General features: G+C 41.1%; 1 protein-coding gene across 2 annotated transcripts; it reads right to left on the bottom strand.

Annotated features, from left to right (window-relative positions):
• Window positions 1-57,930: 57,930 nt before the first annotated feature.
• On the bottom strand, window positions 57,931-132,584 carry PLOD2 (procollagen-lysine,2-oxoglutarate 5-dioxygenase 2). Of its 2 annotated transcripts, XM_063132146.1 has the most exons (20): window positions 132,246-132,584; window positions 115,211-115,302; window positions 108,464-108,600; window positions 90,608-90,771; window positions 86,937-87,049; window positions 84,921-84,984; window positions 84,154-84,251; window positions 83,772-83,873; window positions 80,361-80,486; window positions 75,940-76,061; window positions 72,720-72,824; window positions 70,398-70,523; window positions 69,741-69,882; window positions 68,521-68,583; window positions 64,598-64,711; window positions 64,063-64,128; window positions 61,979-62,083; window positions 60,431-60,577; window positions 59,729-59,854; window positions 57,931-58,972 (listed from the first exon to the last, which is right to left on the bottom strand). In XM_063132146.1, exons 1-20 carry the CDS (start codon window positions 132,355-132,357, stop codon window positions 58,817-58,819), a joined length of 2,280 nt encoding a protein of 759 aa, XP_062988216.1. In that variant the 5' UTR covers window positions 132,358-132,584; the 3' UTR covers window positions 57,931-58,816. The 2 variants fall into 2 exon arrangements, with proteins under 2 accessions (XP_062988216.1, XP_062988217.1); XM_063132147.1 differs by lacking the exon at window positions 68,521-68,583.
• Window positions 132,585-144,179: the final 11,595 nt, after the last annotated feature.

Below are 144,179 nucleotides of genomic sequence, written 5' to 3'. Positions count from 1 at the left end.
TCATATTGAGGCAGTAGCTAAATCCTGTCTTTTTTCCTGTATAATATTGCCAGGATTCGATCATTTTTGTCTGTCTCTTCTGCCAAGACTCTTGTTCATGCATTGGTTATTTATCGGTTGGACTACTGCAACCTTCTTCTCACTGGCCTTCCTTCTTCTCACATCAGTCCGTTGGTTTCTGTTCACCACTCTGCTGCTAAGATCATCTTCTTGGCTCGCCGCTCTGACCATGTTACTCCACTTCTGAAATCTCTTCATTGGCTTCCAATTCACTTCAGAATCCAATATAAACTTCTCCTGTTGACCTACAAAGCTTTTCACTATCTAGCTCCTTCCTATCTCTTCTCTCTCATCTCACACTATTGCCCCGCTCGTGCTCTTCGCTCCTCTGATGCCATGTTTCTCGCCTGCCCAAGGGTCTCTACTTCCCTTGCCCGGCTTCGTCCATTTTCTTCTGCTGCCCCTTATGCCTGGAACGCTCTTCTAGAACATTTGAGAACTACAAGTTCAACCGCAGCTTTTAAAGCTCAGCTAAAAACTTTTCTTTCTCCTAAAGCTTTTAAAACTTGATTTTGTTCTGACTTTATACTGTTAGTTTTACCCTACCCAGTGCCTGTTTACCCTACCCTGTGCCTGTTTGCATTCTCTTCCCCTCCTTATTGTTTTACTATGGTTTTATTAGAATGTAAGCCTATGCGGCAGGGTCTTGCTATTTACTGTTTTACTCTGTACAGCACCATGTACATTGATGGTGCTATATAAATAAATAATAATAATAATAGGCCTTTGCTATCCCAGTACAATGCTGGTGAAGATGTGGTATACCAATGGAGATGCAGTACACACTTCATAGAGATATACCAACAAAAATGTGTGCCTCCAGAATTGAGAGCAGTCTTACTGTACCTATCTTTTTATGTCTTAAGTATTTTCCAATTGTACCCAATATTTACCTACAGTTGTGATACTACTAATCACATTTGACCAGTTCATACAATGTTTTTGTCCATATACAGTCAGTTCTGACCATCTCAGGCAGGCTTTTAAATGAACAAAGTAGAATATATGTTCGAGTCAACCCTGGGTATAATGACAGTAATTTTGTTATTTGTGTTGGTTGTGAAGATTGCCACTAACATCAATGGGAATTGCTTCTGACTAAATCTGAGATTGTCTGGGCCACCTAATATTTATCTAACGATTGATCCAAAGTTTATTGTACTAGCCAAAGGCCATGACAAATACATCAAAAGAAAGCATATATATATATATATATATATATATATATATATATATATATACACAGTAATACAAATACCTCAAAATTACACAGGAGGTGGTCACTTGCAGTACAGTCAAGCACTTCAAAAGTGCTTACTAAGGGGAATAATGATGGTGAGACCATTACATGGTCAATAGCACTACCAGCTCCTTTGTTCAAATAAGTAAAATGACCTCTAGATTGGTCCACAGAACTCTCATGGAGAGTTTATAGATTATGATAATATAGAAATTCTAGAAACTTTAATTCCTGATTATTGTATTTACTATCCATGGACAAGCTTATGTATATTTATCTACATAAGCTTGGAGACACTTGGGTCTGCTTATATATGTAATACAATACCTATTGATTTTAATGAAATACTTAACATAAATAAGAGTAGTACAGGGTTTAGCACCAACAGAAACCTATTTCACAGCAATCCTAGCTGCCAGTAAGAAAATACGTTAATCTTTAAAAATGTGGAAGGGGTGGGGCACCTTGGCAGACATCAAGAAAGGAGTTTGGTGGAGTACCCATGGGCGCTACATTTCCTACCCCTGACCTGAAGAATATATTATTATTTTTCATAATATGAGATCTAATGCATTAACACTGTATGCTAAATCACATTTCCCCATCCTCTTAGAGATGGTACATTTTGTTTATTCTATTTTTTTCTGTCAGTCTCCAACCTGAAACCAACATATGTACTTTCAACCATCCATTCTTAGATGCTACCAATTCTACCAATCCATTGAAGATTATATAATACAGCTCCTTCAAGAAAGAAAGAAAGAAAGAAAGAAAGAAAGAAAGAAAGAAAGAAAGAAAGAAAGAAAGTATGATCTGGCCTTTAAAAGTGGGACTGAATCACCCAGTCCTATACCATTTACCATGATCCCATTTATTTTTAGACATTATTCAAAAAGGATTATTTTGATAATCTGATACTAAGTTACTAGCTGTTTCAACTGATCAAATGTGAAAAAAATCAGTTGTGACAATTTTTTTCATCTCTTCCACCTAGAAAATTAATTGGGTTGCGTGTCATCTTTCACAGTCTCTGCAAAGCTACTGTACTTTGATCAACATGCATGTGGTTCATTAGTGGAGATTGACATGCTGTCAAGGTTTTTATTTAAGGTACACATAATAAGAGCCTATTCGAACAAATCTGCATTGAAGTCAGGAGAAGCAATTCAACTTCGCCTTAGAAAATTGCTTATTAGTTCTCTCTAATTGGAATAACTCACAGCCTGAGAAAAATTATCTTTCTGCCCAACATTTCATCTCATATGTGCATTTTATTATTCTATCAATCTTCATACATTTATAATAACCTGATTTTTTTTTTTAAAAAATAGTTTTTAAACTGAACCCATTTCACTGACACCTCTTCAAAGACTTATGCAGGTGCCACAAATATTCTGAAGCTTTATTTTTTTAAGCTATCAAAAGTTTCATGAAACAAACAAAACATTTACATTTTAATTAATTATGTCTACTTAATAATATCGTATGGGGAAAATAAAAACATTTTGTCAAAATTGGCTGTGCAGTGAGCCCTGGAAATTCAGGTTATTATAAAGATTTAGAATACTTTGGCTGACAGTTTCATAACATATTAAATCTATTAGGAATTTTTTAACAACTGTAAATTCACTGTACATTCAGACAACTTTTGTGCAAGGGGATAGTGCCAGCAAGAGCCAGAGAGATGAGAGAAAGAAAGGAGAGGTCCTTTCCACTCCATGGCCAGCATGCTCACTCACTTCTGCTTCATTCACACCAACCCAGGGTTTAAAAAATACCTGGGTTGTTGTGACATCTGAACCTGGAATCTGTCTTGATAGTGCCTGTAGAAAAATAAAACCAAGCATGAAACTCTATGGAAGTTTTAGCTTCAGGATAGCCTAACAGAATATATTAGCCTATTGGAGGAAAAAATATTCCGTACTAACATTCTTTATTAATAACACAAATGTCCATTTCAGGAAGCTGTGTTGCTTCTTGTGCAACTGAAAACTAAAAGTAGGAGAGGTAATCTTCAAGGACCGAATACCTTGCTCACTTTGAGGAAGGACCACTTGAAATGAAGCAGTTAAGAGTTGCACTAGTCGCTTTTCTGCTGTAGCCAAGAGGTCTTCCCAGAGAAGCTAGGAGGAGCAGCCAGTGGTCTAACATCTTCAGGGGGTTGTTTTGTGCCCTCAGAATTTGCTTGCCTAGGTTGCTGCCTAGTTCACACACACCCCTTCAGTCTTAATTGGGATATTGTTAGGCCTTGGATTCAGGGGCCATGATAGCCGTCCAGGGATGTGACAATGTTGTCAGACCCTGGGTTGGCCTGCTGTACAGCCCTGAGGATCCCTATGCTTGTGTGAGGGAACAGGGATTATTTCATTCTTACTCTCTTATCAACTGAAGATCCTGTACCCCATCACCACAGTTGTAACTATTTTCTTTTTTTAAATAAAGAAGACAACATTGCTATCTTTTCGGCGCCAGGTTAAAACCTTTCTCTTCTCCCAGGCATATAACAGCATTTAACAATATATGCTGAATTTTGTTTCTTTTTAATGGACCCCAGAATAGCTGTTTTTATAAGGATACTGTTGTTTTTATGCTTTTTATGTTTTTTAAACTTTTTTTATTTGTTTTTAATGTTTACTGTTTTTAACTTTTGTAAACCACCCAGAGGTATATAAATGCAATAATAAAAAAAAAGAATAAAGAATCTATAGGGTAGAGCAGTGAGTAGAACCACAGGAGGGGATTGCTTCCTTCCCAGCCCATCAACCAGCAGCTAACAATGGATCCATGTAGCTTAATACTGCCGTACTAATAGAATGAGAAGAAGGCAGGTGAGTGGTTGGACCAGAGAACCATGGACTGTGTGCATGGATGGGCCCCACTACTTATAGTCTATGTGCCAGAGGAAAGGAATTCTCTTTCTAGGCTGCTCAGCTGAGCATCACCTCCCTCCCAGCTACTCCTGATTGGCTGAAGGGCAAATAAGGGTAGCCAGCATAGGGCAGAGCCAATCACTGACAACTGCCTGCCTGAATGAGCAGAACACCATCTTCCCCGCCCCACCCTGGTGCAACATGAAATTGGCCCCCACAGAAGCAGAGACCCACACTTTCTGGGGAAATCCATTTTTCCTCTCCCTTGAATTTTACTAAAAAAAGAGTATAAAAAGTAATAATAAGGAGTAATGCAAACAAACCACCAAGAAATAATGGTGAGTAAAATTTTTGCATTAATTTATCAGTGTTGCTCACTTCATATAGATTGCTCTGTGGCTTCGATCTGGCCAAAGGAACAAGAGGCTCAGTGACCCATTTAATAAGAAAAAGGGAGAAAAGAAAAGGGATGGTCATTGTCACTACTTCACTTCCAGTTGTGGATCATAAGTATATATCTGTATGCTTTCACTGAGAGCCTCATGACGTGATGTTGGGTTCTAAAGCATGAACTATTCATCCTAAATGGAAACCTTTTCTGTATTCTGGACGAAGATGACATTTCGGGTGGAACAAGTTGCCACATATACATTTGTGGTTCAAATGCTGGTCGAAGCCAGTAATCAGTCACCAAATGCAGCTTTTTGGATTTTACATTGACCTCAGACTTATTTCCTCTCTGGGTGAGTCACAAAATGTCATAGCTGAGGTAAGTTTCCTAACCGAGTTGAATCTGTCTTGGAATGCCTCTTGAATTATGTGTACTTAAGCTTACCAGCTACTGCACATGAGATTGCCTTGAAAACTCTATTCTCTTTCCAAATGGATATTTAGTAGTTGCCAGAGAAAGGAAAGTAGTCTGTGTGGCATAGATCTGAGGGGAATATAATAAGCTGAAGAGTGACCCGACCTTTAAAAATTATTTCATTCAACATCCAGTTCTTGTGGATGGCTGGTACCTTAGAAAGCAATCAAAAGCAATCTTCACTGCCCATGAAAAGGTTCATTACACCAAATTACTAAAAGAAAATAAATTCCAACTAATATGGAGTAGTTGAATTATGTACAGAATAATGTGAACCCTGCCAAACCTGTAGAGGCCAGAAAACAGGCACAATCCTTTTCTTTTCTTGTTGTTATTTTTATTATTTTCTATGTAATAATCCATTTATCCAATTTTCTGCTTAATGGTTTTATTTATAGCCATTAAAACTTTTTAAATGCAGGACAATTTGAAGAAGAGAAGGAGAAACTCAATGGGGTAAAAATGGGGGCAGGAGGTCAGAAGGGTTTAGTGTTTGTATTGAATTGGAAAATGAAAATAAACATTAATAAACTGTTAATAACACACACAAAATGATAACTGCAGTATCAATTAGTGCCCTCGCCAAACAAAGGGGAAGAGGTGAGATTTTGATATTCCACTGCATCACTGGATAATACTTTCTGCCCTTAATGGTTCTACATACTCCCAGTTTAGCTGTTGCCTTTGCACTACTTAACCTTTATCCTGAAAAGACCCAGAGACAGAGAGAGATTGCAGAGATACAGCAAGAACACAACTGCCTATTTATCAATACACCTGTATCTTGTAGCATCAGCTTGATCACTGGCTGTAGATTTACCGTCTCTTTTGTGCCAAAGCAGCATGTTTGAAATCCTCTGGAGGAGACTCAGGCGCCTGGCTCCCGCATGATTGATCAAATTAGCCTTCTGATAAATAGCAAAGGGGAGGCCTGCCAATAGCTCTAGACATTCCATCACCCACTAAATATACTGCTACAGCGATGTACATCATTATTTATGCTCTCATTGCAATGGATGCAAACCAAACTGGATAAGGCAAAGACAGAGAGAATACATTCCATCCTTTCATAGGGATGCATCCAAGTACACCCCTTTCAAATAGATTTAATTCAATATTCTGACACTGAAGAACCTCAAGTCACAATAACATATTTTTTTCACCATTCAGCTCACGTATATTTCAGGATGGCAGGGCTCCCTTTGTATAGGCCAGGAATGAGGAATGTGCAGATCTGGTAGAGCTGTGAGTAATTTGCAGAAGATTTGCTAGGATTTTTGAACCCCAGTTATTAAACACTTGCAGCAACAAAATGACATCGCCGCCCATCCCCCAAGTGTCACTGCCCTAAATTGAAGCCTGGGGAAGCCAAGAGTGGTTTTGCCTGTGGAGGGAATGTGATCTGCCTCCGATTCTGCTACTCAAAACAAATGCCTTGGCTTAGAGTTCTTTGAACTTAAGTGTATGTCTTTTGCAACAGGCTCTGGTTGGTGCATCTTGGAGGTTCTAATAAAAAAAAACCCAAAGTAGATCGCACAGCCTGAAGTCTGTCCATCATTGGTGTAGGATTTTTAGAAGAGATTCAGGCCTGATGCTTCCCAATAATGTAATCAATTTTGGATAATTACAGTTCAGTATATGCGAAGCTGTCTTCGAAAATGGTTTGGAAATTTCATCTAGGCAAAAACAGGGCAGATAGATTGTTAATGAGGACTAGGTGATATTAGCATACTATGCTAGTACTTAGCTATCAACATTGGCTGGCAGTCCATTTCCAGGTGCAATTTAAAGTGCTGGTTTTAAGCTTTCGTAGCCTAAATGGCTTGGGTCCTGGTTACTTGAAGGAGCATTTCTTATCTTTACCTACCAAGACCCTAAGGTCATTCTCTAAGGCCCTTCTCCAGGTATCCACAACAAATTAGGTGAGGTACATGGTTACAAGAGAGAGGGCTTTTTCGAGGGTGGAATGCCATCCATAGAAATGCTCAAAAGGTGTATACATTATCATAGAATCATAGAATAGTAGAGCTGGAAGGGGCCTATGAGGCCATTGAGTCCAACCCCTGCTCAATGCAGGAATCCACCTTAAAGCATCCTTGACAGATGGTTGACTAACTGCCTCTTAAATGCCTCTAGTGTGGAAGAGCCCATGACCTCCCTAGGTAACTGGTTCCATTGTCATACTACTCTAACAGTCAGGAAGTTTTTCCTGATGTCCAGCCGGAATCTGGCTTCCTGTAACTTTTCAGTGCCAGGTGAAGACTTTTTGATTTTCCCTAGTATTTTGGGAGTTGTTTTTAGTGCTTTTAGATTTTTCAACTGTTTTATCCCTGCTGCTTTTTCTACTTTGCATCTTATTGACCCTGTTCAGACGACACTCTAAGATTTGGTGGTTAAGCATTTTAAGCTAAATTAGCTTAGCATATCATGTGAACCATGTCTTAGCATGTCATGTGAACCATTCCTAACCATGGTGGCTACATAAGCATGGTTTAAACATGCTCACTAACCATTTGCTGCAAAAGAGTTAGAGGCCTAACCATGGCTTAGCATGTTGTCTCAACTGAGCAAATATATGCTGGTTTTATATTGCTTTTATGGGCAACGTTTAGTAGTTTTCTTGTATTATATGTGTTACTTTGTACATTGCTCAGATAATTTCAGTTACTGGGCAGTTTAAAAATATAATTAATTAAGTTTGAGAAACTGGGTTTGTTTCTTTATGAACACTGTTCACCAATATAAACCCCCGGATACAGTTTGTGATCAGATCACTTCAAACAAAAAGGCTTTGATTTGTTTCACTAGATTGCATCGATTTGTGATCACCATTAATTTTACCACGCTTTTAATTGGTGCTTCATCCAGTGCTCTGGAGCAACTAGAATAGGGTGACTATATGAAAAGGAGGACAGGGCTCCTGTATCTTTAATAGTTGTATAGAAAATTTCAGTAGATAATTTGTATGCATGCAGCACCTGGCGAAATACCCTCTTCATCACAACAGCCCTGCCCTCTTTATATCTGGCCACTCTAGTAAAGCTCCCGCAGCTTTAACTGTTACGATGAAGAGGGAATTTCAGCAGGTGCTGCATGCATACAAATGACACCTGCCAAAATTTCCTTTTCTGTGCAACTGCTAAAGATACAAGACCCCTGTCTTCTTTTCCATATGGTCACCCTAAACTGGAATCGACAACAATGAGCAGATAAATGTCGCATTTGTGGTCAGATTCCATTCCTCTATCACAGGGCTGCAAACCCTCAGGCCTTCGGAACAAATCTGGTGCCTGCGATCCTAATCTGCCCCTCAAGGGTTCACTAAAGGACCATGCCCCTGCCCCAACCTTCTTTTCCACAACCACCATTTGTTTGGTGGTTTTCCAGCTTTTGTCTGAAATTCTAATTGTTGTGTGATAAGAATGAGGAACTCAGTAAAAACTACTAAACCACAGAGAGACATCTTGCCTTTCCAAAGGAAAGTGTTGGTTTGACTCATGTAACTTGCCAAAATGTCAGGACAAGCAACTCGGTCAATTTGATCCTCTTTAGACCGGCTATATGCATACAGAGGCTTCTACGAGCCAAACAAAATATATCAATTTAATTGTGTGTGACAGTAACCTCCATGGTTCTCTGGTTCTGGTTTTCTTAAACTCAAAATGAGATTATATATACAATTAGCTTGTGTAAATCTTAATTTTGTCTGTTGTGGATGGGATGTGTGGGGAGGAATGAATCATATTCTGTAACTAATGAAGAGGGTAACATTATAGCCCAGTTAATGGCTTCTCCTAACTCTCACCACTTATCTGTGTCATCTGCTCTCTTCTATTAGTGAAGATGTTACCCCGAACATACAGAAATCCAACTTGCATGTCATAAAGAAAGTTACTCAAAGTCTTGATGGGATTCATTATTACTGGCAACACTTACTGATGTTTGCTTCACACCAGAAAAAAACCACACATTAGTATTATCAAGGAGAAAGGTTTTAAGAACTATTAGGGTGCAACCTTATGCACATTTAGACAGAAAAATCTCACATCTCCCAGCATTCCCCAGCCAGCCATGCTAGTTGGGGAATGCTGGCAGTGGTAGGACTTTTTCTTTCTAAATGTGCATAGAATTTTGCCATTAATCACATATTTAAAAAATGTTATGTATTACATTTGTTTGCCGTGCTTCTCTCAGGGAGCTCAGGGTAATAATGTGCATGTAGTTATCCCTTTCTATTCTCACAGCAACCTTGGAAAGTTGGCTATGTTTAGTGCCATTAATTAAATAAAAAGGGGGAGAGATTTGTGCATAGGTTTCAAGAAAAGCAGACCAAATATCCATATACATATCCAGTTGCAAGTTATGCCTATATAACACATGTTCACAGGTCCCCAGTCCACTGCATTATTAGAGGAGAGCATTCAGGTATTTTCTTAAGCAGCTCATTATGCTTAGTGGAGGTTTTTTGAGATGTTTTTGACAGACCTGGTATCAAAGGTGAGCAATATTAACACAGGCTAACAATTCACTTTCAAAACCGTGCTGCATCTTAGACACCTCTGACTAACACAGTTTTGATCAATTAATAAAATGGATAAAAATTACAATAACACACATTTAAAGACAGTCACGTGTGCATACTCACTACTGACCTCGATGTACTATTCCAGCTGTGGATGTTGAGCTTAGGCAGTTTTAAAATGGCTTTGTTTCATGACAAGGTCTTCAGGTACCGTCTGTGTAGCAAAAGGCAAGATGTATTAGGACTTCAGGGGTACTATCATATACAATGCAGGGTGTGTGTTTTTAGAAAAATAAAACCAGACAATAAACTTGTTAACATGAAACCCACTTGATATATTGTCAAGCTCAAGGCCCTTCTAACAAAACCTGTTAAGAAAGCAAAACAAAGGAAAAGAGCAACATAAATTCTCCATTTATGAAACTGTTTAGTGACACTGAATGGGACTCCAGCGATTTTGCAACAATGTCAGAAGACAAAGCAACATCTTCTTTTACATTCAGTTACATGTTTCAGTTTTTCATGGAATAAAAACTGTGGTTTGGTTTTAAGAAAACAGACATGAGCAGCCAGCATCGAGGATAGTATTACTATCCTGGTTTACATTATTGAGATTTGCTTATATTCAGCTGAATGTACTTAATTTCTCAAGATATTGCATGGCTTGTGGGTGGAAGATTGCATCAGTGATGGCTTATGCCTGCCAGGTTAATTCAGGCTGGTGGGTGGATGATTTTGCAAGCACTGTGTTATACTTACCCTGAGACAAAGTCCCAGGTTCTGAAGAGTAGTGATGGACACGAATTGAGCATTAGGGGATTTCAGCAAATGAACTCGTCCAGTATGAAAAGCCTCATTCCTTATCTTAGGAAAGAAGGAAAGGGTAACTGTTGTTGGAGACAGATCACTGCAGGTAGGAGAGGCCTGATTAATAGGTGGCCAGTTGGACAATTGCAAATAAGAAGACATTAATTGCCAAAAACAGAGGAGTAAAGAGGACACAGGGCTGCACAAAAATTGTGTATGTTCGTTTATTTATTTATTTATTTATTTATTTATTACATTTCTATACCGCCCAATAGCCGGAGCTCTCTGGGTGGTTCACAAAAATTAAAAACATTCAAAGAATAAAACAACAGTATAAAACCATACTATAAAAAACACTATAAAAACTCAACCAGATAAAAACAGCAGCAATGCAAAATTACAAATTTAAAACACCAAGTTAAAATTTATTTATAGACTGTTAAAATGCTGGGAGATTAAAAAGGTCTTCACCTGGCGTCTAAAAGCATATAATGTAGGTGCCAGGCGAACCTCCTTAGGGAGCTCATTCCACAGCCGGGGTGCCACAGCAGAGAAGCCCTCCTCCTGGTAGCCACCTGCCTCACTTCCTTTGGCAGGGGCTCGCCTTTGCCTTTCCTTCCTTCACAGATGCAAATGTACAGATTATATGTACAGATGCAAACTTAGAGATAATTACTATAATTTGAATAGAAGTATAATACATTTCACTACAGTGTGGAAGATTGTGTGCTAACTGTTGATGCGTTTTTCCCAGGGTGAGCCTCATCCAGATGTGCTGACTCCTGAGATTTCCCAAATGTGGGAAACATGACTGCATAACAGTTAGATGGGCAATTTCAAGGGACCCTGCTGCTCCTCCTTCTTACGGTTCTTTATCTTTAAACAAGACTTGGGCCATTTCTACACCTGCCTTTTTCCAGGGATCATCCTGGGATCATCCCTGTGCATGCAAATGACACACAGGGGATCCCGGGAGCAGGCAGAGATGATCCCTCCATTTTCCTGGGATAATTCTTAGGTGTAGAAAGGGCCTTGGACTGAATAGCCTTTGAATTAGATGATACCTTCAAATCGATGACTGTCCTCTGACAGACCTTCAAATAGAGGGCTGTCCCCTGTAAAATGGGATACCTGTCTATCCTATGACACTATTGAATATGCAGAAGAGCCAGCATTTCCATATAAGGAGCATGGGATTGTAATTTCCTCTGCCAGCCTATTTAAAGAAGGAGTCAAAGGAAAATCCAGAACCCATGCTACCTTGCAGGAGACTATGCTCCTGAGCATTCTTAGGAACATTATTTTCATACTAATGAGAGATGGGGAAGGTATCTCATGACTCTAGCAAGGCTTTCTTGTTGCAGCTTTGCCCTTCTCAAGAGTCAAATACCACTGCTATTTGCTTGGGTATAAAAGACAAGCAGAGAAAGAGGCACTTCGTTCATTTGTCTTTTTTCTGAGTTTTCTCTGAAAAATTTGGAAAGACCAGAGATGGTGGCGGTGGTGGGTGAAAGCTCGAAAAAGTCAATATAAGAGTTGAGCCAGTTGGAACTTACCATAACTACTCAAAAAAAATTCCCTAATGGATGATGCAGCAAACATTCTGTCTGTTCTGTGTTGGAGACACAACTGTTTTCATCTACCCAACATACAGAAGGGTATTTAATCACTCAAGGACAAGGGAGGGATCCCCCACATCCCAAACTATTCATCAAATAGGCCTGCTATTTCAAAAAATACTATGCTCAGATCTTCAATATAAATGCGATGTCATACAGCAGCAGTGAGCAACCAGAGGTCTTCAGCCTAATTTCAAAAGCCCTCAGCAAACTATCACTTCAGACCTGTAGCAAGAGAAATCTTTGTGGGAAGAGGAAGGGAGAGACAGAGGGAGAATGGGGTGTCAGAAAGAGAGAGAAAAGGATGGCAGAATATAAGAAAGAGAAGCACGTAGTCCTACCTACTTTTGGCTGAGGCTCCACCCATCACTAGCTTCACTCCTCCTTGCCACAAGCATGCAGCACTCAACAGGTTACCCCCAAGGGAATGCAGCCCCTGACAGAAATAAAAGTGCAACTTCCTGCCTTACATTACACCATTTTCATTTTAAGCATGCATGTTGAGTTGTTTTAAATAAATTAAACATCTAAAACAGCTCATTTTTGTATAGATAAAGGTTACAACATTTGGAGGTTTTGGCATAGAAGAAAAAGGTGTGTAAGGGAGACATGATCCAAAATTATGCATGATAGGGAGAAAATAGATAGAGAGACATTTTTCTCCTGCTCATAATTCTTGAATCCAGGATCATCCAATGGAACTGACTGGTGGTTCAGGAGAGACTAATAGAAGTACTTCTTCATATAGCGTATGGAATTTGCAACCAGAAGATGTAGTGATGGCACCAACTTGGATGGATTCATGGAGAATCAGGCTACTAATAACTACTAGTCATGATGACTATATGCTACCTCAATAGCAGTCATTGAAGAACATGAGTGTGAAGGTGCTGTTGCACTCATGTCCTTCTTGTAGACATCATATAGGTATCTTGTTGGCCATTATGGAAACAGAATGCTGGGCTAGATAGGCCTTTGGTCTGTTCCAGCAGGGCTCTTCTTATGTTCTTATCTTCCTACAATGGCATTGGATTTTTCAGTACTGAATTAATTATCACTTTTCTGCCCGTGGAAAGAACTAAGTGGTATGAAAAGATCAATGCTAATGAGGACATGAAGATAACTAACAGCTAGACTATTTTGCAATCTCAGTTGATGGAGTAGTTTCCTGCTTATTGATACCTGCTAAAATGCCTATAGTTTGCCTCTATCATTTACAGGGATCCAAGTAAAATGGACTGGATTGGTCCATAATGTGATAATGTGAAAAGGATAATTAGAGGTGGAAATATAGGCATACGAATCAGATGTGAGCAGAGTATTAGATTTATGACAGGTTACATAAAACTGCTCCGAATACACTAATGTAAGGGTTAAACACAGAAATTGTGAATTAGCATGGGATACACTAATTAGATCTCCAAATCCAGCTGCACACGTTCATTTAAGTGAGTTTCGTCCCAGCATGTCTTGAAATAAATTGGGTTGAAAAAAGCAAACTTGCTGATTTAACAGAGGGGGGGAAGGTAGTTATATTTTGCTGCTCATTATACTGCATGTCAGTGGTTTGGAAGCTTAGTCTGAGTGACTGAAAATAGAAATTATGCTCCACAACTTTACTTCATCAAGCATATTGGAACTGAAAACCAGATGCTTGAATACTGGTATTTTCTATGATTGTCAATCCAAGAATATGGGTCTTAAGGTATCCAAAATGACTAAATCAAAAGGGGGAAATGAGAAAATGAAAACAAGGCTGTCATTTTAAAGAAACCATAATGAATTGAGGACTGAAGGGGAAGAGTTTTCTGAAAAAACGGGTACTTAAAAGCCCTTGATTGATACAAGAACTGCAGAGCATATTACATTGTCTTGCTGTGCACATTATACATGTTATGCTATTTCTTCATATTTTGTCCCTGAAAAAATGATTTAATGTTACTCAGGAATAAAGCTCATTAATTTCAATGGTACTTACTTCCAGGTAAGTGTATATAAGATTGAAGTGTTAGCCTGCAATCCTATCATCAGGAGAGAGCAGGCTTTTTTCTGTTGAGGGACACATATCCTCATGGGTAATCTGTGTGGTGGTGGTGGTGGAGCAGCATATTTTGGTGGTGATCAGAGCCAAAGCCAACAATGGGCAGGACCAAAGCCAACAGTGGGTAGGTCACCCCCTTTTTCTTTCTCCCTCTTCCTTCCCAAAAAGAGGGCCACCAGAGAGAAGGCAGGTCGTTATTGCCAAGGTCTAACCTTAACTGTGTTTTGAATGTGTTTTGTTACTGTTTTAATCAAGGTTTTTCATGTTTCTATGGTTGTAAGCCACCGTACAACCACAGGGATACAAATCAAATAAACCGATCACTTGCAAAGTGCTTGCCTGAAAGCTACATGAGATTAGCCCAAGAGTCAGGATTTGGCGCTAGGGCTGTTGGTTGCCCACTCCTGCTATACGTGGTAATCTGAGAGTCGCAGTGAGTTCAGTCATCTCAATGGTGCTGAATTCTAACAGAAATGTGTAGGCTTGAGTTGTTAAGAAGTTGTTAAGAAGCAAGATCTACACTACTGCTTTATAACAGTTTATAACCATTTTGACAACTGTTGGGGCCCATATACAGTTTTCAAACTGCTTTCAAAGTGTTCTGTCCTGCTTGGTGTAGATCTGGCCCAGGTGACAATGTATGAACCTTCAGTCATTTCCAAAGGGGTCACTTCACGATGTCATTGTTTGTTTGTTTTCCAAATGAGAGTGGAAACATATTCAGCCTGCCCAGTACAAATAGAATGTAAAGTAGTGGGGATCTTCAATTTTGCAAGCACTACAGATATTTAAGCTTTAAGGCATAATCCAGTTCACAAAGGTAGGCTTCCAGGATGCTTTGAAAGTAGAGACTGCTAAGAGTCAACTGGTGGAATGTAAATTTCTGCCTGCATAAGAAGCATCCCTAGCTAAGATTTATTCCCTCCAAAGCGTATATTCTCGCAGTGCCTATCTATACAGTCAGAGAAAGAAAAAATGAATTGTGTTTCTGTCAGTAGTTTGTCTTTTAGAAATCAATTTAGATATCAGCTCTGCAGGATGAGCATTATGATCTTAGAACTTCAAAGACCTCTCTTGGTTGCTATATATAACATCTGACTGAAAAGAGAGATCCTAGCAATGTTTATGATGTGTTGTGCCCATTTAACTAAAACACAAAACCTCTAGTAATCGAACGCCATACTCTTTCATTCCACCATGTTAGATCATCATATCCTTCCTCTAGGTTCATTTTTCTTCATGGAAATGTTATAGAATCTTCACCAGTCAAGCATCTATAGTAATAGCAAACCCATTTTCCCAGTGTGGATCCGAAGCAACATCATCCACACACCAGTGATGTATCAACAGGCTTGGGCCAACTCCAAGGTTTGCAGAAGTACACACACACACACACTTTGAGGAGTGAAGGGAACTGAAGTATGTACATGTGGAGGTGGGGGAAACTCTCAAAGCAGTCCAACAAGGAATGAGTATGCTCTGTGAGTACAGAATCCTGAGTGTTGCAGGGGAGAGAGACAGAAAAGCAGAGGGGAAGGGGAAATGCAATGGAGTAACCTGGAAGAAATCATGGTTGACAGGCTGGCTGAAACCTTGAACAGAAGCATTCCACTTCATTGCAGGTCCCACTTGTAAGTAGTCAGAATCTTTTCAAGGAACAAAACATAACAAAGGAAACTCCCATTTTGAACACTCACAGCACCTACTGGCCTAATCTACACCAAGCAGGATATTGCACAATGAAAGTGGTATATAAAAGGCAGGAGCCACACTACTGCTTTATAGCAGTATTGAACTGCACTGACAACTGTTGGGGCCCATTGACACATAGAATATACTGCTTTCATACCACTTTCATACTGCTATATCCTGCTTGGTGTGGCTCCTGCTTTTTATATACCACTTACATACCGCTTTCATAGTGCAATATCCTGCTTGGGAATTATGGGAGCTGCAGTTCAACAGATCTAGAAGGCACCAGGTTGGGGAAGGCTGTTCTACACTTATTTATTTATTTATTATTTATTTATTTATTACATTTTTATACTGCCCAATAGCCGAAGCTCTCTGGGTGGTTCACTGACTGATAGTGCAGCTCTGCCATTTTAGACAAAGTTCTTTCCCAGCCCTTGTTTAGAGTTGCAGGCGATGGAACTTGGGATCTCAAGCATACAAGGAAATCTCTGCTATCGCAGAAGTCCCTTCTCGTTTTACAAGGAGAAAGAAATCAGCACTGTGTTTTAACAAGGGCAGGGGATCTTTTTATTTACTCTTGAAACATTCTGGAAAGAATTTGGCTTGGTGAAATGGGAAAGATGAGATTGTGTTTAATCCTAAATAGACTCTTCCTGCCTTTTAAGGCACAAATATTTCTTTGAAAATAAACCTGCAACTGTTTTTGGCTAACAGTACCAAATCTATAAATGACAGCGCCAGAAATTCATCTGGTTGAGGAGTGAAGCACGTCTGGAAAAGCAAGGTTGTAATGACTATGACAAACTTATCTATTTATAATAGAAATCTTGTCTGAGTTATTCTTTGCCTATTGCCAGGGTTACCCTGACCCTGCCATGTTGGTGAGCCTTATCCTGGGATAACCTAGTAGCTACAGATGGAAGAAATCCTAAATGCTTACAGCATGACCTATCAACATGCTACAAAAAAATCTGATCTTTATGACAAGATGGGTGGGGAATTTATGTATTTTACCCCGATGCACATCAGTATATTTGTTATTTTATTTTCTGTAGGGCAAATAGAAACCATATGGGAGAAATGAAAGTGGTGCACTTTTGAAAAGATCTTGTTGGCAAGGTGGTAAAATGTGGGCTAGAAGATGCCCTGGTTGAGTGGATTTGGACTGTGTCCAAAGAGTGCTCATCAATGGCTCCTTGTCAACTTGTGACAAGAGAAGGGACAAGTGTCACAGAGTTCTGTTCTGGGTGCCACATCTTTATACATGAGTTTGAGGAAGGAATAGAAAAGAAGCACATCAAACCTGCAGATGTCACGAAACTGGTTCAATAACTATGAAGACATAAACATGAATTTCAGCAGAAATAAAAGTGAAGATCTTGAATTACGTAGAAAAAAAATCAGTTGCACAAATATAGGATGGGTGATGAACCCTGACTGGACAACATGTGAAAAGTATCAAGAGGTTTTAGTGGAACATGTGTTAAGCATGAGTCAGCAGTGCAATGTGGCAGCTAAAAAGACTTCTATGATTATGATTATTTATTTGTGTATTCCTATACCCTTTGTTTTTCTATACCTCCTGAGGCCCAACGAAGGTGGTTTACGAAAAGTTCCAAAAAATAAAAACCACAATCAAATAAAAATATAGTAAAGCATTAAGATAACCTTAAAAAAATGGAACAACAATTTAAAATGCCATGTTAAAAATAAGTATACCACTTCCTGATTAGACAATCACTTCACAGTGGAACAGAAGTTGATATACTCTCCATCTTTAGGGGTTTTTAAGCAGAGACTGGATGGGCACCTGTTGGAGGTACTGTTGTATGGATTTCTTGGATTGGCAAGGGATTGGACTACATTACCTTAGAGGTCTCTTCCAGCTCTATAATCCCACATGATCGACGTGGAGCTAAATTTGACACTGCTAAATCGCTCCACCCACCCACCCACCTCCTGTGGCTAATCACAAGTTTTCTCCTCCATGGCTAATAACAGCTCGAGGGAGGCATTTCTAGTGATGCAAGAAGAAAAGGTTAGACATCTTTAAGGTGGTTATGTGCCCTACTTTACAGAGGACAGTTCTCTATTTGAAGGTATATTCTGTTTGAAGGGCTGTCCTTCAAAGACAAGGAACCATAGGTAGGTAGAACAGGCAGGGGCCTTGAAGGTGCCCATCAACAGCCCATGTGTTATTTGAAGGTTGTTTACCCCTCAAACAAGCCATACAGACTCAGACAACACACCAAGCCACAGAGTACTGCTTGGTTTTGGGACAATACTAAATGTTCACAGAATAGACCTGGTGTCAGAAATCACTTCTATGAAAGGTGGCTTTGATCTATTTTAATTCCTTTATGAAATTGCTCTACATTTCTTGCATAATCCCTTTGTCGAAGAAAAGTTGCATGAAGGTTTTGAAAATAAATACAGAAATGCAAAAATAAATGACATATTAACCCACCAAAACTCCAAGCTCCTGACAAATGCTCAAAGTACCATGGATAACATTTTTAGGGCCATGTGGATTGTAAATTCCCTGAATACATCTGTTGTGTACCAAAGGATAAACGCAGCTGGAGAAGTTCTGGAAATTAAGTGTCTTTCTGTTAATGTATACATTGGGATTCAAACATTTGCATGTTGCTAAAATATTTTAATCTTTCTGCTTGAAGAATAATTACTGTGTATGCAAGAAAGCTTAGTCCAAACATAGACTTAAACTGTGAACTGCGTTTCAAATACCATCACATCAATTTGCTTAAGCAAAACAGCTAGGCTTGCAAAGCTTCAAACCATATATACAAAGGTAGTTTCATTGAAATCAACTGCACTGTTCCAGAATAACTGTGATTAGTTTATCATTTGTAACCAGCGGAGGTGGGTGGCTCCTATTTTGGTGGAGTACTGAATCCATCCCGGGTTTTAGTCACAACCAGCGAGAACTCCAAAGGAGCTATCCAAGGTGAGCAACCTATTTTGGGGATAGGGTTCAGCACCTTGGATAGCTTCTTTAGGATTCCAGCTGGTTCCGATTGAAAACCAGACCTTGTCTACACCAGTCGTTTATTCCAGAACAGTATCGAAGTCATCCCTACCACACCACATGACGTTCACCTACTCCCACGGTGACTTAGGTATGACCCCTCAGTTATTCAGGAGTATCGCTGACTGCTTTTGTCACTTTTTTTCCAGCTCCCTCGCTACAATCCCGAAGTCCATGGCTGGTGTGCCCACCCCCTTCCCGAAGCTGTTGCTGTTCAGTGCAAGCTCTTGACACAACAAACAGCCAACTCGCTGTCAGGTGCATATCCAGCAGTTTCGGACGTGTGTAGGAGTGGGTGTCCATCATTTTCAACACAGTTTTTGATTGGTTATTGGCGTCTTTTGGCCCCTACCATGTGTACTTTTTTTTAAAAAAAAAACCCACAAACATATTGATGCACAGGAGTGCATCTTTGACACAGTACTTATCCCCAGCTGTGTCTCTGTGTATTTGTGCTGGTGCACATCTTGGAGGCGTTATTTTTTAAAAATTCTGTACCCATTACCTATCTGTCCAGTCCTGCCCACTTCTCCCAATATACATTTGGAAGGACCAACATGGGGTGTTCTCCCACAATGGCTCTCCTTTACTCATGGGAAACCTCCCTTGCATGTGCCTCATGAGCAACGATGTGGAAGCGGGAAACCTCACAATTTCCCCTCCTCCATTGCAAAAGGGTGGTGGGTGTAGATTACAGCCCCACCGAGACCAGAGCCACCAGCTTCCATGGTTTGTTACATTTCGCACAGCTCCAGAGAAATTTTTTGAAGGATACAGTGGTGATAGGTTGCTGGATCATATACCTCATACTTCTGAGGCCAAAGGACAAAACATAATTCTTTCCAAGAATCGAGCCAATGTCAGCAACATAGGAATCAAGGTAGGAGTAGGAATTTCATTTCAATCATCCGTTTGCTCCATTTTGTTTTGTTCATTTAGAAGATTTTTTTTATCTAATGTTTTAAGTCAAATAAATCAATTTAAACTTTATTTTTCTGAAGTATGCACTCCTAATTTTGAAAGGCCTTTCTTTTGTTGCTGCTTTTTTTATATAAATAACAGATACTTTGTTTCTTCTCCTTGGCTGGAATGATGCTGTGAAAGCCATATGTGCAAAAAAGGGGGCTTCATCATTCAAATTTAAAACAAACTGTTTTTTGTTTGTTTGTAAGGTAATAAAAATGGCTTCAAATGTTTGGCCTTAATTCTCTTGGCACTTTTTGATGTTGCTATTGTATTCAATCCACAAAGTGAGTCAGAAACTACTCTATACATGGTTGGGCAATTTTTCTCTTCCTGGATTGCACTGTGCACACAGAAAAGGGATCAAATGCAGGCCAGCTGGTGCTTCCTTCCCCTCCTTTTATTTTTTTTTATCTGTACCTGTTTTTTTTTTTATAAATTAACATGTTTTGAATTTTACTGTAGGTTTAATTCTATTTTAACTTTTGTAAATTTATATTTATATGTTTTAATTGTACATGTTTTAATTTTGTAAACTGCCTTGAGTCCAATACTGGGGAAAAGGTGGGAAATAATAATAATAATAATAATAATAATGATGATGATGATGATGATGATGATGATGATGATGAAGAAGAAGAAGAAGAAGAAGAAGAAGAAGAAGAAGAAGAAGAAGAAGAAGAAGAAACCATGATCCAATATGATTGGTATTTGTGATGAACACTTTGGATGGCCTGGTTCACCACAAGCACAGCACCATGAGAGAGAGAGAAACCTTCCCATCCATGTACAAGGATGGTGCCAGGGATTTGTGTCATCAGGTAACTGCCAAGGCCCACGTTCCAACAGGTGGCCCAAAACTGACCCCCTGATTCCCCTGTCTCTGCTCTGTCTTTTCCCTGTGGTTTCTACCTGTTCAACTGCCCTCTCCAATTAGCAACGAGTGACAAGAGGAGGCCAAGCCTACATTTATTTTGCCTCCTTCTTCTGGGCACTGGCCCAGGGAAGAGGGCAGTCAAATTGACAAAGATTATAGTGGCAAAGGGAGAGAGTATGGCCCACTCAGGACATTGTGCTCAAGCTCAAGCATTTCTGCATGAGCCTTTTATCTTGCATCTTTACCTTGCTTCCAGATTCTTTCCAGGACTAAGATCAGTTCCTTTCCACACGCTTCTTTTTTTTTGTGGGGGGGATTTTTTTTCCTTTGTCTTTCTAAATCTTTCATTATAAAACCATTAGACGGTGCTGTGGAATAATGTAATTACATGAGACTCCTCTTCCACCATTTCTAAATAAGACCAGGCTTTCCTCATTAGTGGTGGTGGGGACATGGTAATGATTGTGAAGCATGGGAGAAGCTCTGGATGATGACGACATTATGTAAAGGGCCTGGAAACACTCATGAGTTAACAATCATGAGCGTACAATAAAAGACTTTTGTAGAAAAGCTCTGGAGCCAACCCTGGCATGGTACTGTGAATTAGATGGCCACTGATGCCCCAGCAAAAAAGTGGATGAAAGAGGACATCCACATAACATTTGCATATGCAAATATTTGTGTATAGGTGCAAATTTATAAATAAGACCTATAATCTAAATAGAAATACAACACATCTCACCATACTGGAGAAAACTGTCTAGATGAGCGGTGTGCCTTCTCAGACTGCTGTCCAGAGGCCAACAGTTGATTACCAAATTCAAGGTTCCTGCTCCCTGTCTTATGAATTTGGGGGAGGGGGGATGGCAACCCTTATTTTGTATTTTACTGAACAAGTGGTTTGCTGCTGTAATTGCAGGACCTCAACTTTCAGAGAATGACTGGTTTGAGAGCTTTTTTTATTTTAGAAGCAGGCTGTCATCCCCTGTAACTCTGATGTCAATGAGGCAGTGAATCCCCTCCTGAACGCACCTTGGATAGCTCCTTTAGAGTTCAGGCCAGTTCTGACTGAAACCAGGAGTAGATTCACCACCCCACTGACATTGCAGCCACCAGCCTCCACTGGTTTTCACTTAAATGTTTGGCTTTTGTACACACATGGAATGGGGAAGGGGCACCATATTGTCTTTCACCTCAGGCAGCCAAATGTCTGGGTCTGGCCCTGTTTAGTGGGCTGGACTAGGTGGATCCAGCAGGGCATTTTTTATGTCCTTATATTTTGTCATTTGCATTTTTTTTTTTCATTTTCATATTTTAAATTGCAAACTGCCACAAATATATTATATAAATCTCCTCGAAATGCATTATTTATAAATGCATTATTGTATAAATGTGGCTTATAAATACAATAAGAAGATAAGCAAGAGAGTATTGTGAGATTAAGATGGTTGTTTGTTTTGAAGCAACTAACCAATCTGTTTGGCAACTTAAGCAACAACTCATGCATCCGGTTTAAGAACATAAGAAGAGCCATGCTGGATCAGACCCAGGGTCCATCTAGTCCAGCAGTCTGTTCACACAGAGGCCCACCAGCTGTCGACCAGGGATGAAACAAAGCAGGACACAGTGCAACAGCACCCTCCTACCCATGTTCCCCAGCAACTGGTGCACGCAGACTTACTGCCTCGAATACTGGAGACAGCAGACCAACTGCTGCACACCAAACACCCAATTCCTAGCCCACTCTGCCTTTCATTTTTACCGTTTGAGGGCCAAACTTCATGTGATGGCAAATGCATATAAATATTGAATCTGCACAGTGCCAGCTCCAGGTTCTGGAGGGCCCTTGGGTGAGACAGCTTCCTTGGCCAGTGAATCTACTTTCACATCAGCATTGTCAACAGTTGCTTTTGCTCCTCATCCTCTTTCTTATTGTTGCTTCCACTTGCTTGCTTGACAGCAAGCAGGGAGTAGCACCTACTGCTCCTCCTTCCCAAAACTACCATTGTCTGGGCCAAAGTGAAAAGCAGATAAGAAGGTAGCAATGGTGAATAGGATGGTGGGGGCTCTCAGCAGGTGCCTGGGCATGCCTAACCTTGATCAGGGTGAGCATATGGAAAGGAGGACAGGGCTCCTGTATCTTTAGCAGTTGTAAAGAAAAGGGAATTTCAGCAGGTGTTATTTGTATGCATGCAGCACCAGGTTTAATTCCCTCTTCGTCACAACAGTTAAAGCTTCAGGAGCCCTGCCTTCTTTTGTAGCTGGTCAAGAGGGCAGGGGTCCTGCAGCTTTAATTGTTGTGATGAATAACGAATTTCACCAGCTGCTGCATGCACACAAATGACACCTACTGAAATTCCCTTTTCTTTGCAACTGCTAAAGGTACAGGAGCCCAGTCTTCCTTTCCATATGGTCACCCTACCCTTGATGCCAACCCTGAATGTTTATAGTTTTTATCATTTATATATCAACCAGAAGAAAGTAGCAGGGTCGGAAGTGAGGGTGTTTTAAAGATTAGCTCCTGGAGGTAAGCTTCCAATGGCGCCAATGGAAGGTTCCCTCGTGGGGCTAATATCGTCTAATAAGCTAATATATGCTTATTTGCAATGAAAGATCTTCTACCAAAGATCTTTTCTACCCTGTATATATTTTGATACTACGTATGTTTGTGTTTTCTCCCCAAACAATTGGAATGATGAATTTAAGTTTCCATTTAAGGAGTAAAAATTGTGTATTTAATGCCATGTGTCATTTGGCCTTGAAGAGGTGAGTATACCCTGCCTTTGATCATTGATGTGGAAACCACTCATTTTGATTTCCTCTCTCACTTGCTTGGCTGGACACACCATACAGGAACTAGACCCTGGCACCAAATATAACCTTTTTGGCTATAACATTTTCGGATTCAAACCAGTGAGGCCTTCTTTATCTGGAAGCATGGAAGGTGTCAGGGGAGAGATAACAGTTGGGGGAAGGGGCAGATAAAGCTCAATCAAACTGTCTTAGGAGACATTTGTCTGAGAACATTTATGTGATGTTTCTTCTTCTCACACCCCACTCCCTGAAAAGGGAAACCATTTTTTCAGAATATTCCAATTTCCCCCACCCAAATGCCCCAGAAGAACTCTGGGTCTAGGACATTCTGGCAAAAAGGGTGAAGAATTTTTCCACAGACAAAAAGGGTGAAGGATGTCAAAAGGCTATTTGTGCATGACTCTAGAAGGAGCTTACATATTTACACTCTAAACAGTCAAAAGTCCAGTCCTGGTTATGTTATGTTAGATGGAAAGTGCCGTACAGGAAGAACTACCTGAGGGGAAAATCTGAGCACTTAAACAGTTGCAGCGACTGAAGATATTGGCTTGCATCTGTTTTTGCCGGACTTTCATTTCTGCAACTTGGCTTTAGAACATAGATACTTACACCATTGGAGGAAAAATGCCATCTGGCCCAGCCTGACCACCCACTGAGTTCCACTGGTTCTGTCAGAAAACATTACTGTGACATGGCCTTGCCACGTTATTTTGGGAGGAAATTTTCATCATTCCGTTTCAGAGAGAGAGAATAAGCATGTATCATGCACTATTCAGGAGAGGGCATCTTGTTTAGTACTTAAACCGACACTGACAACTTACCATAATTTCCAGCAGCATAATTTGTTTCACAGTAATTTACTTCATTGCATTAACATTTGCAAAAGGTGAAGAGAAAGGATGTGACGGCCAGATGGATTGCCTCTTTTCTCCATGATGCCACATACATACTCTGGTTTAAAAAAAAAAACACTCAAGAAATGGCCAGCCCTCTCTTTCTTTCTTTCTCCAGTATCCCATGCACCCACCCAGATTTTCCCTCCTGTTGGTCCTAATGGGAGGGGAAATAAATATGCCAGTTCCAAACTAGAAATACCTATTTTCTCAATCCAGGAGCATGGGAAATGGGAAGGTTTGGGAATCAGGGATCCAAAGTCTTCATCCCTCCCAAATGCCACCCTTTGCTGTTAGCAGCACTGGAGCAGTGACAAGGGCAGCAGAGGTTTCTGCATGCACAACCAGGGAGTGGGGGCTTGCAAGGGCAAACCTCCTCCACCCATGACCTCTCTCTCCATGGGCAAGGAGGGAAATGGCTCTCTCCTAAGACCCTCTTCATCACACTTTGTGCATTAGTTAATTCAAGAGTTTATTCTTATTTTTCAAAATCCAAACCTACATCTAAAGGGATGCAAAACCATTCTGGGGATGGGGAAAGAGAGACACATGATGTCACAGAGTTGAACTACTAGCGCTGTGCACAGACCTCACACCCTGCTTCGGAGGCCCCATAACCCTCTTTGGACCATCTGAATGGCCCTGACTTGACTCATCCCGATTAGGGCCCAGTCTGACTCACCTCAGGCTCCAGATCCAAAAGAGGAGTCAGACATCCAAATCACCCCACCACCACCACCACCCCTGCCCGCCAAGCCATGCACCCCCTGCTCAGCCACGCAAGCCCCCTGCACCTTACCCAGAGCCTTCAACCCATTGGAGGGGCTCCCGCAGCCATTGGCATCTTCAAGAGAGCCACCATTTTCTTTCAAGAAGAAATTCCTCTTCTTCCGGAAATTAAACATTTTCGGACGGGGTTGCACTCTCTCTAAAGGATCGGGTCCGTAGTTTGGGGGTGCTCTTCGATCCAGAACTGTCACTTGAGGCACAGGTGAACTCAGTGGCAAAGAGCACCTTTTATCAGCTTAGGCTGATATACCAACTGCGCCCTTATCTGGACAGTGATAGCCTAGCTACAGTTATCCATGCTCTGATAACCTCTCGTTTGGATTACTGCAATGCGTTATACGTGGGGCTGCCTTTGAAAACGGTCTGGAAGCTTCAGCTGGTACAAAACAGGGCAGCCCGTTTACTAACAGGGACTGGCTGGCGAGATCACATTACGCCAGTCCTTTTACAACTTCATTGGCTGCCAGTCCAGGTCCGGGCCCGATTCAAAGTGCTGGTATTGACATTTAAAGCCCTAAACGGTTTGGGGCCAGGTTATTTGAAGGAACGCCTCCTCCCATATGTACCTACCCGGACCTTAAGATCATCTACAGGGGCCCTTCTCCGTGAGCCCCTGCCAAAGGAAGTGAGGCAGGTGGCTACTAGGAGGAGGGCTTTCTCCGCTGTGGCACCCCGGTTGTGGAATGAGCTCCCCAGAGAGGTCCGCCTGGCGCCTACACTGTACTCCTTTCGTCGCCAGCTGAAGACCTTTTTATTCACTCAGTATTTTAACACTTAATTTTAACTTAAATTTAAATTATACTGTTTTAACTCTGTATTTTAACCTTATATCAATTTTGCTGCGTGGTTTTATCCTGGTTGTGCTTTTTATATTGTATTTTGTATTTGTATTTTTAACTTGTTGGTTGTTTTATGATGATTTTAATTTTTGTGAACCGCCCAGAGAGCTTCGGCTATTGGGCGGTATAAAAATGTAATAAATAAATAAATAAATAAATAAACATTGCATAAATGGTGGCCATAAGCCCATTATGTATGCAGCCTTACTGGTGCAAATGGGGCACTGCCCTAGAAACTACAGGTTGCATTCAAGTTCATTATGGAATTCCGAATATCTTTTTATTTTCCAAAAAGAAGCCACAGGGGGTCAGGTGTACATGCCACATGGGGAGTCACCACAGCTTTTGGCTTTCTACCATGGCCCCAACCAGATACACACACAGATACCACTAAGCTAAGGCTGCCAGTTTCCTTTTCTCCTCTGTGGATAACCGCATTAGCACTTCAGATGGGGCTGTGGCAAGAATGTAGGGATGTTGCTAAATCTATTCCATCTGTGTTTCACGGATTGTCAAGTATCTTTTATTTCGTCATCTGCTGATTGACAGAATCTGATATTTATAGGGATGCTAGAGAATTTCGTTCCACTTGCGCTAATTCATAACTGTGCTAATGTGCATTAGAACTAATGCACATTTAGGTAGAGTTCAGCACCTTGAATAGACCCTTTAGAGTTCTGACTAGATATACATGGTCCTAGATATAAACTTCACTGCTACCATACAGAAGAACCTGAGATATAGCTCCAAGTCTCCCCAACTCCAAACCTAAAACTTAATCCACTAGACCAGGAGAGGACAACCCTCCATGGGCCAAATGATGTCAGGGTGTGTAGCTATGCCAAATGGTATTAAAAGGGACATGGTCTCACCCCCAATGTCATTTAATCCTCTTCAGGTGCATTGGGAGGATCCTCCTCCTGATGTATTCACTGGGGAAAGCCTTGCTATGTGCAGGCCTTCTCCCACTTGAGAAGCTGCTTCACCTGTCCTGTGCCTTCTTCCCATTTAGAGACAGACACGGGGCAGGCAGAGCGAACTGAGCCAGCAGCTGGAAGAGGGCTTATCCAGCTGCTGGCTTGTCCAAGATGTTTCGCTCAAACACCATCTTCCCCAATAGAGAAGGCACTGTGCAAACCCATCTCTTCCCGCCCACATTCCCCATCTGTGATAGGAGATAACAGTGGGGATTCCTCCAGGGGGCAGGGCTCAGAGGAATCCTGGAAGGCACTGTGGGATTAAGCTCTCAGACCAGAGGTTGCCCTTCCCTGCACTAGGCTATGCAGACTGACAACTGCATAGTAATGGCACTGCTGTGCATTATCAGGACAGAAATAAATATGAACTCAAAAGGAATTTGTCTTCCTTGTCTCAGCAAAGCAGGATCAGATGCCCTACAGAGAATTAAAGCCAGCCTGCCTGCCTGCCTTCCTGCCTTCCTCCACCCCTCACATGCCTTTTCTTTAAAATAAGAAATAGAAATTACAAACAATGATGCCAAACCACCATTGTAATACAAATTCCACTATATAATAAAATAAGTTCATAGCCCCTGTGTGGGTATTCAATTCACACACAATTTTGGAAATCAATGAAATGGATGTTTCAGCTTAGAAGGTTCACCAGAGAAATGGCATTAGGAGACACCTGAGCCCTGTTTGGGCACTCAGATGGACAGTCATGGGGACTGGGAGAGTGGGGCTGTGCCTGGTGATCTTACCCCCATGGTCGTGGCCTCACTCGCTGCCATGCATACATTCAGGAGAATGCTCTGTAGAGGGGAAGCTATAGTACAGCGGCTTAACGACAATTTCTGGACAAACCATGCACATTGTGATACAAGTGTGAAATTTGGTATGGTGGTATTTATGACCATGTAGATTAAAATGAGATATAGGGGCATCTTGGGAAATCATCATAGCGGCCGCCATCTTGGAAAATGGCGGCCAAAATCCAGTTTTCGCACAATAACTCTATTATTTGTAATCTCACAGAAAAGATGTCTCAATGTAAAATTAAAGAGCACAAAATTTGCTACAAAAAAGTCATGAACAATCCTTTCACAGGAGCAACGCTTGTCGAGATATAAAGGTTTTATTCCTACCCATTTGTCTGAGAAATCAACAACATGCACTATCTCACCATCATTCCAATCTTGCACTTTGTGTTGCAAACCTGAAACTTTCAGAGGTTACACTTTACACATTTTTCAACAAGAATACATTGAAAAGGCCTCAATTTGGGGCAGTTGGGAAGAGAGTTAATAGAAATAATGCGAAATTTTCATAAGAGGCTCATTTATTGTTTCTGAATCTGGGTTTCAGATAATTATAGAAATCTGTTTACTGAATAGCAAATATATTAAATTAACTTGTAGCACACATAAAAATTACAACCATTTTTTGTTTTTTAAAATAACAGAGCTTAAAACTTTTGTTTTTAGTGATTTTTTTTTGTCTTGACTACATTCTCTATCACAGGGACACATCACAGTACAAGGTAGTCCAGCAGTACTGCATTTGCATCTGTTATTAGTGTCACATTTTGTTTTACAGCCACAAGAAACCAACTCGAGGCAGGATTTTGAAGCAGGAGGAAGTGTAGTCCACATAGGTAGCCAGCCAGATTCAGCGTCTTTCTGCCATACCAAGTTGCTGGGATCAGGGTATGATAGTATTGGCTGTAAAGAGGCCCACACATGACCTGCTTTAAAGACGGCACACTTTAAATGCTGTAACAGAGCACTTGAAGTTGGTGGGATCCATTCCATGTGTCTTCCTTTTTTTGCAAATAGTTCTTTCCTGTTTACGTCTTCTTTGATGCTAGTACAATCATACATTACTAAAACAAACTTTTCTATTGTTTTCAATTGCTGCTGTGTCACATCAGAGACTGGCATGCTGAATCAGAGTAGGGCTCCATCACAGTAGTGATTTAATGCACTCTTCCCATGTCTGGTGTGCGGTTTTGCAGCATGGTACTCACATGCCTCTTCCCCAGCCTTTTCTGTCTTTTCCTAGAATGGGGAAAGTCTGGATTATTTTCCCCAAGTGAATTTAATGCACCCTGAAGCCTCCGTGTAGTGCTGTCCTCTTGCTTTTTCCTTTGTTGGGTGTGTATGCTGTAAGGGAGAGCTTGCTGATGAAAGGGGAGGATGGAGTGGTTCTCCTCCTCCACACCTTTCAAACCAAGGGGCTGAGCCAGTGTAACATACGGTACTTTTGCTGCTCCAACCTGACCCCCCTCCTTGCCCACAGCTTCCTTATTTTTAAAGATAAATAGATGAAACTTGGGATCCTGAGAGCTTTTAAGTAGAGCTTGGGTATGCCAAGCTTGAATCAGATCGGTCCATCCCTTGATTTTTTTTTAATGATTTTTTATTTATTTATTTATTTATTTATTACATTTCTATACCGCCCAATAGCCGAAGCTCTCTGGGCGGTTCACAAAAATTAAATTATTTTTCCCCACTTAAGCCATTGTCCTGCTACCCCACCAATACGAAATTCCACGTGTTTGCATCTGTGGAGGATTGGTTTTCCTTTACTTTGATAATGTTGAACAATGTGTAAAATGTGACCTCTGAAAGTTTCAGGCTTGCAACACAACGTGCAAGATTGGAATGAGGGTGAGATAGTGCATCTTGTTGACTTCTCAGACAAATGGGTAGGAATAAAACTTTTATATCTCGACGAGGGTTGCTCCTATGAAAGGATTGTTCATGACTTTTTGTAGCAAATTTTATGCTCTTTAATTTTGTATTGAGACATCATTTCTATGAGATTACAAATAATAGAGTTATTGTGCAAAAACTGGATTTTGGCCACCATTTTCTAAGATGGTGGCTGCTATGATGATTTCCCAAGATGCCCCTATATCTCATTTTAATCTACATGGTCATAAATACCACCATACCAGATTTCACACTTGTATCACAATGTGCACGATTTTTTTGCTAAGCCACTGTACTACTACTTGACATGTGTAAGACAGCAATCCTATGGTCCTGGGAGAGCATCCAAAGGACCATAGGCCTCTTCAGACACTGTCACGCCCTTGGAAGGGGGACTCTAGAATCCGATCCCTTTGCCCTCCCCCTCACAACCACCATGGAAAGAATTGCACCAAGAGCTTTCTGAGGTCACAAATGCAGCCTCGGAGGTACTTGGAGAGGTCTGTAAGAGGCTGTTCTCATGGGCAGAGGAGAGGCAAGACTACAAAGAATTATAAGGAACATACGAACATAGGAAGCTGCCTTATACCGAGCCAGACCATTGGTCCATCTAGCACAGTATTGTCAACACTGACTAGCAGCAGCTACCCAGGGTTTCAGCAGGAGTTTTTCCTGCCCTACCTGGAGATGCTGGGAATCGAACCTGAGACCTTCTGCAAATAAGCAGAAATTCTACCACTGAGCCACCTGAAGCAGGGATTCACTCTGCCTTGTGGGAGGGCTGTCCCTGTCCAGCAATCAACTGGTGTAATGTCACAAGATGTTCACAAATATTATAAAGGGGAAATTTTGAGATACTAAGAAATAGTCCAGACACCTGCTGTTTAAGAAGTGAAGCAGGAGCAGGGGATGGAATCAAAGAGGGGTTGGGAGGCAAAACATTTGAGAGCTGGATAACTGAAGGAGAACAGTGACAAGGAGATGGGGGAGATGAGGAAACAAGACAGGACCTTAGGTATAGAAAGAGCTGTGTGTGCTGTTATTGAGAAATGACAGGGGGAAAAGATTGTACTCAGGCATTGCTTCAAAACAAGCTGCTGGGTCTTTGTCTGTAGGCCTCTAGTTTTTATTGAAGCTGTGTGCAGATGACATCTCAGCATTCTCTAGATTTCTTGTGAGCAGAGAAATTGTGAGGACAATTTTACAGAATTTCTCCAAGAGTAGGAGAAATTCTCAATACTTTCTTACAGGTAGGGGTCACCACTGGCAGCGGTTGTAGCACAGCTTCTTCCCCTTTTTTTGTAAGGGTTTTGGGATCGAGGGTTGTACTGTCACTGCAAGAGGTAACAGCATCAACTGGGTTTGCAGGCTGCCCCCTGCCCGCCCCATTTTGCATCCACCACCATGCAGATGTGATGGAGGCAGTGTTGTGTCCAGCTTCAGGAAAGAGTTTCTTCTCCCATGAAAAAGGCTTCCATTGTTCTGCCCTCATTCCCAGGGCATATTAAAATGTAATTTGAGTTTCTGTTGGTGGTGTTCTTAAGCTTACCTAATCACTGAGAGGTGGCTGAGGGTGCTTTGCATGTGTTTCAATTCTAATACACATCTCTTTGTTACTCTGCAGCCTCTCAGGCTGCATGTGCTTCCTCATCTGAAAAAACCCTATGGGAGGAATTACCTCATAATGCTATCCCCTGTGGGAAGCCAGGGAGGCTACAGGCTGTCGGAGACATGTTTGTACAATGAAAAACAGGGACACCTGTGCACACTCCTTGTCCACTTAGGTTCATAAGTAAGGTAAGCACAAGAAACCCAAACCCAACCAATGTAGGGTGACCACATGAAAAGGTGGACAAGGCTCTTGTAACTTTAACAGTTGTATAGAAAAGGGAATTTCAGCAAGTCTCTTTTGTATGCAAGCAGCACCTGGTGAAATTCCCTCTTTATCACAACAGTTAAAGCTGCAGGAGTATAGCTAGAGTGACCAGATAGAAAAGAGAGCAGGGCTCCTGCAGCTTTAACAATCGTGATGAAGAGGGAATTTCACCAGGTGCTGCATGCATACAAACGACACCTGCTGAAATTCCCTTTTCTATGCAACTGTTGTTTTTATACTGTTGAGTTTATGTTTTGGATGGTTTTAAATTTTGTATATTTTTAATGTTTACTGTTTTTAACTTTTGTAAACTGCCCAGAGAGCTTTGGCTATGGGACGGTATATAATTGTAATAAATAAATAAATAAATAAATAATAAATAAAATTCCCTTTTCTATACAACTGTTAAAGAAACAGGAGCCCTGTCCTCCTTTTCATATGGCCTCCCTAAACCAATGAGAATTTCTCTGAAATTTTCTTCACCATTGAATTTCTTTCCAAAAACATTTTTTTTCAATCAAATTCAATGAGAATGGTCAAAAAAATTGTGGGAGCAATTTTCAGCACAGCATTAACTTATATATGTTTAAACAATTTGCTACATGGAAAGCATTTATTAGTTCTTTTCTGGCATTCACATTTTGCTTTAAAAAACACAGAAGAAGAACTCCTGTCCTTGCTTCCGTGTTAATAGCCCAGTTTCCTAGAAAATGAGCCTGCTCCACATCTTGTTCTGCATTAAAGGAAATTTAACAGGAATCTTTTTATTATGTGTGTGCAGCTATGTTCATATTTTAACCAGAAAATATTACGCTTCGTATTTGCCCATTTTCTGGAGTTCTTTAAAAGAGATTTCTGAAAGCATCAGGATCATTATACTTTCAGAGCATCGTTATCCTTGTTTTATCCACATAGCCTATCCTTATACTTGAGGCAATCTGTCCATAAATTTCCAGTCTAGGCTTGGAAGAGTGCCAAAGAAAAGGTAAAATGAAATCTATAAACCTGTATCCTAATCTCAGTGTTTTGTTAGAATAGTCTATGCTGTCACAGGGAGATGATCATCAATGTCAGCTTTCTGCCAATACACTGTTCAGCTGCCTGTCTCCTCTCCGCCATTTCAGAATGAATTATCACTTCTAGGATCTATAGTACATCATTATGTATGGAAATACCATGAGAAGCAAAGAGAAAGCAGTGGGATTAAGATTCAAACCATTACTTTTATAAATAGTACCTACAATTTAAAAAAAAACTAACCTGGGAGTAGACCCCATTGCATTCAATGGGACATACTTGCAAGTAGACATGTATTGGATTGGACTGAAGAAGATAACTAGTTGAGAGCTGCAGATTTATATGGAGAACTGTTGTTGCTTCCCTCCAAATTGGATTATAGAAATTAAAAGGCGGGGAAATAGACTATACTAAACTGATTTTACAATCAAGATTTGCCACATAAAACAAGCAACAACAATCCTGCTTTTTGTTTCCAATTTATTCAGCATTTCTCCCTGCAAAATATAATTTGCTTCAACCCTTCTTCCCCCCCAACAAAAATGGAATTTCTGCCAGAAGTTCAGCTTTGCCAGATATTCTAAACAATATGTGATTTCTTTTTGACAAAGGCAATTTGGAATAACTGAGATATAAAGCATAAATAGAAACCAACATAGGAAGACACTCTGGATGCTGATTGGCATAATATTAAAAACCTATATTCAAGGTAATTTTTTTAAAAATGAACTCTTTCCCCCCCATTCATTAATACATAAATTAATAAATACACACCTAACCTGGCCAAGGCTTTGTTAGCTTTCAACTGCAGTTCTATGTTGCCCTCTTCTGGATTGATGGAAAGCATGTGTAATGTTCAAACTATTTTAAACCTTAATCTAAATTGTAAATAAATGTTGCTTCTCATTTTTAAATTGTGACACAATAGATTCTGGGATTACAACAATTAAATCACAATTATCCTTTCGTCAGAGTGTATTTTTTGAGTTCTATTATTTGAGTTCTATTATTTGAGTTCTATTACAATGGAGCTTGTTATATTGTTGATTGTTTAAAGATGCTTTTGGGGGTAATTCACGGCACATAATCTGAAGTAAAAGACATCCCATGTTTATGGCAAATTTGGGTAAATTTTGAAGAGCTCACAAAGTCAATCAGATACATATAACTTGAAAAATTACATCCAAATATAATCGTCACTTTTTGGAGGTGGATTTTGCAAATCAAAGTCTAGTTTCCTACTAGATCCAGCCTATTCGTTTTTTAAACTCCATAAAAATGTATTAAGCTGCCTTATGAGTTGGACCAGAGATCCCCAAACCTTTTGAGTCAGTGGCCACATTTGAAACATTGAGAGTTTCATGAGCACTATCTCAAAATGGCTGCCATAGGAGCATGCCCATTCACAAAATGGCTTTCATGGTGGTCACAAAACACCCATTTCCCAGAAGGCAAACTAATATGACTAAAAGAAAAGTAATTTGCCCCCCCCCCCAAATGGCAGTGGTGGGATCTATTTATTTATTTATTGCATTTTTATACCGCCCAATAGCTGAAGCTCTCTGGGTGGATCACACAAATTAAAACCATTCAAAATATAAAACAAACAGTATAAAGACATGATATAAAATACAATATAAAAACACAACCAGGATAAAATCAGTAGCAGTGCAGTAATACAATTTTAAAATACAATTTTTAAAAAGCCAAGTTAAAACTAAATTTATAAACTTAAAATACTGAGAGAATAAAAAAGTATTCACCTGGCATCTGAAAAAGTATAGTGTAGGTGCCAGGTGAACCTCCTTAGGGAGCTCATTCCACAGCTGGAGTGCCACAGCAGAGAAGGCCCTCCTCCTGGTAGCCACCTGCCTCACTTCCTTCCTTTAAGCCCCAAAATGTAAACCCACTCTTTGAACCCACATTTTTTCCTGCTCTAACACTCCTTTCACAGAAAGCAACTTGTTGAGGCTCAGAGACATAGGGCTCAGAGGCATTCTTGGAAAGATGGCATGGGGAGCTGGCACTTCGCTTTGCAGCATGCCAACCTCCCTCTCAATTTTGTTTTATTTTTTTAAAAAAATCTTTAAAAATAATTCAAAAAACAGAAGTAGGCACTAGGCAGGGACCCTGGTTGGCACCAAGAGAGGCACCATGTTGGAGATCCCAGAGTCATGCCACTTGCCTATTTATTTATTAAATGATTTTTTTATACCACCTTCTTCCAACAAGCATTTTCAGAGCAGCTCTTATAAACAAGTCTTAAAACACTAAATATATTCTAAAAACAAGAACCACACACAAAAAATGGGTGGGAGGGACAGCAGCATAATATATGCTGTAAAAATGATAAAGCCTGGGAAAATAAAAATTTAAAAGTCCATGCCTGGTGCTGAAAAAATATTAATGCATGGGCCAAGCAAGCTTCCTGGAAGAAAGAATTATTTCTATAAGTCGGGAGTTACAACTAAGAAAGCATAAACTGAAGGAAGAAAATACTAAGTGAATATGTCTTTCTGTAAAGAAATGCTCCAGTGAAGTAGAGAATGGCAGGTCAATGCCCCTCACAAGCTGATTAATTAGTCAAGTCATCTACCTAAGTTTATAAGGGCTTGAATAATAAGATTAGTTCATGAACCAAAAATTCAGAAGTGGGACCTAGTATCTGCCTACACAGATACATTCTTATACACCAGCGTGGGCAACTTGTGTCCCACCTCATGATTTTGCCTCCAACTCCCAGCATGCCTCATCATTAGCTGTGCTGGCTTGGGCTGCTGAGAGTTGTAGGCCAAACATTTGGAGGGCAAAAAGTTGCCCACCCCTAACATACACAATACATCCAAAGTCTGTAATCCACCTTTTTTTCCCCGAAGTGGAAGTTTCATAGGAATAAGTAATGCATAAATATAGTGTTTGCACACATAGCTTATGTAACATGTTACATGATGTAGAAGATAGTGGTCATGCATGGGAATCCATACTCCACAACTGACATGCTATTTCCACCTACTTGACTATGACAACAGCAATCGTATCTTGGATAGTTAGTATATCATAGCAATAACACTTTAATTCATGTATTAGATGGGGACACAGTTGAAAGAATGCCCTTCATGTAGTGTGTACACACACACACACACACAAAATGTTTCAGGGGCTTGGTGCAAATGTCTGAATGTGGTTTGGTTTTGCGACATCATTTGATAGCCAATTCTGGTTATGCAGAATCATCAAGAAGCTTTTCCAGAGTGAGGGCAATGCTTCACTTTGATTTGGTTTGTGGTATCACCATGTGGCCAAAGCTAACTGGTTGTGTGATGATGCAACATCATCATGTTGAATGATTACATGATCCTTAATTGTTTGGGATAATCTCAGAAAGAGGTCCCTATTTTAATAAAATTAAGAAGCAGTGAACAGGTGGAGAAGAGTGCATCAGAAAAAAAAAAGAAGATAAGCAAGGCTTTGTGTGAAATTTCTCTGGAATCATCCCAGGCAGTTTCACCCCCAAATTTTCATAAAGCTCTACTTGAAAAAAGAAAGAAAAAGAAATTCAGGGTAATGAATGGACATTCTAGAGGGATGTCCTAATATGTTAATCCCATGGCAAAAGGTGAGTTCAGAAATGACTTTTCAGCTGGGGTGAAGAACCTCAGACCTGGAGGCCAAATCTAGCCCTGTGATGTTCCCCAGATGGTCCCTGGCTCCACCCCGTTTCCTCCAACCACCAATCTTTGGGTGGTTTCCTGACTTTTGTGCAGTTTTTCCTCCTTTTCTTAAAGGTTGAAATGCCTCTCTTAAGACTTGGTTACTGGCAGTAAGAAGAGCTTTAAGCTAAAATATACTGGTACTTTGGCTCCAACCGTTTTGCCTTCAGCCCTGCGCACCCTTGGATTGTGGTTCCCAAGAGCTTCTTCAAATGGAATTTGGCCCTTGGGCTGAAATAGGTTCAACACATTTAGTAACATCTGAACATGCCACGTTTAGGGTTGTTTCATACAAATGCCTCCCAAGGTTAAACTAAGGTAGTCTAACCAACTTCAAAAAGAGACGTGTGAACTGCCCCTGTGTGCAGGCAGACATCATCTGTATGTGGAAGTTCAACGTTATTTTTCACTGAGCACCCTGTTCTGAATGCATAAAATATACTATGGAACATGAGAACATCTGTAGACCAACCAATTCATTTATCAAAAGTAGAGTTATATTCTTTCTACCAGGAACAATGGAGGATTTGGTAGAAAGGAATGTCAATGAGATTAAAAATAGACATATTTAATCACTGACTATGAAAGAGAGAGAGAGAGAGATGCATAAACCAATGGTGTGAATTGCTTTTACTGCTGAACTTCACATCCACATCCATATCTTACCACAATACAACCAAACCAGAACCTCATTTCCATCCATTTCATATTTTGGCGGGAGTGTAGATATGAAATTAGTGGCTTGGAGATGGGTTTTGTAAAGGCTTTCATTTGAGAAAAGATGGGTGTTAATATCCAAGTGACCAGCCCAATGCAAACAAGGTCATAGAGGAAATATCCAGAAAAGACATCTGGAAGTAGTAGTGATGCTAAAAAGAAAATCAGAAGATGAGGCCAAATGCTTGGTTTCCAAGGATGAAAACAATGTTAACAGTACGGGAATTTCCTCTCTCCAACTCCAAGAGAAAAATTGGCAACATACAATCCTATTCAGCACCTAAAGAAAAAAATAAAGGTTCCCTCCTAGCAATCTGCACACAGCTGCTTTAACAGGACTTTTGGAGAACTCATGGGGAAAATAGCATCTGTTTCAACTGCAATACGTCATGGATAGGCTGCCAATTAAATGTGTTGATCATCATATTAAAGCATCTCTACTACTATATCACAGGAGATAGTTTTTCATTTCCTAGAAAGTAGCACTCAAATTTCACATGTGTAACTGTTGTCCATTAGCAAGTGCTGCTTCCCTCGAGGGGAGCATGAACTCTAATAGCTTTATCACACCAGGGTTATACTGTGCAATCACTGCGAATTGCGTGCAAAGGACTCCGAAGTTTTCCATCTTATAATCTGCTTTGATTGTGAAATACTCCCATGCATCCTGCTTTAATTGCACTTCTTAGCCAAAAGAAGTGGAATATTTTGGTGTGCAGTAAGTACGGTTCTTCCAGACATGCAAAAGCACATCGCTCAAACTGCAACATGTACTTTCATCCCTCCTTTTGAATCCGGTGTTCTGTGGGTGTGTTTTCAAGGGGTGGAATTGCTGATGAAAGAAATTGCTGTGTCTTGTCTCCAGCGGGTGTTTTTAATTGCCAATTCAAATCCTTCCTCCTCCTGCTTCCTCCATCTTAACTCATCCATTTTCCCTTTAAAAGAAATGTGGGAAATGCACCCTCCTTGCCAGCAGCATCCTCCTTTTTAAAGATAAAGAGATCCAAATTGGCACAGTAGTAGGTATCAAGGAGAGCTTTCAGCATGCTGAATTTGAACCAGATATACAACCAGATTGGGTGTATATATTGGTCATATATACACACACGCATCATTGTTGTACGGAGATATACAGATATAGATATAAACAGATGTCTTTAGCATAATGATAGATAGACAGACAGACAGACACTATATGCGATTATATAGATCTCATGTAGGTATAAGCTCCATGGCACAATGGTGAAACCAGCCAAAGTCATTGGAGGAGCAGCCTTGGCACTCACAGCAAGCTTTTAAAATTGTGGGGGAGAGGGAGCGAAAGCCTTTTCAGTACATATTGAAGGTTTAAAAATGAGTTACGATGAAAGAGGCAAATGACTCTTGAAAGCAGCATCTTCAGTGTGATGATCTTCCTTTGCAATTTGTTAATGTTAAGCTTCGGGAAGAACAGATGATTTATCAGCTTGCGCAAAAGAGGCCAGCTGTAGATGCTGAACTCAAAGATGCAATCATGTCTATTTGATATGCACCAGGGATCATTACTGTAGAGTTCATGATAGGCTCTTGCATAAAGTTTGTGGAAGTCTGGCAATTTAGAAGTTCTGTATTCTCTGAAGAAATGGATAGCGGCAGAGTTTTGTTGGCGAAGGAGTTCTGCTCTTTTCTTCCCACCTCTTTTTTTCTTTTCTTTTTTGCTCACATCTGTTGAGGCTTTATCCTTCCTTATCAGGCAGGCCAAAATCAGTTCCCCTTCTTCTCTGCTTCCCCCCTTCCCTTCCCAAATTGACACTCCCCGCCCCTCCTTAAATGCGGCTGGTGTACAAGCGCCTTTGAAACTCAAAGCTCCAAGACACCGCTTGCCTGAAGTAGCACCACAGAGACGGTGGCATAGATAAGGTACACCCATTTTATCCTAACACGATCGATTTCCTTGACTGCCTTAAGATTTGTACATCCCCTCCAAACAAAGCTCACATGACTGGGAAAAGAATTTCTCACAATAACAGCGTGAGAGTTTTGCAAAGCAGTGCCAGCTCGGGCAGGGGGCTTTGGGGCGGGGAGGGGGGACAAGGACAAGGTGCCCTCACTTGGTTTGCCTCCTCCTTGGCATTGTCTTCTGGTCTCACTTTGCTGTGCAGGAGGAAAGGAGAACATTTGAGGATCCATCTTCTGACCAGTGGGAGAAGACAAGCAATGGCAAAAGGAGCAGCAGTAGGACCAAGGAGCTCCAGTGGAAGAAATATCTCACCACCAAAGGGGGGGCTCAGCAGGTGCCCATCAATGCCAACCTCTCCAGCGCCAACCCTGTCCCAAGAGTCACCATAAGAATTTGCAGTCAAAAAGCAGTTGTGTCATAATGAGAGAAAAGAAACAATCTGTTCAAGAGAATGGAATGAAAGGACCGAAGATGGAGGGAAAGAATGGCAGGTCTTGAATGTAGGCATACATGGTACAAGGCGCCCAGATAAGTTTTGCCAGCCCTGTTGAGTCCCCACCACTGTTCAATGATTCATTTGAATCAACTACACACTTACAGACATCACAGAGGGCGTCAAGTAGGGATGAGCCTATGAAAAGGAGGACAGAGCTCCTGTATCTTCAAGTTGGATGGCAAAGGGAATTTCAGCAGGTGTCATCTGTATGCAAACAGCACCTGGTGAAATTCCCTCTTCATCACAACTGTTAAAGCTGCAGGAGCTATACTAGAGTGATCAGGTACAAAAGAGGGCAGGGCTCCTGCAGCTTTAATGGTTGTGATGAAGAGGAAGTTTCACCAGATGCTGCATGAATACAAATGAGACCTGCTGAAGTTCCCTTTTCGATACAAATGTTAAAGATACAGGATCCTTGTCCTCCTTTTTATAGGGTCACCCTACATAAAGGCAAAAGGAGAGGCAAGAGTGTCCATTTTCTCCACATGGAAAGAGGTGAAGACAGAAAGAGAGAACTGGCAAGGAAAAAGGATAGCAGACAGTATGTGTTCATTTGTGTTTCCTGCTTGTTTGCCATGGCTCACTGTCAAACCTTGTGCTCTGCTCTCACTGAATTTAGATCCACTGACTTCACCAGCACTTGTCTGGGTTTGTTTATATAAGACTTAAGAATATAAGAAGAGCCCTGCTGGATCAGACCAATGGTCCGTATAATCCAGCACTGTGTTCACACAGTGGCTAACCAGCTGTCAACCTGGGACCCACAAGGAAGGCATGAGTTCAGCAGCACCCTCCCACCCATGTTCCTCAGCAACTGGTTTACATAGGCTTACTGCCTCTGATACTGGAGATAGCCATAGCCACCAGGACTAGAATCATAGAATAGCAGAGTTGGAAGGGGCCTACAAGGCCATTGAGTCCAACCCCCTGCTCAATGCAGGAATCCATAGTAGCCATTGATAGCCTTCTCCTTCAGGAATTGATCCAACCCCCCTTTTAAAGCCATCCAAATTGGTGGCCTTCGCTATATCTTGTGGTAGTGAATTTCATAGTTTAACTCTGTGCTGTATGAAGACGTCCATCCTTTTATCTGTCCTGAATCTTCCACCAATCATCTTCATGGAATGACCCCAGTTCTAGTATTTGGGGGGGGGATGAGATGTCTCCCTATCCACACCATTCATGATTTTGCACACCTTTATCATGTCTGCCCTTACCCTTCTTTTTTCCAAGCTAAACAATTCCAGCTGTTTTAACCTTCCCTCATAGGGGAGATGTTCCAGCCATTGATCATCTTAATTGCTCTTTCCGCACTTTGTCCAATTCTACAATATCAATATTTAAGTGTGGTGACCAGAACTGTATGCAGTACTCTAAATGTGGCAGCATCATAGATTTGTATAAAGGCAGTATGATACTGCCTTACATGGATTTGCCTTTTTTACAGAAGCTACACACTTGGTCGACATTTTCATTGATCTTTCCACCACAACCTCAAGATCTCTTTCTTGGTTGGTCACTGCTAGCTTAGATTCCTTCAGGTTATACTTGAAGTTGGGTGGTTCTTGTTGTTTACCACAACATGCACCACTTCATACTTGCTTACATTGAACCATATTTCACATTTGGATCCCCATCCTCCCACTTTGGAGAGATTCTTTTGGACCTCCTCACAATCCCTTTTTATTTTAACCACACTAAACAATTTGGTATCATCAGAAAACATGGCCACTTCACTGCCAGATCATTTATGAACAAGTTGAAAATCATTGGTCGCAATGCAGATCTCTGTAGGACACCACCATTTACTTTGCCCCACTGGGAGAACATACCATTTATTCTTAGTCTCTGCTTTATGTTCTTTAACCAATAACTGATTCATAAGAGGACCTTCCCACTTATTCATTGAGTTTGGTCAGGAGTATTTGGTGAGGATTTTGTCAAAAAGTCCAAGTACACAATATCTACTGGATTATCCCTTTCTACCTGTGTATTGACACTCTCAAAGAACTCTAAAACGTTGGTGAGACAGGACTTACCTTTGTAGAAGCCATGTTGATTCTTTTTCAGCAGGGCATGTCCTTCTAAATGCTTAATAATTTTATCTTTAATAAAACTTTCAACCAATTTATCTGGAACAGATGTTAAGATCACTGGTCCATAATTTCCCAGATTCCTCCTGGATCCCTTTTTTAAAATTGGTTACATTAACCATCTTCCAGCCCTCTGGTACAGAGGCTAAACTTAGGGACATGTGGAATATTTTGTTTGAAGGTCAGCAATTTCATATTTGAGATTCTTGAGAACACTAAGATGGATACAGTCTGGGCCCAGTGATTTATTTGCTTTCAATTTATCAAGAAATTTGAGAACTTAATATTTTGTCACCACTATTTGCCTCAGTTCCTCAGACTCTAGCACAGGTATCTGTCCTATATATTCTGCAGTGAAGACCAATGAGAATAATTCTTTCAGCTTCCTGCAATCTCCTAGTCCTCCTTCAGTACTCTCTTAACTCCATTGTCATCCAATGATCCAACTGCCTCCCTAGCTGGTTTTCTACTTCTGATATATTTAAATAATTCTTTATTGTTCACCTTGATATTGTCGGTGATATGCGCTTCAGAATGCTTTTTTGCATCTATTATTGTCTACTTGCATCGCCTTTGTTTAAGACAAGATAAATTGGTTGTATATCGTCAGAAGTTATATTCCTGCGATACATCCAACGTGGCATTTTTATGGAGGTAGCCCAATACCAATTCCAGTTTGTTCCTGTTCAGGAGCTAATGACTGAGTAGAAACATGCTGTCCATTTATTTGGATTTAAAAACAGCTTTTGATTGTTTGGCTTCCTTCACACAGCCACAAAATTATTCCATGGCAAAAGGCTTGGGTTTTCTGTCATCTAATGATGCAGTTTGAAGAATCAGCTGTGCTGGCTTCATTTGGCATGTCAGAAGTGGAAATTCTAGCTCAGCTCTTCACGTTAAAACCCTGCAAAACTTTTTCTAGGAAAATTGGTTACATTCAAATATAGAATTAAAGCAAGAGTGTGGCCATTTTGTGAAGCTCAGCTGATAATCTCTGTCAGTGAGTGCAGCCTAAGTTTGTTTTGTATCAGTCTTCCCCAACTCGGTGCCCTTCAGATGTGTTGGACTACGACTCCCATCAGTCTTAGCCAGCATCTTCTCCAGTCAGCATGGTCATGTCATGCTGTCAGTAAAGGTTATTGATATACCAAAGCTAAATTTCTCAGCAGAAAGGTAAAATTCTGTTTACATATATTCCAAGACATCCTCATTGTTAAATAAGTCTGAAAGTGGAATATTAATACTGACATATGCATGGATTTACCCAGGTGTAGAGAGTAGTCACAATTTTGCTTTCCCCACCCCACCCTAATCCTACAATGTAGCAGCTGGGGCGCTTGTCTGTTTGTAGTTGCTAATATATCATGTGGGATCTCACTTTGCTACAAATCACGAGCCAGGGATCTGCATCCTGGCTTGGGAAATCCTGAAATTCCACTCCAGAAGAGCTCCCAAAGCGGATAAAGGAGTACAAGGGAAGAGGCGCTCCTAGCTTAGAAACTAATATTTTCTTAGTTGTGCCTGTGGTTTGTTCCCTTTTCTGCCTGAAGTAGTGCTGCCCAAAAATCATAACAATTGTTTTATCCTGTCCTCTAGAAGCATCTAGGATTAGACATTAATGATACCTTATTAATTTCCCCTCTGAAATGATGATGCTTAAAAAAATAAAAGCTCATTTTTTTCAGAATATCTGAAGGATGGGTTCTGAAAACCAATTTTTGGTGTTCATGACCCATTTATAGCCATGTGGAATAAGCCAGTGTCTCCAAATCATTTGACTTTGTTTCCACAGGGTACATTCCCCTGTATGGTGGGTGTACGTATGCAGTGCAAAATTGCCTAACGATGTTCTGTTTATAGGTATCGATGGGTCATCTGTTCTTGGACCAAGATGCTCTCTACGGATACATTTGCACAATTTGTTGTAAATTGTGGTGTAAATCATGAGAATATGGAAACACTTTATAGCCATAACAGAATTTCTGAGAAATTGGCATGAGGCTGGAAACTTGGGGTGGGAGCTTCCATTTGTACCTCTGGGTCATTAATTCTGTCTATTGTGTAACATTTGTTCCAGAGATTGAAAGCACCAAGGACAGGCAACATGTGGTCAGTCTGTGTATTTTGTTATAAAAATAGTTCTCCTGCATTATCTTTAACCATCTGTCAGGGATGCTTTAGTGTGGATTCCTGCATTGAGCAGGGGGTTGGACTAGATGGCCTTGTAGACCCCTTCCAACGCTGCTATTCTATGATTCTATGATTCTATGATTCTCTCAACATGAAATTCGGTTAACGTAAGGTGGTTGTTTCTGGCCAAAGCTCAAATATACACAAAATTTTACTAATCTTACTACCATTGCTGCTCTCTTACTGTGGCAAATGCCACAGTGAAGCAGCTGGCAGGGCTCTCTGGAGCACCTCCTACAGGTTGCAAACGCCCCCATGCCAGGGGTGGGGTACAACACAATTTGGTGTTCCTCCTGCTCCACTGCCTGAAGCGAGGCCTTCACCCTGCTTCATGGGAGGGCAGAGCCTACTAAGAGCCATCTGCCTGGAAGCATCCCTTGACCAACATTTCAGTTTGACCATCAAATTGTTAAGGGAAAGAAGACTTATGAATCAGAGAGGATGAAAACCAAACCTAGTCTATGTCTCTCACAGTGATATGAAAATATACCCAGGGATTGCACAGTGTGGAGTCCGATGTATATAAAAAAGTAAGTTTTGTTTTAAAAGTAACTTTCTCTGCAATCCTTCAAACATATATATTGTGGCAGCACATCTTTTTTAGTCAATTGCAGTGAGTTGGAAAGCATACCTAGTAGGGTCGGATCTACACTACTGCTTTAAAGTGCTTTATAAAAGTTTTGACAACTGTATATGGTCTGTGTCCTGAGCCCCAACAGTTGTCAAAACTGTTATAAAGCACTTTAAAGCCCAAAACAATCCTCCTAAAACAGAAATTCCATTTGAACACCAGTACAATAGGTATATAAAAGTGAGCAGTACCATAAGCAACAGTCTCCAATTGAATATTGTCTAGCTGACTGGTGAAATTCCTGGTCTAAAATTCTTTAGAGCCACAAGGTTGCTATTTCCAAAAGTGTCATGGAGGAAAATACTTTTTCAAGGTAGTTTACTTCCCTTCGCTGCTTCATGGCACCAGCTCTGGCACCCTCCAAAAAGGGTGTGCCCACCACTGGAGAGCCCATGTGCAACATCTATGAGGCACAAGCCACTCTAGATCAAACCTTTTGCTAGTTTCCAGAGTGAAATGAGGGCCAAACTAGACATGACTGGGGGCAGTAGCCAACGGGGTGCTGTGCCCCTGCCATTCTGTTCTGCAGGGGAGACTCACTGCTTGTGTGATAGAGATCCAAAAACGCTCATTTCTGGAATGGAGTCGATCAGCAGAGCTTTCCTAGGGGAGCTTCACTGACCTGTCCCAATCCAGAACTGAGTATTTCCGCTCATTTCTGGGTTTCTTATAGGAAGCATTAAATCTCTGTTGCACAAGCAGTGGGTCAAACTTGCCCAGTGGAATCAGTGGGAGGGGTGGCTTGCATAACAGCCCCATTGGATACTGCTTAGTATTCATATCATTGGTCTTGTGTCATTGATTTTCTTTTCTCCTTCAATGAATAGCCAGCCTGGGAAAGGGAGCTGGATTGGGACCATAGTGTGGGGAGTCCTGATTCAAATCGGGGAGCCCCACTCCTGCTATTGCTGATAGCCACCAAAGAGCACTGCAAAGATGGGGAAATCTCTTGGGCAGACATTAAACAAGCAGACTACAGGCAAGCATGTAAAATTGGAGGTACAAAGGTTGAAACTAGGCAGGTGGTGGACAGATCCTGGAACTGTAGATAAGCAGTGACCAGATTGGATTTGGAGCCAGAATTATACATATGGAGCCTTGCACAGTCATTGGCAATCACACAGATTTAGTGTGTGCATATATGTGTGTGTGTGTGTTGGTGCATCTCTCCGTAATGAGCCCATTCACCAGTCCAAAGGCCTTACTGCGTACATGCCAACTTTGTGGCAGTTTTGGATAGGGATGGCCAGAAATTGGGCCTTTAGAGCAATTGCCCTGTATTTGTGGAACCTCCTGAAGAGGTAAGAACATTGTGTTCTATGTCTGTTTCGATGCTGTTGTTGAGTTAGAACAAACTGGGCTTTTAGAGGTTTAGAAAAATTCTCTTCTTTCTTCCAGCAGTACAGAGCAAGAAAGATAAGAATCCTTTCTAAAGCGGCAAAACTCCCATTTGTTCTTGTTCGCAACAGCCCCAGACTCTTTGCAAAGCTACTGCAGCCCAGGAATTTTTCCTGCCTGCCTTTTCGAGAGGGAGAGGTCACATGGTCTCGTGAGAGTTCAAGAAGTGCTGCTGGGCTATAAGGAGTGTCATGCTGAAGATCCTTCATCAACCTCCGAAACTTAAAAAGGAATGTGGAAACCCTGTCCCTCTTCCCAAGGAGGAAAATTCTCTGAAATTCTCCCCCTCCCTTATGAAAGAGGCAGGAAAACAATTCCATTTTCTCTGGGAGAGGGGAAAAAATCCTGAAAATAGGGGGCAGGATTCAGCACAACACTAATCTATGTAGAGCATATCGATGTAGAGGATATCTACTTTGTTGTGGACAAAGCTACAATTACTAAAGTTTATTTCACACTTAGCAGAGCCTTTTTAATGCTTGCCACAACAACTTGCAGTAACAACCAAATGTATTCAATTAAGATTGTTCTTGTGGCATGTTTGGCTAGATTTATATAAGCAGTCTGCGTTCTTGCTAGTAGGAGAAATTACCAAACAAGCTGAAGAGGAGGCCAACAAAGTGCTCCATGTTGTTGTTGTTGTTGTTGTTGTTGTTGTTGTTGTTGTTACATTGCTCAGTTTTACAAAACAACTTTGATGTTGGTCTTCCCACTATTAAAATAATCTCGCATCACAATGGCCACAATCCAAAAAACTACTTTAGGCATACTCTAGGTCCTGGCTGCATCTAGCTTTTGACTACAAAATCCAGGAAGAGTTGCAAAGCTCTTGAGGGGAAATTGCCAGGGGTGGAATGATGGGAGTTCCAATCCAACACATCTGGAAGACACAAGGATGAGGAAGATGGACATCCAAGAGAACATAGACTTTGCACAGTGCAGCTTTTGACTACAAACTCTAGTGGGGCAGAGTGTTAAAAGTGCTATGTTAAAATCAGGTTCAACCTCTCAGCAATGCAGCTCACCGGGTGTCTTTAGGCCAGCCTCTCAGGAAACAAACCATGCATGCTGATGTGAGCTTCCTGGAGGAAGCTCACATCATGGAGGAAGCTCACATCATTTATGGTATAAAAAATACCATAAATAAATACTAAGGGGTTTGCCAGATCCTGGACTGAGATGAACTGGCAACAGCAGTCCATGTTCTGGTACCTTCCCAATTAGACTATTGCAATCCTCTCTATGTGGGGCTTCCCTTGAAGATGGCCTAGAAGCCGCAGCTGGTGCAGAATGTTGTCGCCCACATGTTGACAGGGGCAGCAAGATGTGCACATATGACACCAGCTATGACATCTCTGCACTGGCAGAGTGAGCTACCAAGCCCAATTTAAAGTGTTAAGTACTAGTGTACAAAGCCCTAAAAGGCTCAGCACTGCCTTCCCCAGAACCAACCATCCTGGGATTTAAGATGAGCCCAGGAGGCAAAGCTAGTGGTACTCTTTAGGAATGCAGCCCACAGGGCTACCACACCTGTCAGAGACTTCTTGGGGGTAGCACCCCAGGTCTGGAACTCCCAGTAGAAATCCAGCTGTCCCCAAGACAAATGTCATGGGGCCCAGTTAAAGCTGTATTTATTTGTACAGACTTTTGGATACATGCAAGTGCTTTATCTGATTTAGTAATGGTGTTGTCTTTTATTATAGTAATTTTAGAGTTATGATTTTAATGTTGTTTATATATTTGCATTGTTTTATATGGGCTGTTAGCTGCCCTGGGAACCTTGTGAGGAAGGGGGAAATATAAATCAAATACATCATAAAATGGAGTCAAAAATAGAGAGCTGAGCAGCGCAGTTGTTAGCCCAATGAGCTATGGTGGGCCTGCTGCAGTCAGCATTCCTGAAGCTGTCTTGGCTCTTCTTTCCCCTGGAGAAACTCCAGAGTTCTCATGCCTGAACCAAGCCTTCTGTTTTACAATGAGATGGAGAGAACAATCCTCTGCTCCCCTGACTGCATCTGGGGTGACATGGGTTTCTTTAGTTTATAGGAACCGAGGCTGGAACCAGGGCTCAGACCTCGGAGCTCAGAAATCTCAATCCCCACTCCCTTCCCCCACATAGCCATGTGGTTCTCTCTTTGCTGGCTTCATCCCCCACATTCAGAAACAGAGTGCAGAGAGGGTGAAAAGGGGGCAGTCCCAGGGGTTGGGAGGGGGAGGAGACAATGGAACCTGCTTCATGCAGCTTCCTATTAAGTCTCCAGGCTTGTTCCCTGCTCCACTATGAAGCCACAGCTAGATAGGCAGAATCACCCATCTAGGTAAAATGCAGGGTGGCTGGAGCATAGAGGAGAGGGTCCCCTCCATGCTCCAGCTGCCCTGCATAGGATAGTCTGCAGCCTCCAATTTTGGAGGCTGACTATCCGCACAGGATCGCGCCCTTAGTTTCATTGCTATGGAGTCAGACTTGGTGCTGACACATTTTGATCAGGATTAACTCTTCAGCTACCATCTACTATCTTCTGGGTTGTTGTCCTTGCTGGAGACTTGCTCAAAAAAATGCCACAAGTCAAACTTTTCAGGTCCTAAAGGTTTTTACATGTGCCAGAGTCCCCAGTTGTGGAGGATGGTACAGTCTCCTTTCTTAGAGGTTTTCCAAATGGAATGGTTGGACAAAGATATGTTGGGAATTGCCGCACAGAATGTTACTCCTTGAAGCAGAGAATTAGACTAAATCAGAGATGGGGAGCCTCAGGCCCACCAGCTTCTCTCCAAGGCTCCACCCACTGCTCAGCATGGGAGAACAGTGACCTTTCCCTAGCACCAAACAGGGAAAGGCAATCCTTTTTCCCATGCAGAGCAGGGCAGGGCATGTTTGATCCACATTTCTCCCTGCACAGAGAAAGGAGTCAGACGATATCAGGGGGCAGGGCTTTGGGAAAGGGGTTGGTTTTGGGGAAGGGGGCAGGATTTGAGATGGAAGACCCTGCCCCCTGATGTCATCTGGCCCCAGGGAAATGCTGGCAAAACGGCCTACGGGGCCAGAACATCTAGATAATCCATTGGGCCAATTCCAACTCACTAAAGCTGCCAAAGAGCTGGGTTAAAATCACAACCCAGCATAAAGCCTCGAAAGCTGTCAGTTATCCACAGTCTGAAAGCAAAGGCAGCCTGGACAGAGGGCTTTCTCTTGCCATCCCAACATCAGAGCAATTAAAAAGCAGCAGGATTAAAGCACAAAAACGACTAATGCCTTTTAAATACTGCAGTCCATGCAAGAGGATTATCAAAGAGAAAGTAAACGGAAGGGAAATTCCAGCGGGGTTGATTTTAAGCATCAATGACAAAGCCAGAGAAATGCGCTCAGGCCTGGGGAGAAGCAGTCGCCAACGATAAGGTGGAGGAAAGGAGATGAACAAAGAAGTCGCTCAAAGGTTTGCTAATAAATGTAACAAGGAGACCAAAATACTACTAGACTGAGAATCAACTGTGTTGCGGTCACAATGAAGACAGTAAGTTGGTGTGGAGCTAAAATTCAGCTAGGGGGAGGGGGACTGTGACAATCCCCTTTGAGCTTCTTTTAACCCTCTATTAATCAAAGGATCCCAACCAAGGAGCGCCACTTCAGAATGCTGCTTACTGATTCTGTGATTCACCAACTCTATCTGGCCCTACAGCAACCAGCCCAGCATTCTCTATTCAACCTTATCTTTCAACGCTGCCACCATTTAACCCTGAACCCTACCTCAGGTTCTCCAAGAATCTAATTTCAGTTTATAAAACAGAATAACTTTTATTAAACAATTAAGTAAGCTTATGGTTTTATCAGGTTCCATACTTTTTTGTTTCAATACAATATCAAATGCAAACCTGCATTCTCTACCCCTAGACTACAGTCTCTTCTCCCTCTCACAATTTCCCCCAAAGTAATAAAACACATTGTTCCTACACTTGCTCTAGACCCTACACAGACAAACCCCAGACTCGAGAGGTCCCATTGAACTCTGTTCTTACTCCTGAGTAGGCATTTTCACCTTAAAATAAATGTGGAAAATGCACCCTCCTTGCCAGCAGCACCCCCATTTTTAAGGATAAAGAGATTAAAAATTGGCACAGTGATAGCTCTTAAGGAGGGCTTTCAGCATGCCAAATTTGAATCAGATTGGGTCATCAATCCACCCACACTAAAGGCCTTCAAGAGGCAGCTGGACAAGCATCTGTCGGGGATGCTTTAGGGTGGATTCCTGCATTGAGCAGGGGGTTGGACTCAATGGCCTTGTAGGCCCCTTCCAGCTCTGCTATTCTATGATTCTATGATCCCCCCTTAAACCCTTTTCCGGGTAGTTCACTAATGCGAAGGAACGCTCTTTCATTCCTTTGATCATGTGAAGCTGTGCATCTTCAAGTTCATAAACTACAGATCTGCTGGTTTCCTTACTCAAAAGTAAATCCCATTAATTTACCAACTGCTAACGTCACCTCACTGATATCAGAGCCACCAGCCTCTACTGGAAGCAGTATAGGTTACTGCCCTATATTTATATTCTGTGAATGCTCCTGATACAATTCTATATCTAAGGCCTGTCAAATTATTTTTGGCACCTGGTGCAATAATAATAATAATAATAATAATAATGATAATAATAATAATAATAATAATAATAATAATAATAATAATATTTTTTTAAAAAAAAATCCCACAAGCACCTCCCCTCCCCTCCTTGCCAGTAGAAATCCAACAATAATAAATTAAATACATTTGCTGCACTTTCATGACAGTTGCCTGAGGCAATTGCTTCACTTACCCTAATGGTACAACTGGCCCTTATCTTGCCTTCTCACCTTGTTGGAACTGTTTATCCTGCAGAGCAAGCTGATCCATTTGCCTGGAACCCACAGGACGGGTCAGAATATTGCAGCCCCCTGCAGAAACACATCAGGAAAGAAAGTCCTGCTTTTATTAATAGATACAGCAAAACAAAAAGGAGTTGACCACTTCATGATTTGTTTCTCTGGATATATCCTCAAAAATAATGAGATACAAAAAATTCTCGTTATGCAGTGAGCATTGAATTTTACTATAGGATTTTAATTACTGCAAATCAACATGCAGGGGAAACCTTTAAATGTGTAGATAAAAATTCAATTGCAATTTCAACATTGCATTTTTTCCAGGCCAAATAGGAAGAAATGCCAAATATCAATTTAAATTTCATTTATTATCTCCACAGAAATAATTTGCAGTTAATTATGGAGAAGAAATCTTCTCAGATGTCTGGAACTTTACTCATTTACCCTCATCCAGCAAACATGATCTATATGTATGAACACACTTCTCTTTGAATGCAGTTTCGTACATGGAAAAGGTGTTGTGTGAAAGAAAAACCAATGACACTTACTGCCTCCTCAACTGTGTCTCTTGCAGGGGGTCAGAGAGCTGGTGGGCCTTCTCAGCATGGTCAGGCAGAGGTTTGGCCAAACTACCACCTTCACATTCCATGACCCTGGCTCCATTTCTGGAGCCAATTGGCTATTCTGGTTGGCTTCCTAGGGATGGGGCCTTGATGCGGATCAGAGGGGGAACCTTTCCCTTCTATTGCATGTCCAAGGCAGTATCCAATCCCACTGTTGCACTAGCAGGAAGGTCAGCTAGCACAATAAGAAACTAGTGCTGGCTACCACAACTAGAAATAAGTTGAGATGACTGCTTCTGGAATTGGATGGATCAGTAGAGCTCACAGAAAGGAGCTATGAAGCTCTAGTTTCCGGTTGTGCTTCGTGGTTCTTCCCACCAGCACAATATGTTTAGAGCTGGCAGATTGCCAGCCTTGGATAGTTCCCACAGCCCAGGTCTTGACTATTGTGAAGAAGCAAACCCACATCCCAATGCCAAGGGACAGATGCCTTGTCACTGCTCTCTTCCTGTTGAATAGGACATCAAAACGATTAGCTTTGACAATATTGCAAGGGTAATTCCAGACAGTGACTAGTGCTCCCAGACAAAGGCATTGAGTACCTATTTTCCTTATTAATGGATATTTTGTGGATAGAAAGGAAACAGCAGTGGGAGGGTTACAAATGGAAGATGATGTTATCAGGATGTCCCTTAAAATTCCATGTATGAGGCAGAGCAATTGCCCAATGAAAGCCTCTTTTGGAAGCCCCCCAAATACAGTCGCTAGGGAGATCTTAGCATAGAACAATATGCACCAAACTCTAGATGAGCACAATTTGAACAGCTATTTGAAAAGGCAGCTGATTTTATGAACATTTTCAAAATCAGGCTAGAGATATGAAGACCAGATCTAACACTTTGGAAGTGGTTTGAAAATGGTATGTGGAATGTGTAATGGGCCCCAACAGTGGTCAGTGCACTCCGATACCATTATAATTAGTAGTGTAGATCCTGCCTAAGTGTACTGATTTTGTTTAGGAATGGCATTGTTTCGATTGGGAGGGGGATAGTCAATGTGGTATAGTAGATAGAGCAGGGGTGGGGAAGTGGTATCCCTACAGATGTTGGACTCCAAATCCCATCAGCCCTAGCCTGCATGCCCAATGTATGGTCAAGGGGAATGTAGTTTAAAAACATCTGGAGAGCCACAACTTTTCTGTCAATGGGATAGGATGTTGGATTTGTGATGTGGAGGTCTAGGAGAAGGGTCAGTGGTCAGTGGTAATGCACATGTGTTGCTTGCAGGAAATAACAGTCAGTGTCAACAATACTGGGCTAGATGGATCAATGGACAGCTTTCTACATTCAGATTCCCACTTGGCCACACAGTTCACTGTTAGTAGTCCTCATCTCTCAAGCTAACATACTTTAAGCTCTGTGTGTGTGTGTGTGTGTGTGTACATATGTGTCTATCTATTCCCATATATATACTGCCATGAGCTCCCTTGAAGAAGACCAAGATATAAATGAGATCAACAATTGTTTTCTTTAGAATCAGACCATGCAGAAAATTATGCCGAAAGCCATTTTGTGTATCTACAAATCTGAGTAATAGGTTTTCTTACTGCAGCTTGCTCTCTCCTATCTGGGGAAATAAAGGCTGTCCAGCAGTTTAAGTATAAATGTAAATAAACTGCCAAGTAGCTCTCGCAGAAAATAAAAAAAAAACTCGTTTAACAGAAGTGGGAAAGGAAAACTAAAGTGGTCAATGTTATGGTGGTGGCAAAAAGGATCTCGATGTCTGAGAAATAGGAAAGGAGGATAAAAATGGAGGCCAGCTGACATAAGACTCCATTAATGTGAATCTTTTATTGTGGATATAGAAGTCAACCAATCATTGATGCTTGTTTGGAACTCCGCAGGGACAGTGCCATACAGGAGACATTTAGAAGATGGAATCTAAAAAGGAAGTTTGATCTTGGTTGTATCAGCAGCTTGCTAGAATAGAATACCTCTATGTAGTATGGGCATTAAGGTTGCACAGGAAATACTGTTGAAAGATTTCATTTTTGTTTATCATGAATGGATTTAAGACTCACTTTCAAATCCTTCTGTACTTGTACTTTACAAAATTGCATTGCCAAATAGAAACATTTTTTTAAAAAACAACAACAAGAAGCTTAATTCAGTTGGAGAAAGAGAAAAGCCTGGTCATAACTGTGCAAAGAAAAGGCTTATGAATTCATTTCAGTATAAGTTGGATTGCTTCTGGTATTCTATATTTTAAATATATGATTTATTTTAATGCTAGATCAGCTTTGTTTTATATTAGGGGGAGACAACTTGTGACCCTCCAAAAGTTTTGGCCTTCAATTCTCATGATCCTTCACCATTGTCTGTACTGGCTAGGGCTGACGGTAGCATCTGGACAAGACATCTGGAGAGCTACTAGCCTTTTTATATATGATCCAGTGGTACTTATTGTGTTGAAAACAAAAAGGCAAGTCTTAGCCTAATTGTGGGGTGTGCAAGTAAAAACTAAGTTCCAAGTGCACACTTGGAAGGCCCTGTGGTGCTCCAGATCTTGTTGGGCTACAATTCTCATCATCCCCAACTATTGGCCACGTTGACTGGGGCTGATGAGAGAGTCCAAGAACATTTGGAGGCTATAGGTTCCCCACCTCTGCTTTAAGCAATCCATAATAGATACAGAGTGCAGTGTTCCCAGTTTCTCTCTTGCAAATTGCTCTGCCTTCCTTTACCTATCTGGCATTTCGTAATCCTGGTTAAAATGAACCCAGGAAGCTTCTGACTTTAATTCATAATTAATTTAAATTTTAAAATGATATAAAAACAAAACAGTAGAGCCATGAGTAAGGATTAAGAATACCTCGGAAGGGGGGGGGACTTTGAGAAAGCTTCCTTGGGGGACATTTGAGTTAAGCACATAAATCCTCACTATTCCATTTTAAGCTTGTTTAACCAGAAAAGCTCATCACAATGCAGCCAGTTACAGCCCTGTTAAATGCTATTGATTTCAATGGGAGAGTTAAGTGTATGTTTAACTTTCTCTTACTGAACTCAATGGCACTTAAAGCTAACTTTGGCTGGATCTTGCCAAAATTCCTAAAGTTCAAAAGAAACCAAACAGAAATAGACAGGTAGCAAAAATAAACCTAACAAAATAGATGTGGTTCTTCCAGAGGTACTCCTTCCGTACCTTTTCTGGGAGTTTGGTCATGTAATAGTTCCATTCATCTGTTCCTGTGGAAACTATGAAACCTTCCTATTGGTTAAGAAAATAGCTTCTTAGTCAGGATATTGATTTTCTGCTACTCAAGAGCTCCAAATAAAAATGCTTTTTTTCCCTTCTCCCGACACAGTTAGATTTTAGATTTTAAATAAACATGGAGGTGGCCAAATTTGCTAAAACAATTTGCATTAAGTCCAGAGACCAAATCCAAGAATATCTTTTGGATGAATATATATATATATATATATATATATATATATATATATATATATGGTCAGGCAATTCCTAAAGGTCAAGTAAACTAACACTATGTACACTGAAAGTCTGTATCTTTAAAGCTTTGTGTGCAAGCAAATGTGCACACACAGAGAAATATACTTAAAATGTAAACACACACACACACACACACACACACTTTAAATGTAAACAAAATGTACCAGACACAACAATATGCATATGACTAAAAAAATTCCATACATAACTTGATATTAAATGTCTACCTTTGAAATGTATTGCATCATCTCTGAAAGTAGCGCATAAAGGTTTAAGCTTTGGTAGGCATCCCTACAGAAGATCTCGAAAATACGGTGGCCATTGTGTCTTACTTAACAAAAGACAGCCCTCTATTTAAAACATTGTCAGTCCTTTGCTTGAATGTGTTCCCCATTTGAAGGCCTTCCCAGCCCAAGTTTAAAGATAAAGGATCCTAAGAAGGAGAGCCAACAGGGGCGTTGAAACTGCTCATCATAGAATAGTAGAGTTGGAAGGGGCCTATAAAGCCATCATGTCCAATGCAGGAATCCACATTAACGCATACCTGGCATAAAGATGTCCAGCTGCATCTTGAATGCCTCTACTGTGGGAAAGCCCACTCCCTCCCTAGGTAATTGGTTCCATTGTTGTACTGCTCTAATGGTCAGGAAGTTTTTCCTGACGTCCAGCCAGAATCTGGCTTCCTGTAACTTGAGCCCATTGTTCCGTGTCCTGCACTCTGGGATGATTGAGATGTTATCAACAGATGCCATCTGGAAAGCAAGAGGCGGAGACTGCACATCGATCACCTGGCCAGTCTCCCCCTCTATGGTAAGAGGAATTGCATTTCTATTATAGTAATTATTTCTAAATTTGTACCAAGACATATAAAATTAGCATAGAGACAATGCAATTCTGTGTCATCTTTTGCCACCCTACTCAAAAATAGGTGAGTCCTCTAAGATTCTTGGAAGATTATTAGATTCTGTAAGAATTCTTTAAGATTTATCATGACCTAAGGATCTCAGCCAGCATGGCCAATCATCAGGGATTCTTGGAGTTGTAGTCCAAAAACATCTGGAGTGCATTAGATTGCCTATCCATTTTAGACCATTGTTTTTGTTCAGTAAATGCAGTTATGCTCATTTGAATCTACAGAACCAGTGAGCAAGTCAGCTTAACCCAGCTCATCCCCACTGGTTCTCCTTGCCCCCTCTTTTCCTACCTCCTATTTAACAACAGTGTCTCCTTCTTGTCTGGGGGGATTCAGTGACTCATAGTCACAGAAGAGTTCAAATTACAAGCTTGTCTAACGTAGTATGGCGTCAAATAATATTTCTCACTTTCTCTGGAAAGAGCTCAAAATAACCTGGGAAATGAAGACTGCAGGTAAAACGGCCATACATGCAGGATATGGAATTACAAAGTTATCTCTCTTTTTAAATATAATCAAATGTATGGCATATATTTGGCATGAATTCAAGACCAGGAAAGTGGCACATGTCAGGAGGCAACTTCAATGAATGCTTCTTTGACGTTCTGGAGGGCAGGCGGGCCATCTGCCCTAGATCCTGAATAAGCTAGAGGCCAGCACTGTTGCTTCCTATATCAAAGTCCTTTATGATGAAGTGTTGTCATTCAGGTAAGTAGATTGGCCTTTGAGACAAATCAGAGGATTTATGTACTGCCACTTATTTTCCTTAAAACGTCACACAGTCTTCAATTCTAAACACACTGAGTAAGCCCCATTGAACTCAAGAGATCTACATCTGAGTAGACATGTATAGGATTGTGCTGTTATGGAAGATATTTTATGTAGGCCCTGCCTGAATGGGTGATGGTCATGGAAAGAGCAATCCTATGATCCCAGGGCAAGCATCCCAGTGACCATAGGATTATTTGGATTCCATCTTCTGACATCGGAGACCACATTCTGACCTTGGAAAGGGGAGTCAGAGATCTGCCCTTCCCCCTTGCAGCTGGTTTGCACCCCCTTGCACCGGCTGCCTTCTAAGGTCGGAAAAGTGATGTTGGAGGAGGAAAGGGGGCATTCTAGTGGAAAGCGAATGGAGAGTAGAGCAACCAGGATCAGAGTGGAACAGCCAGTGCCCTCGCTAGATGGGCGTTTCAGCAAAATCTGCAGGGCAGAAGGAAGTGGAAGTGAAGTTCACCTCTTCCATTCCTCCCGCCCTGGATTGCATGACCACTGAGGGCACAATGATAGGATTGCTGCCATAGTCAGCTTTGATGGTGCCAATTTGGTGAATATGTAGTGCATGCATGGCCCAGGGACCTATGCTTCAGAACTGCAATTGTAAAGATTTTAATCAACTGAATACAGAGGGAAGTGTAAATCCTAAATCCTACATTAAATAAAAATATAAATAAAACTGATCATTTTAGTTTGATACACCCCACACCAAACTAAGCATTAGCATCTGAAAAAATAATCTAAAGAACTTTGCTTGATATGGAGGCTGATTTAATGAAGACTGATTTTTCTTTTCTTCCCACAACTCATCTAGGTGGGCCAAGCAGTGCTGTGCTGTCCCAAGATATCACAGTGTAATGACAGGAATAGCCTCATTAAACAAAGACAGCATTCATGAAGTGGGATCCTGGAGGTTTTCTGAGTTCCATGATTTCCATAGGTGCAGGAAAGATTTCATCAAGAGGCCAGTCATTCAGCAATATTTACACTTAAGTGGTGAACCCACCATGCCAGTGCTCTTTTGCAACTGGTAAACTATGAAATGGAAAAGAAAAGAAACAACAAGGAGATGACCAAGTTGAATGAAAAATTAAGTTCATTTTAAGCTAGATCTGTTTTCAGAAGAGGATAGAGATCCAGAAAGTGACAAAGTTGCTTACCTTTGTACGTTGGCAGAATTCTCCCCATTCCTGCTCCTTAAAAAAACCTACATGAAAATGCCATGAAACTCTCTGGATCAGTCATGAAGGGCTGCAGGTGGAAAGCAAACCCATCAAAGTTCCGTCACACATAGGGGCTGCTTGCATGATATGACAGGCTGTAGCACATGAGGTTGCAGTGTGTGCGGCCACCATTTTGAATAGCCAACCCCATGGTTTGTTTTAGGATTACATGAGGGTTGTTTCACTCTTGCATAACCCATGCTCACTGGATTCGCACAATACACCAATTCCAGGGGTTGGATATGCAAGCTGCCTACATATGAATGAAAAATGTAAAATATTTGTTAATTTGCTTAAAGCAGTCCAAAATGCTATTTAAAAAAAAAAAAAAAACAAATAATCAGCATAATTCGTTTACAAAACAGAGACCAAATCCTTTTTTTTTTTTCAAATAAAGCACACGTCAAGAGCCTCTCTTAATTTAAGAATTCTTTATTTTCCACAAGACTTAAAAATATGTGCATTTTAGCACCTCAGGTTTCATGGTTTTAACTTTTTTTTTTCAAGTGTAACCTTTAAATTACAAACAGTAGGCACAGCAGGAATTATTTAAAACTGATTCCTTAAAAAACAAAAGCAACAACAAATGCAAGTAAAAAACCTGCAATTTTAAAAATAAAAAGAGCAACGTCAACTTTTTTTGATCTCCTGATACGAAATTCAAGTAGTTTTAAATAAGAGTAGAAAATTTGGTATCCAAGACAATTTGGTACTGTAAAGTTTCCAAAATGACGGCTCGGATTGCCAGTCCTGACCTGGTGCAAAAAGTTATTTTCTGGCTAGCTCAGTCCAGTTAAAGGACACTTGGTAAGCAGAAGAGATTTCCTATTGGAGCATTTCTTCTTTTAAAGGCGCTTCATAGTACCCGAATAGACCATATGCATTTTTGACAATATTTTGCATTTATCTATACTGTATTTCTTTCTTAGAACAATGTGCATAGTTAACCAATATGATTTATTCTTCAATCAAGATATGCACAAAATACACCTTGATGTTTATTCATAACGTTATGGATGAAAAACCCACATTACAGATTGTCTGCATCAGGGAATTTCCCCTCCCTTTAAGACAGAAAGGGAGAGAAATTAAAGTGTGTGTGTGTGTTTATTTTGCAACTCAAGGCTCAGAGCAGATTATTGCAAGTGTTTGATTCCTCCCCCACCCCAATATTTTAGCCCAAAGTAAAGCATAGTTGTGTAGAAGAAGCTTCTTTTGTCACCATCTTCTGGGAGAAGAATTATAAATAAGAGTTTGTCATAGATTGCCAAACGTCGTCTTTAAGTGGCCAGGGAAATAAAATTAAGGGTCAATGAATGATACTGCAATGTATCTTGTTCCATTCAAAATGGGAAGGCCCTCGTGTAAATGAGTAAGTCTTCCTGGATGCATGAAACTCCATCCCTTCCTGGGCGATTCAATTGAGCAGTTGTACCTCAGAAATTTACATCCACCTCCCTATAAGACAATAAGAAATATAGTCTTAGAGCACAGTCTGCTAAGTAATTCCACAGAAATCAGTAGAAACTGGGCATTCTCCAGTATAAAGTATATTGAAGGCCACAACAATAATTGGCATTACAGTTACATTCTGAAACAAGTGGGTTAATTTGTAGCAGCAATAAGCTGTGGTTGGATCATCTTCCACCTTAACTCCTTATGATATCTGGGGATGCCATTCTAATTCAGATACAGGGCTTTCCCCTGATGTGCAATGCCATTTGTGAAAATGGCATACCAGGTATATACCACTGAGCTTTGCATAGTATCCAATGGTGCCACAAAGATAATGCTAATGAAGTTACACTAGCATAAACTAATGCTTGTGCAAAGTAACTCGCACTTGTTAAGGCAATTGGGGGAAATGGTTGATTTCCTGCTGGATTAACCCTAGCAAACACTAGTTACATCAAGCAAACATTGGTTTATGCTAGTGCCATTGGGGCAAAACTGGATACTACCCCTTATCTACAAGTTCTTCTAGTTTAGGTGACATCAAGTGGAGGTTCCCTAGGCCTAACTCAACTTTTCCTGATCTGGTGACCTTCCATCAGCTGCCAGCCAGCATGCAAGAAATACTTCTCTAATGTTTTTTACCAGAACGTAGGCCAGTACCAACATTAATGACTGTGGTACCAAAAAACATTTTTGTCTGAATTAAGTGGAGATGTTGAAAGATCAATTTTAATTACACCGGATATGCTCCAAACTTACTTGAAAATCATCTCCGAGTTTATTGAGAGCAATGTTGATGGTAAATGTAGATGAGTCATGATGAGGCCTGAGGGAACGTTGTCTTTCAGTAGTGTATTTCACAACAAAATTCAGTAAGGCATGGCCCTGGAAAGAAATCATGGGATTATTGTTGGTTTGTTTTTTAAAAAGATAACTGATTCGGAATTAACCCATCAAGCATTCTGAAGACATGGAACATATATGGTTTAGCTTCAAGTTATCTATGCCTTTCATCTCTCTCAGCTCGTGCAGTATCACCTTTACTTACAGCTCCCCTATTATTGTGTGTGTGTGTTTTTAAGATGCTGAGGGAGCATATTAGGAGCTTTATAAATAATAGAGGTTGATGGATGGATGAATGGATGGAGATGCTCCAGACTGTGAGTAATTTGTGTGGTGTAGAAGCAGAGGATTAAGTAGCAATACCCAGGCCTCCTTTTCCCTGCAGTGTCCCCTCCTATTGCTTGCATGTGAGTCCACAGATTTATATTACCAGAGGGACAAGGCAAATGGGTATCTATTCAGCTTGGTTGGATTACCTCTCACATCTGAAAAATCTCAGAAGGATTTTTCTCCTCAGATTTCAGTGAATCAAGCAATAGCATGAGTGATAGGTGCCTAACTCACGCCCAGCTGGATTGAGTCTGTTACCTGAATATCTGAATAACGGTTTTCACTGACCTTTGTATAGTAGCCGGCAAATACTTTTAGTGTAACAGGTGCTATGAATTCTCTAATAAAGTGTAGCCACACACTTTCCAGCCCAACTTGCTTCATGTGAATGTCATCGGTTGGAACATTTTCATATCCTCCAGAAATGCGGCTGTCCTAAGATAAGATTTGACAAAGTTCATTTCATTTGGAAATATACATTTTATTTGACCAGTTTCTATGGGCATAAGAATATGCTTTCACATCACACAGAACACTTCATAAAGGCACACAGCATGTGTGTAACTCTCAAGTTTCCATATTCCAGTACCCTCCAAGAAAAGATATTTCTTTACTTGTTGATTTGAGTCATTTGAGGACCAAAATGTCAGACCTTTTATTCCAAACTTATTGTGTAAGGAGCTGAGAATAAAAAAACCATTCTTCCATTCACTAACTAACTTAGTAGATACTAGATATATCAATATATGTTGCATAAAAAATCTTTATGCCTGAAGAGTTAGATGACTGGAGAAATTTCATATGATCAATCATCTTTTAAAAAATAATAATTAAAATGACAACAAAGCCATTCATTGTTAGAAGAAAATTATTTTTTAAAATATTTTATTTAGCATTGCTTATTTTAGCAACACAAGAGAACCCTAATATAACTCCATATCAAATTTATGAAGTCAGAATTCAATCCGGATTTAAATCTAAACTAATTGTGTAGTTTGATTTAAATCTATGATGAATGTTCTTGCAGATGTTTTTTGATAGTGCATTTGTTCTGCTGTGTTGCTTTGATTATATTGTCAGTTTTATTGTACAATTATTTCTGTCATGCTGTTTTGTTCTCATTATTGGGATGGATCCAGGATCTGCCTTCTGCAGACAGAAGAGTTCTTTCCATCTGAGGAAAGCGTCTGATGCGACATAGCCATTTCTTCCAGTGTAACAGGGAGAGACACAATCTTCACCAATCCTGCCTTCCCCATGCTCTACCCTCTACCTCTCCCAAATCTGCTCCAGAGGGTAGGCAGACCCTCCAGAACAGCATGGGTGGTGGAGCTGGGAGCTATAGGGAGAGGGAAGAATCAGTTAGGCAGAATATAAATTAAATTAATAAGTGAACAGTCAATTGTACTGTATTTGGTATTGTGTGAACAAAAATAGAAACAAAATCCAAATGTTAAACAAAACAAACGAACGTGGCCTTAACTCTTAGCATCACTGATTAACATTATCCCCAGCTAATCACTCAGTTAAACATTTAGTTTACTAATCTAGTAATTAAGGAGTGCAGCCCAATTTAAAACACAGGTCATGATTCTGCTGCTCCCATACATCATAGAATTCAATGGATCTCTTTAAGTTCACCTCTGGCCCTTTATTGTGTGCATGTGCACTGCGCTATGCTGGCTATGTTTGGGAACGGGACTCCGAAGGGTACCTCCCATAGTGACATCCAGCAGCCCTGCTCTGCATGCACAGAAGGGATGACTTATGCTCACCTTTTCTCAGGTATACTGTACATATATAGAGAGAGAGGGAGTTCCCAAAAATTATACTTACATGGTGCCTTCCACCAGACCATTGTCCAAAATATTCCATCTCCTGCACCAGTTCATCACAGGCTGCTTCAGAAAATATGGGAAACCAAAACACATCTGGGCATGGCTGTAAGTGGGAAACATACATGTATATACCCTTCGGTTAGCGTTTTGTACTTCATATGGTATTAGAGCTTTTCTTTTATATTTCTGAATTTAGACAGAGTAGTACTGATGGAAATCTTGATCTACAACTATAACAAGACTCACTCCTTTAATTAAAAAAATGCAATTTTCTGTCTTTTAACTTGTGGATTTAATAAAATAGTCATGCATTGGTTTATTCTGTATAATGCATTTGGCCAGCTACATGAGAAAAACTTAAGTGAAATCTCTAATTATCTGAAAGGAGAAACCGTTTCAGTGGCTGCTTGGGTCAGTCAGCATAGAGCGGTTTCCTCTCATATAGCCCACAAATGCCCACACCAGGATGTCACACTTCTATTGATCTCACTACTGTGCTCATACTGGACAAAAAGAACTTTTGCTTCTCCAGTTGTTTGGTTTGCCCTAGTAGGATTTCTACTATGATGCAAGCAACTTAAGCACTTGCCCAGGTCTCCCATAATTCCAAGGATCAGGGCCATTCCTCCCAGGCTGTGCAACTCTGACACAAGAGCCTGGCTGGTGTTCATTATTCTGCCCTGCCAAGTCTTCCCACATGCACACGAGGGAGAAACAGCATGGATTAGCATAGCCTGCAAAGTTGAGTCATAGAAATGGTTTCAGAGTCTAAGCAGATATATATTGAGACACACACCCCATCATTAGTCCAGTTGCCAAATTCTGGATTTCTGTAGAGGGCTAAAGAAACACATGCACGAGCAAGAGAGAGAGAGAGAAAATAACAAGCTTTTTTCTACTCAGTTTGAATTTTGCCTTGATTCACAAATAAGTTCTGCCCCTTTGTGAGTTCTCTTCCCTCACAACTTACCTTCTCTACCCCTCTTCTTTTCTTCACGTATTTCACACACACACACACACACACACACACACACACACACACCTACTTCATTGGCTCTCATTGGCAACCAGCCTGGGTTAAAATGAGCCCAAACAGGATCCTAGGCTGTTTTCAGGCAGGGAGCTTCTAGTATTAAGAATCATTGCTCTTTTACTATAATTTATAAGCAGAATTGCAATTGACTTTCCGCACCATTGGCCACATTGTACTTTTCTTGTATGCCCATTCCGCTATGCTCCATCCACACCAGTGAGTATGTCATGGCTGATGTGGGTGGGGAAGGTACAGTTCACCTTAGTGGCCATTTGAAAAAAAAGTTGACCCGTTAAAAATATCTATTTGGCAAAAGCACTTCTTCATTTAAGCGCAATTAGCTATTACCATTCATGAAATGTCCAAACAAACAAACAAACAAACAAACAAAAAAACATCCACCAAAGTGTTCCATATTTGTTTTGGATTCACAGTGTAGACTCAAAAGGTTTAATTATACCCCCCCCCCAAAAAAAACACCACCTTGCTAAAATGTGTTATTTCCATGTTTTCCCTGTAATTTTCAAAATTAGCATTATGGTGCTATAACACCATGTAATCAGTATATTTTGCTAAACTTTTAATAGATTTTTTTAAAAAAAAGCTATAGCTGAAAAGCCATTTCAGTGCTAATCCAAATATCATTTTTTTAAAAAATTAGGTGATAAAAGGGTACGTATTGCAAAGTTAATAGTGAATGAGCTGTGCTAGGTTCACCTGCTTAATACGTCCCTGTCGATGTCAAAAGTGCAGATCTTAAAAAAAGGTAGAAGAGTAGCACAAAAGGCATCTCTGCTTCCACAGATTACACAACTCTTCCATCCGCCTCAAAAAAAAAAGCCAGACTAATTCTAGTCTGTGAAAAGACAGAAAAACCACAGAGATGATGCAGGAGGACAATGGCTAGAGGACTATCATGCGGATGCTCTGCAAAAAAGTGAGTTGACAAAGCACAGCAATTCCACACTAAAAACGTAGTCTGGCAGCCACACTAATCTCACTGAAAAAACCACATTGCAATACCTATGTTGAAGGAGAATTCTACCCACCTGTTCCACTATATTTTCAGTGAAGATTTTTGAATAGTTGGGGTTTATGTAGATTTCCTTCCAGTCCTGGGAAGAATAAATTGAAGAAAAAATTGCTTGTTAGATTTTAAAAATGCACAGAATTGCTTAAGGTGCTTCCATATGGCAGGGTCCTAGAACTACCAATCGAAGGACATTATGCAACCATTCTTGTCTTTTCCACCTTAACAGATTTTGTTCTGATGAGAAAAGAGACAGAAGGAGGTTTACAAATGGAAAACGATGTCATCTAGACCCCACTGCAAAACTCTGTGAATGAGACAGGGTGATTGCACATTAAAGGTATCATCTGGAATCACCATTAGAGCACATACATTTTCTTTAAACTGATCAAGGAAACCATGGCAAAGTAATTAAGCTGGAAAAATTAAACTGTGAAAGCTCAGCACAAAAGAACAATCTTTTGTGATCTGTTTGCTAACAAAAGGAATAGGTGCTTTAAAAAAACCCTGATAAAACCCCTGGAAATAATTTTAGTGCATACTTCGATACATACCACAGGATTTTCAAAGATCTGCCAGAGGTCATTGCTGTAGTGAGAAGTATTGTAGTTCGCTGTTGACAAAAGTCTCCCAAATTCATGTCTGTTAGTGATATACATAAAGACACCCTGCCACCAGACAGAAACATTCTTATGTTAGTGAGTACATGTAACACTTGAAAATACTTAAGAAACAATGGGTTGGATACAGACTTAGTCAGACTTTGAGTAAACACACTGAAATCAGTGGGGCTTAAATTAGTCATGACTTGACTTAGTTCCCATTAAAATCAATGGAAGTTAAGTTCAACTAATTTAGTTCAACTCCAACCCTATATTATTCAGTCCTCGGGTCATTCAAGACTCATTATCCAAATTCACTACCAGCCCATTTGCAAATCAGCACAATTCTAAACAAACTGCATTAGCTTTTAGACAAAATTCTAACTATGCAAGTGTCATTTGCAGGATTTTGGAAAGCTAAACATGGATTCTGATGAATGTAAAGGCTATTTTGTTCTCTCCCATGTACAGCCTGTGCCTGCAATGGAAGATTTCATTGTGCATATGGAACAGCCTCCCCTAACCTAGTGCTGTCCAAATGCTTTGAACTACACCTCCCAAGATTTCTGACTATTGCCCATGCTGGCTGGGGCTGATGGGGGTTGAAGTTCAAAACATCTGGATGGTACCAGCTTGTGAAAGGCTGACGTGAAGCATTCCCAATTAACGGATGCTAAGGGAACGGAAGTTCCTACACATCACCTCCATGCTTCTATCAGAGACCCACACAAAGAACTCTGGATTATGCTCTTAACATCTGTATATTGATGTAACAGATGATGAACTATCTCCAGGACTCATTCACAGGGGAAGCATTGGTAGTTTTCTCCCTATAGACTTTAATGCAGTTTTCCTAAAAGCTAAATATCTAACAAATATAAATTTGGTGAATTCAGATAAACAACACTAGAACAAAATAACATCAGGGTCAGAATACCATGGACTATTTAAGAACTTTTTAATGAGTTCCATTGATGAGTTGACCTGTAATGAAAATGTTCATCTCAGAACTATTAATTTTATGAATAAGATGAAAACCACAAATAAACACATGAATGATGAAGACCAAAATTAATAACTACAGCAAAACTGACATGACTTCAAATGAATAAATAAAATTGGAAAGATTATTTTCATTTTCTAGACCAACTTGTTATAAAATCGTATCTCTACTTTCAATCACATACATTTGTGCTTATTATGACCCAATCCTATGACTTCCCTTGCCATCTCAAATTAAGGGTGCCTTAAGACATTTGCTTTATCTGGCAAATGTGTGGCTCTCTGGATGACTTGTACACTAATGCACCAAGCATGCTGGTCAGCCATGCTAATCCTCATGCTGATGACCTCTAGTCCAAAGATACTTGTAGGATCAGCATAAGGCAGCAGCTATTGAACAAAAGCAGTGATAGTAATTTTGAATCCCACATGCTAATAGGTACCTCTTTACAAGGTACTTCCTGTCTTGCTTCTGGGGTTATAGCTACTTCACTAAGAAAACAGATGTCAATAAGTGTCTCCAGGTGCTCAACATACATGAAAAATGCTATCTCAGACTGTATTGCACAATCATTGCAGGTAGATATGTCAACTCAAGGATTTAAGGGTTGGAAGTAACTCTTCTTTTTGGTCTACAAAGAAGCTTCTAGAGCTATCTTCACAAACAGAGTAAACACGTTCTCAGTCCATGGGTCTTATTAAAATAAATAAATACAGGAAGCTGCATTAAAGAAGCTTTGTCAAGAGTAGCTAAATAATGTTTATGTAACACCTCTCTGCAACAAAAATACACCACACCACTGTCCAGTTTTATGCTCCATTACTTCCAATGGAGTTGCGTCAACATAGAACGGGAGAAATTGCAGTGGTAAAACATGCTTCTGCTAGGGGGTGTATTTAAAATTTTGTCATTGCTTTAGAGACATAGTTTCCCATGTCAAATGAAGGGAAACCTCAGTATGTTCTCTCTTTCTATAGCATGAGGGAGTGAAAAATGTGTGTTAGGGGAATAGCAAGCAACCCTTATTAAGCAAAAGATTTCCTAGATTCTAAGGCAGGAACAAACAGCAGAGATTGGGAAACTTGGCCTCAAAACCACAACCCATTGAATTGTGCTCAGTTATACACAAAGCCCATTAAATTGTATTTAACTGAACAATGTATTTTTTCTGATGGATGTTTGGTTTTTGATTTGAAGACTAGGAAACAGAGCTCACTTATTTTAGCAGTATATTCCAATGCTTTTACCACTCTTCTATTTAAATAATTACAGACAATTTGAAATTTAGCTTCATGCCACTAGCTGTAGTTTCCTCCATGGGCCAACAATGACAACTACCTCTGTTGTGATATGGAGCGGCCTCCTTAATTTATTAACAGGTCTATGTCTTTTTCATTTTAAATAGCAAATAAAAGTGATATAGCTAAACAGACAGAGGGGAATTGAAATCCTCAACATCTATCAGTCTCAATGGAAATTACATAGACATTCCAATGAAATTATTGAAGACTACATCATCACAGTGTATAATGGCCAGCATCTGCTATTACTTGGTGCCTCAAAATTCATGATTCTCAGGATGTGGTCTGTTTTTGTTTTATGCCTAGGAAACATGGAGCTCTATCACAAGAACACCTTATATTAGAAGGATGAGGAAAGCCAATATTTGGTGATTATACCACATCAAATGCAGCTGTTAGAATAGGGCCTCCTACATACAAATAAATGATAGAGGGTTCAAATTTGGGGTGTATAACACACTTCCATATGCTAACACATTTGCTGACACTTTCAAAAATTGTGGGAAAATTTGCTACAGTTGGATTGAAAGATGCCATTCTGCTCTTATCATCCTTTACCACTGCTCATGTTGTCTGAGGATCATGGAAGAGCCAGTGTTGTGTAGTGGCTAAAGTGTTGGACTGGGAGTCAGGAGATCCAGGTTCTAATCCCCACACAGCCACGGAAACCCACTGGGTGACTTTGGACAAGTCATAGACTCTCAGTCCAACGGACCTCACAGGGCTGTTGCTGTGAGGATACAATGAAGGGGAGTAGGATTATGTATGCTGCCTTGGGTTCTTTGGAGGAAAAAAGACAGGATATGAATGCAATAATAAATAAATAAATAAGGAAAGTAGGACATCTGGGGGAAATCAAAGTATGTCCTTCCGCTTGCGCAAGAGTTTTTGTAAGACACTGTGCAAGTGGAAGTATGAAAACTGCCTATGAGACCTAGATAATACTGGTATAAAGCCCATGTTGCCATGGGGGCTAGTGGCCCTGCTACTTTCCTGATTTTGTGCTCCTCAGTCCATCATCACAGAAGGGATCACGAATAATGCAAATATGGCTCATGAATAATGAAACCACCTTCCTAAATTTGAGTGTGGCACAGTTCCACCCACCTCCCCCACACACCCCGATTGGCCCACCTTTGCACCACACTGATTGGCTGAGCACGGCTGTCTGTCATCCACTGGTGGAGGGGATGCCCTGTCTGCTTGGCATGGAGGAAATTAATTACTATTAAAGCTCAAGCTTTGGAATTTTCCAAACGTTCAAAATTGTCTGCACATCTACACTGCTCAAGCTTCAGTTTAAAACAAAAATGAGCAAAATTGGTCTAGTAGATGTCATGAAACAAGTTATTCTTATGTAACATATCACTGCATGAACTCTTGCACAAGCATTTATAAAGCAGCACTAACAGCTGTATCCCATGAAGTCATTTTTTTCAATGTTTACCAAAAAGCAGATTGATTTTTGCAATAGCTTAAGACAAAAATGGTATGTCCAGAGGAGGGAAGATCTTCCCCTAGGAGAGTAATACTGCATTGTCATAAAAGAATAAAAAAAAAGAGTGCAAAACCTTTGGGGGTCTGAGCATATGGAATGTTTCCGCAGAAGGGGAGTCTTTTTCCCTTTGCATGGTCTAAAATGAAGGAGGAGAAGCACCACATCAGTTGACTCACATCACTGCTCTCTTTTGCATGGTTAGAGCTGCATTAGATTTCCACTGCCATGTTAGATCAACAACATCCTTTAGTCAGAAGCTGGTACTCCAAAGGTACCTTTGCAAGCAGCATGCAGCTTCAAGCAAAACTGTTCATGTACGGGTTAAAAACGCAATCTATCAGCGCTTTATCTGTTGTGATAAAAATATCAACACACAAACAAGCTCGTACCAGGCTGCTTCACAGCATGAGAATAAGAAAAGGGTTTTTTTTCTCCTGATGAGCCACCAAGTCAGATTAGTTGAACATGAACACATGGTAAGCAGAGATTGCAATAATGGATGCCGGGAAGGTTGAGAACAACAGAATGTTGATTGGGCTATTCTGCAGAATGAGTATGAACAAAAGAAAATCATGCCTTGTTAAAGGAGGGAATAAACTTTAATACTTGCCAACTTTTCTTGTTCAATTCAGCAAAATTATTTTTCAATGCTACATTGCCTGGAAATAGCTGTCATTTGTTTCTGCTCTGGAACTAATGTAAATATCAGTACAAATACAGATTTACATTTGTATTGCAATGATATTCATATAATGTTCTCATAATGCTAACATCCGTTAAATGCTATTAACGACAAGGAGCATCGCTCCTGTTTAGCAAAATGTAATCTGCCTTGAAATAATAGAATCAATCATTCATGACCTTGAAAAAGACAATTCTAAAATGCAACAATGTGACATCAGTCCTATTGTGTCTTTCATATAATACACAATGTTTGCAATTTTTCATTAACCCAAGTCCAAAATTTAGAAAAATAAAAACAAAATCCGTGCTAAGCTATAATTACCATATGAAATAGGAACTGATAAGTTGACATTATATATATAAAAAAGTAATTTTGCATTCAGAACTAGAACTAGGCAGCATATAAGATTTATGCATTTTAAGTATACTTAAGTAAAAGAGCTGTATGGGGAATTAGTTAAACTTGCTGCCATTGCAAATACGGTAAGTCACAAAAAATTTTTGATTGTAACTGCCCAAAATTGGCTAGTACGTTTCATTTGAAAGGAAAAGCAACAACCAAAGAAGAGCAAGACCATTTTCAAAGCTGCCGCATCACATGCATCTTACCATTTCCCTGGCATTTCTGCAGAGGGCCATATCAGAATCCAATCTGTCACGTGCAAAATAGTTCCTCTCTTTCAACTCAGATCTGAGAGTCTGCCCTTTGATCAAGTATATATTAGCCACAAAGGGGACATTCCATACACCTCTGTGAAACAAATGGCAAATGGCGTTACATGAAATAGTCACACAACTGGGCAAGACATGAATGAGGCTTTTCCACTGGGGCCACCCATTCAAACTCTTTCATCCTTCATATGAGTGAAAACCAAACCAGGAAATTTACCATTAAGTAAAATTTCTCATTTTGTCTGAACTGGAAGACTATGGTCAACACTTTCCGAACACAGCAGAGTATTAAACGGGCTTCAAACGGGCTTCCATGACATTTTGTAATTGCTACATAAATTACTCATTACCAGTGTTCCCTTTGTGTTTGGAATGAAGAGTTAAGAGTTCCATAGGATATCACACTATGTTACAGGCATTCACTGAAGAAAGAGGCAACATATGTATACCACATGTATACCAATTCATCATACATTTAATAAGTTGGTTCTATAAAAAAACAGAACAATCCCTTTGTTACTCAAAAGAAGAATTAAGTTGCTGTCTGATATCTATCTGCACATGGAATTGTTGAGCAATGTAAGTTTAACTCACACTCTGTTTCCTTGGACAATATCCACATAGTCTTCAGATCTAGCATAATAACCATCAGGACTTAGTGCACCCCAAAAGTTAGACCAGAGCTTCCCATGACGCATTACCAGAGGAGCAATCATCTTTCTGTAAAAAGAACAGTAAAAAAAAAGGGGGGGGGAATAAGTTGGAGGTTAGCAAGCTTTGACTTTGTTATATGTCTGAAAGGTGAGGCTAACCTATAAAAGACAACAGGAACAGCTCTATAATTGAGGAACAGCAGTGAAACTGGGGGAAATACTCTGTATCCAGAACACCTGGATATAGAGGCTACAGTCCTCTTTAGATTTCAACCAATGATTCTAGCCACTTCCTTATGAGATGCCTAGAGAAAATGTCCATTTCTAAATTCTACCCAGGCACATACAGACTTGTCCATTTCTCAGGATTCACTCATAAATATGTGTAACCATCACTTTGACCCAACAATGAAATACAAGGAATTTTTGTAATGCAGCGGTTGCAGGAGCTAAACATGTGTTTGGTTTTGGTGTGTGGGTGTGTGTGTGTGTGTGTGTGAGAGAGAGAGAGAGAGAGAGAGAGAGAGAGAGAGAATATCTGGCTCACTGCCCATGGCAGCTGGTTTAAATTAAGCCCAGCTGGACTAGATAAGGGCAGGGGTAGCAAATCAGAGGTGTTTGATGAACAAGAGGGGGGCAGCTTCACCTTCATAGGCAGCAAAGAACATTGAGGAAGTGAGAAAAAGGGGGAGAACTTGCAAGACTTGCTGTTTTTATCTGTTTGTATCTGGTTGAGCTCTTATATTGTATTTTATATTATGGTTTTATACTGTTGTTTTATACTTTGAATGGTTTTAATTTTTGTGAACCGCCCAGAGAGCTCTGGCTATTGGGTGGTATAGAAATGTAATAAATAAATAAATAAGACAGAGGATTGTATCCAACATTATTCCCACTTAGAGTAAACCCACTGAAATGAATGGGACTTAAGTTAGACTAACATTGGATACAACCTATTTGATATAACCTACTGAAAGATGGTGAAGGAGGAGGTGTAGCAAATCACCAGTGAAGAAGAAATACTCTTGGAATGGTTAGGGCACAATCTTATTGTGCCCTAACCATTCCAAGAGTATTTCTTCTTCAGAAAACAAGTCCTACACTCCCACCATCCGATGTGGAAATTGTAGGACTTGTTTTCTGTCCAAAGAGGCATAGGATTGCGCCCTTCGCTGGTTTGTAGGTAGGAAGGGCTGTGTTGATAGCCTCCAACACTCTACTGTGACGAGCTAAGGTTCCTAGGTCCAAGAAGAGAGACCTGGAGTGTTTCCAAGCCCTATCCTCTGACATTAGAGGGGGCTGAGAACTCTTTGAGGAGCTATGATCTTGTGGAGAGCCCCACAACATGCTTTGTATACTTAATGTCTCAGACTCTGCTTTTTTTCCACAGCAGGGAAAGAATGCTGTTCAAAATTTTGAAGAACTGCTGCCAATCAGAGCAGAAAGTACTTGGCAAGATGAAGTAATGGTGCAAGCTGATAAGGCTGCACTTCATATCCTTCAGTGACACGTAGCCAAACCGATTCTTTCACTTACAGATATACTGACTGTGTTCAGATGACACATTAAGCCACGGTGGTTAAGCATTTTGAGCTAAACTTTATGGTTTAGCGTTCCATGTAAAGAATGACTTTGTGTGTTGTGAGAACCATTCCTAACCATGGTGGCTACATAACCACAGTTTAAACAAGCTCACTAACCATTTGCTGCAAAAAGCCTAACCATGGCTTAGCATGTTGTCTAAACAGGCCCCGTGTCTTCAAACTCAAAAATATACCCTACCTTCTAACCCATAATTTGGAAGGAACTGTCTGTACACCACAATGCACAAATAACATACTCATAGCACATCTGAACACAAGGACATAAGAAGAGCCGTGCTGGATCATACCAAGGGTCTCTCTAACCCAATATTCTGTTCATACAGTGACCAACCTGCTGCCAAAAGGAAACTCACAAGCAAGATGTGAGTGCAATAGCACACTCCTAAACATTTTCCCCAGCAACTGGGGTACATAAGCGTACTGCCTCTGATACTGGAGGTAGCATAGAGCCATCACCTAGTAGCCATTGATAGCCTCCTTCTCCAGGAACTTGTCGAACCCTCCCCATCCAAATTGGTGGCCATTACCACCCTACTAGCAACTTCAATAGTAGAACACAACACACTTTAGCAAGAGCACCCAAAGTCATGCTGACAGGCGAGCTTTCATGTAAACAGTCTCCTCTGTAAAAAATGATACCCTTTCTTCCATGAGCATACCTATTTTGTTCTATGAGGAGTTTTAAAGTCTTGGGGTTCATTAAAACAACATCTGCATCTATGCTGAAATAATAGTCACATTCTTTATTTTGCCGACAGATATCCCTTGGAAAAGAAAAGACAGACAAGCAATTAACCTTATAAACATGTCTAATACTAAATAGCTTGCAATTGTTATAAACAGACAGTTGTAGTGAAATACAGAATGTGCAAATTTAAGTACTTTCTTGGATTAGATACTATTAGAGTAAACAATTTAAAGTGACAAACGTTTTAGTTAATCAACTGGATAGGAGATAGGCAGCCAAGAGTATAGTTTCTATAGCTAAGCAATACACCCTGGGTTTTGTTAGCTTTATCTTTTAGGGGATGTCAGGGGGGCATAGGATTTTTTGGATTCTTGAATCCAAGGCTGGAGCTCCCCTCCCCACATCCAACCAGCATGGAGAGAACCATGCTGGTTGCCTCTATGGGCTCACAAATGCAGGCAAGTAAGGAGAGAGAGGGGGGCGTTCCCATGGGAGGGGAGGGAACTGGAGAAGTTGGATATGAGCTATCCCCAGCCTTCATCCCTCCTCCTCTCTGAAAACTAGTGAAAACACCCATCTAGCTAAAATGCAGAGCGGGAGGCACAAGGTGCCTCCCACTCTGAATTAGATACTCATAAGACTCTAGGTTCAGAGGGTTATAAGTATCCTGGATGGATCTAACAGGATTGCACTCTTACAGTTTTATTTTTATTGTTTTATTTATCATTGTAGATTTTTTTAAAAAAAAAGCTTTTTGAGCTGTTTTGGAAAAGTGATATAATTTACTTTAAATAAAAGTAAATAGAATAATGCTTTATACTTGTATATTACTCTAGAATATACAGCTTCTATTCTGCAAGCAGAGATACATTTCTGGGTGCCTCTAGAAAGTTCTTCTCCCCCAATTCAGGGCTGAGGGGCACACTCCCAAGAGCCGAACATGAAAGCTGTATACCATATTTATCACTTCTGTCATGCTGTGAATACTCTCCTCTCTAGCATTTTCTGTTCTATCAGAATCTACCACATGTTGCTTAATGTTTTACTTTAGTGCAATCCTCCGATAAGACAGAAACCAGCTGTATGCTATTGGCCCAACACATGTTGCAAGTTACACACTGGATGAATTACTCCCCACTGTTCTGCAGAAAGGTTATTTGGGAGTAAAAGGCAGTGTGGTTTCTCGTGGAGATGGTAATGGACCAGATTGTCGCTCAGGGACTGAGTAAAATTTCCAGTTGGATTCTACAACTCTCTGGAGACATTATCCTGCTGACACTCCTAGTAATCCTGCCAATAACCTAGTCAATGTTTGGAATGGGGAAATGACTTAGATGTTTGACACAACAGGGTTGCTTTTAGATGCTTAAACATGAGACATCTTGGTTTATAGGAGTAGACAGTGTGTATAGCAGTAACTGGGAAGACATGGCAGGAAACTCATTGAAATTGACTTAACATGTTATGAATTGACAGAACTACACCCTAAAACAGATCCTAAGCCTTTGTTTTCAGCTCTACTTACATTATTCATATGTTCTTTTAAATGTATATGACTATACATTAAGTTACTCTTCATATATGTATTTAAGAATGCTATTACCTTAAGCACATGCCTGAATTTTAAGATCTGCAAACATGTGTCTCCTCTTTCAAACCTCCATCGGGTGATGCTGCCTTCAGGGGGGAGATCGCTAAGGATGTGCGAACATCCTGCAGACTGCACCAAGAGGCGTAAAACCTTCGCTATTGTTCCAACAGAGTGATCACAAAAGCTTGAGGGGTTTGCAAGGATTCAGTGTGAATACTCACAAAGACTTAAACGTGCTCACACACCTCTATTATCTCTCCTTCCCCAAGGCCAAGGAACTTACCTGTGGGGCAGGGAAAGATTGTGGTGGGTCCTGGCCCATCATCTTTCCCCATGGGGACAGAATCCAACAGGGTGCTTATGCCCCGGCAGATTCTCTTGCACCCTTCACATTCCTGTCCGCAAGCAGCACCCTCTGCTTCTGGAACAAAGATCTAGTGTTTCTGGGGCAACCGTAAACAAGCAAAAACCCTAGTTTCTGAAATGGGCAGGATGCCAGAGTTCACATAAAGAAACTCTATTGCTCTGTAACAATTGAAAAATGAGAGTTTCTGCTCATTTCGGGACTTCCTCTGGGAAGCACTAAATCTTGATTGTAGAAATGTGGATCCCACTTGTGCAACAGAATCAGCAGAACCCACTGTTCATGTAGCAGAAACCGTGGGGTGTAAGAGAATCAGCAGGGCTGTAAGCATAATATTGGATTCTAACCTAAGTTCCAGAATACATGGTGGAAAACTGATGCTACATGTGCCATTCCCACTGAGGAGAAAGACCTAGCTTCATGGTGCATAGCATCCATTTCCCACTGGGAATTCTGGGACACAGACAGAGTCACCACTACTGTTGCCACTACAGCCAATTTCTCATGTTCCAAAAATAGGTCTCTAGGGTTTGGGGAAGGAAGACGTGGTGGCAACTAAGATGATTAAGATATGCACAGACTTTTGAATACTTGCAAGCACGATCAATTCTGCTCACAAGTGCCTGAGTAGGGATGTTGGCTTATGTGAGTTCCCCAGCTCAAAGACTCTTGTTGCCCTTGGAGGTAGGTAGAGATGGAAGATAGTGCCTTTTTGGTGATGGGAGACCAGTTCTGGAATACTGGAAGACACACAGGTTGTACCTACTTTGATTTTGGTACCAAATCAAGGCATTTTAATCATCCTGAACTTTTAATAAATAATCCATTCCTCCTTTATAATTGCTACATTTCCTGCTATTTTTATCTAAAAAAATGTTTTGGAATCTTTTGCTGAGTAGTGTACTTTAAAAAAACTAAAAACTAAAAATAATGATCTTAGCAGAGATGGTGATGAATAATCCACGACATCTGCTCCATTTCAACATGAATGGTTACCCTTTGTACTCTAGAAACATATGTTCAAAATCTCAATGATGGATCATTATATCCTAGCCAACAAGAAATGATCCTACAAATAAGCACAGGCATTGCTCATAAACATAACACATAGTTGGGGCATATCATAAAATAATTGTTTGTTGTTCATTTTAATTAGACACTTTCCACTCAACCTTTATGCATTTTCTTTGCATTAATATCCACATTTAAAAGAAAAACTATTAGAAATAAAATTACATTCCCATGTTCCTGGCATCAGCTTGACTCAGATATTCTTCAGGTCCGACAATTTTTATAGTTTTGATCATATGCTTGGCTTTTTCCCAAAATCTCTTGATATGCTTTTCATGGTAAACTTCCTGGAAATGTTAAAATTCAGAATTAATGGGGAAACAGTAATACTGTGCAAAAACTAAACATATAATAAAACAGTTCAATGCTAATCTGCACTATATCAGAAGGCAAGTTGAAAATACAGGACACAATCCATCAAGTTTGGAATAAATTATACACGTAGGGCATCGTCCTTCTCTGGTTTTGCTTCAGATTCTTGCTCAGGCTGTAATCCTATACACAGTTACCTGGATGTAAATCCTATTAACTGAGAGCCAGAGTGGTGTAGTGGCTAGAGAGGGACTGGGAGTCAGGAGATCTGGGTTCTAGTCCACATCTCACCACGAAAGCTCACTGGGTGACTTTGGGCCAGTTGCAGACTCTCAGCCCAACCTACCTCACAGGGTTGTTTTGGTGAGGATAAAAATGGAAAGGAGGAGGATTATGTATGTGACCTTGGGTTCCTTGGAGGAAAAAAGGTGGGATAAAAATGCAGTAAATAACCAAATAAAATATTAAGTTCAAGACGACTTACTTTTGAGTTGACACTCATAGGATTGCTCTGTCACTATTTTAATAGACCTATACAGGATTGAGAGAAGAGGGGGAACTCCCAACCTTAAGATTTCTCCCCAACTACAGTATACCATGGGGCAGCAAGCAAAGGCAATAATAATGTCTCTTATTTGTGATGTGCCTAAGAAATTCTGTGCTATCAAAAAACATAAGAAGACAGAACCTACCCAATGGTCTTAAATCCAGACAAAGAACAAAATACCAAACATAAAGTAAAATTAAACAGGAGGCCAAAGAACTGAAAGATATGAACTAGCTGAACCAAATGAATCTTAAGACTGCTTTTTAAAAGTAGAAAAACGAGGAGTGGGAGAGGAGAGATATAAATTAGTTGAATGAATTTTGGTTAGTAAGGGCCCTTTTGAGTGATTCAACCCAGTCAGAATGATCACATGTGCATGTGGAGGGGAATTACAGTAGCAGATTCTATCCCTGACCTACATGCATTGTTTCGATATCTGAAGTAAGCCTAGAATTGACTGTCACCAAGACATCTACTTCTTTTTTGGCTTGCAGAGTTCCATGGTGAATACAACTCACTTCGCGCCTGCAAGCTGAGCTGCAGGGTGTTACTCAAACTCCAGAAACATTTTTTTGGAATGCAAAGATGTGCTCAGAATTTGGAAGGTTACACAATTGTGCACATTTCTGAGCATTTTTGTGCAAACTATGGTTGAAGTTGCATGAATTCGGCTGGAATTCGCACAATTTTGGTTGCAATTTGCGCACATTGCAGAAACTTCCGTCTCCTCGTCACGCCACTGAAAATGCACAAAATTCCTAGAATAACCACACAGTGGCCTAACTCGCTGAATATCAAGTCGGGTGCTGCAATGGGAACCAAAATGAAGTCCGGTGGGGGGCCGAGCCTAGGAAAACCATGGAACTCTACCCTGCCCTCATGGATTTCTATGACATTCCCAAGTAAGCCTACTTACACAGACTTCCTTCAGAAATAGAAACAAATCTGCCCAGATTGGGGGTTGCTGTCTACCACACTCCTCTTCCTCCATGTATGCAAATTCAAGATCAAACACTTTGAACAAGCCCAGATCAAATGGCTGAAAATAATCCCAGAGATATGGTGTAGAGAGAAAGAAGATGTATGACAAAGGAAGGAATATGGGCTTCACAAGCAGCAAAGGATTAGAAGTCATTTTAACAGGATCCCCTTAAATGCCCTGTTATGATTACTGGTTTTGGATAGATTATAACATTTGTTAACAGTAGCATCATTATTAATGGTTTATGGACCTCACGGGACAAATAAAGAAGAAGTATATGTCCTTCTCCTTCACCTATTGCTTTTGTACTCTTGGCAATTTTCAAGAATGGGTTACCCAAAGGATTTTTTATTTTATTTTTTAATAATCATTGGATGCAAGATGGTCAAATAAAATCATATAAACATGTATGTCGAGAAATAGGAGGCATTTTTATTACTATTTTTTAGAATACTTGCAGATTTGTCATTTTCTGTTGGGACCACTAAGCACAGGATTTAAATCGGAAACAGATTTAATCAAAATCTTTTCTGATCTCAAGCCCTAAAAGTGTAGTATCTCAAATACCAATCAGACCTTATTATAAAAGAACACAGCCCAGGGTATATGGCCAGATGAGAAGTGAATTAACCAGTTATCATCTGTTAATTATTGCTCCCTTTCTACATCAAAAGTGTTTTACGATGATGGTAGTACCAAAATCCAGCTAAATGGTTAAAAATGTATAAGAGTGGAAATGTGGAAAAATAAAGAAGGATTTTGTCCACTGTTGGTTTTCTGTGAAGGTTAGAAAATATCAGCAGCTCCTATTTAGGGCATTAATGATATTCCTGGAGTAGGATTAACAATGGTTAATAAAGAAGTTTATTGACATTTTTAAGGGGAAGGTCTCCAGGGATAAATGCATCTTACTTTTTGTTTATTTGATTGTGGCTGCCAGGATTGTGTATGCCAAATTCTCCCTAATTCCCAGATTTGTAGACTAGGATTTAGCTATACTTAGTAAACTTACAGTAGAAATGTGGGAATGAAAGAGGTGCATAATGTTAATAATTTTGAGGGTTACTGGGAATGTTCTAAACTGCAGAAAAGAAGAGAATGGAGGATGACTGTTAATCACTCATTACTGCAAAGATGTGCTCAGAATTTGGTGTGCTGTATGGTTTAGTTTATTTCTATTTTATGTAGGGTTTTAAAACCGTAAAGATGGTAAAAGAAAGAACCAAAAGTAAAAAAAGAACAAGATTCAAGACTATAGCAAGACTGATACATAAGCAGGTGCTAAGGTATGGATGCATTTAAAGTAAATAATTGAATCTTAAATCGAATGCAAAAAGGAAAAAGTTAACCAATGAAAAGAAAGATAAGCACAGAAACAAGATATTAGTATGCAGAAAAAATAAGACAGATGGGCAGCAGGGGAATGCAAAATGGAAACAAGAGACTTAGAATGGGAATGGGGGGGAAATGACTTACAATTACAGCAACCTCAACTGGGACAAAATAAAAGAAGCAAAGTAACAGCAGAGCCAATGTCAAAAACTGAACGAATTTTGGCAATATTTGGCAACTGAAAACAGGCCTTAGCTAATGATGAAATCAGAGAAGAAAAATAAATGGACAAGAAAAATACAAAGCTCTTTAGCATATGTAGATATGTTCTAGGTTTGCTAAAGATAATTGTTTGACAATATATTTGATTTATCCATATTATCAATACAACACCTAAAATCACAGCACAAAATTAAACATAAAATTGGTATTTTATCATTCTTGTTGAACTTCCAATTGAAGTTATGGTAATTCATATAGGCACACATTTATTGATTGATTGTAGACCTGTCAATAATCATGCTCAAAGTAAGATGATAGAAGTCAGTTCGGCTATATGTTCTGCTTTATTTATGCTCAAACAACTTCCACTTTGAGCTTGGACATGCTACTTACTAAAAAATATTATGATAAACAAGAGTAAATTCACTGATCAGAATGGGAGTAAACTCACTGAACACAATGGGACTTAGTGTTGAGTACAAATGTACAGAATTGGCCTATACATGGGCTGATACATTGGTTTTCCAGTTAATTTTCTACACCATCATACTGTGATAAAGTTCATTTTCATCAAAATAATGATCAAAATTAATTTTTTCATTCTTTCCTCCTCTGCCCTTTTCTAAATTAGTGTCAAGAGGGAGGATTCTGTCACTGACAAGCCAGCATTATATATTTGGTTTACAAAGGCTTTAAAATGGAATGGTCCCTGAAATTGTTTCTTCCTCACTTACAGTAGGCAATGTTGCTAGGGGCCATTATGTGTCAGCAGAGGGGCGAGGGGGATTCCTAGCCTTAACTTTAGGCATGGTTGCTAGTGGTAGTGGTAGAGGTTGCCACAGCCAAAAATACAGTCACCTCAACATGGCTGCAGGCTGCTGCCCTTCAACACACATTGCACACACACTCCAGCCTGTGGTTAGACCTACAGATTCCACACCCCAGGGACCTAAGCAACTGGTTTTCAAGAATGATTTGCAGGAACTATTTAACATTTGTGGATCTGATTCCCCCCACCCCCCAAGGCATGAACTGAACTTTCAAACACCATCGAAACCGTTTTTAAACTCTCAATAATGATCTTAACATAGCAATACGCTGGTGTAGAATAGTGGAATTAGCATGTGGGAATTCATTTTACTAATGTACAAAGATAACTGTTCACCTACCGCCTAGTGATAAAGTACTTACATTATTATGAATGAAGAAACTCAATTTTTCCTTTGGATACTCTAAATTCAACAATCTGTCTAAAAACCTGGGCAGGAAAGGAGTTGGTTGTTCAATGAAAACACCAATTGTTACTGTAGGATTCTCCTAAAAATATAATACGAGTACAAAAAGAAAAAGAGTGAAAAGTGTTAACTTCCAAGTCTGATACAGTAGGAATGGTGTTGCAATCAACCACAATCAACTTCATAACATATCCTGGAAAATAAATTGCAGGCCTGTGAGTATACAACATACTTTTTTCTGCTTCACAATTTTATGCAAATTATAACTCTGAATGGCACTTTTAATTGTACTATTGTTCGTATACATTAGTGAAATAGCTTAAAATGATACTAAAATAATCCATACAACAGCCTCATGAAATATATGTGTAAATTGCTATCTGGGAAATTAGTTTTAGGCTGCAATTGTTTACCCACTTAGCTGGGAATAACTCCCATTGAAATCAATGGGACTTCTGAGGAGGCGTCTTTAGGACTGCACTACAAATAAACAGAAGCAACATAAAAAACAAAACAAAACAAAAACCACTACATAAATTCTGTTGAATATAGTTATATTACAAACAACTAAATACTTATATACAATATTAATGTTCAATATAGATATAATGGGCAGCCTGGTCTTAAACGGTTAAATAAGTGGAAGTATAAAGATGAAGACAAACGCTTGTAACTGAAACATTCCAAGCATTTTTTAAAAAATTTTCGAAATTAGAGGCATCACCTAATTCTGCACCGAAAGGTATATCACGGCAAGTTCAGTTCCAGCTGTTCAATGCTGGAACAGAACTCGAGATGCAAAAGGTTTGATGGATTCCAGCGTGAGTCCAGAAAGCTTCAGAAACTATTAGGAAATGCTGAAGCAGTGCAGGAGCCTCCTGTGCTGAAACAACACACTTCTTGTACCTTGTAGAAGGTGTCTGTGCATGTGGGGAATACTTTACCACACCACCAAAGCTACTGGAATTCATAGTTTTACCTTCAAACATCCAGAATTCACTTTAGGGAAGAACACCAGTCCATCTTTTGAAAGAAATATGTGCCGGTAAGATAAAAATATGTTTCTAGTTCTGTACCAGACACTTTATATAAACATTTGGAAACTATGCAACTCTTCAGACTGAAACTAAACACACAAGGGGCCTGGCAGATTCCCCAAACCCTGAGATCTGTCTGCCTGGGATATCAAGATGTGCTACCATTTCATGAAGTTAGTGTTTAGATGTGAAACCGCAAAACACATCGTCATGCTTTTCCTGATAAGCAGCGCTTTCTTCTTTGCAATACCCATATATGGACCATGTAGAGGCCAATAGGTAAAGGAAGCCCATTTCACAGGCAGCATTTTCCCTTTGCTTCTTTCAAATTGTGCATTACGCCAATTAGGAGATTTACAGCCAAGCATGAGGTCGTAAACCTGTAAGAGATTAACTGCCAAACCAATATGCCAAAATGAGGCCCACATCCCAACTGACTCCTTTCGGCTTCCTGAATCAAAGTTCCCAGCCTCCTTGAGCATTTTGCTTTTATATGCCTTTCCTGTAATCCACCTTCGTTCTCAAAAGCAAAGATACCCAACCTTTCGGGGTTAGTGCGCATGTTTGGAATTTTGAGGGAGTATCACGAGTGCTCTCACAAAATGACTGCCATGGGATGGGGAAGCATTCATAAAATGGCTGCCATGGTGGTCATGACTATTCTCAAAATACCCACTTTCCAGAAGGCAAACTGCTGAGACTAAAAGAACTATAATTTCCCCAAGAACTTAAGCATAAGACATAGATGGAGACTGAGCTCTAAAACAGAAAACTACTCTTCTAAACGCCTTTGCTTAACAGCATGCCAGCCTCACACACACACACACACACACACACACACACACACACACACATATATATGAATGAGGAAGGGCAGGACACCAGAAGATGCCAAGATAGATTTCCATGGACACAATGGTGCCTACAGACACCACACTGGCAACCACAGCCTTAAGCTATACATGGGCCCTACATTATTTTTGACTCTGAATTGCCTCTGTATCTCAGATATCTTTGTCCTCCAGTCATCTTTCCTTAAATTGCTGCTCCCCAACCCACCTCTCAATCTGTGCCCCTTCTTCCAGTCAGCCCTCAACTCTTCATATTCATCCTCTGTCTCTTCACTTGTCTTTGCCCTGTTTCTGTCTGCAGTACCGAGCCATCCCTGACCCTTGGTTCTATATAAACCACTTGGTCCTTGCCTTTGTCTTGCCTCAGTTCCCTATCTTCTTTGCTTACTATCCCATCAGTCCCTGACTACATTGTTCCCTTCCCCCCTGGAAACCTTGAGTCCTGACTATTATCACCAGAGCAGGAGAAGACATGGTGGCAAATCTATGCATGAGGTTGGGAGAAAGCCAGCTTAAAAGACTGTGGGGATATGGAAAGTAGCAGAAGTGAGCAAAAATATTTTTGCATCAAAATAATAAGGAGGTTTTCTGCGATTGTCAATAGTTCCAATAGTAAAGAACTACATTCCAGCCATATCTTAACTAAACCAAATAGAAATTGCACATACAGTCCTCAACTTCCACCATGCACTATTATCATAATGTCTTACAGGACATCAACTATGGTCCTATAAAGGCTTACATGGCTCAGGAACATAATACCTGATGGAGCACCTCTCCCAGCATGAACCAACCTATACATACAAGGCTCTCCTCTGGGTACCCCCTCTGAGGGAAGCTTAAAAAATGGCAACAAGGGAGAGGGCCTTCTTGATGGCACCGCCCCCCCACCCCCAATATCTCTGACAAGGCCCGCCTGATACCAAGATTGTTATCTTTTCAATGCCAGGTTAAGGCTGTCCTCTTCTTTCAGGCACTTCACAGCATACAATGAGTTATAAATTAGGTCTTGGATTGTCTTTAACAAATTGTTTTCAGATATATTTGGTCTCTGTGGGTGTTATCTGTTTATATTGTTTATGTAAATGCTTTTCTTTTAGTACTTTTTATAATGTGCTTTAATGGTTTTTAATTTTTATGAACCATTCAGAGAGCTTTGGCTATGGGGCGGTGTAGAAATATAACAAATGAATTGAAATGGTAGTTTTCCAACCCTTTCTGAGAATGCTATGATTTTTACAAGCTCCAGACCTCATTTTACAAGGCTAAGATGTAGTAGTGACAGGTTGGGAAGAGTTGTGGAGATAGAGTAAAGGATGCTGGTGGCAGGGTGGGAAGGCAAGGCAGGGAAAAAAGGTGGGGGGAAGGAAGCATAAGAAGTACAGTTTAGGTGCACATGGACTAGACAATGAAATGCTGCCTTTAACATTATACATCTCTGCTCATGAAATAATTCAACTGCATGCAACATATACTTACAGTGAATGTCCCTAGATCTAGTAAATCTACATCACAGGCACCACATCCAGTTTCACGGGTCCAGCCATTGGGGATATAATTTCCAAAGTAGTTGAGATTAAGCTAGGTAAGTGGGAGAAAAAACAGCTCAAATCAGTTCAACAAGCTAATAAACCCGTTTTCTCTAGCTTTCCATTGAAGGCCCATTCCACAGAGCCCTGCTAAAGTGCTCACTCAACTGAAATGGGTGGAAACTGGGCAGGACGTAATATGTGAGGCATAAGCACTTCCTGTCACTCCTAACTAATCCCCATTATGCTACAAACTACAATTGTGCTACTATTTTAATTTCTCTGTCCTCACGTTGAAAAGTCTTTGCTAAAGTGAAGTGGCTGTCACTTACTTTAGTTGGGCCATTTCCGTGAAGAGTGACTGGCAAAGTGTCATACACAGAATTTCGAGCTCTGCCTCTTCCTTCTTCAAACTTCAGGAGAACTTCATCTGCAGCCCACCAGAAAGTTTATACATCAAATGTAGTTTACTCAAACAAGGATGTCACAATGTTCTTTGTGTTAGCCTAAGCAGTCACTTTTATATAGATTTCTGTATTTCCTGTCACTTAAACCTACAATACTCAAATCACTCAATCAAGAGATTAGCAGGAATGTATCAGAGTAAATAATAAGTACCACAAAATGATGATGATCGAATTATATGCATCTCAAGATCCTGTTCATTACAATGGACCACTTGCTTCCTCAGATCTCTGAGAAACAGGATGTCCCAACACTTCCTTGGCAAGCTAAGGCTAGTTCAGATGCTATCATTTCCCTCAAGATAGTCCCTGGGAAAAGATTGAGGTGAGCCTCTAGCTTTTCCTCACCCCCACCCCTCTCCCACCTCCGTTGTGGAGACTAACAACAACAACAACAACAACAGAATTATTTAAAGTGCCTTTAATTTTCCAATGTTCAAATAATTGCAGGATCTCTCATTTGTTATTTGAACTTTCCCTGCAGTGAGGGAGTACGCATGGCCAAGACCTGCCACTAATCACCAATAATTCCACATGACATATGATGTACAAATAGGCCCTTGAGTGTATTAGATAACAGGTAAAGCAGAGCTAGCAAGGAAGACATCACTCAATAAGCACTTCAGCATACATACCAACAGCTCCATTTAGAGTCTGGAAAATGTTGCACTTGTGATCCAAGGTGATATTAATACGTTCCTAAGATGTAAGAACAGCAAATATGCTAAATGAGGCATTGTAAAATCCAGGACAGTATAAACTGAGTTAAAACATCTTGACAAATGTAAACTATCTAAAATCCACGACTGCATGTTTCGCTGACAATTCATTTTCAGAACCTTAATTTTTCAGCCAGATCTTTCTCTGCGCTTCATATATCTTTGTAGTTCAGCATGTCATACAGATTTATCCTGCATCAAAAAACCTATGATTAATTAGCAAACTGTTTATATGACCCTAGTACTGACGCCTTGCTTTCTGCTTTGTAAGTTAAGCAAGTAAAGTTCATGACTCCTCAAAGAATGGCAATTTGGCAGTATATAGTCAGAGAATATCTGCCAAAACACACTAATGGATTAGCAGCATTAAACAATATAGAATAAAAGTTGAAAATGTACCATGATACATACGGAATAGTATTATTTATTTATTTATTTATTTCTTATTGCATTTATATCCAGCCTTTTTTCCTCTAAGGAACCCAAGGTGGCATACATAATCCTCCTCCTCCTCCTCCACTCCATTTTATCCTCACAGTGTTGAGGTGGGTTGGGCTGAGAGTCTGTGACTGGCCCAAAGTCACCCCGTGAGCTTCTATGGCCGAGTGGGGACTAGAACCCAGATCTCACAACTCCCAGGCCGACACTTCTATACACACTGGCTTTCCTTATTTGTGCTTTGCTAAAGAGAGCATCAGGGTGTGTTGCCAGGGATGGCGTCTACGAAACTTTCAGCCACAGATTTGTGTATGTTCACTTGAAATCAATGGAACATTCAGTGGAAGCTGGGGGGAGGGCTATGAATCCATTCAGGGTTTCAGTCAGAACCAGCCAGATCTCTACGTGAGGTCTATCCAAGGTGCTGAACCTATTTTGGGGTTAGATTTTGGCACCTTGGATCGTTCCTCTAGAGTTCTGTCTGGTTCTGATTGAAACCCAGAATGGATTCACAGTCCCAATGAAATCAGCACCACCAACCTCACTGGGAACATTCATGTACTAGCTTTATTATTAGAGTATCTAGATCTTCAAACTAGTTATTCCAATCCAACAGAGCATATACAGAGCAGCTGGAGCTGCACATGTAGAGCACATTTTTAATAAAGAGTTCCAGGAAAGTGATGAATGCAAGCAAAGATGACATCAAACACCTGCTCCTGATGTACTTGAATTGTCCCCTCCTCACTCCACCAACTGACCTGGGGGGAAAGATCCTGTGGACTTGTTGAATGTTGATATTACTTATTGTGCTTTTGAAAATGGTTGGAAGGATTTGCATTCTGAAAGTCGGATTGTTAATCATTGTAATCAATAATTACTCAAATCTTGAGGTTCAATATTTCTCATCAAAAGGGGGGTCAACGTGGGACTGGGGTTGAATCCAACTGTTTGCTTCGCCCCCCGAACAGCTGCTTGGCAGGATTTTAACTTCTTTTAAAGGTCTCCGCATGCATCACTCCAGACGTTGGATGGAGCTGAAGACCAGAATACATGTGCAATTTTCCATCTAACAAGGATCATTACTCTGTTGCCTCCTTCTATGAATGTATTGTTGCAACAGCTGGATTGGGCCAATGGCAATGTAACTCTAGATCCATCTTTCCTGAATTGGGCTTTTATTTTAGAACCGTGCATTTTTCCAGAGTTCTGAGCACATATATACCTATTCTGTGGTCTAGATAGTACTCAGCTATTGAATCCTAGACACATTTAAAAAAGCAGTAATTTCTGCAGAAATGTGTTTTCAGTATGTTCAAAAGTCCTTATAGAACACCATTCATCCAGCAAACCACAACATGCCTTTCTAGATTTTTCAACTGATCCTCATGGAGTCAGAATTTCAGCTTATCCCTTTCATGCATGTTTGGCCATTGTTTCCAAAGCAGACATACTCCACATCATAAGAATTACCAACGATAAGTTTCTACATACCCTTTTCAATGGGTCGATATAGATTTTGGTATAAAACAGCTGATCATCATCATTATCTTGGAGGTTCCACTGTTGTACAATACTATTTACGAATGGAGAATAACCAATAAATCCTGAAAGAAACCACACAGATTGAATAAATACCGAGGTCATTATTTGCCCTCAACAATGAGTTTTCTATCTGCTCTTAGGTCCCTAATCTCAAACTTTAGGGAGAATTTTACATCCCTGTATGAGAGGCTGAGTGAAATTTCCTGATCAATTTCCAGACAGAGTTTTCTCCCCCCCCCCTTCCCAGAAATTAAGTTCCTGAATCACTCTTCTTCCTTTATATTTAAATTTTTGATTTCTTTCTTAGGACAAAAAATGCTCTTCCAGCTGTGGATCTGGTTCTATTAATTGCTCCAGATGGAAAAATAAGACTCTGGGACCATGCATGAAACTTGGATATTTTTCCAACTGTCATCAGAGTAAGGAAGGAATCTTAATTCCACAACAGTAAAAGAAATGTGTGGTGCAATCCTATACATGTCTGCTCCTTTACACACTCTGTTCAGTGAGGCTTTCTCCCACATAAACGTGCATACGATCCCAGCCCCAGTCAACCATGCTGCTTAAAACACCACATTCTGAAGACATCTTAGTTCTATGAATGTGTTCAGCCTGCTTATATAATGGCTAAACATGGGGAGGGGACATGGGCATGTTAATACAAGCCCTGCCCGCCCCCCAACATTCCTGTCCCCTTGGTCTCAGACCTTTCCCTTTTGAGGTGAAAAGTTTGAAGGGGGGTCGTATTTACTTGAATGTGAGAAAAAGCTTCCACACAATAGGGAACCCTTTATCAGTGTGTCCTTTCCCCACTTTTAGCTCTCATGTGAGTAAGCTAAACACCTGCCAAAGACTCATCTGCAATCACCATTCAAGCGAAATGGAAACAGGTTGTGGAATCTTTGCACAGCCAGTGGACTCCTAAGCTATCCAAATCTCTCTAGAGAGTACACCATTGTTAAAAACCAACTAAGTACATCTTAATTCAGAACATTCCCCTTCCATGAATGCCATAAAAAACCCAATCCATGAATGAATGCCAAAAAAGAGTGACACTCTTATTTCTACAAACTTCAGGTGCTCCCAGACAAGTGCCATGGAAGGGTTAGAGGACATACCAGTCACAAAGCTAGACAATAACTTAATTGTCTCCAATAATAACAGATCGCTAACAGCAAATTCCTGACTCCACTCATATATAACCAAGTCCTGTACTACCCAGTGACGACTATCAGTACAACACCCATTCATCTCACACTGTTTCTGCACAGATTGCTAATAATTCTAATGTATATGGGAAAGGATGGATAAATAAATAACCAGGATAAGATAAGGCTAGTCAGAAGGCAATGACAGCTACTTTGAGGGGCTCTTGGGTAAAGTGCCCTCAGATGCCCCCTCCTACATTGGTGGACCCTAAACAATGGGCTTAGCTTTCAGTCAAGTTTATTGCTTTTGGCCAATGGCCTCTGCATAAAACAAACAACACAACAACAGTACAATCAGCAACAAATATGGAAAGACAAAGAATTTACAGAAGTTAAACATATGCATATAGTCATAATTCATATAACTCTTGATATACAAAATTTTAAAATATAAATTAGTATAAAATAGTGTGTCATTGTTGATCCATAAGTGATATGACATAAATCAGATATGGTCAAATGCAATCATCTCCTTTACAATTAATGGCTATCTCTGCTATGTATTTCTTTCTGATCTTTTTGGCAGCTATGGCAAACAAAGCTACACACCAAGTCACATATTTATCCATATCCACTAGGAGGTAAAAAAAATTACATCCAGTGGGCTCTGGGAAGGACAATTTTCGATCAAGGGTGTCACAAATCATTCTCTTGGATAATTGTATAGTGGACAGTGCATAACATAATGGACAAGGTCCTCTGGCTCAAGGCGACCACAACTGCAAGTACGCTCCTTTGTTGGGATGTCCCTGTGCCTCCCATCTCTATAAGCAGTATCCATCATATTTAGCCTTAACTCTATGAAAGATTTTCGAAGTTGTACAAATGTTAAATTGTTAAAGTAACCTGCACATTCACAAGCTTCTTTGAGTTTAAAATATAATGGTGCGCATGGGGATATATAAGCAGAGTTTAGGTCCTTTTGAGTGACAACCTCCCTTATAATTCTCTTGACAGTGGTTTTCTGCATATCTGGTGGGAAGCTTTTAAGCTCAGTTAGTGAAAACCCATATTTGATGGTAAGCTGAGCAGCATGATGTACCAAATTTTTAATTGGTAATCCATTACATAATTCTATCAAACATTTTTGGGTAACCTAGTATTATCCATCTGTTGTACCTTAAACCAATAGCATATTATTATTTTATCTATTTAGCTCTCTATACTCAGTACACAGGTTTCTAACGTAATCATAGCAGACAATACATCATTAGGCAAGCCTAGCAAGGCTCTCAAAAAGTAGTTTTGAGGGGGTTCTAAGCCTAACACCTTCGAGGTGCCCCAAACCTCTGCCCATAAAGGATCTGTGCCATTGTTTTGGCTTTGTAAACAGTTAAGGCAGGGTTTACTAAATTTCCTCCTTTAGAGGCAGCAAACTTCAGAATCACCTTAGCCAATCTAAAGGCTTGCATTTTAATGTATGGCAATTGTTCTTTCCAGGAGGATGTTTCTGAATGGACCAATCCCAAGTATTTGAATGTTTTCACTTGATTTATAATATATCCATCCAGATGCCAGACATGCTTTTTAGGGTTTAGTAGATGATGGTTGGGTGACCAGCAGGCATTTTAATTTCCTGTTATGTCCAAAGTGGTGCTATGTCAGAGACATTGTGAAAATTACAATGGTGGCTTTCCTGAGCCCAGCTGATAGTTCATTGCATTGGTGCACTAATGGAAAAATCAAAGGGAATACAGGGCATGCAGGAATGCAGGCAAGTGTCAGTAGTGGACCCTGCAGACATGTCCGATCCCTAGAAGCTGCCCAAGGATACCAGCTGTTGACACCAGGCCTAAATGGTAATATATGAAAAGAGGCTCAGAGAAGGTTTGGTTAAAAAAATAATCCTGCAGAGGGGCTGTCCTAAAGTAAGAAGTGCAAACTTTTCCCATATGGGAAGAAGTCACACCAAGAGTACATCTCCCATCTTGATCTTCTTTGTCAGGCAATCGCTGGATATGAGAAAAGGTCACTCTGTGGCAGCTCATGACATAGCCAGCAATTGTAGTATTTTTAGGCATGTGCCTAAAATTTCTCCAGGAAATTTTACTTGTCTTATCGCAGTTATCTTGGCTCTCTTCAGAATTCCTCAGATATTTTGGTGGAGGAGGAAACCCTCAATTTGCTTTAGAAGTATTTTCGCAGGTTCCAGTTAAAGGGATACCTATTACAACATTGGAACTCAACTTATTCCATGACAAAAATACTGTATTGACAGTTGTGTTAAGGAAGGTGAGAGATAACATGTCTGGAGACACTGTTACTAATCATTTCGCTTGTATGTCATCTTGAAAATACTTCAAACTGTTACAGATAAAAGCTGGATGTGCATATAAGTGCATGGCAGTGAGGGAACAGTTTTGTTTCCCACAGTGGTTGAAGGAAACCTTTAGTTTTTAAAATACAGCTTACCTCCTGCATTCAGGAATCGTTTTCCACTGCGAACAATAGGATATTTATCAGAGAGTCTTTTATCAGGCCATATCAACCCATCAGCAGCAAATACTACCTTGTGATTAGCTTGCTGGAACTTCTTTAACAACTCTTCAGGCCCCCCAGCAAATATAACATCATAGCTGTCGTTTGAAGGAAAGAAAGAAAAAGATGACTGTTAAAAGTCTTTTTTAGGCTTAACAAGAACATAGATAAATAAGCAATCTAAGAAGTAAATATTTATTAAATGTATAGCCTGCCTTTCTTGGAAAAAAGGAGCTCAAGGCTATGCTGTCTTACATGCTACAAGGATTTCGAAGACATCTCATATTCAGATGTTATTTCAGATGCAGGTTTTTAATTTAGAACACAGGTGGGCAGCTCAAAGACTCTGTGGCGGCAGCGCATTTACTGCCATGTGCCCCACCCCACATCTGTGATGGGGGGCATTGCGATGGAGGGGGGAAAGAGTGGGACACTTGGGCTTGTCCCCTATTGGCAGTGGCTCGGTGGTGCCACTGGCTGGGGGTGGAGTCTACGAGGCTTTATTAAGCCTTACAACCCCACTCTCAGCCTCTTTGGATTGCAGCTCCCTCCTTCCCTGGATGCAGTGTGGGCTTTGCCAATTGTCCCTTTGGGGGCCAAGTAGGATTTTTTTGTCTCTTAGTTGGATTGGATTGGGCTAGGAGTCCTTTTGCCAACTTCACACTGTAAGTAGGGTGGGAGAGTCTTAGACTAATTAGGTGAAGAATTTAATGGTTAGGTCAATTAGTCAAAATTTAATTAGGCTGGTGGGGCAGGCACGATGAGGGAATACAGGGATGGTGTGCATTCTGTGGCACTGTGACAGTGACAGGTAATCCCCAAGGGCATCCTCCTGAGGGTTTTACAGCCCCGGGGGTGGGAGGGGAAGAGTTACCTGTGAGGTCAACTCATCTCACCCACCTGGTGTTTTATGGCCTGGGACGGGGTGACCCAGGAAGGCCTCCCCTCCCCAAAAGGGGCAGTCCTGTCAGTGGAGATTGCCAATCGTCACTCAATAGGAATGGAATGTATTTGCCCAATAAAAGCCTAGCTAGCTGCTGGCTAAGTTTAGCTGCCTACCCAGTTAGTCTTTTGCAGATTTAATGTGAATAAATGTGGCCCAATTTTACACTATACTTATGTGTCTTGACTCTTTATTTTCACAAAATTTGGCAGTGCAGTGGTGGGGCAAAAAATAGCATCAATTTTGCTTTGAAGCAAGGGGAGCAGGGAGTGCATACTTTTTTTTCAAACAAAATTGTGCTCTTGGAAAACCTCCCAATAGTGCTGTTTTGCTTAAAAGCCAGAGTGGGCTCCCCGGGCAAATTTTTTAATGCAAAATCATGCAGAGGATTGCTGTCACTGAAATTCAGTAGCAGATCTGGGGGCGGGGGTGGGGGCAGTCACACATTGTCCATCCCTGATTTAGAAAAATGATCCAACTCCACACAGGTAGCCATCTCCCCACCTGCAGTCCTTAACTGACAACCATGCTTTTTATTGGCTTTCTGGGTTTTGGTTTAAAGTATAACTTTAATGGTGTTTTAATCTTTGCATCATTTACTGTTTTACTTCTTATGTTCACCCCTTTGAAATCTGTTTCAGATACGGAGCGGTATACAAATTTTGTAAATAAATAAATGTCAACATAATTTGGTCCCCCGTAATGAGGCAGAGTGATTGCACAATCACTTACCTGGAAGCACCCATGGTAAGGTTAAAAAAAGAAAGCAAGTTAGGACCATGTATACTGTCACATCAAAACTGCTGGAAGGTATTGACAGTTACAGATGTGATTTAGAATGATAAAAGCTCTCAGAAACATTAATGGTCTTGTCCCAGAAACAGCACATTTTTATTATAAGTTTAAATATGTTTCTAAGCCAGAGGGAGAAAAGTCACATGGGGAATATATGCATTTTCTTGTAATAATGCCTTGTAAATCAAGAACACAGCTGCAACGCTTTAGGAGCAGTAACCTTATATGTTCCAAAGAAAAATACTCCTTTAATATCGGATAAGCAAAATAATTCTCATGTAATGTTCTCGCACAGTCAGGGGAGGGGGGTTTCATCTGAGGAGTCTTGCTTGCTGACATGCCAGTTTAACCTTAAACTTTTCCACCCACATAAAAATATCATAGGCTTGTTCATGTTAAGTGCTTATCTTAAAGCAACAGCTGCTAGATTCATTTATTAGATTTTATGGATCAGTTACCATTTAAGAATAATGAATTGTACTTCCCCACCTTTATAAGATGAGGATTTTAACATGATCCACGCACACATACTCACAATCCTGGTTGTGGTTAAATAATCCAGAATAACCACAATCCTCTAGTTCCATACAATTACTATGAGACTAGAAACTAAAGCCTTAGCTAGACCTACCTGTTATTGTGGGACGGAGGTGTGAAGATCTTGTGATGTTTTTATCGCAAGATCTCCCCTCTGTTCACATGCGGCACACAATGACCTCAGAGGGAGAGGTATCACGCCCACCTTAATTTTTAAAGGGACTGGAGCGCACAAGTGCTCATGCGCAGAAGGTCAATATATATTCCCCGTTCTCCCCCCCCCCAGTGGGAGCTAAGCTTCTGGGGAGCTCTGTGCCCCATGTGTGGGTCCTGGCTCCTTGGGCTGAGCCTGAGACCATGGAAAAACTGGGCCTAAGGGGTAGGGCGAGATCCCGGGGCAAGGGAGGGATCATCCCTCCCTGATCCCGGGATCCCCTGAGCATCATGTGGACGCACAGGGACGATCCCGGAGATCACCCCGGGATTTCGCCCCATCCAGCTAAAGCCTCAGTTTGGATGATCATCTCTTTGTTTATTGAGCTGAGATATCCATGAGCCTTTTGCTCAGACACAGAGCCCTTTCATGCAAGCCCAAATAAAACCAGAAAGCTTCTAATCAACCATAGTTTTCAGGGTCAACAGAACCAGGAAACTATTTTGAAACAAGCCAGAATACTAAAATGTGGTTTGAAGTTGGCTTAATATCTGGGCTTGTTTTTCATAGTTTCCCAGATTGGATGTAATAGAAAAAGAAGGTTAATTAGAAACTTCCTGGTTTAATCACAACTTGCACAAAGGGTTGGCATGCATAGGCAATGTGAATGAGCCTATTTTGACTTAATAAACCAAGATAGGATTGTCCAAATGAGCACATTCTGGATAATACTTCTGCTTTTTAAACTATTCCCATCATCCAAGTGCTTCTCTGACTTAGCGTTCAGAACATGGATTAGCATGAATTAATCAATAAGTAGTGGTAGGGACCAGAAGTTGAAAGACTTGCTTGCATGGGGAGGAGCGGCCATTCTCCCCAGCACAGGTAAGTCAGGGCCAGGGCAGCTGGCATTATGGCTGTTATCTCCAACCTGAGTTCAGAGATAGCAGGAGGGACGCGCTCCTTGGAGCCTAAGCCCCTCCCCCTGGAAGAACCCTAAGAGGCTGCCCAGGATGGATTGGGGTACCCCATGGGCCAGAGGTTCAGCACTCCTGAATTAGTTGGTCATGCAAATGATCTTGAGTGAACACACCTTAAAACGATAAAGAAAAAAGTAAATATTGCAAAACACAGAGAATGCATTTAAAAAACTGTATAAATCATATACAATTATTCTGCTTCTATTTATCATGAGAGGGTACACGGAACATAGCAGAGCACTGAAGCCCAGCAATTTGACCACAGTAAAGCCTGGTGTGCCTCCTTCTGTTTTCAAAGATTTCACCAAAGACTTATCACACATTTTCAAGCCTATCTTGGCAGCAAGGTCAGCTAGAAATTTACTTCTTCCCTAGAATATAAAAGCGGAGATTCTAAGGGGCGGACGAAACATGGTAAGACATACAGTCACTCCACATCTCTTTCTTCTTTCCTGTGATACAAACCAGATGTGATGTCATCATAGCATAGATGCAAGGCAGGATGAAAGGCATATGATGACATAATGCCATGGCTATTTCTTTTCTTTTTTTTAATGACATCTGCTTTGGCCCTAAAAAATGCTGAACTAAATGTTCATTACGACATTTCGTGCTCTTTCTGTGCTTGCTCAAAATACCACAACCCTGTAGTGCTGCATGTGTAATTCATGTGGCATTACGTTAGATTGAAGCTGTTCACTCTTTCATAGTTGTGCTCTTGCACTCCAGTCCCAAACACCTGTGATATTCAGTGTTCTCTGCTAGAAGCACCAATTCACATAACAACTTTCCAGAGCCTAACAGAGTGCTTCTCATTCGTTTTATGGCAACGAGTTGTTTAGGATGAAGCATCCTGAATGCTGCACCACATGATATCACGAACTATGACATTTTTCTGGTGTTGCCAACAATTTTTAACATGTTACAGGCAGGTATTTGAGAAGAAATGTTTAGGAGTGTAGCACTAAGCATCACACTCCTAAACAAGGCCTCACTGTGCACAGTTGACAAGAAGTAATTCCAAGGCGAAAGCACAGTGGAGCGCATAACAGGTTGCTTACATCAACATGGTTTATAACAAGCACTTGTTTTGTTCTTCCTTTGCCAGCTCATGTTTCCCGGAAGAAAATTGATATATTGGCTTTGGTGTACCAACTTTTGGTACAATGAGATTATCACAGGTTGTTATTGCAGGTCCTAAAACAAGTGCTGGATCACAACAACAGACACCATTGTTTGTTTCCCTATACACCAAGAAAAAAGCTGACAGTAAAAGAGCATCATGCCTTGTTAGAATGATTCCACTGCAAGTTCGTTAAATCAAAGAGGCCTTTGTCAAGGAACCGGAGCAAATTATTGACTTCAATCCATTCAGGCTAATCACTGCTCTGCCATCTTCATGCTGTTTTGCTTCTAACGATTGCCTTCTTTGCAAATACAGTCGACAAAAATATGCAGTCAATAAAATGCAAAGACTTCTTGCCTTCCTTAAAGTTACATAGCTCAATTACTACAGGAAGAACCATTGGATTACAAATTCGCAGCAGCTGTTTCAATGACCTTTGGCAAGCCACGGAGCCCGGTATTGCTCTCTTTGGCGTAAAATCACAAAGTTTTACATCTTGGTGTATGTGGCGGCATCTGCGCTCTCATATTTGTATGTTCCTAGCTATCCCCAATTGTCCTCCTGCAGCCCTTGAAATATTTTCTGGGCGTACACATCCATTACTTGTGTATAAAGAAGATTGATGCCTTCTTCCATTTCCCCTTCCTCCACCCCAAGCTTGCCAGAAAGTATTCTCCTGCTTGCCAGTACTTCAGCAGTCCAGGATCCTTGGCCTGCCTCCATCCTTCCCTCCCGGTTGGTCTCCTCCTCCTCCCTCCTCCTCCACAATCTCTCAGGCAGCTATCAATGCAAATACAGAGAAATGTCCTGTAGTTTGGCTGCTTTGGTGCTCTCTCTCTCTCTCTCTCTCTCTCTCTCTCTCTCTCTCTCTCTCTCTCTCTCTCTCACACACACACACACACACACACACACTCAGAGAGAGAGAGAGAGAGAGAAAGAGAGAGAGAGAGAGAGAGAGAGAGAGAGAGAGAGAGAGAGAGAGAGAGAGAGAGAGAGAGAATGAAATACCTTATTATTTGTGTTCATTTTGTAACTGTATATGCATTCAAATTAGTCTGGACTTTACAAAACTGTGCAGGGCAAAGAATAGGAGTAGGGAACTTCTTCCAACACAAGGTTCCAATTCAGTTTTGGAGAAACTCTTAAGAGCTGCATTCCAGTAGTGGGTGAGGCCAAAAGGAAAAGGGGTGGGGCCAAAAATACCCCCCCCCCAATAATACCAGCTTACTCTGGGGAACCTCAGAGGGCCAGATTGGGACCCCAGGCCTGAAGTTCACCATCCCTGACATCCCTATCATCCCACCACCACCACCCACCCACCCCAAACACTGTGATGGATGTGGTCCATGCCCAGGGATTCTATGAGATGGGATTTTTGTATTTAGCTTGATCATGGATCAGCAGGTTAACACATTCCATGCCATTTCCCCAGGACAAAGTGCCACTAAGAATGCAGTCTTTACTGACCTCTGGTATAAGCTCACCAAATTTTTAGATGAAGTACTTTGAGATCAGGCATTTTGTTTTGTTTTTTAACTTTTACTTCAAAAAAAAATTAAGCAGCTTTTACATTTTTAAAATATGATGCAAGGGCACAGATAGGGTTGCCATGCATCCCAGAAAACTGAGAATGTCCTGATTTCCAGGACATTCTGAAATGTCCTGACCGGCTGGACAAGAATCCCAGATTCCTGGACCAGCTGGCTGGAGAAATTCTGACCTCCAAAATGGTGCCTTGAGCCTGCTCAGTGGAGCGGCAGCAGCAGTGAAAAAGATGCATTAATCTGATGCCTTTTCCAGAGCATCACCGCTCCTCCACAGGCTCATCTGAATCACTCATCGTGACTCACCTTATTGCTCCTGCGGATGCGTAGAAGAGGAACAACAGTGAGGAAAGGAGCACCTGAGTCCCATGCAATGCAAAGGAGTTTTTTGAGCTTGGCTGGTTGTGGTCAGATCTTTAGGGTAAGCCTGGGGCGGAGCTGCTGGGTTATTTGTGGGGGAAGAAAGAGTTTTGTGGAGGACAGGAGGGAGCGAGTGGGGGACGAGGGGGTGAAGGAGGGGAAAGGAGAGAGGGGAAAAGGAAAGAATAGTCACTCCCCCAAAAATCGCCCTTCAAAAATCCACCTCCTTGGATTTGGGTTGCAAGCCTCAAATCTGTTACTTGGAAGTAAGTTGCAGTGAATTTAAGATGTCTGGTTTTACAGTTGTTGATGTTTTAATTGAAAATTTGGGCTTTGCAAAAATTGGGCTTTCCCTAGACCTTTATATATTGCTGGATTTTTTAAAAAAAATCCTAGCCTCACCCACCCACCCCAAAAAATTGTCCTGGTTTTGTGGATTCAGAATATGGCAGCCCTAGGCACAGATCAAATACAAAACACAAAATTGTTACAAACAAAACACACTTCAAAAAGCTTTTAAAGACTCATTCCACAAAGAACAGAATCTCTCTGACAAATAGTATTATTTTTTCTGAAGTTTTGCACTATCATTTTGGGGCATAATATATTTCATTTGTTTCTTTATAAAGTTATAAACATACAATAGAGATATGCTTCTGAGAGAGGTAGAGACCAAAATCTTTTAAGAAAAATATTTGTAAAGTAGCCTATTATGCAGGTTGGTGCAGGACTCTTGCAAAGACTTCTGGGGCAAATATTTGTCACAACACACATCCCACTTCTCAGCCCGTATTCTCTTACTGTTGATCTTCCAGCTGTTTGAGATACTTTGGAGTCCTCCATCCTTTCCCCAAACCACCTTCCCTTCTCTTCTCTTCTCTTCTCTTCTCTTCTCTTGGAAAGTAATTATCAAGTGCTCAGTCTCAGGTCTCTCCTTGTGATTGATCAGGAAGCCAAAGTGCAAAACAATTTATTTTATTATGCAAACTACAGTTAGAGCAGCACTGCTTCAGATTACAATCAGAATTCGCAAACAGCCCTGTATTCTCTAGACAGCCTTACATAGACAGCTTTGCATAGGCTACAAGCAACTCTCTTTGGTTAATGTACTATGTTAGATAGTTGCAATGAAAACTAGCACCAGCCGTCTCTTTGACAACTACGGTGGCTGGTTAAACCCCTCCTTTAGGATTGGTCTTTCCAGAGGGACCTTCCCTGTGCTGCCAGCCTTTTGGAGCGTCTTACATGTTGATGTTGCTCCTCTCGCCAAGCCCAATGTCTCACCCTTTGAGCTCATATTTCTAACCGCTCCTGCTCTGGCATTCCCATGAGTGAAAAGGGTCCTGGCTGGGTACTTTCCAACTGATTAACTTGCACTGAACAACGTCTACTCTAGGACTGCCAGTCTCATGCAAACTTGACACTTCTGCAAACCCCTCTGCCTCCTCTCCCTTGGACTCTGAATCACCCATGTCATTGGGGGAGCCACTGGAGAGGTGCTGGGCCCATTTCGTACAGTAATCTAACAGTGGCAGTGGAAGCAATTCACATTAGTACCCACAGGGCCATCTCAGCCTAGAGAGGAAGACATTTTCTGGATGTACCAATACATTATTAGGGTATAGTCTAGTATAATGTCCCCCTCTCCCACCACAAGCTGGCCAGAATGCATTCCCTTGCTGCTGCTACTCCAGCATCCTAAGACCCTTGGCTGCCTCCAACCTTCCCCTCCTGGTCTCCCCTCCTCCACACTGCACCAGGAACCTTCAGCACCATTAATAGAACCTGCATCCAATTCAGATGGTAGAGGAGAAGGAGCAGTGGAACAATATCCAGGAAGTGGGAAATTCCAGATATCACAAGGTAAAACATGGGAAGCTTATTTCCTCTTCAATGACATAGTAGCTTTAACAAAAAATAAAACTAGAAGTGGGAGGTTGAGCAAAAACAAGACATGCAATGAACATACCATATTATGTTCAAAGATGGCCTATATGACTAACAGCTGGCGCAAGATCACTCTCTGGCTCTATTCCAGCAGTAGCGGCTTTAGAGAAGAGTTAGGTATGCGTTTGCATGGCAAAATAGGAGATTCTTTTTCCTCTCACTTTGCCAGGCTGCCTTTTATTAACTCCACTTACTTTGTTAACTCAGTTTATGTGAAGCATTGCCCAGGATGCTTGAAAGAATTATGTCACCTGGGTGAAGTAGGCTGGGCTAAAAGTGAGACATCTGTGGTCTACTTGCAAAGTAGGCTTGTTCTGCAGCAGCCAAAACTGCATCCTATCCCTGGCCATCCATCTCTGGCCCCAGTTTCTCAAAATACACTTGAAAATCTTTTCCCTTAAAAAATACTATTTATTTATTTATTTATTACATTTCTATACCACCCAATAGCCGGAGCTCTCTGGGCGGTACTACACCATCAGCAGGAGAATAGGAACACTTCAGTAGCACTTAGGAAAGGTTCAATGATGGCTTCACCTCTCCTTGACAGAGCTGCACCCCACACACCACCCCCAGAACTTCTGTCACAGTGCTGATGTAGCGATTCTAGTGGATATTGGAACCCAAGTGAATGGAGCATCCCCGGTTACAGAACCAGAAAAATATAGCAAAGTCTTCCCTTGCACCAAAACCTATGCTTGGCTACCAATTTGTTCATTATGGAATCTTGTTGACAGTATGAACTCAGTACAATTACTGTCGGACTCAAAAGAGCAGGGGGAAACCTTGTAGATGTGAAACATGGGCAGCAGGTCTAATAAAAAGAGAACTAATGTGGCAAGGTGGACAGAGTGCCAGACTAGGCCCAAAGACACCATGGTTCAGTTGCTCACTCACCCAAAAAAACTTACTAGGTGATCTTGGGCAGTTGTTGCCTTACCCCAACCTATCTTACAACCTAGGTGTCACCATGAATACTGCCCAGACTCTTCGAGAAGGTTAGGATAAAAATCTGATAGATGGACCTAGAACTGAACATGCATGAAAGGTACAATGTAATCTCCCAGAAAGTTTAAGACTGCTGAAGTGGATACTCAGAAAATGGGAAGCACCCCAGAATTTTATCAAGGAGCAGTAACATTCTTTAAAGCCATTGGTCATGCTGATTAGAAAGTATGGGAGTTGCAGACAAGCACAGCTGGAGGCTGTGAAGATGGGAAAGCCTGCTTCAAGGAGTTAAAAGATTCCCCTGCTCAAAAGTAGAATACTGTAAAAGGGAGGAATTTCCAGAGGAGGGGAAAACAAACACAGAAATCGGCTCACTCGTACCAGGTCCAAGAAGTAACGTACAATGACTGAATGGAGCTCTGTCAGAATGGTGGTCAGAATGGAGCTCTGTCAGAACCCTAATCTGCATTAAAAAAAAACCAGCAGCAGCATAACTGTTTAGTTATAAGCCATTACAGAAGCCACACTGCCATAGAAAAGTTCCAGTGCAAAAGAAATGCCTTGTTCAGAAGTTATTACATGATTCAGCTGGGCACTTTTCAGCCTTTATGCTTAAAAAAATCCTTAGTATTTTTACTAAGAGGGCAACTTAGCTTGCAAGACTAGCTTGATGAAAACATGAAGTTTCAAGGTTGTTGCTTTTAAAAAAGCAATCTTTTCACAGAAATCTTGTTAGCTGCAAAAAGGGAAGTATATTTGACTTTATTCTGTTTTAAACTTACGGTTTTTATGTTATACTTTACTATGTAATAAGTATTTTGTGGTTTTAACTTTTGTCTTGTAAACCACTGAGAGAGCTTCAACAAATGGGCAATATAGAAATGTAATAAAATCCAAGTATTTCTGAAAGATACTCTCCTTTTTAACATTGAACTTGATATCCTTTATATTGGTCAGACTCAGTCCTTTGTTTCTGAGATAGGTAAAACGTTCATTAATATATTGCTATAACTGGTCTCTCTTCCTTGGATCACAGAAAATCAGAGTAAAAATATACAGCAGCTCTTCATATTGTCCACTAAAATGTATCTAATTCTACACAATTTCTTGGCTACTAAATACTTTGCATCCATAAGCAGAGCTGCAGGCTGTTCCCCAAACTCTGAGAACTTTTTGGAATTTTTTTTTGGATTAAAGTTCTGCAATTTGCACAGATTTCTGAGCAATTTGCACAAACTATGGCTGAATTTACGTGAATTACACAAATTCGGCCATACCATGCATAAGTTACATTTGGCCATAAAGTGCACAAATTACATATATTTGGCTGTAATTTCCATAATTTGCTCAGAAAGCTGCACAAATTGCAGAACCATTTCCCCCAAAATGCACAAAATCCCCCAAAATCCACAAACTGGCCCAACTCATTGTGGGTTAAGTTGGGCACTGCAGTGGGAACTGAAATGAAGTCCAGGGGGCTGAGCTTCCACCCCACCAAACACTGAACTCCACCCCACTAAACAGATTTCTCTGACATCCCTAGTCAAGAATGACTTCACAATAGAAAAAGTTGAAAATGTCAACCCAGTGGAAGGCTCCTGTTTAAAAGGTAAATTCCAAGTTGAAGATCATTAGGAAAGGAATTGAAAATAAAACAGCCAATACAATGATGCCCCCATACAAATCAATGATGTGAACACATTTGGAATACTCTGTATCATTCTGGTGACCGCTAGAGATGTATGAATCAACAAAAAAATGAACTTGCCAAAGTTCTCCGAATTCCATCTCAAAACTCGTTCCGACCTGAGTCCAGATCAGATTAAGAGCTTTGGGGTGGGTGGGTGTTGTTTTCTTTTCACATGAAAATCTGTCTGTATTTCCCCAAATGTAAGCATCAATTCTGTGCGTCTCTGAAATATACACATTCATCTCCCATTGTTTAAAGCATACTTGTATGCATTTTACAAAAGTATGCATTCTTTCATGTGCATTTTTCAATGTACACATTCTGTCAAAGGCCTTTTTGTTTTTCTCCATGGCTCACACTGCAAGTTTGGAAATATATAGATTTCAACCACAGAGCCCACATTCAGTCAGAAAGTGTGAACTGGGTAAATCCTGATCAAAAATGAACTAAAACAAATCTCTCATACATCCCTAGTCACGTCACCTAACAAAAATGCAGAAAATGGAAACCCAAATGATCAAGCAACTGGAGCAACTCCCCTATAAGGGAACTTACTGTAGGGAAAAAAGCAAGTACAGTGGGATGTGACAGAGCAGAGGTGTACAAAATTATGCATGGCATGGAGAAAGTGGATACAGAGATTATTTTCTCCCTTTTTTGTTATATTAATATCTGGTATCATCCAATGAAGCTGAATGATGGGAGATTCAGGACAGACAAAGGAAATACCTCTTAACACAGTGCATAGTTAAACTGTGGAATTCGCTACCACAAGATGTAGTGATGGCTACTAACAGGGTGGGCTTTTACAGGGGGTTAGACAAATTCATGGAGGATAAAGCTATCAATGGCTATGATTCATGACAATAACAGAGGTAGTATGCTCCTCAAAACCAACTGAATGGGAAGATACCTCTCTGTTCGTGCCCTGCTTTTGGATTTCCCATAGGCCTCTGGTTGGCCACTGTGGGAGCAAAACGTTGGACCAGATAGGCCTTTGGTCTAATCCAGGATGACTCTTCTTATGTTAAGTGGTAATTGTGGACACTACTATTTTTCAGAATTTAATTACTATATCTGGTGCCATAGCAAGCAAGCTGATATTCCCATAACCAAGAGGTGTACAGATAGTATGCTTCCATATTAGAGGCAGAGAATGTACCAATAATTAATTTCAATCAACATTAAGAAAGAAATTTACAATAACAGAATCCAAAAATACAATAAAAACAACAAATCAAAACCAGAACTTATTAAAAGCAAAACAAAAATGTAAGCAGCAGCAAGTTTAATTAGGCAACAATTAAGATTGGAGAAATGAAGAGGTCAAAGCCTGGAGCCAGAAAGACCTTCATGTGGATGCCAGAGGAGGCTCCTTGGAGAGAGTCTTTCAGAATTGGTGCACCATCACTGAAGGACCTCTGATAACCACATGTTATATCTAAGATGGCAGAGAGACTCAGAGAATGACCTCTGAAGATCTCCAATAACTAGAACACAAGAGAAAATGAGTTCCATCGGACATGTCTGCACAAGACTTTTATCCTGGGGTCATCCCTAGGTCATCTCTGTGTGTCCATATGATGCACAGGGGATCCCAGGGACAACCCCTCTATTTTTGCAGGATAACTGATCTTGATTTTGCCGGTGGTCTTGGGACCATCTTGAGACTGCGTGAGGTGTGGGTGCCTGTCCCACCTCGCGAGTAAGCGCAGGAGCAGAAATGGGCACAGAGCTGTGCGGCACGGCTCCATGCCCATCGGGAGATAGAGTGGCAGCAATTTCACCACCCCTGGTATAGCAGGGAGGGGGTTTGGGGGCCAATTTCAGAGAGGGAGGGGGTTTTTTTTCTTACTTTTTCGTTGGAGTAGGGCCTTGCTCTTGTGCAATCGGCCCTGCTGCTTCAAAAAAAAAAAAAAAAGGCAGCTGTGACATCCCTGCTTCCTCCGGATGTTGTGTGCCATGTGTGAATCCAGGGGGAGGAACTCACGATCAGCGTATCAAAAGATCCTCCCTCCTTCTACACCCTATGGTGTAGACATGCACATCGATCTTGAATAAGTACAGTTGAATGCCATGCTGTACTTTATGTAAAGGCAATTAATCCCACTGAACAAGAAAGATGGGAGAAAGCTCTGCTGGTTTACAAGAGGAAAGGGGGAAAGGCAAGTATTCCTCCACAGCTCCAAGCGGAACGGCAGGTATTTAGGAACTTTGTGGGAAAGGAAGCCTATTAAATAATATGTATAAATTTACCTAGTGCGTTTATGAAGACTCCCACTGTTTTGCTTCTTCCAAGCTTTGGCAAGAGGACAAATGTGAAAAGTGTGCCTTGGAGTTCCTCCAGTTTTCAAAATAAATAAATAAGAATGTCTGGCTGACGCTGCAGACAACCCTTCATTCAAGCTGGCAAAGCCCACATTTGACATAAAGCACAGTGCAAAACAGGGAATAGCCTGATGGAGAGGAGAAAGTGGTGGCTGGCTGAGAGTTGTACTTTCTCTCTTTCCAAAGCTGCAGCAGAAACTTTCAGCAAGTGACAAGAACCAGATGCACCCTGGAGGGCTGCTACTCAGACAACATTTTCCACCACGAGGTAGAATGACCTAATGTTATTCCTTTGCCTTTTCGGTCCCAGATTGGTAGCATACTGAGGTATGCAGACTATTTTGATGTGGTAAAAGTGGCATCCATATGAAAAGGGATAAGTTTACAAATTCAAATTGCATCTTTGTTATCCATTATAATTACATTTTGTTAATTAGCTTCTTTGAAATTCTCCCTGCCAGCATTCAATTGAACCTATATATCTGTTGTTCCTTTGCTCAAAGTGGCTACTTATCCAAACATTTTAAAAAAAACAACACATTCATAAATGGCACTGGGATTACCAGGCTCTACTTCTTGAAGGGTATGTGAGGCACTACTGTGGAATGTCTCAATCTCCAAGACTTTTAGAATCCTAGTATTCTATCAACATCTAGATTTTCATGACCTATATCACCACTGAGGCCCAAGTACTAAATGGCACCCATGAGAGCTTTCCTATACAAGAAAATACCTGCTTCCAAGGAGGCATTTTCCTCAGGAATGCAGTGTGTGCATGGGAGTGGTGGGGGGAGCATGCCTGCTGCAATCCAAAATTATCTGTCCCAAGAGTTGCTATCTGCAATTTTTTTAAAAAAAAATCTTAAATGCAAAGGTCCATTGTCATCATGTCTACTTTGGCTCTGATGCCAGTAATATTTATTATTGCTGAAGGTGACACGATGGAGCAATTGTTTCCAATGGTGAAATTGGATAATGAAGAGCTCCAAAAGATCTCACCAAGCTGGAAAATGCACAAGAAAAGTGATTTCAATGAAAGGTAACAAAAAGTGATGTGTATTCAGGCAAAAACACACACACACCAAACAATCCTAATTTCACGTATACACTGATGGGAGTCTAAGCTGGCACTGAGCCTGATTGGAAAAGAAATCTGGGGACATGGTGGATAGTTCAATGGAAATGCTGTTATTCTCAAACTCTCATAGTTCCAGACCTGGGTTTGCTCAATGAAGCTGAATGGTGGGAAATTCATGACAGATAAAAGGAAGTACTTCTTCACACAGGGCATGGTTAAGCTATGGAATTTGCTGTCACAATATGTAGTGACAGCTACTAACCTAGACGGCTTTAAAGGGGGATTAAACAAATTCATGGGAGATAAGGCTATCAATGGCTATTACTACTCATGACTGCTCTGTGCTCCCTCCAGAATTAGAGGCAGCATTCCTCTGAATTCCTGGGAACATAAGCAGGAGTGAGCTGTTGCACTCATGTTCTGCTTGTGGGCTTCCCATATGCATCTGGCTGACCACTGTGGCAACTGGAAGCTGCACAAGACAGCCTGATTCACCAGGACACTTCTTTTGTTCAACTGTTACTATTCAATTCAAACATTTTTTTAAAAAAAAGTCAGTTACCCATCAAATGAGTGTGTGCTCATTTAATCCAATTTAACCAATGTAAATACATTCCCATGAACCCATAAAATATTCCAAATACTATTTCATACACAGAGAGGAAGATAATGTGTTATCATTATAAACCTAGAACCATAGCATAGTAGAGTTGGAAGGGGTCCGCAAGGCCGTCGAGTCCAACCCCCTACCAGTGCAGGACCTAATGAGTTGCTGAAGATGAAATGTAAATCAAGTCAACCAAAATACACTATGTAAATGTAATTCCACTCTGTGGCTGCATTCAAACAACATGATGGTCAATGGTGGGGTAATAATCAACTCAACAGTTGTTTATCTAGGGGGTACTCCCCACACAACATGATAATAATCAACTGTGGTGTGGGTGAGGATCAGCGTTGAGTTGACTATTAGTTCACACTGAGTTGACTCACTCATCCCCCGCCCTCTCTTCTCGCTCAGTCCTCCTGCTACTATCCCATCAGCTATTGTTGCACAAAAACTATCCTGCTGACAGGACTAGAGCGGCAGCCACCGCTTTGACCACTCTTGCCTTGCAACTCTGTGGCTGATGAAATAACCAATGGTGGCCAAGGAAATAACCAACGATGCCCTCCACACAACACAATAACTAATGGAGGTTCAAACAGCCAAGTGAACCCAGTCAGAGACACATCAGAGGATTCTTCAATGTATTTTGGTAGTGAGTACTGCAGCTAGGTAATCTAAGGCTCTGAGCTGAATGATTTTATGGGTACCCTTTAGATAACCATGTGTATTACTTCTGTTGTAAAGCACCCAACTAACATTTATCTTCTGCCCACCCACCCACAACCACAATCCCATGCTTTAAAACTGCTTCTACTTTCTGGATATGTTAAAACAACAATACAAGTGTTTGCCAATCCTGATTTTAAAAATAATAACAATAACAACACACTGCAGTTTTGCATTTTAAATGTACTTCAAACACAGCATCATCATGACAACAGGTATAGAATGGAATTTGCTTCTGATGGCCTCATCACCTGCCACTCCCTGGATGGTCATTTAGCAGCCTCTTGGGCTGCAGGGCCCTGGATTTGGCCCCAAATTCCAGCTCTAGCTGCACCACAGGCGGTAGTGCATGGCCTATGGCTGCAATCAGTACTTTCAAATGCAAAGAACTGCAAATATTTATTTTATTTATTTATTTAAAACATTTGTATCCTGCCCTACATCACTAGGATCTCAAGGTGATGTACAGATAAAGTCATACATCATAAAACAATAAATAAACACAGCTAAAGGTATTTCCCCACTAACAATCCAATCATGAGGGCAGAAAGACTTGCCAGCAACAGCAAATGCAGCTCACTCCAAAAATGCCAATATGTACAAAGCACAATCTCAGAAGCTGAGTGTGCTGTCCCAGTAGTTCACCTTCCCACTCTCCAGTCACGAGCCTGTTACAATTTTGAAATTACTAGCCCTGATGGTTGTGTGCTATCTGCAGTATTCGAGGCAGTAAGCCCATCTGCACCAGTTGCTGGGGAACATGGGTGGGAGGGTGCTGTTGCACCATGTCCAGCTTGTTCATCCCTAGCTGATGGCTGGTTGGTCACTGTGTGAACAGAGTGCTGGACTTGATGGACCGTTGGTCTGATCCAGCAGGGCACTTCTTATGAACAATGAAGGGTATGGATTTCATGTCCTGAGCTTGTACTGTTGGAATGTAAGCGCATAGGCCCCTCTGTGCATATGTCACCTCCAACATGTGGAGGTCAGGATCAATTAATAACATGGGACAGCAGGCACGATCCCACCTGCAGCTGTTCTTAAAGTGGTTAAACTAAATGCATGCAGAGAACGAGCATGGCAGCCTGGCTTCTACTGGCTTCTACTTGTGAACAGTAGAAGAGAAGAACCTTCCGTATCCCTGGAGGCTCTTCACAGGATTGAAAAGACTGATTTTCCAGTGTTCTCATTTGCATAGAGAGCCTCCATAGAATACAGGAGGCTCTCCTCTTCAGAAAGTCTCCCTCCATATGTAAAGGGCAATGAACATGGCAACAGAAAGGGTGGTGCCAGCGCACTTTCTTTCCTCATGCATTTAATTTAGCCACTTTGAGAAAACACCTGAGTAGGGCATATGTCTGAGCCTCATTTGAGTTACAGATTACCAGGGTTCAGACTTGCAGCTTCTTTCAATGACAAAGCCTGGAGAATGAGAAGTAAAAGAAGAGAGTCTTCAAGCAAAGGTCACGACCAAGTAACTGCAGCCAGTTTCCCATACATCTGACTTCCACTTCAGAAAGAATTACGACATCAGTAAGGCTTGTGCCCCAGCATCTGACCTCCTACTTTAGAAATCAGGCTTGATTCTAAGTTAACATGAGATTGCCGTTACTCTGCTACTGCTCCCTATGCATTCTTCATCGAAACACTTGCTATTTTAGTGCCATTTCGTTACTCATTTTTTTCTGACAGGAATTACTAACTCATAATACTGGAATGTTTAGTTTGGGCTGTGTATCTCACAGCTTGTCAAATCTAGATAACATCCCCACCCCATGAGGAGTACAGCAGCCATGGCCCTGAGCAGCTTTTTACAGCTGTAAATCCATTGAATAAACACAGTCTGGTCCACATACAGCCTGACATCTCTGCAAGTGGAAAACAGGCACTAACCTTCTCCAGTTGAAAACTGGGGCAGAGGGAAAATATAGGCATGGTAAAGTGACATGTCAGAACAAAACCCAAAGTTTTACAAGCTACATACTGACTGAAGTACAAAAGCCAAAACAAGGAATTTGTCTTACCAGTCAACATACATAACCACCAAATCCTCCCGATCAGCATACGTCTCCAGCACAGATTTCAACAGGCGGACTTTCTGGCCTCCTCCAATAGCGTTTACAACTTCTCCTCCTTTCCATTCTTCACCTTGACCAAGAACCTGGTGATATGTACACAGTGGTTTCTCTTGAATTGAGCAGCATTGGCAAACCAAACAACAGGCACCATTATATCTAGGAAGAGTTTATTTAGTCCCAAAACAAACAGAACATAAGAAGCTGCCTTAAATGTGTCAGGCCTATGGCCCATCTAGTTCAATGCAGTCTACATTGACTGCCAACAACTCACCTGGGTTTCAGACAGGGGCCTTTCTTAACCTTGAGTTTCTTATCCCAGGATCTTTTGCATGTAAAACATGTGCTCTGTCACTGAGCTATAGCCCTCCCCTTTGCCCTATTGGCCGGTCAACCAAACACATATTCCAAATGGTCATCTCCTCTATGAGCAGGATTGTTCCTGCAACAGTAGGTATTGTTATGCCAATGGAGAGTCTAGCTTAAAGGAATTCAGTCATAGCTCCTTCTCTTTCTTTAGCACAGGGCTGAGGAATCTTGTTCAGTCTGAGGGCTGAATTCAGTTTCTGAGAAGCTCTAGGCGGCTGCATTCTAGTGTTGGGTGGGGCTGAAGAGAAAGTGGACAGGGGTAAAGCGGTGGGGACAAAATACCTCAAGAAAGCATATATTATAGCTTAAAGGTCTTCCTATCAGTAACAAAGCCTTAGGGGAGGCAATTTTATTCTTTTAGAACAGGAAGAAGAACTGCCCCCAAACTGGGAAACAATGAAATGATGGGCAGTTGGGGGAAAGGGATGCATCTTGGGAAAGAAGTGTAGATGGGAACACCAGAGGACCATACTGTGACCACACAAGGGTCAGATTTTGCTCCCACCTGTGATTTAAGATGTTTAGTCAACCCTGACCAGGGCCTTAGCTTCAGATACTAGGTTTAAGTTGCATTTTATTTATTAAAACATTTGTTTCCCAGCCTATATCACTGGAATCCCAGGGCGACATACAAATAAAATCAGAACAATATAAACATAATTTGCACACCTAAAATGCATTAAATCGTTAACAAATTAAAACCAGATTTTTTAAAAAAGCAATAAAAACAATTAAAACTATGCCTAACCATGGAGAATTTAGCCCTCAAAGGCTTTGATAAAGAGCCATGTTTTAACTTGGGGCCAAAATGAAGACACTGTCAGGCTTCCAGGGGAAGGGTATTCCACAACCGGGAATCTGAAGCTAAGTGTGAATCTAAAAGGTTGATGACGTATCTCAAACTGGGGTTGGCCGGCCAGTCCACTGACTGGTCAAATATAGTCAATAGACCTGACCACCCATTATTTGTCTGCAGTCAAATACAAACAAATATTCCATGAAGCCAAGCTGTGTGACACGTGAGAAGAAATGCATTGGTGGTGGTGGTGATTTAGTTGCTGGTAACAAGCTCCATTTCGTTAGGAGGGGCTGGTGTGGAATCATTAAAACCAACTGTGTGTGTTATTGTAAGGTTTCTAGTCTCCAGGCCTTCAACGTCAGAACTGAAGTTCTGTCAAAATTAGACAAAATGATTCTAGCTGGGTTAGAGTGAAAGCCTTTCACTCACTACCCCCACCCCACCCCCAGTCCTGAATGCTGAGGTGGTCATCCAGCGTGACAGTGACTGGCTACGGACAGTCACCTCACAAATCTGAAAGGCCTGGGGGGTGGGGACGTATAAAGCTAGGGAGTCTTCTGTTGCCATTTGGTCTTCATCCAGGTCTCCACTCAGGTCTTCATCTGTGAAACTGGTTTTCAATCCAGTCTTCATTTTGATCTTCGGTCTTTGTCTGTCAGCTGGCTTTTGGGCCTGGGAACTTCTGAAGCCTGTCCTACAGGAAGATCCTTACTTTGGTAAAGTATAGGATAAGTAGTACTTTACTGTTTTTGCCTGCAGCATTACTTCAAAGGGTTTCTCAGTTGTTTAAAGGTTTCCTCTTATTGTTTTGTGTGACTTGATTCCCTCTGGTTTTGGTACACCTCTTTTACTCCTTTCCCCCTTCCTTATCGTTAATAAATTTCACATCTATTTCAAAGCTTGTGTGTGCTTTAATCCATTGAAGCCTCAGTACTAAATTTAGAGCCTTCAGCTTTGGTCTATTTAGAATTCTGTGAAACAGAGGGTGTCAGCTTGAGCCCTCATTTCTGTGCCCCAAGTATGTCCTGAAAGGTCTGTGTTCCTTCGCTCAGGCTGGGTTGGACATTAAGGGGGGGTGGCAGTCTACTGGATAATTTGTTTGCCCACAGAGCAGTGGGGAGTTGGGAGTCTTGGGATAACCCATCTTAGCCCTCCTACTCCTCCCTTCCTTTGTCCTTCACAACAGGCTACCTTTTAATTTCATTATGGTCTTGCTTGTTAACAAGGGCAGGAGTGAGGACTGTTGCCTCCTGGCCCTGCAGCAGTCAGTGCCAAACCTAGCCAGCATAGCAAACCTTTTCCTATTAGGCATTTGCCATAACTGCAGGAATCTCCAAACAGGAAAATAATCTGTCACCAGTGGCAAAAGTCCCTGCCTAGGACCGCCTGCGGTTCCATTTGTTTGTTGAAGGAATGTCTACCTTCTTCATCTGATCTGGCTGCTTGTCTGTAAAGTTCCTATGAGGGATTGGACTCAGGTCTAGAAAAACAATAGCTGTTGAAATACTAAAGCTATTGATTAAAGTAAAACACAGAAGATACTGGTGCAAGTGAGACTTTAAGGGTGCAATCATATGCATATTTAGACAGGGGGGAGTTCTGGCTGGGGAATGCTAGGACTTTTTCTGTCTAAACATGTATAGGATACCCCCCTTAAATGTTAAACAGTTGGGAAAAGCAAACATATATTATTGTTCTGAGGAAGTTAGTTTAAGTATCCATAACTGACTGAATGTGATATTTGATGAGTCAAACGACCAGATCTGTTTTGGCTGGTCAAAATGTCCAACCTCTTCTAAATCAAACACCCACCCAAATAAGATGCTGTTGTTACAACAGTAATCCTACATAGTGTAATAAAATGGAAGCATTTGTCCCTCAGTCCACCCTTCCACAGAAGGAACACTGCTTTCCTCTGACATTTTAATTCCAGAAACATTTTATGTCAGTGAATACAAATGGAAGTCGTTTACAAGTAAGCATGTTTATGGTGTCACCTTCCTTTATTAAAAACAAGTCAAAACAAAGCCTTACACACACACACACCCCTTCAAATATCATGCTTCCAACAGTTAATACATATTAAGCCAGCATTTCATCGCCCATAAATTTTCCATGTCCTAAGCAACACTGAGCACAATGACATAACTCAAGAAATATGAGAGACGATTCCTAACCAAATAGTAACCCAGCAATTATTTTCCGCCACATAAAGTTACTCACAGCACCAACTTGCTGAGAAAAGAAAGAAAAGGGTTTATAATTCTGAAAATAAGATAAGCACTAGTAATATAATATTTGGAAGTATAAATTGCAATGGTGGTGGAACAGGAGTGTAGTGTAGGAATAAATAACAATGGATAGGAGAAACAACACAGATTAGATATGGGTTGGATACTGTTCTTTTGTCTCTCTCCTTGTTACTATTATTTCTTTTTCTTGATTTTTGGGCTGAAATCATGTATGTAAAAAAAACCCCACTGTAGTTCATATCGATAAACCAGCAGCAACAGGAATGCTCAGGGAGTTAGGCTGTAGTGCAGCAGCTAAATTAGGCTGCTGGAAAACCTGGAGCAGATTTTTGGGAGAGAGTCTGTTCTCTGGGTCTGAATGGCATTTGCAATGGCTTCTTCCCTTTCCCCTCCTCTCCTCCAACTTCCTTTCTCTTCCTGAAGATCCAGTTGGAAGGGAAGGGACATTGTCACACCATTTTCAATTTCTCTCTGGTGTTGCTCCCTCTTAATGTGCAAAGCTGCTTGCCCTATGCAATTTCTTTTGCTCGCCTCCCACCAGTACTATCCTATTTCTAGAACTCAGCAGCTAACCCAGACTACACTCTTCAGCTTGAGAGTATATTCCTTCTAAATACCCCAGAGTCAACAAGTTACTATGCCTCTTCATTTTAACTGCCAAAGAATAAGGAAGATTTGCTTTGTAAATTGATTAACTGACTAGATGAGAAAAGGCAGAAAGAAAGTCCAAATCACCCTCAGCCTTTCTCCATTCTGCACCCTCATTTGCAACCCCACCCCACCCCCACTTCACCCCTTTCCACACCAAAAAGAAAGGGAAAATACCAAAATAAATTGTTTTATTCTCAGGAGGTTAATTATGAGGAACTGCTGCAGGGAAGGAAGAAAATCTGGAGTGGACTACTTAAGAGAGAAAGTAAGACTAGTGCCTTTTTACTCCTCATTTTGAAACAGAGACTCAGTGTGCTGTGATGGAGCTTGTCATAGTATTTGAAGACCCAAAGGGGACTCAGGCCTTGGGATCTGTACTACTAGTGCTTTTTGATTCTGTTGGAGGGGTAAGCAGTGAGTTGCGGAATAGAAAGGAAAAGTCAATATACATGTGTTCAAAGGCACTTTTACTATATTCTTGCTAGCTAGTAGAAATACTTTTTTTTTTACTAATGAGCCTGGACATAATTTGTGGATTCTCCATTATTAATACTAAATTTTCTTAGCATACATTATGCACTTTGGTTATTCTGCTTGTCTCCATTAATTTTGAAGCTTTAAACTGGGATAGTCCTTCTCGGCATCTCCTAGCTTGTTTGTCAGCATGATTCCAATTCAGCATCCTGTAGTCTTAACCACTTTTCTCAAAACTGCAGGACTGCTTTATATGAAATTTGCTGTTTGGAAATGTCAGGATTGCTGAATCACAATGGACAGAAAAACTCCGCTAATGTGCATGTTAGAAGTTTTGTTGGACTCTGGTAATAGTAAGTTTTGCCTAGCTTGCAGGGGCGGAAATCTGCATTGCCAGTATTCTGTTGCAGTGGGATAAACATTCATGCTGTAACAGCTAAAGCACTTTCATAGAACTGAGGTGCCAGAACAAGTGATGAGCTTAGGTGATTTATTAATTTATCTCATTAGCTGAGATTTGTTTTTTGTATGTTTCTTTTATTGTTGTTGTTGGTGATGTTTTGCTAAAGAAAAGGTGTCAGGGCTCCTGAATCAACAGAAAGTGTGATGTCATTGTGGTGTAGTGTCTAGAGTGTTGGACTAGGAGTTAGAAGATCCGGGTTCAAGTCCTCACTCAGCTATGGAAGCTCACTGGGTGACTTTGGGCCAATCACCGACTCTCAGCCCAACCTACCTCACAGGTTTGTTGTTGTGAGGATAAAAATGGAGAGGGTGAAGATTATTTATGACACCTTTAGTTCTTTGGAGGAAAAAAGCCAGGATATAAATGCAATAAATAAATAAATGGTAAGCATTATTGTCTTAATGCCTTTTGTATTACACAGCTCTATCAACTAAATACCTTTAATTGTAAGTTGCTTGTTTTACTTTACTAGTAAACTGTTGTGTTTAACCTAAAGTGTCTGGAGTGTAACTCACCCCACATCTACAGGCAAACCCCATGTTACTGGGAAGGGGAAAGTGAAAGAATGAAGGTGGGGCTCTTAAGGAGGCAAATATCCTTAAGGGGTTGCTCAGGGGGTCCAGGTCATAGGAAGGCACCCTGACCCACCCTTTCTAAAAATCAAGAGAGTTAGGGCCAATTGTAGGTCTTGAGGGAGCCCATTCCATAGTTCTCTCTCTCACACAGGTCCAAGAAATTCACTGCGGCTGCTGCTTTTACTCCAGAAGGCAGTTATCTCCTCCTCCACCCTCAACATTCCGAGTACCATGTTATGAACTTTCACCAAGTAGAACAGGGATAAGAAAAGAGCAATGATTAAAATATGGCTGCTATAATATCTTTACAGGACATGGACACAAAATGGTTGCCAAAACGTTTTCAGAAACATCTTTGTGTGACCGAGTTTTTCTTCTGCTTTGTTCTGTTAACTACCCTTTCTCCCTCAATCTTTAGCCAATCTTCCTGAAATTTTCAGGTTACGTCTAATAGGCATTTCTTTCTGGCATATGGGATTTTCAGAAAGATTGGTGAAACCGTTTAAATTTTAGTAGGGTTATAACAACCCACCCCCTGATTTAACCTTACTGAATGCTTCTTTTAATGATTGCCTTATCTATTGGAGGCACTACAGTTCCTCTAATAATTTATTTATTCATTCATTCAATTCCATCCCATTCCAGTGCCACTCGACAGCTGAAACTGTCTGGGCAGTTCACAACAATTCATAAAAATTACAAACCACAGTATTATATAGCATTTCAAAATACAATATTATAATAAAACATAGTATAAAGATTTTAACATACAAAAGAATGAACAAATATAAGGGAAGTTGAATTGAAAGGGAAAGGGGTAATATTTACAAAGACTGTAAATGAAATCTTTCCAACACTTAAATCTATCAGCCTGTAGAGGAATCCCTTAAAGTAAGCGGAAGACTCTACCATCTGGAATATTAAGAGCTAGACTAGACAAACCACTAGGAAACCTTAAAGTAGGGAATAATTCACAATTGGCAAATATATACAGCAAATGGCTTAAGAAGTATTTTCTGTGACTTCATTTTATAGTAGTTATATTTTAGTATAGTGTAGCCTTAGCGCTCACACACACCATACACATACAGAGTGAAATTCTTTGTACCATACCTTCACTGTGTAGTTGAAGTGCTTTGCTGATTGCATGAATCGGTGAAAACCATCTGTTTCCTTGGTTGCAACAGTAAGAATTAATAGCTTATCTGGTAAAGGGGAAAAAAGAGAGAGGCATTAGTTCTTCATAGGTGAAATAAGGTACATTAAGGGTGATAAAGAGCTGTGAACTTGACTTGTTAAAACCTCAAAATAGATAATAACTGAATAACTGAGACTTTGGTAATGAAACATAAGGGCAGGGGGATTATAGCTGTTTATTTTTCCTTCCACTTATTTATTTAAAAAAATCCAGTTCTGCAAGTTAAGGCCATAAACATTACTAGTTGAACATTTTGACAAGGCCACATGCCCAGACTTTCCTATATGCTGCCAGTAATACTAGCTATGGGTTCAAGACACATGTTAGTAATCTGGTCCAGATGATGGCCTTGTTTTTCTGCCTTTGTGAAAAGAGATCATGGCTAAGTAGTGGAGCCCCTGCAGAGAAGGTCCCAGATTCAATAACTTACATGGCATCTCAGGTAACAGGTCTCTGCCTGGGACCCTGGAGAGTCACCTCCAGACAGGCATTGGCAATACTTGGCTGGATAGACCAATGGTCTGACTCGGTAAGGCAGCTTCGTATATGGCACGCAGATGGTGTGAACGAAAAACAGAACTGGTTCTCTTCCAATTTGTAAATAAACATTGTTCCCTGCTTGGCTGGAGGCAATGACTACCACAGACAACCAAGGAAGTGGCTATTTACAAGCCTGATTTATCCTATTTGCCTATGATGAACACATCCAAAACAGTTGTCAACAAAACCGGGCATTCCCTAGGTTCACATTGGCTCTATTTTATGCCATTATTTTCTCCTTTATTCAAGGAGAATAAACTATAACCTAGTGTTTCAACAGCCCACATCCAGCCATTCAGATCATGAGCAAATGTCAATTTAAAATGCTGAAAAGCAATTTGTCAAAGCCACAAGACATGATGAGATCCTGAAAGCTGGCTTGTGAAATACATCTGTCTAAATTAATTCTCTGTGTCGTCTTATTACTCATGATGCACAGCATTACAAGTTCAGGCCAAAATCATAAGTTGGCAGCAAACCCAATGTACAATTGCTGACCCAAAAGCTTGGAAATTCTCAGCCTCACAATAATAGTCTTACAAGTCTTTGAATATCAGAGCAAATAGGAATGAAGCCATTTGGAAAACCTTCAAACTCCTAGAAGATTATACATTTTCAATATGCTTGCTTTTATAGCACAAAAGGGAAAACCGAGTCTGTATATTAAAAGTCTGGTATTTCAAGTTGCTTATGTCATCTGATGACATAAATAACATTATTGGGGATTAGCCCATTGGAAATGTATGCCTATTTCAAAGCTTTATTCTAGAATAGGGTTGCTACTAGTAGTGGGTACATTTCAGCATTAAGAACAAATTAAGTATACAAAAGCAATCTATACACATCACAAGAAAATTGGAACTGTACAAAATAAGCAGGGACCATTGAAAGTTTTGAAATGGGCCTTAGCCATTTTTCCTTTCTCCCTCTTGAACTCATACAGGTCATGGAAGGCTTATACAAAGAATAGAAGAAAGCAACTATGAAGGAAGAGAATCAAATAACTTCTCATCCTCTTTAATCTATGAAGCAAGCATTATGTAATTTTTGAAAAGAGATCACCAAGTATATGGTATAGTGGAAAATGTGATCGTAGGAGACTAAGTAAGCCAAATTATTCTTTTATTAAATTTTCCTACATGAACTATTTAGATTTGGCAGCAACTGCAGAATTTGGTTAGGAACTATATATTTTGCACTTACCCTTCCAGTGAGAACAGTAACATTAAAAGTGTAGCCATCTTTACTAGACCAAACACTTCAAGTGTGAGATGTAGTTGGAACATTACCCCAAAGCAAATTATCAGAGGAATGACTGTTTGGCCAGGAAAATATTACCCAACTCAATGAGTGATTGGGTTACTCTGTCACTGATGAGCAGTTGTATTCTAGGCAAAGGGAATTAATAGGAGGGCAAGGATTACCCAACAGGCCCACAATCACTGCATTACTAAAGTTTAGCTCAGGATTCATGACATTTGAGATTACATACCTCTTTGGTGCAAGAGCTACAAACTACTCTTCACACAGCGTATAAACTATGGAATTTGCTACCACAAGATGTAAACACCAGTTTTAAAATCTCTTCACTGGCTGCCAATTCACTTCTGCTCCCAACTAAACAAAAGTTCTGCCAGCATTAAAAGCTCGACGACTATGGGCGTTACGATGGGTTGTAGGAGCTGATGATGCACCTTCCCCCAGCTCCAGCACTGCTCCTGCATCATATAAGGACATCCCCTTCCCAAAGCCAAATTCCAAAGGGGGGAAAATCTTCCTCAAAAGTCATTATTATTAATTATTATTATTAAAAAATATTGTTTTATGTGGCTTTGCACACTGGCATTCCAAATCCTCAGAACTGATGGTCTGAAGGTAAACCTGGTAATAAAAGCTTGGATTAATGAATTACCATATAATTTTGGCAACATTTTCCTAAATAATCATTGGTTGGCTTAAAAAATACTTTTATCCTTCCCCTTTGATGGCATTTCCATTGACATGGAAACAGAGATCAGAAGGATGCCCCTGAAATAAATACAAGATGTGAGTCATTTATTCCATTTTGAACTGCCAATTTGTGTGCCCACAGAACTTGGATCAGAAAACTCTCCCTGCCTGCTGAAGGTTTAGGGATGTTGGAGGATCAAGCCTAAACCACCTCCCACCTGCTGCAACATATTCATTTTCTAAATGCAGAGAGATTAGATATTGCCATGGGATCCTTACAAACAAACATTTCACCCCAACATATATACATCTGTATTCTGAGGTGGCACAACTGTTTGAGGACTCTACCATATCAATAGGCATGACTGAACATTTCAATTTCCTATAACCTATTCCCATGTTTGAGGTTTAGAGGAATATACCCTACATGGTTATCCAGCAGTCAGCACTTCAGTAACATTTTTTCTCGAACTATTCATAAATATTGTTTTACTCAGATAAGTCCACGGTTATACAGGATGCGTTTCAGCAACACTTTGGTCCACGGAGTGGAAATTGTTCACTCCACGGATGGCTATTTCCAGGGCACCTTTGGGTGACATGGAAATGCTGCCCCGTGGAATGGACTATTTCCACTCCGTGGAGTTGCCATCTCCCCACAACACGTCTCGGCCCTCCCCACCGAATGGTGGTGCTGGTTACTGCCTCCCTTACTGGGGTGCTGCCATTCCATAAGGAGGAGCGGAGGGGGAGTGGAGACATGGTGCACCCATTGCCAAGCAACAGCTGTAAGTGGTGGAGGAATCCCACCTCCTGTCAAGAGGAGAGAGGGCTCTGCTGGGGCTTCTTTCTCTAGCAACAGCCACAACACGTTTTTCACAGTGGCCATCACCAAAGAAAGGAGCCCTGGTGCAACCCTTTCTCCTCTTGACAGGAGGTGGGAACCCTCCACTGCTGTGGCCATTGCTCAACAAGCATGCCACATTTCCCCTGTCATGGGAGATGATGCACCTGCCAGATGTCGCTGCGCCCAGCACGGAGGGACAGGCAATGGGGATGTCGCTCTGTGCTGATGCATCCTTTGCTGGAGGCTGGATCGCATGCCCTGGCACATGAGGAGACCATTCCAAAGCCTCTTGCTTCTGTGGCAGCAGCCCACAGAAAAACACATGCTGTCCCTGCTGCAGAAGCAAGGAGCTGTTCTTCCCCATTGGAGCCATAGCAACAGGGAAGTGGGCGGCTCTAGCAACACCCATTCTAGTTTCAAGGCGGATAGCAGGAAAATCTGATGATGACAGGTCTCCCCACTCTCTACCTTGAAACCAGATGGGGATGGAAGAGGCACCACCAAAACAAATTATGCCCTCTCAGCGGAGACGTTCTATCTGCACTGACACATCCTTCGCCCTCATTGCCATGGAACAGGGATGGGGGCAGCTGCAACAATGCTGCCCACTGCCCATTGCTATGGAAATGACAGTGTTGGAGCAGCACGCAAGGATCTGAGCTGCTGCTGTGATGAGCAGCACAGATTCTTCCAAATCACATCACATCCCCATTCACGAGAACAGAAGGGAAATCCTTGGTTGAAGCAGGAGAGATGCAGGGGAATTGGACTCGCAAGCCTCAACCTGCCTCAGCAAAGGATTGCCCTTCTGTTCTCATGAATGGGGATGGGATGCAACACGGAAAAATCCATGCTGCTCATCACAGGAGCAACTCTGATGGGTGGGTTTCTCCATGGTGGATGGGTTTCTCCTACGGTTGGACATTTCACATACAGCCGCAGGAGACATCCTTCACCTCCCCTGACCCCACACTCCATTTGGGGTTTGGCTTAAGGGGATGGAAGAGGCTCCTTCTATCCCCTCAAGATGGATCAGGGACAGGGGTGGCAAGAGCCATGCATGTCCTTGGAAATATGTGGTGCGCCACGACCAGTGGCACTTCACCTAGGGACAACATGTGCCTGTGCCAGGAAGCACATGGGGAGCTGAGAATCACCCCACCCCACCAAGGGATGGCACAATCAGGGCTCCCCAAGTGCTTGCCAGCATGGGATTACTTCCCATGCCAATGGAGCCCCACTGGGCTAGAGCGGCCGGGGTTTCGTTAGGGGAAATAATCAACTGAGCCAATGCCAATAGCCAACATAATAGCCAACGGTTGTGCAGAAAAATACCTCTGCAAACCACTGGTTACCTACATTGGATTTTTTTTTTTTTTTTTTTTGAAATAACCAACTATGGCATGTTTTTTACCCGACAGATGACACATCAGTCAACAGGGGACTATTTAATCAATAGTTGATTAACTAGTCCATCATTGACTAACGCGTTGTCCAAACTGAGCCACAGTCAGCTTGACTAATGGTGGCTACTTTTACAATGCTAAAAAAACCCAAAACAAAAAACATTTGCAATCATGAAAATCAAACTCTGGGCTTTTTAGCAAGGAAAAGAAACTACTCCTTACCAGATTGTCTTGGATGCATTCTTTCACTGACAAGAATTTGAAGGCCATCAATGGATTTAAATTCATATGTGAGTTATGGCCATATATGGTCCCTTCTTCCTTCTCTTTACTGAAAGCTTGGCTAGAGTGCTGTAATCCATCACACATCCCTAGTTTCAGCATGAAAGGTTGATAGTTTATTGTATGGGATTAGCAAGGGTAATATGCTATTACTGGGATATCCAGGAATCTAAGATTTCTGTTCAACCATTTTTATTTTTATTTTGTAATAACTCAGCAATTTTATTTTCCAGTTGTTTTTTAAATACATACCCTACAGGGTGGTCATAAGAAGTGCCAGGCTGGATCAGACGGAGGGTCCATCTAGCCCAGCACTCTGTTCACACAGTGGCAAACCAGCCGTCGGCCACGGACCAACAAAGCAGGACATGGTGCAACAGCACCCTCCCACCCATGTTCCCCAGCAACTGGTGCACACAGGCTTACTGGAGATAGCACACAACCATCAGGGCTAGTAGTGATTGATAGCCTTCTCCCCCAGGAATGTATACACCCCCTTTTAAAGCCATCCAAATTGGTGGCCATCACTATATCTTGTGGTGGCAAGTTCCATAACTTAACTATGATAGGCATCATGCAGTTCTTCTTAATGCATTAGAATTAGAACATTTAATATAGATTTACTTATTACATTTGATATGTATCTGTTAGCACAAAATAATGGCTGACCAGACCTCTCTGCTCACCACCTGAGTGACAAGTGACAACTGTTTCCCAAAAGAATTATTCCAAATCTTGGCTTCATGGGATATGTCTAATCCAGGCATTCTTAACCCTTACAAAATGAAAAGCATGCCTGCACCACGGGGTCCAATTTTTTTCTACTGTGTTAAACATGTGGATAACTGATGTTACAACTGCTTTAAGTTTGAATGGCAGGAATTTTTAGCCATGTCATCATAATGGAGAAAAGATTTTCTGAAAAATGCTCATATAAAGCAACTTGCCAATTTGGAATCAAATTGTTGGCACACTGCTGCAAATCTAAATGTACACATTCAAAGGTTTTTGTTTTCCTATGTATGTGGAACACATACTGTCAAAGAAGCACTCGGTTCACATGCTTGCTAGGCCCCAGCTCTAGTAAAAAGCATTAAGGAATCCTCGCCCTTCCCTCCCAGAATACAAGGTGATATGTGATGGAAGCACTGTGGCTATACATAAAAAAAAGTTGGGAGGAGGAAGAATTTTCTCAATTGGGCCTAAACAAACTTAATGGAGAAGGCATGGGTACAGCTATTTCTCCACTATACATCGTGCATTCTTGGCCACAAAAGCATATACAGTGTAATCCAAAAGAGAGGTAAATTTGAAGTGACTGCTGTGGGAGCATGCATTTACATTTGTAAAGCAAGATTGAGAACAAGTTCCATTTATATGCTTAGAGGAGAACAGTAGGAGCAGTATCCTACTGAACACTAATGCTCATGTAAATTACCATATGCTGGCGTAAGAAACCTCTAGCGCAGCGGTTCTCAACCTGTGGGTCGGGACCCCTTTGGGGGTCAAATGACTCTTTCACAGGGGTCGCCTAAGACCATTGGAAAACACATATTTCCGATGATCTTAGGAAACTGTATTGACTGAACTATGTCATGTATCATCTTTTGTATTATTAAAGCTATTGTTATGTATTATTTTCATTAGCAAACCATCCCATGACAATGGATCGTGTAGAGAAGAACGAAAATAATTTTATAGTTGGGGGTCACCACAACATGAGGAACTGTATTAAAGGGTCGCGGCATTAGGAAGGTTGAGAACCACTGCTCTAGCGCAATGACAAAAGTGTTCACTGGCATGACGGGTTTTCCAGTGGTCACCCTGTCACATCAGCAAACCCTATTGGCATTGTCCTAGAGGTCAATTATGCTAGGACAACGTAAGTTTACAGTAGCTGTAGTGCTGAACTGGCTACTGCCCTAGATTTCTTGAAACTCTTCTGAAAGTTTCTGTTGAACCCAGAGCCATTAAGACATTGATAATGTGGCCATTGTCTCTAAGCCAGTAGTACAACCTACACCTAGGATAACTATCAATGTGACATGTGCTCCAACACAAATCTCAATTCTTGTAGCATACAATCTCTGATGCAACAGGGTATTGAGCACAAGCACTTCCTTTCCTGTGACTTCCTACACCAATCTAATCGAAAATGTCTACTGTGTAGGTGGTGAATTGTCTTGGAATTTTGGTTGCTGTGATTGATAGTTATCCCAGGTACAGCTTATAATGCTGGCTCAAATGCCATGCATGCCCCAACACTGGCATAAGAGGTCTTTGTATTGGCCCTGGATCAATCGGAAGAATGGTTTCTGAAAACAATCAGAAGTTATCAATTTCATCCATTTTGTATATTTGGTGAGAAATTGTGTGGTCAACACATGCTAGATGCCTTGCCAAATTAGATATTACTTTCCCTTTCCCTGTTGCAGCATAATGAAGTAATGGTGCCAAGTTACAGAAAAGTAAATAAGCTACAGTTCTTCGAATGAACACTGTAATTACATACACACTGGCAATTTAGATCCCACAGAAATTGCATCATAAGGACTGTACATACAACCTCTACAGGAAATTGAATAAATCCATAGATGCAATAGCCAAATGTGTATTTTCATAACCTTTTGTGCTTACAGAAGCCACATTCATGAAATCATAAAAATAACATATGAATTTAAACCTGATTTATATGAAATCAGACCATTGAGTCCAGCGCCTTCTATCCTGACTGGCAGCAACTTTCCAAAGACTCTGACAAAGTCTTACTCATAGTGGTCCTTTTAACTGAAAATGCCAGGCATTGAACTCGGGCCTTCTGCATACAAGCCATGTCTTTTACCAGTGACTTATGGGCTCCCTACCATCTTATATGATGATGATGATGATGATTACATTTATATCCCACTTCTTTTCCTCCAAGGAACCCAAGGCAGCATACATAATCCTCCTCTTCTCCATTTATCCTCATAACAACAACCCTGTGAGGTAGATTGGGCTGAGGGTCTGTGACTGGCCCAAAGTTACCCAGTGAGCGTCTATGGCCGAGTGGGGACTAGAACCCAGATCTCCCAACTTCTAGTGCAACACTCTAACCACTATACCTTACTAGGTCTTAATAATAATAAAAAGATGATCCTGTTCAAATAACACAGTAAGCCATGGTAGTTAAGCATTTTGAACTAAACTTTATGGCTTAGTGTGTCATGTGAACCATTCCTAACCATGATGGCTACATAGCCACAATTTAAACATGCTCATTTATCATTTGCTGCAATAGGGTTAGCTGCCTAACTATGGCTTAGTGTGTTGTCTGTCTGTTTATCTGTCTGTCAGCACCATGACTGTGAAAGCTAGACACTTAAAATTGCAGCTTGAGTCTCTTTGGAAACATTAGTTTCAGCAGAAAGTGATCATGACTAATTTTAACTCCAACTGAATCTAGCCCAAAACTTATTCAAGTATGGCAGAAATAGTCAGCATATTTGTCTGATGTAGGATCAACTGAAACTATCATTAAAGATTTATAGCTCCTTCACAGCCTGTGATAAATAGGAATGTAGCCATTTATTTTGACAGGCTTTCAACTAACCCTTATTTAAGGAAAGGAATGGGTATATGAAATATTGCTGAATTTAAACAATGAAAAGCCATGCTATTATATATTTAAAAAAAAAAACATTTTCCACATTACCTGATCATGCTGCATACAGCTGCTGCTTTCTTAACATACTGTTTTGGTTAGGTTTTTTTTAAAAAAAAAATCAACATAACTACGTTTTGGTAATGCTGAGCAACTGGCATCAGTTTCACAAAGTGAGAATAGTTGACTAGTAGAGAAAAATGTCTTGCCTTAAGCGTTCTCCCCCTCTCTCATTCTCTTTTACAAGGCCAGCTGTTTAAACAGCAGCAATCAAATGTGAGATCCCCAGAAAACTTTAAACTACTCTTTTAGCACCCAGTTTGTTGACTTTTTGACCTGTGGGGGGGAGATCGACACTACTGCTTTTAAAGCGCTTTAAAGCACTTTGAAAATGTTTTGAAAACTGTATATGCAGTGTGTCCTGGGCCCCAACAGTTGTCAAAACTGTTATAAGCGCTTTAAAGCAGTAGTGTACATCACCACCACCCCGGACATTCTTCTGCTTTTCCACAATACTTGATCTCTTGTTTCACTTTTTCTAGTCTGCCTCCTTTCACCCTAATATAATATATTTCATCATCATCATCATCGCAAATAACTTGAACAAACTGGTATTTTATTTTAGAAATGAACTGATTTATTGTGGGCAGAGCCAGCCCAAAACATTTTGCTCCCTGAGATAACGAGCATGATGCTGGGCTTCCACACACATGCACATGAACCTGACCAGATTGGCAACTGGGTCTTACTTCCACACTGGCAAGGGGATGGTGTCCTCCACTGGACCTGAGGGCAGCAGACTAGCCTAGGGGGCTCAGAGAAAATCTGGGATGCTATCCCTCCCCCAGTAACTGCTACCTCAAATGCTGTTAGCTGTCTAGAGTGCTGTACTAGTAACTCAAAAGGTAAGACATTAGTTATTCAAATACATAAAGAAATACTAACATTTGAAATAAAAAATGGTTAAGAACATAAGAAGAGCCATGTTGGATCAGACCAAGGGTCCATCTAGTCCAGTGGCCAATCAGCTGTCAGCCAGGGACCAACAAAGCAGGACGTGATGCAACAGCACCCTCCCACCCATGTTCCCCAGCAACTGGTGTATATAGACATATTGCTTTGAATACTGGAGAGAGCACATAGCCATCATGGCTAGTAGCCATAGATAGCCTTCTCCTCCAGGAATTTATCCAACCCCTTTTTAAATCCATCCAAATTGGTGGCCACCACTACATCTTGTGGTAGTGAATTCCATAGTTTTAACTATGTGCTGTGTAAAGAAGTATTATGAGAGAAGGTCAAAAATGTCTCCCTATCCACATTCTCCACACCGCACATAAGTTTGTACACCTCTATCATGTCTCCACTTAGCCTCCCTTTTCCCAAGTTAAACAATCCCAGCTGTTGTAACCTTCCCTCATAGGGGAGATGCTCCAGCCCCTTGATAATTTTAGTTGCCTTTTTCTGCACTTTTTCCAGCTCTATAATATCATTTCTTAGGTTGCTTTCAATTTAAAAATGCCACATTACCCACTATTCTTTTTTTAAGAGGACATTACTAGCTACATTAAAATGGATCAAGTTCAATGGCATTTTAGGAAAGAGGATATTAAACAGTTACCAAACAGAATATTCTTTCCAAAAAGTTACAAACGCATTGTCTATGTGCTCCAACTCTACCACAAATATTGAAATTAATTTTAAATGGACTGAATGCAGAAAGGCCACAGTGAATGCTTTAAAGAAATAGCAACCACATTTTTTTCTGGCAAAAGAAAGCTAACTTCCTGAAACGACCAGTTTAAATCTTTTGAATATTAACGGGGCTGTTGGTTTACATTCACATGCCTCAACAAAACTGACCTGTGGATCAAGATTGCCCACTTGTGTGAGTTAACTACTTGAGAGAGGTGGTACAGGTGACTGACATTGTGAAACTGACCATTTGGGAGGGGGGGGGCACAGAAAAAGGCAAAATCTGAAACCACAAGAGTTTTCAGATTCCACTAAACATTGGTCATCTTAAATGCCAAAAAGATATGCATTTACAAAGAATAATGAAACAAAAATAATGCATGCATGCAGTTGTGGTTTCTTCATTATACACGCATGGTACATTTCTGAAATAGATATGAAGCTTTCAAAGGAGGCTGGCCAACTTTTGCTCTGTGTCTGGCTAATTTAAGTGCTAACAAGCTCTAGTTTTGTCAGAATCAAGCTCAATGGGATCTCAGTCACATAAACCAAAATTACACAGTAATTGCTGCATTGTGCTATGTAGGAACACAGGAAGCTGCCCAAGTCAGACCCTTGGTCTCTGTTTAACACATAACACATTTGCGATCAGTTTCCAAATGAAAGAAACGTGTCATACAAGCTCGTTTATTTGGATCGCTTGGAGATGAGAGAGAAAACATCCAGCAGTAAGAAATCATTTTGACAGAAACCTGGATTATAATTGTTACATCAACACTGAAACACCAAGTAAATTTGGGATATACTACACAATACATTTCTCCAGTATGGAACAAATTCCATTCAGTTCAGGAGGGTTGCATATGAGAGATTCCTTGTATTATAGATGGTGTTCAAATCACAGTTATAAGCTCTGTTTACTCCTGCTCTGCAGGTACTATTACAGAGCAATCCAAAAGTGGTGGTGGTGGGGTAGACAGGAAGGAGCAGAGTGGTGGATACATTCCTACATTCCAAGCCTTGCCAACTTCCTCTGGAAAGAGAAGAAGCTGAGACCAATGCCTACCCTACCCTTTTCGCTATTCCAGTTTCAGGCTGGAACGTTAAGGGGCCTCAGGATCAGGCCCCTTAGGTGATGCATGGGGCTTTAGATCCAATCCGTGAACCACCCAGAAAACACTCTGTTTTGACAAATTCTGCATGCTGATGGAAGAACCTCCAGCGGCTTTTCACCTACCAGGGTGCAGTGCAGCCCTCTGCCAAATTGGACTACGTCTCTCACCTTACAGCAGTAGAGCTTTTTCTTTGGAGGCAGGGGCCGATGGAGAACTATCTCTGCTACATCCTAACCCCCTCCAGACATCAATGAGGGGTTAGGATCGCACTGTACCTGAATACGGTTGTTATCAATGTTGACATGAGCCTTGAATCTACTTTAATAATTTGCATAAACACAGAAGAAAATGGAACGTATATCAAGGCCAGTCACACTAGATTCTGATTTCTGACAGATGGCCAAGAGGTGTATGCAAAACAACTCAGACAACGCAAGAATGAAAGCTGGAGACTGCTGTTAACAAAGCCTGCAGTGTCTGGCTTCCAGACATGAGAGGAGTTTGCAAATCACAAGAATCTGTTATACATCAGTGAAAATTTTCTTATGGTTTATCTTAACCAGAAACCACTGGTGAGGGTGTGGGTGTGTTTTTAAAAAATGGGAATGATTCCGTAACACAGAATTATTTGGGTTTTTTATCATTGTTCCAAAGTAATAGACCATAGTTTTATCATCAGGCAAGCATGAAGAATTATTAGTATTTCACAGATGCTTACAGATAATATCTTTACTTAATATCCTTTCCTCCTGAAGTATTATTATGAACCCATTAACATTTGGGATGGAGTTCAGGGAGTTCCAAGACTATGGCCAGTTCACAAAATGGTTCCTTTTGTGCACATATGTACATTCAAGCGTATGGACCAGGGATAAATTTTGTATGGAGCTCACATGGAGTATCAGCCCCTTACATCCCTAAAATCCATCTCTTTCACACACACATAAAAAGTGGGGGAATGGGCAGATCATACAGCTTGATCATATTTGGATACATGGACATACCAGGTGGCTCATATATAACATGCTACGTATGTGCATTCAAGCTCATGGTGACTGAGGGTGCATACATGCCGTGACCCACCATGTGCAGAGTCTACCAACAAGGGGACTGTAAGAACTGGCTGTGTTTTCTATAATATGGTTATAATTATATCAGCCTTCGCGCTTGCCCTAAAATTACCTGAAAGAAAAGGAAAATGGCATATGCAAATGTCACAAATTAAGGCTTCTACAGCAACTAATCGATCAATCATCATGCAGCTACACTGCATTACGCACAGGAGCCTGTGTTAAGTCCACAGACCCATTGTCCACTGTAAGAGGGAAACTAGCAGGGGGTGCAGGGAACCTATTTTGCCAGCATCAGTGACCTGCTGTTTAAGTGCTGGGTTCCCAATGATGGAGGTGTGACCTGCAGGAAAGCTATCTACCTCCTGCCACCAAATAGTTATGGGAAGGGAATTCATTTCTCAAAGAATCGTCTGCAAAAGCCGAGCATATCCTGTTGCCAGGAAAGCCTCCATTTTCCATCACCATTTCCATTTTGTTGGTGTATAGTTGCCAAGCTGGCAAAAACAAGCAACTAAGGATGCCCGATGGTCAAGACCAGCCTTTCCCTTGACATGAAGAGAGAGAATGCTCTAGCCCTAGCATCTTGCACTATGGAATTGTGGATGTGCCACTCTGGCCCCATACTGTAATACAATCAGGCCAATATCTTGCTGCTCATTCATTGACAATACAGAGTGCAGAACACTTTAGTGACCTAAAAAAATAGCAATTCAACATCTACAACCCTATTTTTCAGCATGCAGCCCTGGCATTTCTTCCCCTTTTGTGGCAAAAAACCGGAAAAAAAAAACTTTCACCAGACAGCCATGTTTTTATTTCCTAATAATCAAACCACTTTTGGAAACCTAGCCTAAGTTTGGAGCGGTGTTGCCGGCAAGCACGCTGACCAAGGCACACTCTCTGCTCCCCGTTGCTCATCTTTGCATCTAAGTCCCTTGCCATTTTCTGCTCTACAGGTGTCTGTCACCTGCAAACACCTGACCCCCTAGATTCATTATTAACTATTATTATTCCTATTATTTATTACATTTCTATACTGCCCCATTGCCAAAGCTCTCTGGGTGATTCTTTGCACTCTCTTGCCCAGTGGTTGCCCTTCTGTGACCTAAAAAAAGCCCGATCTCCTTTGCCCTTTTGACTTAAGTCGACCACTGAGGATTCCTTCTCCCTTTCCACAGTTGTCTCAGCAGACACAGGAAAAGGCTCCCCTTTTTTCTTACTGTACCTGATTTTTCAGTTCACTACTGACTACTCCTTTTTTCCCTTACACTGCCATTCCCATCCCCTTTCTCCAGTCTAAGCCTGGGCACCCTGGACTCACTATAACTCTCCCGGTCTCCCTCCCTTTCTTTCTGGGACAGCCTTTAGTAACTTGACTGTGATTTTGTATCTTACTGTCTTTTTCCAAAACTCCTTCCTGGGTTAAGCCCGAAGCCTCAGCTGTTTTCCCTTCCTGGGAACCCTCCTCTGAACTATCTAGGCCAAAGAGCCTAAATTGCCCACATTGTGCATAAACGTTACCCACATTCGTTCGGTAACATGTCCGAGTTCCTGAGCCATTCTACTAGACAGTCAAAAGCAAGTCTTCCAACAGGACAAGACCCAGGGTCTGCAAAAGGAAGAGGTTCTCCTAGCACAAACTGAATTCACCCATTCATCTCTTGCTCCTGCAAGGTTTACTCCACGAATACGGAAATAGGACCAGTCTTCAATCCAACACCCACTTACTTCAGAGGATGCTCCAATGAATTTACTTCTAAGTAAGCATGCATATGATTGCATAGCCAGATATTTGTACAGACCGTGTCCCAAGCAAGTAAGGCATTTCAGGGTTTGTTTGTTTGTTTGTTTCATATGATCATAAAAAAGAGCTTCAGACTTTTGGATTCACACCTCTGTGCTACTCTGCAACATCAGAACCACAAAAGAGGTAGTGACAAAGAGGTAGTGGCCAGAGGCAAACCCCCACTTCATTAGAAGCTCATATATTTAATACAATTTTATTACCTCCCAATGCAAGTCACCCATGAACACAAATGTCCAAAATGTAAATGCAATTTATGAGCAAGAAAGGTATATTCATTACACCTTTCATGGTCATTACACTTGTGCCCCCCCCCACACACACAACAGTTTAGCAATGAATAAAGGAAGCAATTTAAAATGATTTAATTTTTATTTTATTGAAATATTTATATTTTAAGCAATGGATTTCCTTTTGCATGGCAAAACAATTAAAATAGATTTTTAAAGTAAGTCATTTACTACTTCAAAGGTGTGATTTGATACTGAGCTGTTTTTAATTACTACCATATGAACTCCCCCTCCCCGCAACACACACACACACACATCATGATAGGCTTGATGTGAGTACCAGGAGGGAACAGTATAAAAAACCTGCTTTAGCTCAGGGTTCAAGAAAGAAATATATGTCAAGGAATATGATGCATATTTTAAACCCATTGTCGTTTTTGAATGAAAGTATGAGAACATGACTTAAGCACTTGTTTTTGAACAGGTTTTATGCGTGTGTGTTTTCGTCTGTTTTACACATTGAGGATTGAATTTCGTGCCACTTTCCAGCTCCATGGAACAAGCATTTTACATGATCCAAGGAGCAGAATGCGAACACGGCTGGTAGGGAAATCCATCCCATTACAAGAAAAATAGCCAGGAAAAAAAAGAAAAAAAGAGGGGATTGCAAACGTAACCATTATTAAGTTTGACAGACTAATACCTGGAACTTTTGAGTTTTTCCATAGGCCAAGTCTGTTCGGTCAAATATAATGCCTAAAGCTGAAATCCTAAACACAATTAGGGGTAAGCTCTATTGAATACAGCAGGAGTTACTCCCAAGTAAATATGAAAAGGATTGAACTGTAAGACACTGAAGTGGAAAAGCACTTACAAGAGAAATGCCAAAGGAGCAGGATTACTATTTTTTTGGCTGTGAAAAATAAGGGATTTCCATCCTGGCTTAGAACTTGCAATTCTATATTTATATCACTTGCATTTTCAAATGCAATGTAACAAAGAGCCTTATGGTATCTTAAAGATGACGAAATTCATTACAGCATAAGTTTACATGGACTACAGACTACTTCATCAAATGAAAGAAGTGTTATCCTTAATTGACAGGCATTTCGCTGCAACAAACTAACACAGCTACCCCTCTGGAAACCGGGTTGAAAGTGGTGACTCAACTCTTCACGCCAGGCCCTAAAGGACTCTTCTCACAAGTTACAATCTCCCCACACTGAAAGCTCCCCCATGTATAAAAATGTGTGCAGCTTATCATATGTGATCATCTATATACACACATAGTTGATAGTGTATACATCTGGAGCACATATAGTAAACTTTATGTGTTCATGAACATCACATCTCTACATCTGCATCTGAGTTTCATTTGTCTTTCAACCTGAAGAGGTCTCTATGTTACAATCTATCCATAGTAAAATGGGCCCAAGAATCTCAGACCAAATCTTTCTGCCTTGAAACTTTAAAATGCAAACTTCTTACTGTTATCCCAAGTAACTCTTATCCCATCTTTTAGAGGGCCGGTGTAGTCAACTTGAAATACCTCTGCCTGTAACTTGCATATGGGTGGGCCAGGGAAGAAGTTGCCAGATAGTTATGTTCCACATAAAAGTTACAAGGAAAGTTAAAAGGGAAAGCGAAATAACGAACAGAAAAGAAAAGAAAAACACAGGAACACACCGAGTGTAGCAAATCCATCAGAAATACAAGGCACCCAACCAGAACTGCTTGCAAAATGAGAAAATCAGCAATTCCAATGGGGCTTTTTGTCTTGTATTTGGAAGCTGATCTCAAAAGTAACGGTTTGGTCAAACTTGTCTTACAACTAAGAACCACATTGCAGTCCTTGTGCATATCTGAGCCTCACCTCTGACAAAAGGCAGCTAACCACAACTACTTTCAGACTAAATTTGCACATATGGCGGGGGGTGAGTGGATGTTGTTCAGGACGTTTTTAAACATTCAGTGGCAAATAAAAAAGATTCCTTTCCTCTCCCCCCTTGATTCATACACACAGCCGTAACAACCTACCCATTTATCCCTTTTATTGTAGCGTGGACCTAACCCAAACGTGCTCAAAGTAGCCACAGTCGCAGGAGGAGGCGAAGAGACAACAGTTAATTTCTAAAATAAGCGTCTGGGTTCAGATTTGATGAGAATCCACGCCCCAGCACTTCCCCTCTTAGAAATTAACTACTCGCTTAGAAAGCAGCCTGGTACAGTCAAGCACTCTGCACATGACCGGAGGCACTCGCGTCTTCTGTGCTATTCCTTTCACAGCTCTGCAAAGAGGTGGAGGCCTGGCTCAAATTAAAGGCGGCCGCGGAAAGAGAGAAACAAGTCCGAGTGTGTTAGTTACCTGTGGGAATGGGCGATCGGTCGGGCTCCGGCTCAACGGGGTGGATCGGCTGCATGAGATGGATGGCTAAACCCAAGACGAGGGTGAGGGGTCCGGCGGTGCTCCTCGCCATCTTCGGCGCTCCGGCCAAGCCGGTAAACTAGCAAACAGCCAACGGCTCTTCGCTCTGCCACCCGCGAAGGGAATCCGGCGAATCGGTCTGTGGGATTCCCCGGGCGCCCTTTTAACTCCTTGCCCAGCTAGAAGCACGTGTGGATGCGGTTAAAACTCTAGAAAGGGGGCGTACATGTGTGTGCGAGAGAGAGCGCGCTTTGAGAAAGGTCTCCAGGACCGCGGGTCCGAAATGGGGCGGAGGGAGCCAGAAAAATCCACTTGTAGAAGGGACCGGGGAGGAAACTCTCCCGCAGCTGCGATCTGATGCAGGGATGGAGCGGTTGCCGGCGCCTTCGCGTCCTCCGTCTCGCCCCGCGTTAAGGGCAATAGGCAAAGGGCACCGCCGGGGCGCGCCGGAGTTTTTATACGCCAGGCGGGAGCGGGTGGGGAGGGCCAGCGGGCAGAGCACAGCCAGGCGGAATCAGCGCTTCTGCGGCGGGAGCTGCAGGATTCCCGCTATTGGCCGTGTAACTAGTGGGAGGGTGGGGGAGAGCGAAAGAAAGGGGGTGTCTTCCTCCTCCTCCTCCTCCTCCTCCTCGCCTCCAGCCTCCCTTCTCGTAGCCGGTGCCGAAGACTTCGCCTGGCGTCCTCGAATGAGCATGTGTAAAGCCTGCACATGCTCGGTAGAGACGTGAAGCCGTTGCCCAGACCCGGAGTTTGGAGGTGTTTAGTAACGTCGGGCTTCTGGCCCCGGAGCTCCAGAATCCGAAAAGGCGTTGCGTGGGATGGAATGGGATGCTCTTCGTGACTCTGGCTTTAGAGGAAGCCAAGCACCATGGCCAGCTATGGGACAGTTGAGAACATAATAAGAGCCCTGCTGGATCAGACCCAGGGTCCATCTATTCCAGCATTCTGTTCACGCAGTGGCGAACCAGATGCACCCAAGGAGGATATGAGCGCAACAGCACCCTCCCGCCCATGTTCAGCAACTGGGGTACATCAGCATGCTGGCTCTGATACTGGAGGTAGCATATAGCCATCGGGACTAGCAGTCATTGACAGCCTTCTCCTCCAGGAATTTGTCTGATGCCCTTTTAAAGCCATCCAAACTGGTGGTCATTGCTTCATCTTGTGGTTGTGAATTCCATAGATTACCTGTGCGCTTTATGAAGAAGTACCTCATTTTATTTGTCCTGAATCTCCCATCAGTCAATTTCATGAGATGACCCCGGATTCTAGTTTTTTAAGTTGTTGTGGAGCGCAGGCTGGATACATTTGGGACTCTCCAGTTTGTTAGCTACAGGATGCTTTCATATGACTACTTTGTTGTTACTTTAACAGTATAGTTGTTGTTTTGATTCAGTAGAGTACATCCATCATGGGGGGGAAATGAACTGTTTCATCTTTTTGTAGGCAGTTATATACTTAATGCTTATTGCCTAACACCCTGATATATATATATATTTCCCCCTGGAGGGCAGAATAGAAATTGTCTAAATACATACATACTTACATACATATATACCAGAATAGCAGCACATGAAGTAAGGTGCCTCCTTCATAAAGTACTATGTACATGAAACGTGTTATAAATGATACATGGTTAGAAACAGTGTTAGAACAACAATAATGTTCTGCTATTTTGAGTCCCTGTGCATCACTGGGTGAACCGCCCAGACAGCTTTGTGAACCACCCAGAGAGCTTCGGCTATTGGGCGGTATAAAAATGTAATAAATAAATAAATAAATATGTTTCATTTCCTTCAGACAACCCCACCCATACCACCCTCAACCATATATATACAATATGTAACTCAGCATTACACTTTGTACCTATGATTAAATGGACTCCAGTCCATAAAAACGTATGACATAATAACATTTGTTTATCATTAAGGTGCTACAAGCCTCTTTGTTGGTTTTGCTGCAACAGACTGATACAGCTACCCCTCTGCCAATTGTTTCTTTTGAACAGTTCTAGTATCCCAAGTGACTTTCTTTAATATATCAGTAATTGTTTATGAAGTTCCTGCAGCTAAATCCTAAAGCCCAACTACCATATAGGATTGTGTCATAGTGTAACACACCATGGAACACTTACTTATGCCTTTAAACCATTTTTTACAAGTTTTGCATTTTCTTCATCTGCAAATGGAATCCTGTTGCCTAGAGCACACTCACAGTGTCTTTCTTCTGTATTCTTCAGTGTATTAGAATATTAACAAGTGGGACCTGGTTTCTGCCCCACTTTCTCATCCATATTCACCACATTATTACTGTTTTCACATGACACTGGAGGTCTGCGATGGGCTTTTTCGATCATTTCTGCTTTCATTCATAGCAGATGCAATGGCCCAGATTTGGGTGAGGGTCATATGGATCCTGGAAGAAGTGTGTGTGTGTGTGTGTGTGTGTGTATGTGTATTCCACTCCCAGTTTCTGAAAAAAAGTACCAACTCAATCTGCCATTAGTCATAGAATCATAGAACCATAGAATAGCAGAGCTGGAAGGGGCCTAGAAGGCCATCGAGTCCAACCCCCTGCTCAATGCAGGAATCCACCCTAAAGCATCCCCGAAAGATGCTTGTCCAGCTGCCTCTTGAATGCCTCTAGTGTGGGAGAGCCCACAACCTCCCTAGGTAACTGATTCCATTGTCCTACTGCTCTAACAGTCAGGAAGTTTTTTTCTGATGTCCAACTGGAATCTGGCTTCCTTTAACTTGAGCCCGTTGTTCCGTGTCCTGTACTCTGGGAGGATCAAGAAGAGATCCTGGCCCTCCTCTGACAACCTTTTAAGTATTTGAAGAGTGCTGTCATGTCATGGGGAGGGGCAGCAAAGGTATCCATCTTTTATCTATGCCCCCCCCACCTGTGTGGGTAAGAACAGCTTTGGGGTAGGGGTTGAACTGAAGAAATGATGTGGTAAGGCTTAAACCCACTCCATTATTGCCATGACCCTAACTGAAAATGGCAGTCCCCATGGATGAGACATTGACAGGGTTGTGACCTTTAAAGCTGCTGTTGATCTATGACAATAGAGAGCCCCCATCTTCCTTAAAAAGGGTGGCTCTCATGCAGGATGGGCAACTGCCAGGCATGAATGGACAGGTCAGGTATGTCCCAGCAGTTCAGCAGGTGGGGGGGGGCAGTGGCTCACCGGTTTCAGAGGGGGGAGTCCAATGGGTGCCCGGGAAACTGCAACATCCAACCCACTTCAGATGTCCAGATCTTGCTTCGGATCCAGATCCGAAGTAGGTCAGACTGGGTCCGAAGCAGGCTGAGGTGGAGTGGGCCTTATTTGAAGCCCTGCACAGCCCTAGAGATTGAGCCACAGCTCTCCCCTGCTGAAGTGTAATTTGTCCCTAAAAAAAGCCATTGAGCTTTTCTCATACTCTTTGTGCCACATGTGAATTGCAAGGGAGTGGGTGCAGAAGAGAAAATCAAAGTGTACATTGTAGTCATGTCAGTGTATAATGTATTATTCACCAATTTAAGGACAAGCCATTTAAGCACCTGACACAAGTATAGTAAGACATTCCAGAAATGTGTTTCTTGGCATTATTTGTGAAAATGTCACGAATGACCCATGTGTGCTTGCTACATCCAAAAGATAAACATTATTTCATGGTAAATGTTTATACTGTGAAAATGTTTACCAAAAGTAAGTTATTTCACATATAACAATCAAGTCTAAAAATCATTTCATGATGTCATGAGAATTCAGTACAAATTAAGGGCTTTGGTGGTTTTTTGGTTTTTGAACAATGTAGGCTTTAAATCTGAATACAAATGTTTCTGATTAGAATCCATCTGTGCTTCATTGTGCCATGAAAATAGTGTAAACTACTTTTTTGCATGCTTCTGCATGATGTGTTAAAATTAACATAATATATTTATTTCATTGATTTCCAAATGCTGCCGTGGGGCTGTGTTTTTTCTTTCCTTCCAGAGGAAGCACGGATACTCTAATAAGTTTGGTATCCAGTCCCTTGTTGTTTATTTTTATTTTCAAGAAAACACACAGTGTTTGATGTATTTTTCTTGCCACCCCAGATCAACAGGAATGTTGTTCCTATGGAACAGAGCCCATTGCAGAATCAAGCTGATAAAACATGAAAACAAGATCTTTATTGTTTCTGTCTCTGGGGAAACTGCTTCTATCACATCAATACAAAACTGCAATGGCTAATATGTTTTTGGCTGTGTGGATCATACTGGCCCAGGTACCATGGAGCTAGGATTGCTGTGGCTCTTCGCCACGTGTACACAACAGCAAATATGTTGGCCAGCATATTATCATAAGTAATAATAGCTTTGGGGACAGGAAAAGTCTCCCAGCAGCTATTAGGCATAAAAACTAAACAAAATTTCTTTGCTCAGAGATGACATGCCTCTAAATACCCAGTTGCTGGTGTAGCTTGTGAGCTTCCTGCCGGCATTTAGCTGGCTACAGTGGGAAAAAGGATTAAGGGGTAGAATAATTTCTAGAATCATGTTATACACGTGAATGAACAGAAGATTTTGGATATTAAAAGAGTCCTGTTTAAATTATGATGGTGATAATGATCAATAACCGAAAGTACTGTTGGAATGGTTATGCATCGTTATCGTCATCATTGGAGGGTACCAAGCAGGTATACTGAGTGAGCAGACCAGAGGCCACTTTAATCCTTCGCTCATGCTCCCAAAAAGAACATCAGTCCAGAGCAACACTACATCAGGGACATTGGGGAGGAGGAATTAACATAGGTGAGAAAACTGCAGCCTTATTAACAAAAGTGAGAAAACTGCAACCAAAGGAGAGAATAATCTCAGGACGCTGTAAATGGATTTATTGATTAAAAGGCTGATGCGTTCAGTCCCTTGCTTTATTATTAGGCCTTCTTCAAAGGATTGTAACAATGTCTGCAGAGATTATTTACAATAGATCGTCTTGTGCTTTAAACACTAGCACCAGTGTTTAAAGCACAAGATAACCTGTTACAGGTGGGGGGAGGGATGAGGCCAACCTCCAGAGCATGGAAGGGCTTTGCCTTGACTCTTTACCAATTACTCAGAGACAAAGGAAGTTTCTTTCATGTCACAAACCTGTTGTGCCTGGCATGTTCTTTGTTCAGTGCTATTTCCAGGGGGGAGAAAGTTTGGTGGGGGAGAAAAGTGGATTTTGTTCAGGACTCTGGCATTTGTCCGAAGATGCTGCAGGCTGCTGCTGGGCCTGGAAGCACAGCTGTGACTGGGCAGGCTGCTCTTCCTGCTTCCACTGACTCGTGCCGTGTTCTGCAAGGCCTGGTGGTGGTATGGCACATAGCTTAGTGGTCGAGCACATGTTTTGCATGCTGTAGGGCTCAAGATCTGATCTCTCTAGTTTAAGAAGTCCCAAGGATCCTTGCCCAAAGCCTTTGAGAGCTGCCATCACTCTGAGCAGAAAATAACTAGACTACAGGGATCAATGGTTTGACTAATTATAAGGCAGCATTGTGCGTATTTATATTGCTTTGTATCAGCCTTTCCCAACCCGATGCCCTCCAGATGTGTTGCTGCAATACCCATCATTCACAGCTAGCATGTCTGACCAACACATCTGGAGGGCACCACCTTGGGGAAAAACTGCATTATATTAGTGGACAAGTCACTATTTCTCAGCACCACATGCTCGTCTGCTAAATAGAATTACCCAGCTGCACTCAAGAAGGAAATGATGCTATCGAAGAGGGACGTTTATTGGTCCGAGTCTGTGCTTTGCTGCCTAAAGTATTTTGAAGATAGGTGGGGTATAAATGGAAATTATTATTATTATTATTATTATTATTATTATTATTATTATTATCGATAATAACAGAAGGGCCTGGCATCTCCAATTAAAACATCTTAAGTGGCTGAGGTAGGCAAGATCTCTTCCTAAGACCCCGGAGAAGTACTGCCAGTCAATAGAATAGACAATCCTGGGTCAGGCCTGACATAAAAGAGCTTCACATGTTGAAACCTAGCATACAACCTGAGGCTGGAGCATCCAGGATCCAAATGGTTCATGCTCCCCTGCAACCTCCCTTTCTCCCTTCCACCAGGCTCCCAACAGTACATGGAAGCTCTCTCAACAGAACAGTGGGGTGGGGTGAGGTGAGGTGAGGTGAGGTGGGGAAGACACACCATCGTCAGATGTTTTGGACTTCAACTCTTATCAGCCCTGGGCAGCATGGCCACTGATCAGGAATTCTGGGCATTGCGGTCCAAAACATCTGGAGGGCATCAGGTTAAAGAGAGCTGGTATAGTAGGTTCCTTCCAGATGTTGATTTTGGTGTTAACACACAGGGACTGGGCAGTGCGTAATCACCGCAGAACAAGGTTAGCACCACTTGGGACTTGCTTCCTGGGAAGTAGGCTTAGACTTGCAGCGCTAGAATAATGAAAGGCTGAGTCAGCCCTACTGAGATTTGAACCTGTGGTTTGGAGGAAGTGTAGAGGTTCTATAATTGATGCTTAGACCACCAAAGAAGCCTACAGGAAGTGAAATGTTTAGATTAATCCTTCAGGATTAAGTGTTGTATACATAATATGGAGCTGCACCATATAATTCAAATGTAACAATGCCAAGAGCAGCTTCTATCCACATCCCATGGGGGAAATCCTGAGTACAGAATTATTTTGATGTATCTTTCAGTGCTTGCCTCTTTAACCTAGTGAGAAAACCATCCTTTCTTGATTGTTACCACGCTGTCATGGCTAAGATATTCCTGTTCCTTTCTATGCGGTGAGAATGGCTTTTAAGAAACAGAGGTTTGGATCCTAAGAAGATTAGCTACCTTACAGTGCAATGGCACTCACTCCCAGGTATGTGCATAGGATTGGAGACTTAAGGACATTCACAGAAGAAAAGTTCCCCCTCTCCTCCACCACCTCTATAGCCACCTAAACCCTTGAAAATCCTCTCTGCAAGGTTGAGGAGTCCTTCCTGAACAATGTGGGATGGGATTGGGTGGGCTGCTGAAGGAGTAGGGTATCACCCCAAATTAGGGTTGAATCCATTCCTTCCTCCCCAGACCCTTTACAAAGGATCTTTTAAGGGGGGGCTGATACTCTTTGCCCTAGATAAATTCATTTTGAAGATGATCAACATCTCAAGATTGCAGTAGCCATCTTGAGTTGGCTCTGGGGGAGGGGGGGCAGTTGCCTCATTCCTCTTCCTCCTTGCTCTCTCTATCAGTCCACCTGCCCTCTTTGAGCAGTAACAAAAGCAAGGAGAAGGATGAGCAGCCTTGCCCGCTCCTTCTGAGTAGGCCCAAAAGGGAGAAGGCAATTGATGGACAGTGGTGAGGATGTGGGGGCCCATTCAGGCAGGGGGGTGGGACACTGATAATATCTTGCCCAAGGTTCTTGCAAAACCTGGTTTTAGCACAGGAAGACACCTGAGTTTAGACTCCACTGCTCCAAAGATCCTTTTTAGAAGGATTGTCTCCCAGTCCAGAGCACCATGTTGTCAAGGCACCTGGGCCATGAAAAGGCAGCTTCGGGAACACTTGAACTGGGTTTGTCCATTCTCTTCTTTGGAGAGATGGGTCATAAGGACATCCTTGACTCACCGGATGCTCTGTATGCACAGAACTTATACACCAAGAAATGGTCCCTGGAGCAAAAGAATTTCTCAGCACAGATTCCTCTGAAGAAAATGAAATGTTGCTCTCCTTCAGCCTTGCCTGTGAACATCTTGGAGAGAAGCTGCTTTCTGATTCCAGTCCAGACAGATATATCTCATGTTTATCGCCTTCTTGGGATGAACTTTTAAAGAACAGCTAAATGTCAGTTTAATTTTTTCAAATTAGCACATTAAGATTTTTATTCATTTCTTTTTTCTTTCTTTTTAAACCCACTAAATATTTCATGGGTTCAGGACTTCCAAGCAAAAGATGGAGTTTCTTAGCACACTTCCAAGAATGAAACACTTTCATCATTTAACTCCCCCTTGCAAAGCAGTGTGCTTATAAAATTTTCAATATGCAAAAGCCTTCATTTGGGCAGAAAGTCAAATCTGTGGAAAGTTAAGTCACATTGACAATAATGTAAATGCAGGCACAAGGAGAATTGTGCCATCGTGGACTACTCAGTCCTCTCTTTGCTTTTGCACTTCTAATGGGTGATTTTTTTTCATCACCTGTATTCTCCTCATGGTCTAGCTGAGCTGTACAGTGACCAATTCAAAATGTGATAAACAACTTGGCACTATGGACTCTCATTCCACACAAATTTCACAAGTTCCCCTTTCAGCCCACGGTTGTCTGGGAGCTTCTCTAAACGAGCGATTTATTGTATGCTCATGACTGGCCACTCACTGAAGTTTGCGAGTCGGTTACTTGGCATCATCAATAGCCAGGATGTCTTCTGCGCTATTCCCTGGAAATTGCTCATTGTTTAAAAAAACGAGGTAGTGGCCCTGTTCAGAAGACATCTTAAATCACAGCTTTAACCATGGTGAATTAGGCAAAATGCCTTATTTACCATGGTTAAAGCCATGATTTAAGGTGCCTTCTGAACAAGGCCACCATGGTATTATCCTGGATTTCACCGGATCTCTCTACCACTAGATGGCTCTGTCTAATAGGGCCTTTCTGAGAAGGGAAGTTTTCAATTAAAAATCACATGGTCGCATGTAAAGGAGCACATTGTGATGGTGAAAATGCTGTGAGGATGAAAACCACAGTAAGCTATGGGTTTCCCCCCACCCCACACTGGTATGTGGAGAAGCTCTGGGATGTTCCACAGTTCTGTGGGGAAAATGTATATGCATAACCCTGTCTTGGGACCATTTTGTGGGATTGGGGGTGGTGGTGGGAGAGATGTTTCTGGCATCAGGGTAATTTTTTTCCCCTGCAAAGCTGAGAGGTCTTTATTAGCAGCAGACCTCTGTTTAATCTTCCAACTGTTTAATCCTCCAGCAAATATACATAATAACATACTGGCTATTTACAGGAAAAACCTGTCTGTTATTAATGTCTTCCTTTTGAGGAGCTCCTGAACTCTAGGGTTCCTCTTAGGCACAAGGGCTATTTTCATGGCTTCAGAGTTTCCTAAAGGCCAAATTTCATGTGAGATGGATTTACGAGGGCATTCAAAATGTATGAAGAAGTGAGGAAATCCCACTCTGAGCTCTCTTGAATTCCTCAGAGCTCTCATGAATTCCTCACCAGTGGCTGCATATTTCACCATGGCAACCTACTTGCTCACCTGCCTCTTGTTCTGGCCCAGGCAACAGTGGTGGTGAGAAGGAGGTGCAAGAGATGCCACCGTCTACATGCTCCCCAGCTCTCTGCCAGTCAAGCGAGCAAGTGGCAGCAATGCTGAGATCAAGGAGGAGGAGCAATAGCAGCTGGTGAGAGTAGCAGTGAGAAAGCACACTCACTGAGGGAGGAGGCCATGGAGGGCAACTTGCCAAATGGCCCTCAGAAAGTTGGAGCTGGCATGGGGCTTTTTATTGTTCCACCTCCTGGTGCTGGAAAGAGTAAAGAAGATGCTAACTTCTACACAGTAAATAAAAGAGTACTTTGGAGCTCAAAGTGAAGAGAAGGGAGAGAGCTAGCTTGCTCCCATTTACTTTGCTGATTATTGTATATTACATTCTTTGGAAAGGCACTGCATTTATCTAACTGAAATACAGCTGCAGGGGATTGTGTATTTGCTTCTCCCTGCACCCTTAGCTCCCCCCACACACATCACACCCTCTCTCTCTCTCTCTCTCTCTCTCTCTCTCTCTCTCTCTCTCTCTCTCTCACACACACACACACACACACACACACACACACACACACACACACATCTCCCTGACCAACATTGTTATCTTTTCAGTGCCAGGTTAAGACTTTCCTTTTCTCCCAGGCATTCAAAAGCATATGCTGAGTTTTAACTGATTCCAAAACTAGCTTTGGCCTGGCTGAGTGGTTGTTGTTGTTGTTGTTGTTGTTGTTGTTTGGGGTGGTTAAATGTTAGCTGTTTTTTTTAAAAAAAAATGTATATTGGTTTTCAATGTTTAGTCTTTTTAACCTAATCCTTTAAATTTTTGTAAACTGCCCAGAGAGCTCCAGCTATGGGGAGGTATATAAATGTAATAAATCATCAACGTCGTCGTCGTCGTCATCATCATCATCATCATTTTGTTTATTTATTTATTTATTGCATTTCTATACCTCCCAATAACTGAAGCTCATCATCATCATCATCATCACCATCATCATCATCAGAGCATTGGGCTACAGCAGTGGTTTTCCAAGCATAGGAATGCAACTGCATGTTTAAGCAGAAAAAAGTTCTACAACTCCCAGCATACCCCAGGTAGCATGGCTGGATGGGGCATGGTGGGAAGTGTAGGATGTTTTTTCTATCTAAACATGCATCCTTCGATTCTCCAGAAGATTATCAAGGCCTCCCCAATGAAAAACAAACAAACATTAAACTGGAGGTGCTTCCCAGAACCGTAGGGTGTACACCATCTTGCCTTGTATTAATATAGCTAGCATAACATCTACTTTGTCCTGATGTCTTTGCCAATCTGTTTTCCTTGCAGGTGGAGTTATCAGAGATGGAACCTGGAACCTTTGATTGTGAATGAAAGTGTTCTGCCACTGAGTCTTCTTCCAGTGAGACAGTGAAAAAATGATACATCGGAGAAGTGGAGTGCCAGGCTGGGTGAACTTGAAGTGAGTGTCTTATTGTTTACATATCTTTGAATTAACTAACAAACACAAGCAAGCAGTGGTACCCTTGGTCACAATGACAAGGAAATCATGCTGGGAGGTCCAGTAGGGAAGTGTCAGCCGTTGAGACACAGTAGTTAATGAATACGGCCAATGTCGGGAGCTCTGGCAAACAGCCCAGAGCAAAATCAGCAGGCCTGGAGCCAGGGTGTGTGCGTGTGTGTGTGTGTATTGGGGCATAATGTGTGTGATACAAAGTATGTATTCTCTGATTATTTGCTATTGTGAGATTATGATCAAAAGAAGTGTGTGCCAACTGTTCTTCTGTAGCGAGCAAACTGGCATGGGGGTATTATCATCGGCACAGTCCTTGATTGGTGAGCTGTAGTGGAATTTCCAAGGATGCTGTGGGTGGGGGCTGCCATTTTCCACCAGTTTGGGGGGATTTTCTGTGCTTTCCACCCCTCCAGGCTGAGCACACATTGTCTATAAAAGCTGTTCCACCGGTGTTGGAATAGTGTGATCTTCCATCCAGGTGTCATGTGAGTATATGATTGCTCATCCCATCAACATATGAGTAAACCAATACTATGAGGGGCCGGGGAAGCCTACTTTCTTTGGTTTGATATGTTGTACATCTGTGAAGAAGCATTCCCTCCTTGTGTAAGAGAAAAGGGAGAATGCCTCTTCTAAAAGGACACCTATCACCTGTACATCACATCCGCCTGGCGCCTACACTGTACTCCTTTCGTCGCCAGCTGAAGACCTTTTTATTCACTCAGTATTTTAACACTTAATTTTAACTTAAATTTAAATTTTACTGTTTTAACTCTGTATTTTAATCTTATATCAATTTTGCTGTGTGGTTTTATCCTGGTTGTGCTTTTTATACTGTATTTTGTATTTGTGCTTTTAACCTGTTGGTTGTTTTATTACGGTTTTAATTTTTGTGAACCGCCCAGAGAGCTTCGGCTATTGGGCAGTATAAAAATGTAATAAATAAATAAATAAATAAATAAATTATAAGTATATATAAAAATAGTTATCATTTTAAAAGAAATGTTGCATTCATCAAGGGCATTTTAAATAGCTGGAAACGATTTAATCAATTAATCTAGATGAGTAATTGGCTAAAAATTATGAGGTTGGATCCTGACTTCA

This window comes from Elgaria multicarinata, chromosome 8 (genome assembly GCF_023053635.1).
Source record: "Elgaria multicarinata webbii isolate HBS135686 ecotype San Diego chromosome 8, rElgMul1.1.pri, whole genome shotgun sequence".
NCBI lineage: Eukaryota > Metazoa > Chordata > Lepidosauria > Squamata > Anguidae > Elgaria > Elgaria multicarinata.
Note: the sequence above shows the minus strand (reverse complement) of the source record. Positions and strands in the feature narration are given on the sequence as shown.

Excerpts from the sequence above, each read along its gene's own strand:
- PLOD2 (XM_063132146.1), bottom strand. The coding sequence starts at position 132,357 with ATGGCGAGGAGCACCGCCGGACCCCTCACCCTCGTCTTGGGTTTAGCC. Across the intron at positions 108,601-115,210 it reads ACTTCAACTACACAGTGAAG|GTTCTTGGTCAAGGTGAAGA; the intron begins GTATGGTACAAA and ends ACATATCACCAG. Across the intron at positions 58,973-59,728 it reads AACTCGGAGATGATTTTCAA|GGAGGTGGATGTAAATTTCT; the intron begins GTAAGTTTGGAG and ends ATTGTCTTATAG.